The sequence below is a fragment of the Mustela lutreola genome, chromosome X (genome assembly GCF_030435805.1).
Source record: "Mustela lutreola isolate mMusLut2 chromosome X, mMusLut2.pri, whole genome shotgun sequence".
Classification (NCBI taxonomy): domain Eukaryota; kingdom Metazoa; phylum Chordata; class Mammalia; order Carnivora; family Mustelidae; genus Mustela; species Mustela lutreola.
Window position 1 is genome coordinate 42021436 of NC_081308.1, and position 144179 is coordinate 42165614.

Consider the following 144179-nt stretch of genomic DNA (forward strand, 5'->3'; position numbering starts at 1 on the left):
TTTTCAAAAAATCAAGAAAATTATGTAAAGAAATTGTCCAGACATTGATCTTAATGCATATGGGAACAGATATGACATCAGTGAGGTTCAAATGAGGGAGTACAAGGAAGTTCATTATGTAAAAGTCAGGGGAAGAGAAGAGGAATAAACAAAGGACATGAGAATGCACAGAAGGAATCTAAGGCCCATTTATCTGGAAAAGATGCTCAACTCATCAATAGGTGAAAAAAGTCAAACAGAACTAGATATAATTATTCATCCCTCAGAATGATAAAAAAAAAAAGTGAAAAAGAACAGCATTCAGTGCTGGAGAGCATTTGGGAAAATGGGGAATCTATACACTGCTGGTGTGAATATTTCATATACTTTATATATGTATTGAGTATGTAATATATATTACATATATATATATATATATATATATATATATATATATAATGTGTATAACATTTTTGAGAGTCATTTGGCAAAATTTAAAAATACACACACCTAAGGGCTCCTGGGTGGCTCAGTCGGTTAAAGGTCTGGAACTTGATCTCAGCTCAGGTCTTGATAGCGTCCTGAGTTCCAGCCTCGGTTGGTTTTGAAGTCCACTTAAAAAAATAAAGTACACACACCTGTATCTAATAAGATGCACATACAGAAATACTAACAGGAGCAAAGAGAAATACACAAAATCCCCATCACACTGCCCTCTAGAGAGCAAACAGGTGAAAAAAATCAGAGAGGGTATACAAGTTTTGGACCGCGAATCTAACAACTGGAGAACACATAGTCTTTTAAAGCAATAGATTGAACATTTATGGAAAGATGCAAAGGAGTTCACCATAAAACAAGTCTCCACTTGTTTCAAGGAACATTCATGGTACAATTCACATTATCTGACCACTGAGAAATTAGATTAGAAATCAGTAAAAGGGGGCACCTGGGTGGCTCAGTGGATTGGGCTGCTGCCTTCCGCTCAGGTCATGATCTCGGGGTCCCGGGATCAAGTCCCGCATCGGGCTCTCTGCTCGGCAGAGATCCCGCTTCTCTCTCTCTCTCTCTGCCTACTTGTGATTTCTGTCTGTCAAATAAATAGATTAAAATCTTTTAAAAAAAGAAATCAGCAAAAGATTAACTGTTTACTGCAATTAGAAACGAGCTTCAGAATGACGTGTGAAATGAAAGAAACCATCATCGAAATTAAAAAAATATTTGGAAATGAATAATAATACCCTATAGCGAATCCTATGGGTCTTAGATGGAAATGTATGGCCTTAATGCTTAAAATTAGAAAAAGTAAGGCTGACTAATAATTAGCTGGGCATCTGATCTAAAAGATCCCAACACTGAATCCACAGAAACCCCATCACTGACTCTAATGCCCCCCCATCACTCAGGCTACAGTACCACATAGGCAGCTACTGCAAAACCATCAGCCCACGCCCCCTGAGAACCTCTTCCATTCTGAATTCTGGCCTCTAACACCGTGGGGTCTATGGGAGAAATGGGTGGGGGGCGGTGTCTCATGTCCAAGCTCAAAAGCACTTGTGAAACTGCATTCCACAGTCAGCAAGGTGAAGTTACTTACTGGCTGTGAAAGTTTCCTTACCATCCCCAGTTCTGTTTGGCTCAGAATAAGGGTGTAGTAGAATGAATGGCACTGCTCTGTGGGAGATGCCATCTTGGAAGACAGTCTGTGCCATAAGGTGGAAAAAACTTGCCTCCTGTCTCAATGAGAAAAGCAGTGGGGCTGCCCTGTGAAGGAGTTGCCCATCTTTCTTTGAGTAGACCTCTTGGTAGACAGGAGTCTCTGGAGTTCAGGTCTGGAGTTCAACTTCTGGAGATGCTAAGGGGCTCCAAGGGATGTAGTGAGTAGTGGAGAGGCAAGGCTAGGTAGGGAGAGACAGGCAGGAGGAAAGGAGAGGAGGGTCAGGCAGGGAGTTATGTAACTAGGCTCCCAGAAATCCCAGATGTGGAGATATTTTACATGAACACCTTGTTTGCTCTCATGACAGTTTTAAGTCCACCAGATGTGTTCTAAATATAGACATGATTGTCAAAAATCCACCATGATATTGACAAGAAATTTGCCAAGTTTCCTGGTCAGTTTCCTATAAAAGACAGACCATAAAAGCCCTCAGTGGTAACCCATTGGGGACCCCCTCTCACTCTAGACTGTCTTCCTTTTTATTCTCACCTCCCCTTAATAAACTTTTCACTTCACCCTACCACATCACTTCACCCTGTTGCTCATGAGATGCATTCTTAGACAATGTGAGAAAAAAACCCTGCAACAATAGGAGAGGGGAGTCATTACTAATGACGAGAAAGAATGAGAACCCTAAATGAATCTGAAATCTGTCATTGGAAGCGAGGGGAGAAATGCCACAATAGTACCTTCCCCCGGGTGATACTATAGAATGTGCTAGGAAGGACGCAGTAGGAGCAGTATAGTCCTCCACTCGCCAGAGGGAGAAGAGGCTGAGTGGTAGCATCCAGTCCCACCACCTTGGGCAGGGGCATGCGGGCCTGTTTTAGTATATGTGCTGTGGAGGCCAGCACAGCATGGGAGAGGCCCTAAACCTGCCCATAATCTCAATCAGCCCCCACGCTAACCAAGCCACCTCAACTAAAATAAAAATAGGTATCAATAAAAATAAGTTTTACATTGATATGTCAACGGTGGTTTTCTCTGTCTAATGTAATGTGTCAATAAAAGCATCTTCTAGATCACTCTATTATTCATAGCTCCTTATAAAACTAAATCTAATTAATAATTACGCTGGTGCAGCATCACCACAAATTTTCAACATTGCCTCGCAATGAGTCTGCTGCCCCGTAGTGCCTCAAATATGGAAATTAGGGAGACACCATTGCCCCTTCAGGTAATCCATCATAACTCTTCAATGGATGAACCGCTACTCATTCTTCAAAACCCAGCTCACATACCCCTTATGGGAAGCCCTTCCTGACCACAGTAGGAGAGTCCATGCCCGCTGAAGGCCGTGCTGACCTAGCAGCTGGGGAGAGCTTTTTGAAAGAGCCTGGGCAAGTGTGCTTAGGTGGATCAGTTCGTTAAGTGCCTGGCTCTTGATGTCAGGGCTGTGAGTTCAAGTCTCACAAGTCTACAGAGGTTCCCAGCAATAAAGTCAATTTTGTTAGGTGTGACGATGGTACTGTGATTATGTTAATTGTGCATTATGTAATGTGTCTGCACATATGTTATGATGCTGGCACATGAATATAATAATTCTCAACAAACAAATGAACATGCAAGAGGAAGGAACAATGTCAAATTTTTACAGAAAAGAAAAAATATTTCTTTACAACGAGGAAATTAAACTTAGCCATTACCAAACAGAGGATACATAGAAACATGTTTCCAGACATGACTCACTGAGAGGGACAAATCACCCAGGCAGACTTCTTTCCCAGGCTGTTCGACCTGAATCTATTCATGAGGAAACAATTAGAAATGAGAACCACCTACACCACAATTGGTAAACTCTCTTCAAAATGATCAAGGTCGTGACAGACGAAACAGGCTGGGAAAATGCTCTTAGGTTAGAGAGAGATGAGAGACTAAAGAGGTGTGATGCCATGAACGAATCCAAATGCCAGGCATGAACCCTATTTGAATTTGGGATTGAAAAGTTATAAAGAGGGTCCCCTGGTTGGCTCAGTGGGTTAGGCTTCTGTCTTCTGCTCGGGTCATGATCCCAGGGTGCTGGGATCGAGCCCCGCATCGGGCTCTCTGCTCAGCGGGGAGCCTGCTTCTCCCTCTCTCTCTGCCTGCCTCTCTGCCTACTTGTGATCTCTTTCTCTCTCTGTGTCAAATAAATAAATAAAATCTTTAAAAAAAATAAAAGTTATAAAGAAATTTGAGGATAATTAGAAACATTTGAATTTAGGATGCACACTATTATTTTATCATTGTTAAATTTCTCTTTTTTAAGATTTTATTTATTTATTTGAGAGAGAGAGGGAGAGAGAATGCACAAGAGCCAGGGGAGGAACAGAGAAGCAGATTCCTCGCTGAGCAGGGAGCCCGATATGGGGCTTGATCCCAGGACCCTTAACAACTGAGCCACCCAGGTGCTCCCACTGTTAAATTTCTTAAGTGTGGTAAGATTTTCAGAAGGAGCTAGGGGAGGTGATGGAAATGCCTGAAACTCAATCATGGTGGTGGTCATACAAATCTGTACATGTATTCAAATTAGTGAACTGTACACCAAGAAGTTAATTTTACTATATGATAATTTTTAAATAAAATTGAAAGTCAGAGTGCCTGGGTGGCTCAGTCAGTTAAACATTTGACTTTGGCTCAGCTCATGATCTCAGGGGCCTGGACTGAGTCTCACATCAGGTTCTCTGCTCAGCGGGAAGTTTGCTTCTCCCTCTCCCTCTTCCTCTGCCCCTCCCCTCACTCACATGTGTACACGCACACGTGCGCTCACGCTCTCTCTCTCTCTCAGATAAATAAATAAAATCTTTTTTTTAAATAAAGATTTTTATTTATTTATTTCCAGAGACAGAGGGAGAGAGAGCGAGCCAGCACAGGCAGAGGGAGAAGCAGGCTCCCCGCCGAGCAAGGAGCCCGATGTGGGACTCGATCCCAGGACCCTGGGATCATGACCTGAGCCGAAGGCAGCTGCTCAACCAACTGAGCCACCCAGGCGTCCCAATAAATAAAATTTTTTAAAAAATTGAAAGTCATATCTCAGATTTCTTAGATGTGGGAATGGGCTTGTGGCTATGCAAAAAAAAAAAAAAAAAAAAAAATCCTGCTCTTAGGCATGTGTGGAAATATCCAAAGATGACCCAAATGAAGACAGAGACTACAGAGATTTCTACAGCAAGGGAGGTGGTCAGCATCACCTAGGAAAGCTTTATAGTGAAAATAAAGACGTCAGGTATGCCCTGTGGAAATGAATGAAGACAAATAAAATGAGAAAAAGCAAAGGCCATTCATTCCGAGCTTCCTTTAACAAGGAGGTCAGACACTGTCACTTGCCTTTTGGCAGAGACAGAGGAGTGGATAAGCTTTACCTTTAAAAAAAAGGTGGGGGGAGGCTGAAGGTATGCCCTAATTGAAAAGCTGTTGGCTTTCTAATAGAAGCAGGACATCCTAGGTGATTGATTTGGGAAGCAGGTTTGGTTTTCTCTGGTTGGACCTGAGTTGGAAGTGGAGAGTGGGGGCAAGAAATGAGGAGGCTGGTCGTCCTTGACCAAGTCCTGGCCATCTAGACACATTGCTATAGAGGCAATGGTCTGGTTTCCCGGGATTGCTGCGAGAGGCTGTAGGTCAGAGTTCTATTGTCATAATACAGTTGACCCTTCAACAATGCTGGGCTTGGGGTCACTGCCCGCCCCCCAACACACGCAGTGGAATAACTTTTGATTCCCCAAAATGTAACTACTAATAGCCTACCGTTGACTCAAAGCCTTACTGATAACTGATGAACACATATTTTGTGTTCTGTGTATTATGTACTGTATTCTTACAATAAAGTAAGCCAGAGAAAAGAATGTATTAAAATCAAAAGAGAAAATACATTTGCAATACTATACTGTATTTATTTAAAAAATTCTGCCTGTAAGTAGACCTGTGTGGTAAAAACTGTTTGTTCAAGCGTCCTCTGTATACAGTCTGGCCATTGTCCATTTGTATGTCCAGTCCCTTAGGAGCTACATGCTGAGTATTTGGCTTTCAGAGAGCATGATGTCTATAGTTTATTGTAGAAAGGTATTATAAAACAAACATACTGGAGTCCTCTTTTTCTTTCTTTTGCTATCTATCCTTCCCCCTCCCGCATGAACTTGGACTAGTGGATAAGCCACAAGGCTTACAAAACAATTCTTAGAAGGTACTGTTCTGACAGTCTGGGGCTCTGATCGAGAAAGGGACTCAAAAACTAGAACAAACCTTTAAGGGTGAGTTTCTCTTAAGGTTAAAAAAAAAACTGTCATCTAAGCCCAGACTGCAAAGACACATATCCAACTTTCCCCTATAAAAACCCTAAGCCCGTTTCAGTCCGGGGTCAGGCGTGGGGTTACCTGATGCCCATTAGCTGAATACAGCCTTTAACCTCTACTTCAGTTACTTAAATAATTTTCTTTGGACACTTATTTATTTATTTATTTATTTATGACATTATTTTTAAAATGATGGGGCCTGTATGTATGTACAGAAGAGATTATGCAAATGTGACAAAAGTTAACAGTTGTTACACCCAGGGGCAGGGCATTTGGATGTTCGTAGTACAAATCTTTCAGCTTTTGTGTAGTGTAAAAATTTTCAATTAAAAATTTGGACCTGGGGGGCTCAGTCGGTGAAGCTTCTGCCTTCATCTCAGGTCATGATCCCAGGGTCCTCGAATCCAGCCCTGCATCGGGCTCTCTGCTCAGCAGGGAACCTGCTTCTTCTCCCTCTGCCATTCCCTCTGCTTGTGCTCCTGGCTCTCTCTATCTCTTTGTCAAATAAATAAATAAATAAATAAATACATAAAATCTTAAAAAAAACAAAAAACAAAAAACAACAACAAAAAAACCCATTGGGTGCAAAATAAATAAGCTATCATTGCCTTCTGACTCCTGACATGTGTAAAGGGTTGTGGCTGTTGGTCCAAACGTCCCTGCTTAGCCATTGAACCTGATGCTTTTATGAGGTTTTCCTTTACCTCTGTCAGTGGAAGATGGATAATATTTTACCATATTGTAAGATATTTCTCATCTACTAAAAGAAGACGGCATGCAAGACAAGGCTGATCAGAAGACTGTGGATACTATTCTCTGCATTTACCGTAGGACGAAGAGGTGTTCATCATTCTGTCCTTAGCTGAAGCTGGGTAAATATTCTGACCTTGCAGTCTTCCTTGTTTTCAACTGGTTGCCAGGGTAAATATGAAGATTCACAACTGGCCTGCTCCAGGATTCCACACAGTCAGTTGTAGAATTATTTTTTAAATTTTATTTTACTTTATTTTTTCTTTAAAGATTTTTTTTTTATTTGTCAGAGAGAGAGTGTTTGAGCACAAGCAGGGGGAGCAGCAGGTAGAGGGAGTAGAAGTCTCCCCGCTGAGCAAGGAGCCTGATACAGGACTTGATCCCAGGACCTTGGGACCATGATCTGAGCCAAAGGCAGATACTTAACCGACTGAGCCACCCAGGCATCCCTAGTTGCAGAGTTTGAAAGGAGACTCTGATCTCTCTATTTGAAGTGGCAGCTCCTCTCTCCCAACATTTCTAACTCCCATTACTGTCCCATCTACCCCCGTTAGCAGTTATCAACTTTTTTTTATTTGACAGAGAGAGAGAGAGAGAGAGAGAGAGAGATCACAAGTAGGCAGAGAGGCAAGCAGAGGGAGAGGGAGAAGCAGGCTCCCTGCTGAGTAGAGAGCCCAATTCGGGGCTCGATTCCAGGACCCTGAGATCATGACCTGAGCCGAAGGCAGAGGCTTAACCCACTGAGCCACCCAGGTGCCCCGACAAACAGTGTTTATTGCCCTCTTCCCCACTAGGATGTTGGGCTCATGAAGCCAGGAGTTTGGGGTCTGTCTTTTTTACCTATTACCAAGTACCAAGAGCAATGACTGGTCATTAATAAATATTTGATGGATGAACAAATAGGGTCTTAAATACTTACAAGTTCTCCATCTCTATAGCATTTCCTGCATTACTGCTACCGAATCAATTTTATAATTAGTTGTGTCACCCAGAGAGGCCTACAAGTCTTTTGGAGAGAATAATTTATCTCTTAAGACAGTGACCCTGGTTGAGTATGATTTACTGCTCTCTACATGTGTGGTAAAGCTACCAAAAATAAAGCAATCACTCCACATATAGGAGAAGCAGAAATCACTTCAGTATCGGCATGAACAAGTAAATGAGTGAAGAGTAAATACTTAAGATCATTCTGATAAAACAAAAGGCTATGAAGAAAACTAAGGCATAGTGAGGAGCTAGAGAGTAGTGGGGGTAGGTCAGGGAAGGAAGACATCTAAAGAAAAGACCTTGGAGCAGGCGTGATGGAGTGAGCCCTAGGGCCAGAGCAGGGGCTTCAATAAGTGTCAAGGTCAAGGGGCTCCTGCCTCTCTGCTCATCCCACCATTGGATGGCATTTCTGGGCTGGGCCCAACCATCTTCTTTCCCTATTCAAGGAAGGGATGGTCATTTTCTCCCTGCACTTAGTCACTTAGACACAAAGAAGCAGCTGGGATTTCCAACCCTGACCAGACATAAGCGGTATTTAGACACAATGTTCTACACCTAAACTTTATTGTTTTCAGGAAAACGGGACTCAGTTCCCTTTGCAGTTCACACATAGCCCCATTTTGCCTTAAGGTCACCCAAACATGGCTTCATTTCTATTTCACCTGATCTTCATCATTCCTCAGAATCCTATAACTCTATCTTTTCCTTTGTTTAGTGGTTCCTTGGTTCCTTTGGTGTGTGGTCTCCCTCATTGACTGATGGATCTGTCAGACTACAAATTAGTCCCAGATGGTCTCAGGCTGAGTGCAGCACCCTCACATTCCAGACTGTGAAACTGAGCCCCAGAGGGGATGTGACTGGACAGAGAGCATCTAGTAAGTCCATACCTGAGCCTGTGTCAGGTCGCCTCAAAGTACCTTCCTCACCCGAGAATTCGGAAAAGCCTTCAGCGGGGTACAGAGCCTTCTACCTGGAGGAGATATTTGAACCTGGTTTTGAAGGAAAAGTAGGCATTCCCAGCTAAAGTCCAATAGGATGTCTTCCTTTTCTACCCCAGTGACATGTCCTAGAAGGGTATGGGCATCTCCAGAATTTCTATATTAGAAGTAATATTAGGGATGGCAAACCAGTTCAAGGGTAGAATCAGTCTTGTCTTAAAGCCACATTTTTCAAAGGGCATTATCACAATGCAGATTTTATTCTATGTGGAAATAAAAATAATGGTTTCCTAAAGATGTTTTCATTGACATATTGCTTCAGATTAAGGAAAAGTCAAAAAGTATTATTGGTACATATTTTATTTCATCTGGGGCTGCTGAAGTGGGAGATAATGTGGACTATGGGAGCGTCAGACCCCGCAGCCAACCCCTACAAGCACAACACAGGGGAATCTGACACTGACTTCCCTTTTTCCCTCCGTGCTGTATCCTAGGAGGCTTGCCCACCCCCAATTTCTTCCCCTTCTTTGCTCGTGGTATGTTCCAGGAGAGGACTGTAAACCAGTCTGACTTCTCCCCTCCGTTCACGCCGTGTGGTATCTGCCGAGAGAGAATAGCCACTGGCACCTCTGCATCTTTCCAGAAGCCCTACAGCTTCTCTGAACATTATTAGATAGATCCAGAGTACAGATCCAAAGACCCCCTCCTCCAGGAAGACCGCCCCAAAGAACGTCGCTTCCCATGCTTCCCGCCACTGAGACAGGTCCACGGCTCTGCTCTGTGAGTTTAGAGGCTTCCTTACCCTCGGTACGGAATGGTCACTCCCCCAACATGGCGCACCCCACTGGATGCGCGGCCTGGGCGCGGCCATGTTCCCCGCCTGACAACGCGGCCGAGGGGCGCTGAACGCGCCAAAGCATCGATTCCGTAACATCTCCATGTTGACTCTGGGTTGACAGCGTCTTCGAATGTGGTTCTGCGCGTATGCAGGACCACGCCCCCTTCGTTCGTCGCCCCAAACCCGGAGAAGGGGCGGTGCTAGGGGTGGTGACCGGAAGCGGCTCCGGTTCTCAGCAGTGGTTTAATAGTTGTCAGGAGGATCTCAGTGCTCTGTGTCGGAGGGATGTGGAGGTGATGGGGCCCCGGGGAGCGTGAGTGTTGGGGAATTCTGTGTGGTCAGTGGTGGAATCGGTTGTCTAACCGTGGCTGGATGATTCGATCATTATTTTGCAGGCTTTCCTCTTTTCTCAACGTTAAGGTCCTGAAGTTCACTCTAAGACCCCCAAGGTTCGGTACATTACGTTCTAAGTGTTCCCTAAAAGTTGATTTTTTTCTTCTGCCCGCGAGTTATTTAGAAGTGCGTTTTTAGTTTCCAGAAGTTTATTTTTTTTAATAGATTTCTAGCCTTAGTTTTCTGTGGTCAGAAAAATGTCTACGTGCAGCTCATTCCTTCAAACAGGAGACTCGTGGCCTAGGCCATGGTGAATTTTTATAAATGTTCCGTATTTTAATCAAAAATTATATTTAGTTGTTTGGTTGTCACCCGTGTCATACACAATTTACATTCTTTGTTGTCCTTTTCTCCTGTTCCCGAGGGGAGAGAAATTCTCCAGTGTGTTGGTGTTGGGTCCATTTCTCCTTCCTGCTGCTGTTCACGATGCATTTTGAGTTCAGAGTTGTATAAAGTGTGAGACTTAGATTGAAGCTTATCTGTTTGGACGTCCAATTACTCAGGCACCATCTGTTGAAGACTATGCTTCCTTCCTTGACTTATTTTGCACCTTTGTGAAAAACAAATCGCACATACTTGTGTGCGGCTATTTTTAGGTTCTTTATTCTGTTCCATTGATCTGTGTGTCTGTCTGGTTTTGTAATGAATGTGTAGAAATTCGTCAGTACTGTATGAATTTATGTGGTCTTGTGATTTTTCTTCTTTAGCTTGTTAATATGGGAGATTGCACTGATTGATTTCTGAATGTTGAACCAGCCTTACATTCCTGGAATAAACCTCACTTGGTTGTGGTGTATAATTCTTTTCATGTGTTGCAGGAATGGATTAGCTACTGCTTTTTTTTTTTTTTTAAGGATTTTCTGCCACTCGGTTTATGAAAGATATTGGTCTACAGTTTTAGTTTTTTGTACTGTTTTTGTCTGGTGTTAGTGTTAGAGTAGTACTGGCCTCATAGAATGAGGTAGGAATTATTTTCTGGAAGAGATTATGTAGAATTATGCTAATTTTTCCTTTAACCGTTTGGTAAAATCCTCCAGGGAAACCCTCTGGGCCTGGACATTTCCTTTTGGAAGCTTTTTGATGATGGCATCAACTTCTGTAGTAGTTATATGGCTTCAGGTTGTCTATTTAAATCTTTTTTTTTTTAAGAGAGATATTTAATAGTGGGTGAGTTGTGGAAGTTTGTGTTTTGTGGAGAATTGGACTATTTCATCCAATTGAATTTATAATTCAATTTATGTGCGTTTAAGTTATTTGTGGTATTCCCTTACTTTTGTTTAATGGCTGCAGCATCTGTAATTATATCTTATGTTTCAGTTCTAATATTGGTAATTTGTATCTTGTTTCTTTTTCTCTTTATCAGTCTTGCTAGTGGATTACCAATTTTATCACTCTTTTCAAAGAACCAGCTTTTGGTTTCAGTGATTGTTCCGTATTGTTTTTCTGTTTTCAATTTTTTTTTCTATATTTACATATATATTTTATCTCAACTATTTTTGTTTGTTTTCAGGTATACAATAGAGTGATTCAACAATTTGGTAAGTGTTTTCAGTTTCATTGCTTTCTGCTCTTATATTTATTGCTTTCTCCCTTCTGCTTGCTTTGGGTTTACTTTGTTCTTTTTCTAGTTTCTTGAGATGGGAGCTTAAATTATTGGTTTAAGACCTTAATTCTTTTTTCATATAAACATCTTAGTGCTATAATTTTCCCTCTTGACACTGCTTTATCTACATCCCCCAACTTTTGATATGTTGTATTTTTATTTTCATTCATGACTTTTTAATTTGCCTTGAGACCACCTCTTTGATCCATGGGTGATATAGAAATGTATTGTTTAATTTTCAAGTGTTTGGAGACTCTCCTGTTACCTTTCTGTTGTTGATTTCTAGTTTGGTGATATTAGAGGATATAGATTGCAATTGATGGAAGTTTGTTTAATGACCCTGGGTGTGGTATGTCTTGGAGAATGTTGCCTGGATGCTTTAAGAGAATGTGTTTTCTGTTAGTATTTGGCTGGAGTGGGGTGGTATTTAGTTAGGCAACCCTCTTCTTGGTCCTGTGGTTAAGGTAATTAGGCATTTCTCAGAGCTTTTTCATTTATGGCTGTTGACAGTTCTGAGTTATAAACTTCTCCAGTGTCCTGTTTCTGATATATGGGAGGAAAAGGAAACCTAGGGAACTCACGAGTGTGTCGTTCCTCAGGCCGTAAGATCCATGGACTGTTTGCCTTTCCTTTCTGTGTGTCAGAGTCTTACTATTTGTATTTGTTGTCTTATGTCATTTTTTTCCCTGGTCTCTTCTACATTTTTTTCTCTTCTGTTGTTTCCTGTATTAACTTTGTTAATTTACACCTTGCTAGGGAAGCGCCTGTTTCACATCAGGATTAAAATATGTTGCTAGGGACGCCTGGGTGGCTCAGTTGGTTAAGCAGCTGCCTTCAGCTCAGGTCATGATCCCAGCGTCCTGGGATCGGGTCCCACATCGGCAGGGAGCCTGCTTCTCTCTCTGCCTCTGCCTGCCATTCTGTCTGCCTGTGCTCGCTCTCTCTGACAAATAAATAAAATCTTTAAAAAAAAATGTTGCTATACAGTTATGCATAATATCCCACAATAACTACTTTGAAACACTGCCCTGAGAAAGATTTTCCACATATTTGGAAAAAATATATATATACATATATATATTTCTGTATATGCATATATGTGTGTGTGTGTGTGTGTATATATATATATTTTTATAACTCTTCACCTTGGGGTGCCTGGGTGACTCAGTTGTTTGGGCATCTGCCTTGGCTCAGGTCATGGTCTTGGGGTCCTCGGATCAAGCCCTGCATGGGGCTTCCTGCTCAGCAGGGAGTCTGTATCCTCTCTCCCTCTGCCCCTCCCCCACTCGTGTGTGCACACACTCTCCCTCTCTCTCTCACATACTCTCTCGCAAATAAATAAATCTTTAAAAAAAAACCCAACAACTCATCTCCTTTATCTAGTTTGCTAGGAGGTTATCTATGACATTGGTCATTTCAAAGGACCAGCTCTTTATTTTCTTTAAACCCCATAGTATATTTATTTGAGTTATTTAATTTTTTTATTTTTAAATTTATTTTTATATTTAATTTATTTTTAATTAATTTATTTTTATTAATGACTAGTTTATTTGGAGGGCTTTACCTAGTTTTGTTTTTCCTAATTCTAATGTTTTAGGCTGAATACCTAGCTCTTTTTTGTTATATTTATTTTTAATTACAATCAAGTCACTTAAAGCTGTAAATTTCACTCTGTATGACTTCCGTGTGTTCCATGATTTTTCCAAGACTCGTGTAGCTTCTGTATTGACTTCCCACTTTGACCCTTGGGTTATTTAGGCAAGTCTTCCTTTTTTTTTTTAAACAGACTTATTTAGATATACAAAATAGATTAGATCTATTCCAGTACTATAAAATTCATCTATTTAGAGTATACGTTCAGAGGTTATTGTTACATTCACAGAGTTGTACAGTCATCACCACAATCTGATTTTAGAACATTTTCAATACCTCTGAAAAGAAACCTTATACACATTAGCTGACATTGACCATTCATGCCACCCCACACTCCCAGACTAGGCAGCTACTAACCAATTTTCTATATCTACGTATTTGCCTATTCTGAATATTTCACATCAATGGAATAATAAAATATGGGGTCTTTTGCAATTGGCTTCGTTCCCATAAGATATTGACTTCAAGGTTTATTTATGCTGTAGCACCACGTGTCAGTACTTCTTTTTAATTGCCAAATAATATTCCATTGTATTGCTATACTAAATTTTTTGTTTATTCGTTTTCATTTGAAACCACCTCATTTGCCATTGAAGTGGTTTCCACTTTTTGGCTACTATGAATAATACCGCTGTGAACAGTTGTATATATAAGCTTTCGAGCAGACATGTGTTTCCATTTCTCCTGGCGAGGGACCTAGGAGTGGAGTTGCCAGATCATATAGTGACTCTATGGGTAACATTTTGAGGAACTGCCAAACTGTTTGTCAGAGTGGCTCTATACCATTTTATATTTCTACCAGCAACATATGATAGCTCCAGTTTATTCCCATCACACCAATACCTGCTACTGTCTTTTTTTAGCCCTTATTTTAGCCATCCTCATGGATGTGAAGCGGTCTGCTAATGAATGAAATATTTTGGTTTTGCTTTGCATTTCCCTAATGACTAATGATACTGAGTGTCTTATGTTATGATCAGACCATGTAGCCTATCAATTCCCAACATTAAAACATCTACCAGATTTTCTTTTTTTTTTAAAGATTTATTTATTAGAGAGAAAGCGAGCGAGTGACTGAGTGAGGGGAAGGTGGGAGGGAGAGACTCTTTCAAGTAGACTCCCTGCTGAGCCCAGAGCCCTACATGGGACTGGATCCCAAGCCCCATGACATCATGACTTGAGCTGGAACCAAGAGTCAGCTGCTTGACTTAACCAACTGAGTCACCCAGGTGCCCCTACTAGATTTTCTTCGTGGCCAAGTTATTTAATGGAATTGTATACAAGTTCCATGGGCATCAGGAAAGAAAGCCTAGTCCTTCTCTGATACAACATCATGTTTATAGGTTTAAAATTCAATGTGTTCATGCCTTTTATTTTATTCCTTATTTACTTTCTTGTTTCCTCTTTATCCCATTTCTTACTTCTGCTTTTCTTAATTAAGTTCCTCTTCATCTTATAAAGGATACTTTCCCTTTCCCAGCAAGAACGACTAAATCTGTAGTGCTTTTATTGGTTGATCAGAATAAAATTGTTCCTCAGCGTAGACACAGAGGCATCCTCTCCTCCCTAGATCCTGTGAGAGGAGAAACACATTTACCTCTGACTATTCTGAGGTAGTTAAGACGTTGGAATCCCAGGCTATTAGCATTTTCCTTATGGCCTATCTCTTCTGTTTTAAAAAAATCTTTTTCTGTGTGTTCCAAATCACAGTCAGGTTCTTAACATCTGTTAAACAGAACCGCGTTTATTTAAGCCTACCACGCAAAAAGTACTGTGTGTTAGTGTTGAGAAGGTGAATTTTGAAGCCGGGTAGACTGGCTTTGACTTTATCGCTAAGCCTCTGTCTCTGTGTGCATAAAATGAAATAATAGTAATTGTGGCAACACACAGGTGAGATGATCATTGTGTAAATTAAGTGAGGTACCCCCTTCCGCATATTACCTGATCCCTTAAAGTAATGACAGTACTTGCTAATGTGAATTAACTGTTCCCTGGACGACGATGATATACTGTGAAACTGTGAAGAAGAAAAAAAAGTTTAGAGGTGTCTGGCTGGCTCAATCAGAGGAGCAGGCGACTCTTGATCTTGGGGTCATGGGTTCGAGCCCCACGTTGGGTGTAGAGGTTACTCAAATAAATAAAAACTTTAAAGAAAAAAAAAGTTCCCTTGGCCAGCCTGCTGCCAGGTGCCTTATAAACGTCATCTCATTGAATTTTCACAACTCCTTGAGGTGAAGAGTTTTGACTCATTTTGAAAAGAAAACTTGAGAAACGTTTTTATATTCTCGTCACTACAAGTTGCCAAAGCTAGAATTTAAGGCTTTAGTGATGGTCGTCTGTATCTCATGGTCTTGCTCATATTCCATTTTGATGGATGACTAGAATAGGTCATGCCTTTTGACTGGACTGTGTCTACCCCACAGTATGCAAGGCCAGGGACTGTACTTTGGTACCCCCCGGAAGCATTTCTGGGGTGAATGCTGAATGACTGACCATGTGGACACTGTCTTTCCAGGTTTCTTGGAGTCCTCGTGGAGCCTGTGGGCCAGACCCCGTAGTGGAGGCCACAGGAGCTGCTTCCTGGCCCCGACAGCTCTCACTGAGTCCACGGACCCCTTGGCTTCAGGCTTGTGGGAGGAGCATCAGCAAGAGAGCTGGAGGGCTGAGGTCCAGTGGGAACATGCCAGCCAACCAGAGCTCTCCTGGGCCATCCCTGGCTCTGGGCATGGGGACCTGTGACGACTCCTGTGAGGTGAGGAGGAAGAGGGGCCCAGGGCCAGGAATTCATCCAGAATGAAAGATAATGTCTTGTGATTTTGATTTGTATGACTTTTTCCTTAAGCAAGCAGCATAATCAGGGAATTTTTATGGGTCATTCATGTCCCTTGTGTGAAGTTCCTAATCTTTATTACTTCCCTTCTTTGGGTGGCTTAAACTCATTTGATGTTCTTTTTCTAGCTCCTTTAGGTGTAAGGTTAGGTTGTATATTTAAGATTTTTCTTGCTTCTGGAGATAGGTCTGTATTGCTATATAATTCCCTCTTAGGACTGCCTTTGCTGCATCCCAAAGGCTCTGGACTATCCTGTTTTCATTTTCATTTGCTTCCATGTATTTTTTTAATTTCTTCTTTAATTTCTTGGTTAACCCACTCATTCTTTAGTCGGACATTCTTTAACCTCCATGTATTTGTGGCCTTTCCAAATATTTTCTTGTGGTTGACTTCAAGTTTCACAATGTTGTGGTCTGAAAATATGCATGGTACGATCTCAGTCTCTTTGTACTGGTTGAGGCCTGATTTGTGACCCAGGATGTTATCTATTCTAGAGAAGGTCCCATGTGTACTCAAAAAGAATGTATATTTGGCTGCCTTAGGAGAAAATGTTTTGAGTATATCTGTTAAGTCCATCTGGTCCAGTGTGTCATTCAAAGCCCTGTTTCCTTGTTGATCTTCTGCTTAGATGATCTGTCCATTGCTGTCAGTGAGGTGTTAAAGTCCCCTACTATCATTGTATTATTATCAATAAGTTCTTTATATTTGTTATTAATTGATTTATATATTTGGCTGCTCCCAAGTTGAGGGCATAAATATTTACAATTGTTAGATCTTCTTGATGGATAGACCCCTTAATTATGATTTAATGCTCTTCTACATCTCTTGTTACAAGCTTTGTTTTAAAATCTTGTCTGATGTTAGTATGGCTACTCCAGCTTTTTTTGATGTTCATAACATGACAAATGGTTCTCCACTCCCTCCTTTTAATCTGGAGGTATCTTTGGGTCTAAAATGTGTGTCTTGTTTTTTATATCCATTCTGATACCCCATAACTGTTGATCGGGGCATGTAGCCCATTTACATTCAGAGTGATTACTGAAAGATACAAATTGTTGCTATTGTATTATTTGTTAAGTGGTTGTTTCTGGAGCATTTCTCTTTTCCTTTCTAGTCTTTGTTGCTTTCGGTCTTTCTTTCCCACACAGAGTCCCCTTTAATATTTCTTGCAGGGCTGGTTTGGTGGTCTCAAACTCCTTTAGTTTTTGTTTGTCGGAAACTCTTCATCTCTCCTTCTATTCTGAATGACAGCCTCGCTGGATACAGTATTCTTGGCTGCATATTTTTCCCAGTCAGCACATTGAATATGTCCTGCCCCTCTCCTCTGGCCTGCCAGGTTTCCATGGCAAAATCTGCTGCTAACCTTACTTGTCTTCCCTTATAAATTAGGGACTTCATTTCCCTTGCTGCTTTAAGGATTTTTTCCCCTTATCTCTGTATTTTGCAAATTTTACTACAATGTGTCTTGGTGTTAACCTGCTTTTGTTGATTTTGATGTAGTTTTCTGTGCCTCCTGTGTTTGGATGTCTGTTTCCTTCCCCAGATTAAGGAAGTTTTCACCTATAATTTTTTCAAATAAACCTCAGCTCCATTTTCCATCTCTTCTTCTTCTAGGACTCCTATAATATGAATGTTATTATGCTTTATGGAGTTCTTGAGTTCCCAATTCTATCATTATTTTACATAATTTTGTCCTCTGTATCATTTATTCATTCCTCTGCTTCTTCCATCCTTGTGGTCATTACATCCAGTCCATTTCACATCTCAGTTATAGTTTTTTGAATTTTGGCCTGATAGTTTGAGTTAGGTCTTTTATCTCTGCAGCCAGGGTTTCTTTGGCATCTTCTATGCTCTTCTCAAGCCCAGCTAGTAACCTAATGGTTGTTGCTTTGGGTCAGACATATTACTTACATCCATTTCAGTTAGATCCCCGGCCTGAACTTGTCTTGTTCTTTCTTTTGGGATGAATCCCCTATTCTGGCATTTTGTCTAGGTCTCTGGGCTGTTTTTTTTTTTTTAAGATTTTATTTATTTTTTTGAGACAGAGAGAGAGAGAGAGCACAAGCAGTGCGGAGGGGCAGAGGGAGAGGGAGAAGCAGACTTACTGGTGATATAGACCCTGACCTGGGGCTCTATCCCAGGACCCTGAGATCTGATCTGAGCCGAAGGCAGACACTTAACTGACTGAGCCCCCCAGGCGCCCCTAGGTCTCTGTTTTCTCCTCTGTGTTAGGAAAGTCTGTAATGTATCTTGCTTCTGAGAGTAATGGCCTAATGAAGAAGTAGTCTTATACTGTCCAGCACCTGATGCTTCAGGAAGTGTCTCTGGTGTATGCTGTGTGCCTTCTGCTGCTGTGTTTTCACTGCTTTTTCCGTCTGGTCAGTCTCCTGCAGAGTTTCTCCTTGGCTGCAGTGGGGAGCATTTGGACCTTGGCCAGAGTGTGTCGAGTTTTAACTAGGTGCACTCTGGTCTGCTTGCTGAAAAGAGACCTGATGCTTTTCCAGTCAAGCTGAAGCTTTGCAGCACTCTGTGGTCAGGAGATGTGGTATATGCGGGGGTGGAGGGGGTTGTGCTGGTCTTCTCGGGGAGGAGCCTCTTGCCCTGGGTCTCAGGTACACCGGCCCTAGTAAAGAAACACCTGCTGAGCACAGAGAGGTGGGGCTTGGTGTAAGTGGCTCCAGCCCCCACTGTGGGTGCTGTGCTGCTCCCTGACTTCAGTGCATCCTACTGGGTAGGGGAGAAGAATCACACCAGCCCTCTCTCTCATCCCCTGAGAGGGGATTCTGTGCCCGTTGCTGTCCAGGAAGCCCTCAAGAGAGAGCAGACCCTCTCCCCTCGTATGTCCCAGGTGTCCCTTAGATCCCTGCCTTCACCCTGTTCATGTCCAGGCCACCTGCCCGCCTTGCAGTGTAGGGCACCTGTCTTTTATTCCAGGAAGGCCAGCTGCATTTCAAAGCTTCAAACTTTAGGGACCCAGCATGGTGTGGTCCTTCAGTGGTCCTCTGGGGGCGGGTCTTGATGCACTGGGGCTGGTGCCAATTTGTCCCAAAAGGGCAGTCACACCAAAGCACAGGGGCTTGGAGTTTAGAGTAAAATACAACAAAATGACAGTGTCCAGGTTAGCCGCCCTCAGTAGGTGTCTCTGGTCCTATGCTAAGTGGCAGGGGAGCACAATGGTGCCTGCTGGCTCTTTTGGCCCCTGAGAGGCAAGGCCAGTTCTCCCCAGTGTCCTCCAAGAAGGGAAACTGTCTCTCCCAGTGTGTCCCAGGGAATCCTCAGAGCATGCCGTCGGCCCTGAGGCCTCCGCCCTCCTTCTCTGCAGGAAAGCCATGGCACCTGCTGGGCTCACACCAGCCATGGCACGGACCTCTAAAACTCTAGTCTTTGAGCTCCACCTCTTGTAAGAACTCACAATGATCAGCCCCTCTCATTTTTCCAGTCAGTACCTCTGGGGAAGTGTTTTCCTTGTGTGATCTCCTGTTCATTCTTTTTTTTTGTTTTTTTAAAGATTCTATTTTTGGGGCGCCTGGGTGGCTCAGTGGGTTAAAGCCTCTGCCTTGGGCTCAGGTCATGATCCTAAGATCCTGGGATCGAGCCCGACATCCGACTCTCTGCTCAGCCCGGGGAGCCTGCTTCCCTTCCTCTCTCTGCCTGCCTCTCTGCCTACTTGTGATCTCTGTCAAATAAATAAAATCTTTTTAAAAAAGATTCTATTTTTAAGTAATCTTTTTACCTAACATGGGCTTGAACCTACAACCCCAAGATCGAGTCACAGGCCCCACCAACTGAGCCAGCCAGGAGTCCCAGGATTTCATTCTATTTTATGGCTGAGTAACATTTCAGTGTGTGTGTGTGTGTGTGTGTACCACATCTTCTCTATGCTTTCATCTATTGATGGACACCTGGGTTCCTTCCTTAATCTTAACTATTGTGAATAATGTTTCAATAAACATAGGGGTACACATACCTTTTCGAATATGTATTTTCATTTTCCTTGGGTAAGTACCCAGTTGTGGCATCAGTGGATCGTGGAGTAATTCTATTTTCAATGTTTTGAGTAACCTTCCCACTGTCTACCCGAGGTGATTGTACCTGATTCCATTCCCACCCGCAGTGCATGAGGCTTCCTTCTTCTCCACATCCTCCCCCACACCTGTTATATCTTCCCTGTTTGATTCTAGGCATTTTGGCTGTTGTGAGGTGACATTTCATGTGGTTTTTTATTGGCACTGTCCTGATAATTAGTGATGTTGAGCATCTTTTCATGAGCCAGTTGGCCACCTGTCTGTCTTTTTTGGAAAAGTATCTATTCAGGTCCTCTGCCTGGTTTTTAATCAGATGATTTTAGGGTTCTTTGTATATTTTGGATATTAACCTCTTATTGGACAGATATTTGCACATATCCTTTTCTTTTCACTAGTTTGCCTTCTTACTTTTTTTATTTTTTAAAAAGATTTTATTTATTTATTTGACACACAGAGAAAGATCACAAGTAGACAGAGAGACAGAGAGAGAGAGAGGAGGAAGCAGGCTCACCGCTCAGCAGAGAGCCTGATGTGGGGCTATATCCCAGGACCCTGGGATCACGACCTGAGCCAAAGGGAGAGGCTTTAACCCACTAAGCCACCGAGGCACCCCTTGCCTTCTTATTTTGTTGATGGTTTCCTTTGCTGTGCAAACCTTTTTCTTTTGGTACAGTCCCAATAGTTTATTTTTGCTTTTGTTTCTCTTGCCTCAGGAGACATATCCATAAATATGTTGCTAAGGGCAATGTCCAAGAGATTACTATCTGTATTTTCTTTTAGGATTACTGTGACTTCAGGTCTCACATTTAGATCTTTAATCCATTTTAAGTTTATTTTTATATATGTTGTAAAAAAGTACCCCATTTTCATTATTTTGCATGTAGCTGTCTTGTTTCTGATCCTAGAGGAAAAGCTTTCAGGTTTTCACTATTGACTATGATGTTAGCTGTGAGTTTTTTATATATGGCCTTTATTATGTTGAAGCATGTTCCCTCCAAACCTACTTTATTGAGAGTTTTTATTATGAATGGATGTTATCCTCTGTCAAATGCTTTTTCTGCATCTGTTGAGATGGTCATATGGTTTTTATCCTTTCTCTTGTTAATGTGTTGTATGACACTCACTGGTTTATGAGTATTAAACCCCCATTACATCCCTGGAATAAATTTCACTTGACTATGGATTAGGGTTAGGGTTAGGATTTTTAAAAATATATTGTTGGATTCAGTCTGCTAATATTTTGTTGAGGATTTTTGCATCTATGTTCATCAGAGATACTGGCCTGTAGTTCTCTTTCGTTGTAGTATCCTTGTCTGGTTTTGGTATCAGGAAAATGCTGACCTTGTAGAATGAATTTGGAAGTTTTCCTTCCTCTTCTACTTTTTAAAATAATTTGAAAAGAATAGATAGTAGCTCTTTTTTATCTTTTAAAAAGATTTGTTTATTTATTTGAGAGAGAGAGTGTGTGTGTGTATGTAGGGGCAGAGGGAGAGGAGGGAGGAGAGAGAGAATGTTAAGCAGTCTCGAAGCTGAGTGTGGAGCCTGATGAAGGTCTCCATCCCACGACCCGGAGATCACAACCTGAGCTGAAACCAAGAGTTAGGCACTCAACTAACTGCACACCCCGGCACCTCAGTAGTAATTCTTTAGAATTCACCTATGAAACCATCTGGTTCTGGACTTCCATTCTTTGGGAGTTTTTTGACTACTGATTCAATTTCATTGCTGTTAATCAGTCTGTTCAAATTTTCTGTTTCTTCCTCCAATCAGTTTTGGGAGATGATATTTCTAGGAATGTATCTGTTTCTTCTAGGCTGTCCAATTTGTTGGCGTATTATGTTTTATGATATTCCCTTATGATCCTCTGTATTTCTGTGAGGTCACTTGTCCTGTGTCTTTTTTCATTTCTGATTTTATTTATTTGAGTATTCTCTTTTTTTCTCAATGAGATCAGGGTTTATCAATTTTGTTGATCTGCTTCATTGCCCTTTTCTGGTTTTTTTTTGTCTTTGTCTCATTTATTTTTGCTCTAATATTTTTATTTCCTTCCTTCTCTAGATTTGGGCTTTGTTTGTTCTTCTTTCTCTGGCTCCTTCAGCTGTAAGATCAGGTTATTATAATATGAGATTGTTCTTGCTTCTTGAGGTGTAGGCCTGATCTCAGTACACTTCCCTCTTAGAACTGTTTTTGCCGAGTCCCAAAGATTTGGGACCATTGTGTTTTCATTTTCACCTGTCTATATATATTTTTTACTTCCTCTTTGACCTCTTGATTGACCCATTTGTGGTTCACTAGCATATTGTTAGCCTCCATGTGTTTTATTCTTTCCAGAGTTTTTCTTCTACTTGATTTCTAGTTTCATAGCTTAAGGATTTTTAAAGGTTTTTTTTTTTAATGTTAGGGTTCATGACCCATTATGGTTCTTGTATGTTTTTGTGAATATTTTTTGCCACTTTGTGATTTAACATTAGTTTTTAGTTTTATTTACAAGTGGTAAAGGGTGGCAAACAGCTTTTGAGGTTGTCTTTTAAAAATGGCTCTTTCCTGCTTTGTTTTTTGTCAGATTTTGGCTCCCTGGAGGCAAGCACTCTTAACTCTGCTTAATGGATTTGATATTTTTAAAAAAATTTTGGCCCTTGGGACGCCTGGGTGGCTCAGTTGGTTAAGCGGCTGCCTTCGGCTCAGGTCATGATCCCAGCATCCTGGGATCGAGTCCCGCATCGGGTTCCTTGCTCAGCAGGGAGCCTGCTTCTCCCTCTGCTTCTGCCTGCCACTCTGTCTGCCTGTGCTCACTCTCTCTGATAAATAAATAAATAAAATCTTTAAAAAAAAATTTGGCCCTTAACGTTTGACTTTCCATTAAGGAAGATGGAAATTTAGCTTTTCCATACACCCCCACTAACATACACATTTGCCTATAAATAGTATTGTTTTGATCAGCTTCCTCATTGGTGTTTATTAAAACTGTTTATAGTTCAGTCATGGAGTAGCTATGCTGTGATTACTATTTCTGCACAATTCTTTCTTTTCCCTGGAAATTTTTAAAAAAGATTTTATTTATTTATTTGACACAGAGAGAGATCGCTTCTCGGCCTTTTGGCTAAGATCAAGTGTATTTGACGCAGAGAGAAAGAGCACAAGCACGGGGGAGTTGGAGAGGGAGAAGCCGGCTCCCTGTTCAGCAGGGAGCTCAATGTGGGTTTGATCCCACAACCCTGAGATCATGACCTGAGCCAAAATTGAGTCAGACACTTAACTGACTGAGGCACCCCCGCACCCCACGTGCTGTTTTTGTTTTATGGATGAGGCATCTTATCATTATAAGGATATTAATGAGTTTTTTTTAGTTTAATGATATCAACATGTGGCTCAAAAATTTAAAAATATAAAACTATATAAAATTTACAAATATAAAAGTAATAGTCTAAATTATCTTTCTCCTTAGCTCAGTTCTCTCTAATACATTTAACCAGGTTAGTTCGTTTTCTCTGTGTGATTAGGGATTTTTGATGCAAATAAAAGCAGCTGAAAACACATTCTTTTTTTTTTTTTTTTTTTTTTAAGATTTTATTTATTTATTTGTCAGAGAGAGAGAGGGAGAGAGAGCGAGTACAGGCGGACAGAATGGTAGGCAGAGGGAGAAGCAGGCTCCCTGCTGAGCAAGGAGCCCGATGCGGGACTCGATCCCAGGACGCTGGGATCATGACCTGAGCCGAAGGCAGCTGCTTAACCAACTGAGCCACCCAGGCGTCCCTGAAAACACATTCTTATTTTATCCTTTTTATTTCACAAAATGGTGACCTACTAAATAAATTTTTATCAGTTTTGTTAATTTTGGTGAAATATAATATGAACTACAAACAATGCTGCCGTGAACATTTTTATCATGTCCCCAATATACATGTATATCCCTGTCTCTTAACTATTTACATGGTGGTGGAGTTAATGGGTCATAGATTAAGCCTATCTTTAAAAGATATTTATTGTAAGATACAACATATGTACAGAAAAGTGTGCAAGACAGACATGTCTAGCTCAGTGATTTTTTTCACTGTGTAGATCTAGAAAGTATCCAGAGTTAACATTCCAGAGTCCTCCTACTCCCAAAGATAACTGCTATCCTGATAAGTGATAACTACTATCACTTACATTAAGAAGAAGATTATAAGCCACAGAGTGGGAGAAGAGATAGACAAGACCGGACATATACCAAGCATATATAAAGAACAACCAAACAATAAGAAAAAGCGGACTACCCAGTAGTCGGAGGCTTTATTTGAACAGATACGAAACAAAAGAAGATACCCAAATAGCTAATAAACACCTGAGACCGTGCTCAATCTCATTAGTCATCAGGGAAATACACAGTTTAAAGTACAGTGTAATACCACTACACTTTCACCAGAAAGGCTAAAATTTAGAAGACCGAGGGGCACCTGGGTGGCTCAGTTGGTTAAGCGTCTGCCTTCAACTCAGGCCATGATCTCTGGGTCCTGGAATCGAGCCCCACGTTGGATTTTGGCTCAGCCAGGAGTCTGCTTGTCCCTCTCCCTCTGCCCCTCCCCCTGGCTCCTGCTCTCTCTCTTTCTCTCTCTCAAATGAATAAAGAAAAATCTTAAAATAAGACTGACAGTGACAAGCATTGGGAGGCTAGAGAGCCATATCAGCAGCTCGTGCTATGGTCAGCAATACAGCTGTTGATATATTAGCTCATGTCTGCACGTCTGTACTGCCGGTGGGACCGTAAATTGGCACAACCTCTTTGAAAAACATTTTAGCCTTCTTCATCCAGGCACGTGTAGACCCTATGTGGAAACAGTTCTCCTAAGAAAAAATGCAACAGAAATCCTTGGCTGATACACCAGGACACATGTATAAACGCTCACCGTAGCTTTCCTTATAACAGCCAGAACCTAGAAATAACTTTAATGTCCATTAATAGCAGACCGGATAAAAAGGTTGAACACAAAATCGAGTGAAAGAAGCCAGACCCGAAAGAATTTGTGCGATTACCATTCACAGAAAGTTTTAAGACAGGCCAAATGAATCTGTATTGGGTGTATAGTGAGGGGGTAAAACTAGAAAGCAAACCAGGGAAGTGTTTACTGTTAGAGGCAGTACAGTGGTTTCCTTGATTGGTGGGGGTTGGGTGTTGGAGGAGGAAAAGAGGCGTGAGGAAGGCTTCTGGGCAAGGAGCTGGCCATGTTCTGTTCCCACACCGGGGTGGAAATTAGGTAGGTATTAGCCTTGAATAATTAGTAAGCCAGGTATTTGTTTCCTGTATCTTTACGTGAATACTGTTTTTCATAATAAAAATCTCTTGAAAAGGAAAAATATATGTACCCTCTAATTGTTTTACTAAGTTTTAAATTTTTAATTCCAGTATTAACATACAGTGTTCTATAAGTTTCAAGTAGGCAATATAATGATTTAATAACTATACATTATATAATGCTCATAATGCTCATCACGGGAATTTATATAATTATATAACTTATATGATTGTATAATGCTCATCACGGTAAGTGTGCTTTTAATCCCCTTCACCTGTTTGACCCATCTGCCACCCATCTCCCCTCTGGTAACCATCAGTTTGTTCTCTATAGTTGAGAGTCTATTTCTTGGTTTGTCTCTCGCGTCTCTATTTTTTTTTTTCCCTTTGCTCATTTGTTTCATTTCTTAAACTCTACATATGAGTGAGATCATAGTCCCAAGGTATTTGTCTTTCTCTGATTGGCTTATTTCGCTTACTGCTGTACTTTCTGGATCTGTCCATGTTGTTGCAAGTGGCAAGATTTCATTCTTTATGGCAGAATGATATTCCATTACACACACACACACACACACACACCCCATATTTATCCATTCATCTATGGATGGACACTCGGGTTGCTTTCATAATTTGGGTATTGTAAATAATGAATAAACATAGGGGTGCATGTATCTCTTTGAATTAGTGTTTTCGTATTTTGGGGGTAAATACCCAGTAGTGTGCTTACTGGATCATAGGGTAGTTCTGTTTTTAACTTTTTGTGGAGCCCCCCCCCCAATACTGTTTTCACAGGGCTACACAGTTTGCATTCCCACCAACAGTACACGACTGTACCTTCTGATTTTGACTTCAGTCTCCTCCCATATACACTTTCTTGCAAAGGCAGCTCCCCCCCTCACACCCCTATATCTGTTTTTACACTTCCAACACTTGCTTTTCTTATTTAATAAAAAATCTTGGTGATCATTCAGTGTGATGAGTTGACTTTTCCTTTTTTTTCTAAAGACTTCCTTATTTGAGAGAGAACTTGAGCATGAGCAGGGGGAAGGGCAGAGGGAGAGAATCTCAAGGAGATTCCATGCTGAGCGTGGAGCCTGAGAGGAGTCTTGATCTCACCACCCTGAGATTGTGGCCTGAGCTAAAACCAAGAGTTGGATGCTTAACAAACTGAGCCACCCAGGTGCTTCTAGTTCCCTATTCTTTTTTTTTTTTTTAAATAAAGATTTTATTTATTTATTTATTATTTATTTTTAAAGATTATTTATTTATTTGACAGACAGAGATCACAAGTAGGCAGAAGTAGACAGAGAGGCAGGCAGAGAGAGAGGAGGAAGCAGGCTCCCTGCTGAGCAGAGAGCCCGATGTGAGACTCAATCCCAGGACCCTGGGATCATGACCTGGGCGGAAGGCAGAGGCTTAACCCACTGAGCCACCCAGGCGCCCAAGATTTTATTTATTTATTTGACAGACAGACATCACAAGTAGGCAGAGAGGCAGGCAGAGAGAAGGGGGAAGCAGGCTCCCTGCTGAGCAGAGAGACCGATGCAGGGCTCGATCCCAGGACCCTGAGATCACGACCTAAGCCGAAGGTAGAGGCTTTAACCCACTGAGCCACCCAGGCACCCCTCCTTATTCTTTTTAAAGGGTGAATTGGAATCTTACTCTAATATATGAACATTTTAAGGTATTTCCAATCTTTTGCTATTACAGTGCTACAGTGAAAGTCCTTATACAGATTTCACTTAACACAAAAGGGAGTATGTTTGAAGAGAAATTCTGCAAATGGAATTCTCAGGACAAATGGTACATGCATTTTCATTTTTTGATAGATATAGCAAAGTGGCTTTCCTTGTGGATTGTATCAGTTATAAAAGAGGCCTGTTTTTACTGTACCCTTTGGAGCAGGGTTTTGTCATATTTAATTTTTCTTTTTGGCACCTCACATACATTAAAATATGGTATCTCGGTACAGATTTAATATGCATTTCTTTTAGTATGGCCGAGGTTAAATATATTTGACTGTGTTTAAAGAACCATTTATGATGTTCTTCCTGAGCTGATATAAATTTCCTTTGCTCATTTTTCTATCATGTTGTTGCTATTTATTTATTAAGGAGAATAGCTCTTTTGTAGGGGACCCAAATATTTTTCCTCAGCTTCTCATTTGTCTTTTTTTTTTTTTAATTTAATTTTATTTTTTTAGTGTTTTCTCCATGCATTTCACATAATTGTATTTATGAATCTTTATGTCCTCCAAGTTTTGTGTCAGAACTAGAAGGGCCTTCCCCAATGCTCAACTATGCTTAAAAAAAAAAACCCTCTGTGTGTGTGTGTTTAGTACTTTCATATCTTTAGTTTTAACCTTTACTTCTCTCACTATCTAGATTTTTGGTGGTTGTTGTAAAAGCCTTAGCTAGGAATCCATTTTAATTCTTTTTTTTAAAGATTTGTTTATTTGAGAGAGAGAGAGAGAGAGATCATGTGTGTGTGTACATAGGGGAGGGGCAGAGGGAGGAGAGAATCTCAGGCAGACTCCCAACTCAGGGCTCAATCTCACCACCCATGAAATCTTGACCCGAGCTGAAATCATGAGTTGGACACTTAGCCCACTGAGCCATCCAGGCACTCCTCCATTTTCATTTTCTTCAAGATGCCTACTCATCTGTCCCAACACCATTTATTGAATAATCTGGATTTCCCCACTAACATACACTACTACATTAGTATGTGTATACATTCCAGTATATAACTCTGGTTGTATTTATGGACCTTATTCTGTGCCATTGACCTAATAATAGTCAAAATGCTGATGAATCACTAAATTCTACTCCTGAAGCCAATATTACACTATATGTTAACTAATTAGAATTTAAATAAAAACTTGAAACAGAAACCAAAAAATAATAATAATAGTCCTAATCTTTGATTCTAATTCCTCTGTGTTCATAATTTATTCTAATAGATTGTAGGGATAGGGCACCTGGGTGGCTCAGTTGTTAAGTGTCTGCCTTCAGCTCAGGTCATGATCCTGGGGTCCTGGGATTGAGCTCCACATCGGGCTCCCTGCTCAGCAAGAAGCCTGCTTCTCTCTCTCCCACTCTGCCTGCATGTGTTCCCTCTCTGGTTGTTCCTCTCTCTGTCAATAAATAAAGTCTTAAAAAAAAAAAGAAGTCGACCTACTTAAGAAAAAAAAAAAAGAAAGATTGTAGGGCTGTCTCCAATTGCCCTTTTTCAAAAATTTACCTTTTTCTTGATTGCTTTAATTTCTGTTCACAATTTATAATCAGCTTACCAAATTTAAAAACGAATGTCCTTGCTGTTGTCAGTGAGCTTGTATTACATTTATATTTTAAGAATCATTTGTCCCTTTATGACAATTCAGAATTCCTTCTAAAGAATAAGGTATGTTGTCTGTACTTCTTCAAGTAATCTTTGCATTTCAATCCATTAGTGTGTTAATATTTTCTTCAAATACATATATTTATTTGTTTTACATATTTTATTTATTAGATAGGAGGAGCACAACTGAGGGAAAGAGAGAGAGCATGAGCAGGGCGAGGGAAAAATGAGGGAGGGTGAGGACCCTGAGATCATTGCTTGAGCTAAAGGCAGACGCTTAACCACCTAAGCCACCCAGGTGCAACTCTTCAGCTATATTTTTGACATCAGTTTTTGTTTCTATTATCTAAAGGAAAAAAATACAATGCAAATATGTATGAGCATATATTACAAATTGGAATTAAAATTACAATTATATGCACAAGAGGTCATTGGAGAGTGAGTGAAAGGAAAAACAGAGTACTATGGTTCTCTTAGTCTTGTTTAGGAGAAGGATATGGATATTGATAGAGCTTGTTAAAGAAACATTTATGTAATTATGGTCTTAGGTTGGAATAAGTAAGCAGAAGAATAAATTAAAATGGGTAATTTTCAGATGAGGAGACACCCAAAGTTTGATTGGTCAAGGAGATTAAAAGAAATGAAATGAACTACATAAATAGCAGAAATCAGTCTTAGTGTTATAGTAATCACATAGGATGATTCAGTTAAAATCATTCCTTAAAAGGGATTCTCGGACTGGATGGGGGGAAAAAAGCAAAAACTGTCCAACATCAAGCATTACCTTATAAACTTTTAAGTACACTTAAAATGAAAAGAGCCAGGAAATGTGAAAACAAAGGGACACAAAAAATGATACACTTGGCAAACAAGAACCAATGGAAATCTGGGGTTACATTTTTAAAAAGATTCTATTTATTTATTTGACACAGAGAGAGAGAGAGAGCACAAGCAGGCAGAGAGAGAGAGGGGGAAGCAGGCTTCCCGCCGAGCAGAGAGCCTGATGTGGGGCTCAGTCCCAGGACGCCAAGATCATGACCCGAGCTGAAGGCAGAGGCTCAATCCACTAAGGCACCAGGCACCCCTGGGTTTGCATTTTTTTTTTAAGATTTTATTTATTTATCAGAGAGAGAGAGGGGGAGAGAGCGAGCACAGGCAGACAGAATGGCAGGCAGAGGCAGAGGGAGAAGCAGGCTCCCTGCCGAGCAAGGAGCCCGATGTGGGACTCGATCCCAGGATGCTGGGATCAGGACCTGAGCCGAAGGCAGCTGCTTAACCAACTGAGCCACCCAGGCGTCCCTGGGGTTGCATTTTTAATCAGACCAGAGGGAATGGAAAAACATCACAAGGGATGAAGGTTCAAACTGTGAAATACTAAGAAATACAAAAATTATCAGCACACATATAGCTAAACTATGTAAAATTAAAACTAGCAGAAATAGTTAATTCTACCGTTAACTGTTTTAACCTACCCTTGATCACACAAAGAAAAGTAATCTAAAGCTTTGCTCTAATGTAGATTATCATATTCTATAACCACTGGGAATTAAATTCAAAATAAAAAATAAAAAGCTAGCAAAAATAAATTGTCTTACAAACATTAAAATATTTTACATGACTATGTGTTAAATAGAAAACAAGTAATATCACAGAATACATAGAGGTCGTCTTGACCCGAGCTGCCACAAAATACCTTAGACTCAGCGGCTTAAGCAACAGGAAATTTTCTTTTTCTCACAATTCTGGAGGCTGGAAGTCTGAGATCCAGAGATCCAGGCACCAGCAGGACCCTCCTCCTGGCTTGTAGGTGGCCACCATCTCACAGTCTTCATATGATCTCTGCGCATGCAGAGTGGGATTGCAGAGGGTAAGCAGGCTCTCTAGTATTTCTTTTAAGGCTGGTTATAGAAAGGCCCCAGTCTAAATCCCAGCATGCGGGCCCCATCCTCATGACCTCATATAATCCTCGGACTTTCCTTCCTGTTAAAAAGAAATGAGCTTTGAGGCACCTAGGTGGCTAAGTCAGTTAAGCATCTGCCTTTGGCTTAGGTCATGATCCCAGGGTCCTAGGATCCAGCTACGTGCCAGGCTCCGTGCTCAGTGGGGAGTCTGCTTCTCCCTCTCCCTTTAGCCCCTGCTCAGGCCCACTCTTCTCTCCGTCAAATGAATAAATAAAATCTTTTTTTTTTTTTTTTTTTTTTTTTTTTTTAAAGAGGGGCGCCTAGGTGGCTTAGTCGGTTAAGCATCTGCTTTCAGCTCAGGTCATGATCCCAGAGCCCTGGGATCGAGCCCTGCATTGGGCTCCCTGCTCAGCCGGGTGTCTGCTTCTCTCCCTCTCTCCCTCTGCCTGCCTCTTTGCCTGTTTGTGTTCTCTCTCTCTCTCTCTCAAATAAATAAATAAAATCTTAAATAAGAAATGAGCTCTCCACTGAGCCCCTTCCCCCACCCTACCCCTTTAGTATCCTTTCTTTCCTATATCACCACCTTTCCCCTTCTGTGCTGGTACCTTCCCAAAGCATATAACATGCAGTAATATTTTTCATCTCAAAAAAACTTCCCTTGACCCCTGATCCACTTGCAGCCGAGATGTTTCACTGAATAAATAATTCCTGTAAGCTCTCAGAGTAAACCTTCTGCTCTGTATGTTTAATACCCTCTCCTGTTGGTTGGGTTTTTGGCCAGGGTTTTGCTTCCTCGAACTGGGATGCGGGTGGGGTAACTCCCCCTATAGCCACCACCCTCATACAGTTCTCAGCAGATGCTGGGAGTCCCCATTAAGCCAACTCCATAACCCTCTACCCTTCCTTTCTTATGCTCTAAGCTTCAATTCCCACTACCTACTCCACATCTTTGCCGAATCTTACTTTCCCAAGGGTTTCTTATACTCTCTGCCTAATGTTTTGGTACAGAAGCTTGACAAAGGGAACACCAGTTACAGATCATTCTCACTTGTGAATAGTGACGGGGCGATTATAAATGAAATATCATCCAATGGAATGCAGCAGATCCTTTAAAAAGTTTCCATTCTGAGCACATGGGTCAGTATTACAAAATCTCTATGTAATTTACCAGTATTCACATATCACTGGAAAAAAGTGATTTGATAAAATTCAACATCTGGGTTTGATTTTAAAAAGTATCAAAGTTGGCACTTGACACTTTACTTCCTTCCCAAAACTCACAGTAGGAATTGTCAGTGATGCAGTGGGAGTTTATTAATAATATCCAGAATTGTGGGGCACCTGGGTGGCTCAGTGGGTTAAAGCTTCTGCCTTCAGCTCAGGTCACGATCCCAGGATCTTGGGATCAAGGCCCACATCGGGCATTCTGCTCAGCAGGGAGCCTGCTTCCCTTCCTCTCTCTCTGCCTGTCTCTCTGCCTACCTGTGATCTCTGCCTGTCAAATAAATAAATAAAATCTTTAAAAAAAATAGAACGTCTTTAAAAAAAAATCCAGAATTCTTCATTTTGAATTGAGTCCTTTATCTTTACGAATTGTCTTCCTTCATCTCATTTAATACTTTTCCAGAATTCTCAGATTGATACTAAAATGGAGACCTTGCTTCCTTTCTGTGGGGACTTCATTATATGTTGATATCCAGAATTCTTTATTTTGGACTGAGTCTTTTATCTTTAGGAAGTGACTTATTCTGTCTCATTTTTTTTTTTTTTTTTTTTTTGTCCCAGAATTCTACTGGAGACCTTGCTGCCTTTCTGCTGGATTTTCCTGATACACCTTTGCTCATTCTTTTTACCATTGTCTTTTTGCATTTTTCCTATACAGCGCTTGAAAAGGCATGTTTTATATTATGCCTTCTAGTTTTCATGCTGCTTTTTAAAAATATCTTTCACTATATGGTCTATTTTGCTTTGTTTTGGGTTCCTTCTAGTAATTTGAAAGGGTTGAATTCTTTTTTGGTTCTTTCCATGGTTACCTTTATAGCATTAATCTTATAAAAGATGATTAATATTGCAATTGTTGGAACAGTGTCTGTCAACTGTCCGATATGAGTAGTGACAAGATGTGTATACTGCTCTTTCAAGAATTATTTGTTGTAAGCTTTCCTTGAACTCTGAGAGCTTGTCTGTTCAATTTGTTTGGGTCAATCTATGGACACAAATGATACATATATTGAATTTCCTCTCTTCCATATTTTTGTCATTTTTTCTCGATTATATTTTAAAGTCGTGATTCATTTCCACTTCACTTTGTTTACTAGGCGTAATTCTTAGTCCCCTGCTATCTGGGCAGGAACTATTAAAGACTTCATTTGTGTATCTTGTTTGTTTGTTTGTTTGTTTTTCACTTTTTTATTGAGGTCTGCCAGCACATTACACAAATTTTTAAGGCAGCTCAAGCAAATGTCTTTTCGAAGTTCCTTCAAATCAGAATCCAAATGAAGTTCACACATGGCATTTTTCCAGAGTTTTTATTTTAATTCCAGTTAGTTAAACTACAATGTAATACTAGTTCCAGGTGTATGATATAGTGACTCAGCAGTTCCATACATCACCCAGCGCGCATCACAAGGGCCCTCCTCAATCCCCATCCCATTTCACCCATCCCCCACCCACCGCCCCTCGGTAACCATCAGATTGTTCTCTGTGATTAAGAGTCTGTTTTATTTTTTAATTTGTCTTTCCTTTTTTACCCTTTGCTCATTTGTCTTGTTTCTTTCTTTTTAAAATGTTTTTATTTATTTATTTATTTATTTGAGAGAGAGAGAGAGCATAGAGAGAGAGAGAGCAAGCACAAGTGGAAGGCAGAGGGAGAGGGAGAAGCAGACTCTCTGCTGAGCAGGGAGCCCAATGTGGGGCTCAATCCCAGGACCCTGGGATCACAACCTGAGCTGAAGGCAAATGCTTAACCGATTGAGCCACCCAGATGCCCCCATTTGTCTGTTTCTTATATTCCACATATATGTGAAATCATAGGGTATTTATATTTCTCTGACTTATTTCACTTAGCATTATACTCTCTAGCTCCATCCATGGCATTATATTTTGTTCCTGTTTCTCTGTCAAGAACCGGGAGTAGGGGGGCAGCTGGGTGGCTCCGTGGGTTAAGTGTCTGCCTTTGGCTCAAGTCATGATCCCAGGATCCTGAGATCAAGTCCTGCCTAGGGCTCCCTGCTCAGTGGGAAGCCTGCTTCCGCCCCTTCCCACTCCCCCTTTTTGTGTTCTTTCTCTTGCTATGTCTCTCCCTGTCAAATAAATAAATAAAATCTTAAAAAAAAAGAACTGGGAAGGGTCTGAGATTTTTTCCTACTTCCAAGCTAACCGGTGAGCCCGCCACAGTGGTCTGGGTGCTGGCAGAAGACTTGAGCCACCTAGGTCAGAGAAAGAGGACTTCAGGCCCATGGCAATACTAGCCGTTGTCTTAGCCTGTGTGCCAGTTTCCTTCAAGGTGACCCGAAGATGCCCACGTGGCATCTGCACACACCGCAGGTTCCTTGGATTACCTGAATCTTTGATGAGTAGTAAGCAGACCTGTCCTCTGCCCTGGGGGATGGCACCAGTGTGTTCCAAGGCTGTTAGCCTTGCGAACATCCTCGAAAAGATAGTCCGGAACAGAGGGCAGCCCGTGCCTGTGCTCACTAGACACACAGAAGCGAGAGAGTCCTGTGGAGGATTGCCTCCCAGCAGTATCCACTGGCTAGCCATTGCACATCTGCAGTATCCAGTGTCATTTCTGTATGGTCTTGCTTCTGCGGATCGTCTCATGGGTACACTACTCTGTTGGCCAGAGGCGGGGGCCTAATCTGTTGTCTGTCTCCTGCAGCATTTGATTAAAGCTGTTATCCAGGACTCCCAAGTGGCAGAATGAGGCCATGCTGCAGTATTTTGCTCAAGCAGGACCTCCAGGATCCCAGACTCAAGCAGCTATACAGATCCTGGAAGTCATTAAGGTTTGCGGTCCAAAGCCAGGGACTTTTCAATTTAGGTTGCTATACTGACCTTTCCGCCTGGCCCGAGGTATGAAGGGGCAGTGGCCCATATTTGCAATTGCACAGATTCTGCCTGGGCCCCATGGGACGATCTCATCCTCTGTATCAACCCTGGACAAGTAAGCTGAGGCTGACTGAATGCCTTCCGAGGCCAAGGTGGGATGATTGATCACCTCGGCTAAAGTCAGGGCCACATTTCTTACCACCTTTTCTAATCGGATGATCCCCATTATAGGACTAAGTGCCCTCAGGGTGCACATCAATTTACAAGCCGTTTATCCTTCTAGAAAGCTCCTCGTAGCAAACCAAAGGTAGCTTCCTTCTGGAGAGATCTCCAGAGTTGTTTAAGGTCTACCTCAACCCCCAGTCTCTACCTTAAACACTTGGAGGTCACTTATGACCACTCCTAAGATGTCAATTACTATGATTTGGAGAGGAGAGAAGGCAAGTTAATGTCTGGCTTCCACACATAAAGTACAATTTCAGGGTGTCCCCCCACCCAGATGAAAGTGGTGTTTACAATGAGTGGTGCCCTCTAAATAGGTTCCCTAGGGGGCAGGGGACACAGGTTGGGATTGCCTCCAATGTCACCTGTCAGCCAGCTGATAGTCTTTAAATTTAACTTTAGACAAAAGTGAACTAGAAAGGAAGGGGATTATGTTCAGGCTGTTGCAGTGAGGAGAGCACCCCAGATCTGAAGACCAGATTGTCTCAGTAGGGTGGTTTTGTCTTCTACACTGATAGGGAGGAGCAGAAGAGTTATAGTAGGGTGATTGGCAGGTGTGTGATTGTTTCTGCAGTCCGGGGAAGTCTCAGCTTAAAGGAAAATATTTATCTCTGTGTCTAGCTGCTTTATGTGGGACAGACGGCCAAGGTCAGTTAATCATTCATGAGACAAGAATGGGGAAGTCAGAGGGTCTGTGTTTGGCCTTTCAGCAGGTTCAACAAAAGGGAAAGGTCTGTGTTTGTCCTCATCACAGGTAAATCCAAGAGTCCTAGGGGGCATGAGAACAAGAGGACAGCAAGTCTTATCTAAAGTATATGGGGAAAGGTGTTCTTTGCCATAAATCATTTCCAAGAGCAAACAAGGGTGAGGTGGTTTCTTAGCTATCACTCTGTGCAGGCCTCAAGTGGTATTCTCCATTGTCAGGCCCCCTCTTGGTCAAGGTTCCTTGAACAATTATGTCTGGAAACAAGGCAGTATGGGAATGCCCTGGTCTGTACAATTGTCAGTCCACATTTGGTCTCTGCATGTAAAACTGTCAGCTCAGTTTTCGCCTCTGTATGCAAAGTCTGTTGAAGGTGAAGTTGTTTTCAGGTCTGCTGGATTATATGTTGTTGAATCATTTGTCAAGACTGGCTGAATAGTAGCATCCAAGACTATGGGAAGGATGCGTCCCCAACCACAAGGCAGAAGATGAGAAACAGGACTGATGATCCTTGCAATATACCTCACAGCCAGGATCCTGTATTCTGGCCAGGAGAATGTGTTTCATAAGCCATTCATATCAACCTTAGTAATGCAAGTCACTTTCTTGAATTTAGTGATGACCTGTCCTATTTGGCCTGCGGTGTCTGTCCAAGTGCAACAAGATGTGTTGTTGGCTCTGGCACAGATGCCTCCCCAGCTAGGAAGGAAGTCAAGAGTTACACGAGCGTCCATTGTGACTTGGGCCATTGAGGTTAAATGTATTTACTGTGCTCCTAAGATAGAAGTGGTATCATTTATTACTTCTGCAAGGGTGAAGGAGAGATTTTGAACAAGAGAATTCTAGTTTAAGAATTCTAGTTGGAGAATTCTCTTGGTGGGCGAAATGGCCCTCAGGAAGAGCCGGTGCCTAAAAGAGGGAATTGCTCATTTGCCAGGGAAGTTCAAGAGCACCCTGTAGTTCCCTCATTTTGGAGTGATTGTACAAGTCTCCAAAGGGTCACGTGGTCAGCAGAGGGGTGGTTTTCAACATTCGAAGGTCACAGCCAAGGATTGCAAACCCAGGAAAGATTGGTGAGAGGAAGGCAGAGGTAGGCTGACAGCCACATAAAAAGTAGTATCCATAGGGGTTACAGATAGTGTTGGCATTGTGGGAACCCTTATGAATAAATGGTTGTGGTTAACGTTGGCCGTGGTCCCTCAGGAGGGAAGAGGCTTTGGGTAGAACCAAGCAAAGTCCATAAGGCCGATTGGAAAGTGGTAGGGGAGAAAATAGTGTTATCAGGGATGAACAGTGCTCAGATATATGTTTTATATGGCTTAGTAATATTCCATTGTAAATATATACCACATCTACTTTGGCCATTCATCTGTCAGTGGGCATTTGGGCTCTTTCCATAATTGGCTATTACTGATAATGCTGCTCTAAACACTGGGGTGAATGTGCCCCTTTGAATCAGTATTTTTGTATCCTGTGGATAAATACCCAGTAGTACAATTGCTGGGTCTTAGGGTAGTTCTATTTTTAACTTTTTGAGGAACCTCCGTACTGTTTTCCAGAGTGGCTATACCAGCTTGCATTCCCACCAACAATGCACATCCTTTCTCCACATCCTCACCAACATCTGTCATTTCCTATGTTATTAATTTTGGCCATTCTGACAGGTATGAGGTGGTATCTCACTGTGGTTTCGATTTGTATTTCCCTGATGGTGAGTGATGTTGAACATCTTCTCATGTGTCTGTTTGCCATCTGGATGTCTTCTTTGGAAAAATGTCTCCTCAAGTCTTCTGCCCATTTCTTAACTGGATTATTTATTTTGGGGGTGTAGAGTTTCATAAGTTCTTTATAGATTTTGGATACTAGCCCTTTATCAGATATGTCATTTGCAAATGTCTTCTCCCATTCTGTAGGTTGCCTTTTAGTTTTTGGTTTGGGTTTTTTGTTTTGTTGTTTTTTGTGTTTTGTTTTTGTTTTTGTTTTTTTTACTGTTTCCGTCACTGTGCAGAAGTTTTTCTCTTAAGGATGTCCCAGTTGTTCATTTTTGCTTTTGTTTCCCTTGGCTCCAGAGATGTGTCTAGTAAGAAGTTGCTGCAGCCAAGGTCAAAGAGGTTGCTGCCTGTCTTTTCCTTTAGGATTTTTGTGGTTTCAGGTCTCACATTTAGGTCTTTCATCCATTTCAAATTTATTTTTGTGGATGGTGTAAGAAAGGGTCCAGTTTCATTCTTCTGCATGTTGCTGTCCAGTTTTCCCAACACTGTTTGTTGAAGAGACTATCTTTTTTCCATTGGCTCTGCTTTCCTGCATTGTTGAAGATTAGGTGACCATATAGTGTGGATCAATTTCTGGGCTCTCTATTCTGTTCCATTGGTCTGTGTTTCTGGTTTTGTGCCAGTACCATACTTTCTTGATCACTACAGCTTTGTAATAGAGTTTGAAGTCTGGAATTGTGATGCCTCCAGTTTTGCTTTTCTTTTTCAGGACTGCTTTGGCTATTTGGGGCCTTTTGTGGTTTCCATACAAACTTTAGGGTTGTTTGTTCTAGCTCTGTGAAAAATGGTATTGGTATTTTGATAGGAATTGCACTGAATGTGTAGATTTCTTTGGGTGGTATAGACATTTTAACAATATTTGTTCTTCCAATCCATGAGCATGGTATGTTTTACCATTTTTTTGTGTGTGTGACCTTTAATTTATTTCATAAAATAATTTTCATAGTACAGGTCTTTTACCTCTTTGGTTAGTTTTATTCCTAGATATCTTATGGTTTTGGGTGCAATTGTAAGTGGGATTGATTCTTTGATTTCTCTTTCTGCTGCTTCATTATGGGTGTACAGAAATACAACAGATTTCTGTACATTGATTTTATTTCCTGCAACTTTGCTGATTCATTTTTCAGTTCTAGTAATTTTTTTGGTGGGGTCTTTCATGTTTTCTGCATAGAGTATCATGTCATCTGTGAAGAGTGAATGTTTGACACTTCCTTGCCAATTTGGACACCTTTTATTTCCTTTTGTTGTGTGATTGCTGAGTCTAGGATTTCTAGTATTATGTTGAACAGCAGTGGGGAGAGTAGACATCCCTGTTGTGTTCCTGACTTTAGGGGAGAAGCTCTTAGTTTTTACCCATTGAGGATGATATTAGCTGTGGGTCTTTCATATATGGCCTTTGTGATGTTGAGGTATGTTCTTTCTACCCGTACTTTTTTTTTTTTAAATCAAGAAAGGGTGCTGTATTTTATCAAATGCTCTTTCTGCATCTATTGAGAGAATCATATGAATCTTACCACTTCTTTTATTAATGCAGTATATCATGTTGATTGGTTTGTGGATATTGACCCACCCCTGCAGCCCAGGAATAAATCCCACTTGACCATGGTGAATGATTCTTTTAATGTACTATTGGATTCAATTTACTAGTATTTTGTTGAGAATTTTTGCATCTGTGTTTATCAGGGATATTGACCTGTAGTTCTCCCTTTTAGTGAGATCTTTGTGTGATTTTGGGATCAAGGTAATACTGGCCTCATAGAATGAGTTTGGAAGTTTTCCTTCCATTTCTATTTATTGGAACAGTTTGAGAAGACTAGGTATTAACTCTTCTTTAAATGTCTGGTGGAATTCCTCTGGGAAGCCATCTCACCCAGGACTTTTGTTGGTTGGGAGGTTTTTGATTATTGATTCTATTTCTTTGCTGGTTGTGTATCTGTTCAAATTTTTTATTTCTTCCTGTTTCAGTTTTTGTAGTTTGTAAATTTCTAGGAAACTATCCATTTCTTCCAGATTGTCCAGTTTTTTGGGCATATAATCTTTCATAGTATTCTCAAAATTGTTTGTATTTTGGTGGTATTGGTTGTGATTGCTCCTCATTTTTTTCAGGATTTTATTTATCTGAATCCATTATCTTTTCTTTTTGATAAGTCTGGCTCAGGATTTATCAATTTTATTAATTTGTTTGAAGAACCAACTCTTAGTTTCATTAATCTGTTCTACTGGATTTTCTTGTTTCATTATCATTTGTTTTTGCTCTTATCTTTATTATTTCCCTTCTCCTGGTTTTAAATTTTATTTACTGTTCTTTTTCCAGCTCCTTTAGGTATAAGGTGAAGTTGTGTACTTTAGACTTTTCTTGTTTCCTGAGGAATGGCTGTTTTGGTATATACTTACCTCTTAGGACTGCCTTTGATGTGTCCCAAAGGTTTTGGACTGTTGTGTTTTCATTTTCATTTGCTTCCAAGTCTTTTTCATTTCTTCTTTAATTTCCTAGCTAACCCACTCATTCTCTAGTTATGATGTTCTTTAACCTCCCTGTATTTGTGGTCTTTCCACATTTTTTCTCATGGTTGACTTCAAGTTTCACAACGTTGTGGTCTGAAAATATGTGTGGTACGATCTCAGTCTCTTTGTACTTGTTGAGGCCTGATTTATGACCCAGTATGTGATCTGTTCTGGAGAATGTTCCATGTGCACTCAAAAAGAATGTGTATTCTCCTGCTTTAGACTGAAATGTTTTGAGTATCTCTGTTAAGTCCCTATGGTCCAGTGTATCATTCAAAGCCATTATTTTGTTGTTGATCTGCTTAGATGATCTGTATTACTGTGAGTGGGCTGTTAAAGTCCCTTACTATTATCGTATTATTATCAATGAGTTTCTTTAAGTTTGTTATTAATTGTTTATATATTTGGCTGCTCCCAAGTTGGAAGCATAAATATTTATTTATAATTGTTAGGTCTTCTTGATGAGATAGACTCCTTTATTATGAATTAGTGTCCTCCTCCTTCTCTTATTACAGTCTTTGGTTTAAAATCTGGTTTGTCTGATGTAAGTATGGCTACTCCAGCTTTTTTGATGTTCATTAGCATGATAAATGGTTCTCCAGTTGCTCACTTTTAATCTGGAGGTGTCTTTGGGTCTAAAATGTGTGTCTTGTTTTTTTTTATCCATTCTGATACCCTGTGTCTTTTGATTGGAGCATTTAGTCCATTTTCATTCAAAGTAATTATTGATAGATATGAATTTTGTGCCATTGTATTATGTGTAAAGTCACTGTTCCTATAGGTTGTCTCTGTCCTTTCTAGTCTTTGTTGCTTTGTTGTCTCTTTCCCACTCAAAGGATCCCCTTTCATATTTCTTGCAGAACTGGTTTAGTGTTCACAAACTCCTCTAGTTTTTGCTTGTCTTAGAAACTATCTCTCTTTCTATTCTAAATGACAGCCTTGCTGGATAAAGTATTCTTGGTTGCATATTTTTCCCATTTATCACGTTGAGTACATCATGTTGCTCTTCTCTGGCCTGCCATGTTTCTGTGGACAGCTCTGCTGCTAACCTTAAATATATACCCTTGTAGGTTACTGACTGTTCCTAGTTGCTTTCAGAATTCTCTCTTTATCTTTGTGTTTTGCAAGTTTCATTTGCTATGTCTTGGTGTTGTCCTGTTTTTGTTGATTTTGAGGGAAGTTCTCTATGTCTCTTGGACTTGAATGCCTGTTTCCTTCCCCAGATTAGGGAAGTTCTCAGCTATAATTTGTTCAAATAAACCTTCTGCCCCCTTTTCCCTCTATTCTTCTACTGGGATGCCTATGATATGGATATTATTGCCCTTTGTGGAATTGCTGAGTTCCCTAAGTCTATATCTGTGTTATATTTTTCTTTTCAACTTCATTATTTTCCATAATTTTATCTTCTATATCACCTATTCTCTTGTCTTCTTCTTCCATCCCTGTTGTGATTACATCCAGGTGGTTTTATATCTCAATTATAGTATATTTTATTTTGGCCTGACTAGTTTTTAGGTCTTTTATCTCTGCAGCAAGGGTTTCTCTGGTGTCTTCTATGCTTTTTTCAAACCCAGCTAGTATTATTATGACTGTTCTTCTAAATTCTTGTTCAGACATATTGCATATATCTGTTTTGAGTAAATCCCTGGCTGTGATTTCTTCTTGATCTTTCTTTTGGGGGGAATTCCTCCATCTTGTCATTATGTCTAGGTTTCTGCCTTTTGCATGTTATGAAAGCTTGTTATGTTTCCTGTTTCTGAGAGTAATGATATATTAAGAAGGCGTCATACACCGTCCAGGGCCTGGTGCTTCAGAAAGTGTTTCTGGTGTATGCTGTGTGTACTCTGCTGCTGTGTTTTGGCTGATCTTCCCCACAGGTCAGTCCTCTGCAGAGTTCTTCCTTGCTTGCAGTGGGGAGTGTTTGGACCTTTAACTGGGTGTGCTTTGATTTTTTGTTAAAATAAGCCTTTGTCTCCTGCTTAATGTACTGCCTTGCTCAAACTCAAGGAAGGTTCACTGATGATTATAGTAGTAGGAGGGCTACTAAACTCCTTGGAAACGAAGTGATTACCATCTTAAGATTTTATTATTAAGTAATCTCTACAACCAATATGGGTCTCAAACTCACAACCCCAAGATCAAGAGTTGCATGCTCCACCAACTGAGCCAGCCAGATACCCCTACTGATTACAGCTTTTTAACTACAATAACTTCTTTTTCACAGAGAAAACAAAGAGCTGTAAATAACTGAATTGTTTGCCCCGCATCAGCATTTTATAGCTGACTAGCAGGTCTTATGACTATACATCTCACAGTTTTTCATAGCCATTAATAGCCTTTGTAGTACAACTTATCACACTGGCAAAACTGAACATGTTCATTAACAGAATCAATATATGTAGCCTCCCTGTACTTTATAAAAATAAGATGCAAAAGGTATGTAAACTTAAAATTATGCTTAATGCTTCAGTTTTCTGTCTTACCTTTATTTTTTAAAAGAATTTATTTATTTATTTGACAGAGAGAGAGAGAGATCACAAGTAGGCAGGAGGCAGGCAGAGAGAGAGAAGGAAACATGCTCCCTGCTGAGCAGAGAGCCCGATGCAGGACTCGATCCCAGGACCCTGAGATCATGACCTGAGACAAAGGCAGAGGCTTTAACCCACTGAGCCACCCAGGCGCCCTCTGTCTTACCTTTAAATGACATAGGCATAATTTAACATAAGTCCAGGGTTATTAGTTACCTAAACATACTGGAAACTATATTCAAACTAACACACTACAAAACACAATTACTTTTGAAGTAAAGTTTGTCAGAATGATGGTTCAATTTGGTTAAGTACGGATTTACATTTTTGTAAACTTAAACCAACAGTGTTGAACTGGTCTCATTTGTCAAAAATTTACCTCAGTTGCTTGTACTTGAATTCTTAAAATATTTGAGTCAGTTTCTGTAAGAATACTTTGTTCTGAGCACATTGAAAGTATTAGAAGTTCCAAGTTATCTAATTTGGGGCAGGGGTTTAGGACTATTCATTTTTCCTTAGAGATAGGAAAATATTACTTACTCACAGACATGTAAACACACATACGGACACAAATAGAGGGTTTATAGGTCCCTGGTTCATGTAAAAGAGCTTTTTTTTTCCCTAGGGGGCTTCCTGAGGTAGTGGAGGTAGACGGAGCCCTGTGCTGGGTACTAAGAGAACCTGGTAAGACAGAAGGAGGTTTAGATGGAAGGAAGTTGCATTGCACATTACCCAGTTTCACCGTGGGTATGGTATTTATATTCCGAGGGAGTGCGATAGGAGAAGAAGAGGTGTTGGTAGTGGAAGGTGGTAGAATGTCCTGGCTTGGGGATGATTATTTCCCCTCATACACTGAGTCAGTTGTGGACACCAGTGGGAAGGTCCCTTTGAGGAAAGCCACTGGGAAGAGGGATTTGGAGACTCTTGTTCCCTTTTGTATTTTTTAAAAATATTTTATTTATTTATTTGACAGAGAGAGAGAGATCACAAGTAGGCAGAGAGGCAGGTGGTGGGGGGGAAGCAGGCTCCCCACCAAGCAGAGAGCCTGATGCAGGGCTCGATCCCAGGAACCTGAGAACATGACCTGAGCCGAAGGCAGAGGCTTAACCCACTGAGCCACCCAGGCACCCCTCCCTTTTCTATTTTAAGGGCAAGAAATCCCAAGTATCATGCCCCTTTCCTTTTCTTTAATGATGGTCTCTGCAAGTGTCCCTATCTGGGGAGGTTTTGTGGGGAACAGATTGCCCTGATTTGTGTCCTTCTAACTATTTAAGTTGAAAAGTCATGGGTTCACGGTGTGTTGACTTGTGGAGTCCTTAAGGTGTTGATCTAGTGTAGTTCAGAGAGAAGAGTGGTTTACCAGTTTACATTATGTTTTTGGATAATGTCTGTAATTTCTGGTTGTGGACCATGAAGAGTTAGTGACCAAGGTGGCCGTGGGTTGATTGTTGAAAGCAAGACCGGAGTCATCTTTTCAGATATTTTCTAATCTGTGTCTCTAGTGAGAGATCAGTTCATCTCTTTGTTGTCTGCAGTCTTATATCTTTGACTAATGCATTTTTGAGGGAAGAGAGTGGGAATGGATTCTAAAAGTCTCTCTCCAACATGGTGATTCAGCTTCTCTATACACAATGCTGTGTTCACCACCAGTGTAGTCACCATCTGGCACCAGGTAACACTATTATAATTCCATTAACTGTATTCCATATGCTGTGCCTTTTATTCCCCTAAACGATTCATTCCATAACTGGAAACCTGTATCTGCCCCCCCCTTCACCCATTTTGCCCATCCTCTCACTCCCCTCCCCTCTGGCAACCATTGGTTGGTTCTCTTTTATTTATAGGTCCAATTCTGCCTTTTGTTTGCTTATTAATTTTTTTCTAGATTCCACATATGAGTGAAAGCATCTAGTATTTGTCTTTCTGTGTTGGACTTATTTCGCTTAGCATAATACCCTCTGTGTCTACCATGTTGTTGCAAATGACATAATCTCATCCATTTTTATAGATGCATAATCCAGTGTGTGTGTGTGTGTGTGTATGTGTGTGTGTGTGTGTATATATATATATATATATATATATATATATATATATAAACTTCCTTATCCATTTGTTTATCAACGGACATTTAGGTTGCTTTTGTATCTTGAGTATTATAAATAATGCTGCAATAAACATAGGGGTGCATATATCTTTTCAAATTAGTGTTTTTGTTTTCTTGGGGTAAATACCCAGGAGTGGAATTATTGGATCTTTATGGTATTTCTGTTTTTAATTTTTTGAGAAGCCTGCATATGGTTTTCCACAGTGACTGCACCAGCTTGGATTCCCACCAAGAGTGCCTGAGGGTGTGTTTTTCTCCATATCCTGGCCAACAGCTGTTATTTCTGGTCTTTTGATTCTAAACGTTCTGGCAGATATAAGGTGATATCTCATTGCATTTCTCCAATGATTAGTGATGCTGAGTATCTTTACATGTGTCTGTTGGCATCTGTATGTCTCCTATTCAGGTTCCATTTTTTAATTGGGCTGTTTGTTTTTTTGGTGTTGAGTTGTATATGATTTTTATGTATTCTGAATATTAACCCCTTATTGGATATATCATTTGCAAATACCTTCTCCCATATAGTAGGTTATCTTTTTGTTTTGTTAATGGTTTCCTTTGCCCTGCAAAACCTTTTATTTTGGTGTAGTCCTAGGAGTTTTTGTTTTTGTCTCCCCTGCCTGAAGAGACAAGACCTATCTAGAAAAATGTTGCTACAGCTGATGTTAGAGAAATTACTGACTATGTTCTCTCCTCGGATTTTTATGGTTTCAGGTCTTACATTTAGGTCTTTAATCCATTTTGAGTTTATTTTTGTGAATGCTGTTAGAAAGTAATCCAGTTTCATTTTTCTCCATGTAGCTGTCAATTTTTCCCAGCAGCATTTTTTGAAGAGACAGTCTTTTGTCCACTGTATATTCTTGCTTCCTTTGCTAGAAATTAATTGACCTATAATTGTGGGTTTATTTCTGGGATCTCTATTCTGTTCCATTGATCTGTGTGTCTGTTTTTGTGCTAGTGCTATACTGTTTTGAATTCTACAACTTTGTAGTAAATCTTGAAATGTAGGATTGTGATAATCTCCAGTGTTGTTCTTCTTTCTCAAGATTGCTTTGGCCATTCAGGGTCTTTTGTGATTCTGTATGAATTTTAGGATTATTTGTTCTAGTTTCGTGGAAAATGCTGTTGTTATTTTGATAAGGATTGCATTGAATCTGTAGAGTGTTTGCTCTCTCCTGTGGTTTTAACTTGCATATTAGCCTCGGAGGTATTCTGATTTTTTGAAGGTCCATCTTTGGGGCCCACTAGCAGTTTCATTAGTTGATATAATCAGGGAACCCAGGAGACTATCCCTCACAGACTGGTCTGAATTGATTACTAAATTCTTCTCTGTTCTTACAGAGGTCTGGGAAGTCTTTAACAATAGCATGTAGATCTGAACAAGAGCAGACCTTGTTCAGCTAGGCACTCAGGTTGTTGACCTTCCAGCACAGTTGGAGAAGGTAGCAATTTAGGTTAGGGTGGATATTTGGGAGCTAGAGAGTTTAATGGAGCCACAGAGGGTAGAAGAGGGGGAGTAGGGGCTGAAGTGGAGATAAAAGGAATCTACAGAATAAGGAGGAATAGTGACTAGGGGAAAGAGCTGGGGTGGCACCCATGAGGGTGCTGGTGAGGCAAAGGTTGTGAGGGTTGGTTGGGGGTAAAGGAGTAGCAGGAGGGGTATATTGGTAGTGAGAGATAGTCCCTATGGGACTGTCTAGTTTGGGGTAGATTGGAGATAATTTCTCATTTTTCAACCTCTTTGTGCCAAACAATAGAAGCTTACCATTGGTGAAGGAAGATCTTAGAGCCCCAAGATTTGAGAGTGCTTCAAAAATGAACACGTTAAGGGAGATCTCAAATGCCCCAAGGGGGACTTTGGAGTTCTTAGTTGTCCTTAGTTACAAATTAGCCTATTTTTGGAGGTAGTGAATTGTTGCCATAGTGATGAGGCATATAATTTACAGGCTTTTTATGAAGGGATAGAGAACTGGATTGAGAGTTTCCAACGAGTACCAAGGTTAAACAAAATCCAGCAACAAGATAAAGCCAAAAGAAGAATGAAAATCACATCCTTAATGTACAATCACGGGTGGTGCCAGGGCACAGGGATCAGGAGTTGAACTCATCATAGGACCCATGGATCACCAGTCAGGGAAGGAACACAGTGTGCTCGCCGTGGTCTCACTACCTGGCTGGGGAAGATGAGGTTCCAGAGATAGGTTTCTAGTCCTCTTCAAGTCATGGCACCAAACTGTCCAAGGCAAAAACTGAACGAGCAAGAAAATTGATTTTATTCAGGCTATTGGAATTGAGAGAATACTTAAGATCTGAACATTGGGGTGTCTGGGCACAGTGGTTTTGTCTTTTACTTTCACAGGGAGGGGTGCACAAGTTATAGTGGGGAGGTTTATGGGTGGCGTTGTTTTCAAGCAGGGAAAGTCAAATCAGTTAGCTGAAAAAGAAATGTTTATCGTGTCTGCCTAGTTTAAGAGGGACAGATTTCTCATCTTAGTTAATCATTTATGAGACAAAGAACAGGGAGTTGAAGGGTCTGTGCTGGCGGGTCTGTGCTGACCTTGTCCACAGGTTCAGGCAAGAGGGGAAAGATCTGCATTTGGCCTTGTCATGGGTAAACCAGGGAGTCATTTGAAAATCTTCTGGGAGTCATGAGAAAGAGTGGACAGCCAGCCTTATCCAAGTTCTCTGGGAAGAATGAATTTTTGTGTGTCAAGTCACTTCTTGAGGAAGAACACAAACAGGTAGGGGTATTTCTCTTCTTTCTTTCCCTTTTTTAATTTTTTAAAAGATTTTATTTATTTATTTGACAGAGAAAGAGATCACAAATAGGCAGAGGGACAGACAGAGAGAGAGATGAGGAGAAGCAGGCTCCCTGCTGAGCAGAGAGCCCTATGCGGGACTCGATCCCAGGCCCCTGGGATCATGACCTGAGCCGAAGGTAGAGGCTTAACCCACTGAGCCACCCAGGCACCCCTCTTTCCCTTTTTTTAAAAGGTTTTAAAAATTTATTTTTTTGTGAGAGAGAGAGCACAAGCAGGGGCTGTGGCAGACAAAGGGAGAGGGAACAGGGAGCCTAACATGGGGCTCAATCCCAGGACCCCAGGATCCTGATCTGAGCCGAAGACAGACGCTTAACTTAAGGACAACCACCCAGGCGTCCCCAGGTGGGGGTAATTCTTAACTGTCGCTATTTTCAGGGCTCAGGTGCAGTAGTTCAGCATTGTCAAGGGTTCTCGGTGCTGTTTGGAAATATGAGACTAGTCCCGTGTGTCCACGTCACTAGCCACGTGTCATGATTCTGCCTCACAGAATGACTGAGTGATGGTTAAGGGAAGTGGTTGGAGAAGACATTTAGAGGTGTTCACAGCTGTTTTGCTTGTAAGCTGCAGGAGCCGGGGCCCCTCCCTGCTATTTCTGATAGAGTGTTCAGCAAGGTTAAGGAGAAGGTGATAACATCCTGGTTGCATGTATTGGCAGACCTTGATAGTTAAATTTCAAGGCCCTTGCAGCATTTTGGGGGAAGTGTACTGAGGTACTTTCCTTTGTGAGGAAGTCTCCACAGGGTGGTTCTGAAAGACAAAGATTATCCCTCCTTTTTCTGGACCTCTAAGGGTCTTTTCTCTTAAAGATTTTATTTATTTATTTATTTGACAGACAGAGATCACAAGTAGGCAGAGAAGCAAGCAGAGAGAGAGAGGAGGAAGCGGAGGAAGCAGGCTCCTCGCTGAGCAGAGAGCCTGACGTAGGGCTCGATCCTAGGACCCTGGGATTATGACCCGAGCCAAAAGCAGAGGCATTTAACCCACTGAGTCACCCAGGCGCCCTCTTCTAAGAGTCTTTATGTGTTTCCTCTTCAGGTTCTGTGTTGTTGCTCTCCCTTTACTGACAAAGAATCATTCGGACCAATTCTGGTTACTATAAATTCAACTCTCGCGATCAGCTGTCTGCTATTAGTTCCCAGACTTTTCATCTGACTGGGTCAGGTACAGGAGGAACAAGGGCATTTTTATAAGTTTATAGAGGTTTGTTACATTCTGTACTTTGGCCCATGTAAGTCACTGCAGGGGGACACTGCGTAATGTGCTAAAAATGAGTGGTAATTATCCTTGTGATCTAGGACGCTGTCAATCCAACTGGAGAATTCAAGTGACTGAACCAGAATTCAGTTTAAATTCTTAGGCTCCCTGCCTTCTGGCTGGGCTGCCACCCAGAGGGTTACCAGTCTGGGGTTGCCCTTAGGTGAAAAAAGAACATTACACCCAGGAACGTTTAAGACAGGATCCCAAATTGTCAAAATAGGTCCATATAACCCCTAATACCTTTCGTTTGAATCAGTACCCAGAGAATGGCTGAAAGATTATTCTGGGGACAGCCATATTCATTGACCAAACTGCCTCGCTAGGCTATATAGACCAGAAAGTGGTGGGGGAAAGAGAGTATGAAATTCTTTTGAGGCCATTTTATGAGGAGACCATTCCATTCTGGTGCTCAATAGTACCAGATGCCCGGTGTGGAAGTCCGTGAACTATCTTGACTATCGGCCCATTGTTACGTGGCCTTTGCAGTAAAAGGTGAACTATTTTCAGGCTGTAAATAGTGCAGAAAGCTAAAAACTTGACACATGTCTCATTCTAAGAGCCACAGTTGTGTGGCTGGAGCCAGATAAGCAGATTGAAATGTTAACACTTTAACCTGAAAAAAAAATGGTGCAACGATGCTGCAACACCAGTGAGAGCTCTGAGGGGAGGGGCTTGAGATGCGATAGAGTCGGTTTGTCATGAGCCAGTGGGTGATTCTTCACGGCATGGGCCCTTCCTCATCACAACTGGTCATCTTCTGGAAGAAGTAACACGTTTGGTGCACAATGATAGCTTCGGCCTCAGAAAGGTAGAATCCTGTAACGTGTGCCCAGTCTATACTGATGGAGGTGTTACCATGGCCAGTGTGCTGATGGGTGCACAAAGCAGTGGCAGTAACCTGGGCAGAGAAGGCTCAACCAGCAGCTTGAGTCCGGTCAGTGTCATCAGAGAATGGACCCTTCTCATAGGCATCTGTTTGAGTGACCCAGATGATTCCAGTTAATAGCTACGGTTTATTTCCACAGTCCGTGCTACCAAAGAGGGCTGTCCCGTCTCTCAGTCTGTAGTCTTCAAAGTGGAAGAATGAACAGCTGGACATTGGCAATATGCCGAAGATCAATAACTGTCAAAGGGAATATTCACCAGTGTTACTGAGAATGGCCTTGAGTTCGGCCTGCTGAGTAGAGCGCCCACATCCATTCTTGGTTCTGCTGAGGTAGACCAGTGACAGGGCCCAGTGGAAGCCATTAGAGTCCAGCTTGGCCAAACCATCAGTGGAATAGGTCCAGGCATTTTGGGGGAAAGCTTTGTGAATCCAGGGCCCCATGAGGTCCAGCAGCACTTCTCTGCTTGGCAAAGCGGGAAATAAATTTCCTCCAGAGGGAGAGCTGTCCCATTTTCCTATAAAGCTAAGATACTGTTGTTGGAGCCAGGCCCACTGTGCTCTTGAATATACTCTTTCCTTTAGACAAGTGAGAATTTGGGGGTGGGTTGGGCAGGGGGATCCTTCCCATCTTGTGAGTCATCAAGTCTGAATTCACCTACCCCAGAGTGGGAGTGTCAGGCTAGAGAGTTTTATGGCCTCCATGGGTCGGGTGTTCAGTTTTTGTTTGTTTGTTTTTGTTATTTATTTATTTTTAAAAGGATTTTTATTTATTTATTTGACAGAGATCACAAGTAGGCAGAGAAGCAGGCAGAGAGAGAGGAGGAAGTAGGCTCCCTGCTGAGCAGAGAGCCCGATGTGGGGCTCGATCCCAGGATCCCAGGATCATCACCCGAGCCAAAGGCAGAGGCTTTAACCCACTGAGCCACCCAGGCGCCCCAGGTGTTCAGTTTTGACAAGGGTCCAGTAACAAGCGTGTTACTACCCTTTCATAAGGCACGTGGCTAGCAGCTGTAGCAGAAAGATGACAAGGCCAAAACCCCAGTGGGCTTTTCCAAGTAGAGGTTACCTCCCTTTACTAGTGACCCCAATAGGTGAAATCATCAGTTAATAGCAACTGTTAGCTCAGTAGGCTCATTGAGCTTTTAAGACCCTGAAGGCAGAGAACAGAGAATATGCCACAGCTTTGCTAGACAGCATCCTATACTGCCTGTTGGTCTGGGCTCCATTCAAAAACCACTGGTTTGGCGTTTAGCCAATATAAAGGGTTAAGCAGAATGTCAAGGTAAGGCACTTACCATCTCCCATATCCAAAGGGTCCAGTACAATGCTGGGCTTCTCTTTTGGGGGGTTGGGTTCAAGGAAGTGGAAGTTTTTCCGTGATTGCAAGAAAGGTAGAGTATTGTGAATCCACCCAGAAGTCCCAGACACTTTACTTGGTGAGCAGACCCCTGAATTTTGACAGGGTTTACCAGCTACCTCTGATGGCAAAGGCATGATGATACCATCAGCAGAGCCATTGAGACTAAGGCTTCTAACTGGTGAACCAAGGGGACTTCATCTGTATAGTGAAAAGTTTGGACAGCAGAGGATAGACATAGTCTTGCTAAACTAACCCACTCACTGGTGTGAAATACCAAGGTATTCCTGTTAACCCCGTGAGTACACTGCAAAAGTACTCAAGAGGCCTTGCCATGTGAACACAGAGTGGTCTTAGTCCTTGCTGTCAAGAACTGTGAAGGGTCTGAGATTTGCCCCCTACCTGTAAGCTAACAGGTTGACTTGCCACAGTTTCAAGTATGGGCAGAACTCAGGAAACTCATGAGTCAGTGATAAAAGACTTTTTTTTTATTGTGTTACATTAGTCACCATATATATAGACCACCATTCATTTTTGATGTAATGTTCCATGATTCATTGCTTGCGTATAGCACCCAGTGCTCCATGTGATCTGTGCCCTTCTTAATACCCACCACCGGGCTCACCCATTCCCCCACCACTCCCCTCCCCTCTAAAACCCTCAAGTGGTTTCCCGGAGTCCATAGTCTCTCATGCGTCATGTCCCCCTCTGATTTATCCCCCTTCATGTTTCCCTTCCTTCTCATCATGTCCTCCATGCTATTCCTTATGTTCCACAAGTTAGTGAAACCATATGATACATGACTTTCTCTGTTTGACTTATTTCACTCAGTGTGATCTCCTCTAGTTTCACCCATTTTGTTGCAAAAGTTGGGTATTCATCCTTTCTGATGGCTGAATAATGTTCCATGGTGTATGTGGACCACATCATCTTTATCCAATCATCCGTTGAGGGGCATCTTGGCTCTTTCCACAGTTTGGCTGTTGTGGACATTGCTGCTATGAACATCGGGGTGCATATGGCCCTTCTTTTCACTACATCTGTATCTTTGGGGTAAATATCCAGTAGTGAGTGCAATTGCTGGGTCATAGGGTAGCTCTATTTTTAATTTTTTGAGGAAGCTCCACTCTATTTTCCAATGTGGCTCCACCAGTTCGCATTCCCACCAACACTGTAAGAGGGTTCGCCTTTCTCCACAACTTTTCCAACACTTGTTGTTTCTTGCCTCGTTGATTTTTGCCATTCTAACTGGTGTAAGGTGGTATCTCAATGTGTGTTTCTTTTTTTTAAGCAACAACTATTTTTTTTAAAGATTTTATTTATATATTTGACAGAGAGAGAAAGAGAAATAGCAGGAGAGGGAACACAAGCAGGGGCAGAGGGAGAGGGAGACGCACGCTTCCCCCAGAGCAGGAGGCCTGATGGGGGCTCAATCCCAGGACCCTGAGATCATGACATGAGCCAAAGGCAGATGCTTAACTGACTGAGCCACCCAGGTGCCACAGTGAAAAAGACTGTACAGAAAACACAGTGTCCAGAATCAGCTTGGTTGCACGTTATGGGCAGTGGGGAGTAAAATCTGGCAGCCCAGGAAATCTCTACAAACGGAGAAGAGAAAGAAAACCATTTTACTGAATGAGCATTAAATCAGATTGAAATGCACATCACAAGCAATTAACTGAAGAGATTGCAGTGACAGAAATATCAGCCCTTTTGTGTTGCCTAGCAGAGAGAGTCCCTTACATGTGTGTTCTCAAGGTAAATGATAACTTATCCTCCTAAAAGAGGACTTGAAAGCTCCTTTCACTCTAATTCTTTCATCCTAAATTCACCTGGCAGTTGGAATGGCCATCTGTGCTTGTTAATTGTCTCTATTCAAAGGCAAAATAAAGCTTCTGTTTTCAGTGACAAGCAGGTAGTTAGAGCTTCAAGCCAGGTGCCCCCCCCCCCCAAGCTCTCAGCATGATAGGGAGATAAGGATGCTATTTTCCTTGCTGTTTACATTTCAGGGAGATAGCTCCCAGGCCCTTAAGAAAAACATTTCTGGGGCTGTATGTTGCCCACAAAAGGCTTATTTAGCCTTTTTAAAGATTTATATACATAGCCAAGAGGCAGAGGAAGGATTTCCAAACACCAGTTGTCTCAAAGAAATGCTCTAAGAAAAGAGAGGGAAGAAAAGGTCTTTCTCCCTTTTGACAACAGGGAAAATTCAATTTCCTAAACCCTGCAGTTTCCCCTTCTTTTATAATAATGCCACAATTTGGGGGCGCCTGGGTGGCTCAGTCAGTTAAGTAGGTGCCTTCTGCTCAAGTCAAGATCTCAGGGTCCTGGGCTGGAGCCCCACGACAGGCTCTCTGCTTAGTGGGGAGTCTCTTTCTCCCTCTCACTCTGCCCCTGCCCATTGCTCATGCTCTCTTTCTCTCTCTCAAATAAATAAATAAATAAATAAAATCTTTAAACAATAATACCACAATTTTCTAATTATATCCATTGAAGTTTCTACCTTTCTCTGGGCAATTTACAGTCACCTAAATGTCCAACAAGTCCACACAATAACAAAACAGAGCAATTATGAAAATTTCCATAGCACAAGTGGAAAACTCAGTGTAGTATTTGCCTTAGGGAATAAACCTTTCAGTATGTTTTACCAGTAGTTAAAGCATATTCTTAATTAGCTGTGTGCAAAAATTGCCCATTCTCACAGATTACTTTTAAAAACTGTTGTATTGTCTGTTACTTGCTTTTTCAAATGATTAGTATTGTTTTGTAATTCCTTAGGAAGTCTTACCCAATCCATGTCTAAAGAGTAGCTCTCTAGAAGTCTGATAATCTAATTTTTTTAAATTTTTATTTATTTATTTATTTGACAGACAGAGATTACAAGTAGGCAGAGAGGGAGTCAGAGAGAGGAGGAAGCAGGCTCCCTGCTGAGCAGAGAGCCCGATGCGGGGCTCGATCCCAGGACCCTGGGATCATGACCTGAGCCGAAGGCAGAGGCTTTAACCCACTGAGCCACCCAGGCGCCCCTGATAATCTAATTTTTAATCAAAGAGTTTTTTCTTGTAAGGTTGATAAATTTCTCCTGAGTTCCTATAATTCAGTAAGTAACATCATGTTTACATAATTTACTCCTGCATTAGTTGTTCTGTCTGCCCAAGTAAGATTTCCCAGATGCAAAGCACAAAGACACCCATGGTCATTATGTAGTGTATTATTACAAGACACGTTTTGAAGGGTGTAGACTGAATTTCCAGTGATTCATGTGTTGGACCCTAATTGTTTTAAGCCTTGAGGAAAAAACCAGCTGTTGGGTCCATGGTCAAAGGAGCGAGACTGATACAAAGCGAAGGTCAAGCAAAGCTTTATTTCGCACCCAGCATGGAGAATCAAACTGACGGGTCAGGGCCGTCTCTTGCAAAGAGGCAACCTCTCTCTACCTTACAGACTAGCTTTTAAGGGCAAAGGCCACATGGTTGGGCCTGGCCACACACAGGTGACCAATGAGATTGTAACACACAGAGAAAGCTGCACAGTCATGCTAGGTCACACATAAGTGACCAATTGAATTACAATTTACCCTAGTAGATATTTGAACTAGCCTATCACCTTGGTCAGAATTGGTGCCCAAAGGGCGGGCCCCATACTCCTTGGTAGCTAGGGAGACAGTATATGCCCCCACCGATCCAGATACCTCCCCCTGGCCTGACCCACCCTTGTATTTGGGCTTTGTTACCTAGGACTGGTTTCCGGGACTTGTTTTTAAGTAAGTTCCCTGAGTGGGGGGGCAGGGTCAGGATGGAGCTTCTCTGGCTAAATAGGCCCTTACACCAGCCTCTGGGCCATTTTTTCGCATTGGTCCAGATCAAAAATTATATTATTATAACACAAACCTCCATCAATAACAGGCATCCACTTTTGTTTATCGATCCATACTGGGAATGGAGAGAATTTGCATCCTAAAACTAACGCAGTGATGTTAGACCTATCTTCCGCAGTCTCTATAAATGCCAGATTTTCTTCTTCTTGTTTTCAAGTTATTTCAACTCCATTTGGTAAGGTACAGTGTAATATGGGTTATTAGTTTCAGGTGTAGAATATGGTGACTCTCCACTTCCATACATGACCCAGTATCATGTATACTGGTCACAAGTGTATTCCTTGATCCCCATCACCTATTTCACCCATGCCCCCCCACTCCCCTCAGTTTGTTCCATCAGTTTGTTCTCTATAGTTAAGAGTCTGTTTCTTGGTTTGCCCCCTCTCTTTTCCCCTTTGCTTATTTGTTTTTGTTCCTGAAATTCCACATATGAGCAAAATCATATGATATCATCTTTCTCCGACTGACTTATTTCACTTAATAAATGCCAGATTTGTCTGTTAATTAGATGCTTTTTTATACCATTCTTCTCTGTCCCTTCTGATGTAGTCATAGTCTGATATCTGTTTGTTCCCTTAAATATGAACAGTCCTGTAACTCTGAACTGTGATGCTGTCACGGAGCTATTTGATAGCTAATTGCTTCTTGGCTGTGCAGATGGGTAGCTCTGAGACCTTTATGGTGATCTTTTGTTCTGTCGTTAAATTATGCCAAACAGTCCAATTCCAAAATGTTCTCCATTTCCATCCTACTTGAACTCCCATGGCTTTTAACCATCTTGCATGATATGATTCAATGAGGTTTGCAATTGTATTGTGTGTTTTTGTAATTCTTTCAAAGCTCTAAGTTTATTATTCAAAGTCTCAGTATCATAAGGGATCACTGTACTTGTGCCTGTTCTTGTTCCTCCCAGGACTGTATTCTAATAAGTCTTCTTTTCCCCATGTCTGGCTTCAAACAGCCCTCTTAAACAGATTCCATAATGGGAGGGCTCAAGGATTACATGTCTGGTTGTGAAAACTGATATTGGCCTCAGATACATTAAGAGAAACCATCCACCTATAATTCTGTTGGGGGGAGCACCTGGGTGGCTCAGTGGGTTAAGCCTCTGCCTTCAGCTCAGGTCATGATCTCAGGGTTCTGGGATCGAGTCCCACATCGGGCTCTCTGCTCAACAGGGAGCCTGCTTCCTCCTCTCTCTCTCTCTCTCTGCTTGCCTCTCTGCCTACTTGTGATCTCTCTCTGTCAAATAAATAAAATCTTTAAAAAAAGTCTATTGGGGGGATATTAAAATAGGCTCAGGGTGTTGCCATGTTCTAAATATAGAAGGAAGACCTCTATATTATATATATACAGTATATAAAAGTATGAATCTTGAGGGGTCTATTTAAAGGATTTCCACCAGTTTGGATATAATTTACTATCACTCTCTTTACATCTATTAGTAGTTTTACTGAACCAAACCCCTACCATTGCTAGTGGGGTTACTCCTACAGTTCTCTTGACTGTAGTATAGTTTTTTTCTTTGTTTTGTTCTATAATTTCTTTGTTTTATAATGATCTTTTTGATCAAAGCAGTTAATAGAACACTGTGGATCAAATTAGGGCTTGAGTATCTTGATGCCTATTAGTTACTTTACTTTGGTATTATAAAAAAATTACTAATGAAGATGGTTCCACCTTTAGTCTGCCAATAATTGGGTTGTTGGAATTACAAGTCTGTCGTGTCTATTCTGGGAATACAATATGGAATTGATTGGAAATATGTAATTGTGGAGACAGTTACTGGAAGTACAGAAAAAGCAGTGTAACAAATAACATGTTTGTTTTCTAGTGAAATGTGATGCTTAAGTAATTGAAATAACCCTACTGTTACTAGGACAGCAAGGCAGTATATAGAAATAGTAGTAAGTTCACTAGAATCCCTTATAGGGGAGGAAAAAATAATTTTTGTCCCATCCTTTCTAAGTTTTTGGCTGAGCCCTTTACTAAAATACAGATTAACAAGAGAAAAACAAAGAGAAGTTTATTAATACGTATATCTCAGGGCACTGGGTGGCTCAGTTGTTGGGCATCTGCCTTTGGCTCAGGTCATGAGCCCGTGGTTCTGGAATTGAGCCCCACAACTGGGCTCCCTGTTCCACGGGAAGCCTGCCTCTCCCTCTACCACTCCCCCTGCTTGCGTTCTTTCTCTCACTCTCTCTCTCTCTGTCAAATGAATAAATAAGATCTTTAAACACACACACACACACACACACACACACACACACACACACACACACACACACACACACATATATATATATGTATCTTGTATTCATGGGAGATACCCAAGGGAGAATGAGGAACACAAAGTGGTAGCTTAGAACTCTGGCTTATAGAGCATCTGCAACAGAGAACAATACATTAATGGAGAAATGATAGGACAAAAACAAAACAGTTTTAGGCTTCCAGTGACACCAGACTGTGGGAAGGTAAATACATGGGAGGAAACTAATGTAGATAAAGGCTAGTTAGTAAACTGTTAACGGAGATGCCATCTCCAGATTGATAGGCTCTAAAGTTGTTTTCATTGATTAACTTTTTTTTTCAGGTGTCTTCACTTTATTTTTTGTTATTTAAATTTTAGTTAACATACAGGGCAGTATTGGTTATTGGAGAAGAATTCAGTGATTGATCACTTGCATACAACACCCACTGCTCATCACAGCAAGTGCCCTCTTTAATCCGCATCACTCATCTAGCTCATCCCCCACCCACCTCCCTCCATCAGCCCTCACTTTGTTCTCTATCACTGGAAGTCTCCTATGGTTTGTTTCTCCCCCTTTCCTCTTGCTTTCTCCTTTCCCATATGTTAATCTGTTTTCTTTATTAAATTCTATATATGAGTGAAAGCATGTAGTATTTGTCTTTGACTTATTTTGCTTAGCATAATAAACTCTGGCTCCATCCACATAGTTGCAAATGGCAAGATTCATTCTTTTTGAATGAATATATTCATTTTTTAATGTGTGTGTATACACATATACCACATCTTCTTTCATCAGCTGATGCACATTTGGGCTCTCTCCATAGTTTGGCTGTTGATGATGCTGCTATAAACTTTGAGGTGAATGTGCCCCCTTTGAATTGGTATTTTTTTATCCTTTGGGTAAATACCTAGTAGTACAATTATTGGGTCATAGGATAGATCTACTTAAAAACTTTTCAGGAATCTCTATATTGTTTTCCAGAGTAGCTGCGCCAGTTTGCATTCCCACTAACAGTGTAAGAGGGTTTCCCTTTCTCCACATCCTCACCAACACCTGCTGTTTCTTGTATTATTAATTTTAGCCATTCTGATAGGTGTGAGGTAGTATCTCATTGTAGCTTTGATTTGTATTTCCCTGATGATTAGTGATGTTAAGCATCTTTTCATGTGTCTGTTAGACATCTGGATATCTTTGGAAAAGTGTCTATTCATGTCTTCTTCCCATTTCATAATTGGATTATTTGTTTTTTGGGTGTTGAGTTTGATAAGTTCTTTATAGAGTTTAGATACTAACCCTTTCTTAGACGTTTCGTTTGCAAATATATTCTCATTTTCCATAGGCTGCCTTTTAGTTTTGTCGATCGTTTCCTTTGCTGTGCAAAAGTTTTTCTCTTAATGAAATCCCAATAGTTCATTTTTGCTTTTGTTTCCCTTGCCATCAGTGATGTGTCTAGTAAGAGGGTGCTATGTCTGATATCAAAGAAGTTCTTCTATGTTCTTCTCTAGGATTTTGATGGTTTCTTGTCTCACATTTAGTTCTTTAATTCCTTTTGAATTTATTTTGTGTATGGTATAAGAAAGGGGTCCAGTTTCATTCTTTTGCATGTTGCTGTCCAGTTTTCCCAACACTGTTTGTTGAAGAGACTGCCTTTTTTCCATTGGACATTCTTTCCTCCTTTGTCCAAGGTTAGTTGACCATATAGTTGTGGGTCCATTTCTGGACACATTGATCTGTGTGTCTGTTTTTGTGCCAGTACCATACTATCTTGATGACTACAGCTTTGTAATATAGCTTGAAATTCAGAATCATGTTTTGAACTGTTGTGTTTTCATTTTCATTTGCTTCCATATTTTTTTAAAGAATTTTTTTTAAGGTTTTATTTATTCATTTAACAGAGGCAGAATGCAAGCAGGGAGAGCAGCAGGAAGAGTGGGAGGGAGAAGTAGGCTCTCTGCTGAGTCAGGAGCCATATGTGGGACTCGATTCTAGGACCCTGGGATCATAACCTGAGCCAAAGGCAGCTGCTTAACAAACGGAGACACCCAGGCGTCCCTATTAAATTTCTTCTTTTATTTCATGCTTAACCCTTCATTCTCTTGTAGGATGTTCTTTAACCTCCATATATTTGTGTTCTTTCCACATTTTTTCTCATGTTTGACTTCAATTTTCATAGCGTTGTGGTCTGAAAACATGCATGATATGATCTCAGTCTCTTTGTACTTGTTGAGGGCTGATTTGTGACCCAGTATGTGATTTATTCTGGAGAGTGTTCCATATGTGCTTGAAAAAAAAAGTGTCTTCTGCTGCTTTAGGATGAAATGTTTTGAATATATCTGTTAAGTCCATCTGGTCCAGTATGTATTTCAAAGCCCTTGTTTCCTTGTTGATCTTCTGCTTAGATGATCTGTCCGTTGTTGTAAGTGGGGTGTTAAAGTTCCCTATTATTTTTCTGTCATTAGTAATGAAGTTTTTTACGCTTGTTATTAATTGATTTATGTATTTGGGTCCTCACAATTTGGGGGCATAAATATTTACAATTGTTAGATCTTCTTGATGGATAGACCTTTTTTTTAATTTTTTCAATTTATTTATTTTCAGAAAAACAGTATTCATTATTTTTCACCACACCCAGTGCTCCATGCAATCCATGCCCTCTATAATACATAGACCTTTTAATTATGATACAGTGCCCTTCTTCATCTCTGTTACAGTCTTTATTTTAAAATCTAGTTTGTCTGATAGAAGTATGGCTACCGGGATTTCTTTTGATGTCCATTAGCATGATAGATGACTCTCCCATCTTCTGGTTGATAGAGGTGGCAGACTTTCTTCAGGGGGTCCTTCCAGGATCTTATTACTTTATGTCCTAGAGCTTCTAGGGAAGGGAGAAACCCTTTTAAGTATTGAATATGATTATGAGAGCATTCAGTTAGGTACAGGACATGGTCTCAGACCAAAATTCATAGGCCTGCCAACCATAAGTTCAAAAAGAGAGATTTTGTGCTTGCTGGCAGAGGTTCTAATTTTTAACAAAGCTAGTGATAAAGCTATAGGCCGTTTTTACCCCAGTTGGTCACTGAATTGTGGCCAGTGACTTTTTTTATCTTAGAGTTTAACTCATTCACTCAGCATGTCCACAGAACAAAGAATGATAAAGCTATGTGATAGCTTATAGAAATCATTTGTGTTGTTCCTAACCAAGATTGGAAATAAATTGACCTCCTCTGTCTGATTCAGTATGCTCTGGTATCGCCAAAGTGGGAATTCTGTTTATTAAAAGAATGTTTACCATTGCCTGAGCATTAGCTTTTGAAGAAAGGAAATCTTCAGGCTCTTCTGACATCATGTATACCATACCTAGACAAAACCTCTTACCTTTTCTGCAAGCATTGATTTTGTGAAATCCAACAGCCACCCGGTCCTGGTAAAGTTAGTTGGGGCAAAATTTTGGTGCTTACCTTGGGAACAGCCTAGAAAGAATTCTGCTGACAAATAGCACATCTCTTTAATATGTTTTGAATAAGTTCATCTTTTCGGTGAGCATCGTAAGAGGCTAAGGCCTTTAAAATCCCTCTCCAACTTGGCTGATTTTGTTGACGACCTAACAGTACTCACCAAATTTGTGAAGACTGTGGACCAGGAATTACATTGTTGGGTAATAACCGTGGTACAGCTGAATTTCTTTTTATCCCCATTCGTAATCTGTTTGTCCATTTCCTTTTGGAAGGCATCTGTTTAAAAAAGGATGAAAATTTCTTCGTGTATCAGAAGTGGGGTGTTTAAGTTGAGTCCACCACATTTTATGAGTAAGACTTTTGTAGCTCTGCCAGCAAAATCCTTGCCTTTCAAAGTTCAGTCATTCTGCCCCGTGAGCACTCTGCAATGGATAACTGGTATCTTAGCAGGCAGTTGGGAATCCACTACCCTCTGGAATATTCACTTTCTGTAAGATATTTTAGTCCCCACTGAAGTCAAGACTCCCCTATTTTTTCCACATTTTTCCCTATGACATAACAGACATCAAATGCGTATTTACGATCAATATATAGATTCACTTTTAAGTCCTAAACCAAGAATTGCGTCCTAGAGCTGCTATGAACTCAGCTTCTGCTGATTTAATTCCAGGCAAAACATAAGCTTCCAAGATTTCCTGAGCAGTGGCCACAATGCATGAAGCCTCAAGATGGCCCTTTTCCTCCTGGGCCAGTGACCCATCAGTAAACCTTACCAAATACACATTTTGAATGGGAATATCCGAAACATCAGATTGCTTCCTAGTGCCTTCCGTTACTGTTACACACTCATGCTCATCTATTTGGCCAGGATCTGGCAAAAGAGCAGCAGGGCTTAGGAGCTTGCATCTTCCAAGCCCAAGATTAAGACTGGATAATAATGTTTATTCAGAATCCGATGGGGGCACCAATAAATGTTGGGTCTTATATACTTGTAGGTTAGCTGTCCTAGCATATGGGATGTACAGATTAGTCCAGCGATCCCACGGAAAGGCTTGAGTCTTCTCATTAAGCGTGGTGGCTGTTTCCACTAGCCCAAAGCATCTGCAACTGAGAAATGTGCCAATGGTCTGTAGTTGAACCCCACCTCTGGAGTTAAAGTTGTGTAAGACAAGCGGGAAGGTTTTACAAGATTTGGACTCTCCGAAGGCGGGGGAGAACCTACAGCGAATTTCAGCTGCTTATAAGCCTCTTCAGGTTCTAGGGACCAAACCAGAGACTCTGTAGATTCCACTTTGTAAGTGTTTCTCACTAGAGCTTCTGCGAACCACGCCCCTTCCCCTGTGGAAGCTGGGAAATCGGGATCTGCTGTGCGCTAGTCCCTGCTATGGTCTAAATGTCTTATTGGAATATAGCCTTTCATCAGCTAAATTACGGCCTTTACATGACAACAGATCCCTTCAATATTTTACTCCAGCATGGCGATACTAGAATTTGTCCAGAGAGGCCTTATGCCCTGTGAAGCAGGGAATTGTAACAAAGCCACAGTACCCATTTTGCATTGTTCTTTAGTTGCAGAGCAAATAATCTACATATTGAATAATTATCGATTCCTCTAGTGGAACAGATTTCACTAAGCTTTCCTGCGAGTGGCTAGAGTGAGTAGTAGGAGAGTCCCTTGCTGTAAATACTGGAGTCCTTAAGAAGTAAAATCCTTAGGAATTTGACTCATAAGCTAGAGGAACAGAAAGAAAAAAAAAAAACAGAATACCCATTAATTACAGAAAACTTTGCAGACTCTGGTATCGAAGTCAGAATAGTTACTGGGTTAGGAACTCTAGGGATTAATGTAACACCAGATTTATTAACTTCTCTAAAACCTTGTACAAATCTTTTTAAAAACATTTTATTTATTTGATACAGAGAGAGTGAGTGAGAGAGACCATAAGTGGTGGAGGGACAGAGGCAGAGGGAGAACCAGGCAGAGGGAGCCCAATGTGGGACTCGATCCCAGGACCCTGGGATCATGATCTGAGCCAAAGGCAGATGCTTACCCAACTGAGCAACCTAGGCACCCCAAATCTTGTACAAATCTATGTAGTGATTGTCCATCTTTGTCAAATTTACCTTCCTTCTCTACTGGAAGTATGGGAGTATTATAGGGTGAATTCCCTTTTTAAATTATCCCTGGTTTTCCTAACTCTCTTATAACTGATTTTATTCTCCCTAATGGGACTCTCAACAAAGGATATTGTTTTACACATGGCCAGAGCTTATCTTATTGGTACACTTCTTTGATCAATTCTAGCTCTTTAGTTGAATCAGTATCATTATTTTCTAGGTCCCAAAGCAATGCATTGATTTGTCCCAGTCTGGGCTATTTTTCCAGCACAGCTTGAGCCTGCTACTCTCTCTCATGCTCATTTTCTTTCTGAAGGCACAGAGCCACCAAATCGGGTGTCTTTTCAGCAGGGAACACCATAACACTCCATCCAGAGCACAAAATATGGTGGCATTTTTTTGCATAGCATATTCACAAGCAGGTATCTTGCTCGTAGGTTTACAGGAGAAAGAAGGCATGTTCTTCATCAGATGACTCGTCTATAAAGAGATCGTGGAAGAAAAGGAACACGTAGAAGGCTGCCCTGCAATGTCAACAACTGGGGTGGACCTACCACTAGATGCAAGTGACACATTTCTGAAGGAATTGCAGAATAAGTAGCGTCAGTATTTACCAGAAAAGGCATGCATTGTTTAGCCTGAGGGAAAGTTATTGAATTTATGGTTCACAGGTTCCCACCTCCAAGGCTTCCTCAACTTTTGAGCCATTTGCCCATTATTCCCTGACTGAGGGTTTTTGCCAGGGCTCCTGATTCCCTTGTTCTTTGTTCTTACGTCTGTCCTCTGGAGCCTCTTTCTATAAACCTTCTTCCAATGACTTGGCTTCTTGACACAATGACATACAGTTTTCACCTGCCTTGGCTCCCTTCTTATTGTCCAGAGTAGGGATATTCCCTTAGAAAATACTTGTGACCAAGCAGTTAATACAGTGGTTTTTAGTTGTTTCTCTTCTTCATTGTCTTTCTCTAGACCATCTCCAGACTCAGCAGCTACTGCTAGGACTTGAGCAGTAGTCCATCCTAGGCAGGGACTGAAGTGGGTAGTACCAGCAGGTGACTTTGGTCTGCCCCTGGATCCCTCACAGTATCTTGTGAGAAAACTTCAACAAACTGCGGATGGACGTCAACAGGAAACTCACTCCTGTTCTGGGTACACCGCTGTCATTTCTCTCAACTCACTTGTAGCTAGGAAGGATTCAGTTGTGGCCTTTGCAGCCCCTTACAGTGGGTCCCCAAAGCCCTTAGGTTTTTTTGTTTTTGTTTTAGATTTTATTTATTTAAGAGAGACAGAAAGCACGAGCGGGGGGGGGGGGGCAGAGGGAGAAGCAGACTCTCTGCTGAGCAGGGAACCCAATATGGGGCTCAATCCCAGAACCCTGAGATCATGACCTGAGCCGAAGGCAGACGCTTAACCAACTGAGCCACCCAGGCGCCCCAAGCCCTTTGTTTTTCTGGGATTGTTGGGGGGGTGCAATAGATAGTTGGAGTCTTTTGGCCATGATACCCCCTGATACAATGGGTCATCTTCAAGTCCTGATGGGCTTGTTTCGCCAAACAGTCAAAAGCCCGCTGGCTGCAGAATTCTCTGTAGCAGCCAGTGAACATCCCCACTTGCGGGGCTGTAAGCTGCAAAAACCCTGGCAGGCACTTGTGTGAACTTTCGGTGGGTCTTCCCTGGGCACAGGAAAAGAAGGCCTTTGATGAGTAACGTTGGCAGAGTAAAAGGGCATTCTTCCCCTTCCAAGTCCCTTCTGGGGAGCCCAGGGAGCTTCTTCATGACATCGACGTGATGTGGTTAGGAAGGGCTATCTGTCTTCTCAGGCAATCAGGAAAAACGTAGACTTAGGTGACAATCTGGCATCACGTATAGGGGATTTGGTATCCCTGTGTTGGTATTTTTCAGCCTAGCACCTTCTTGGTTTGTCTTTTGCAAGCGACTGCCCTTGCTACTCTCTATCCTGTTGCCATCTTAGGAGGACACAGTCTTTTATCTCGAAGTTCCCAATTATTCCCAGACGGTGTTGTTTTACCATCTCTGTTTTCCTAGCCACAGGGTATGTGGATAAGAAGGACTCTTGAGGTGGAGGCTAGCTGAAGCGTGAAATCGAATCCCAGCTAGGGCGTGAGGTGCACAGACCTCATCACTACAGAGCACTTAATTCATTACTGGCTCGAAAAGTTGTGCCCTTGTCCTTTGTAGGGCAATCTGCTAACTAACAGAACTGCCCGTCTCAAAGATCATAGCTTCCCTCTTAAAAGGACTTAGTTTGAGACAGGAAGGGATAAAAATAAAGATATCTAGGGGAAGAGGAGGAAGGGAGTGGGGAAGGCAGAGAAAGGAGGAGAGTTTGGTAAAGAAAACGTGGCTTGAATTCTTTCATTTCTTCTTCAGTTTTGCTCATTCTTTTCAAATAATTTTTACCTTTTCCCCTGGAGTGAGATTCATCCCAGGAACACAAGTAATTCAATGGCTGAAGACAAGGTTCTTCTAAAAACCACCACCGATAAGTCAATTCACTCAAACCAAAGGCCTTGTCTTCGGGCCACTGTAATACTGGATTCTCATTCCAAATAGATTCCATTCCAAATGTTATATGGAGATATGTTAGCTCTTTAAGAGAAAGACCTGCAGGCAACATTCCCTGCTAACCATATTTTTCCACCATCCAAACTAGTGGTGATACTGATGGATTTTAGGTCCTGTATTATACATGTTTACTCAAGGATAAAATCTGAAATTGGAGAGCATGACTTGTCCAGCTGGTATTTGAAAATTACACAGAGCTAGAAGGGAGATATTTTATAATTCACCTTCAGCTCTGTTAAGTGCAGGAGTTTTTTTTCTTTTTTTTAGAGAGAGAGGGAGGGGAGGCTGGGGTGGTACAGGTAGAAACAGAGGGAGAAGGGGAGGGAGGGGGAAAAATCTCAAGCAAACTCCGTGCTGAGCACGGAACCTGACACGGGGCTTGATCTGAAGACCCCCGAGATTATGACCTGAGCTGAAACCAAGAGTCATATGCTTAAGTGACTCAGCCACCCAGGCATCCTTTGGTTTAGGAACTTTGAGGCTATCCCATCCTTATCAGCAGATTGTTGGGGAAAATTAAAAATAAAACCTCCTGGCAATCTAAGAAATTATTTCTACAAATGTTAAAAAAAAAAAAAAAAGAAGGAAAAGAATTTGGTTTCTGAGTATTAAACCAGACTGTGATTTGCATTATGGGTAATCCACTAAAGAGATTGCAAAGATAGACAGAACTCTCACCCTCTTTTGTGCTGAGCAGATATAGTCCATTATCTGCATGTTTTTGAAATAAATGGTAACTAGTCATGGAGCGAGGACCTGACAGCACCATTTACTATACATTCTTGCATAGTTCATCCTAAATTCACCTGGTAATTGGAGGGGCCATTTGTGCTAGTTAATTGCACTCATCTTAAAGGCAAAATCAAGGCGCCTGGCTGGCTCAGTTGGTTAAGTGACTACCTTCAGCTCAGGTCATGATCCTGGAGTCCCGGGTTCGATCCCTGCTCAGTGGGGAGTCTGCTTCTCCCTCTGACCCTCCTCTCTCTCATGCTCTCTCTCATTCTATCTCTTTCAAAAATAAAAAAATAAAAATAAAAGGCAAAATCAGATTTCCCTGGCTCAGTGATAAGCCAATGATAGTACAACTTGGGTGGGGGGCGGTTGGGAACCTATCTTGATGTTTCCATTTCAGATGGCTTCCAGGCCCTTAAGAAAAACATTCTTGGCTTGTAATACTAACAAAAGTCTTATTTAACCTTTCTAAAGATTTACATATATATCCAAGGGGCAGAGGAAGGATTTACAAGTATCTGTTTTCTTAAGGAAATGCTCTAAGGGAAAGGGGAAGGGTCTCCATTTTGGCTACAGGGAAATTTCTTGTTTTTATTTTTTATTTTTTAATTTAAATTCAGTTAGCCAACATAGACTACATCATTAGTTTCAGATGTAGTGTTTGATGATTCATCAGTTGCATATAACACCCAGTGCCCATCACATCACATGACCTCCTTAATGCTCGTCACCTGATTACCCCATCCCCCCCACCTGCTTCTCTTTCTGTAACCCTCAGTTTGTTTCCCCTGGAGTCAGGAGTGCCTCATTGTTTGTCTCCCTCTCTGATTCCTTCCCGTCCAATTTTCTCTCCCTTCCCCTGTGGTCCTTTTTGCTATTCCTTATGTTCCACATATAAGTGAAACCATATGATAATTGTCTTTCTCTGCTGGACTTCTTTCGCTTAGCATAATCCCCTCCAGTTACATGCATGTGGATGTGACTAGTAGGTATTCCTCATTTCTGAGGGCTGAGTAACATTCCATTGTGTATATGAGCCACATTTATTGTTGTTGTTGTTATTCTCTGATTTTATTTATTTTATTTTTTTGTATACTTTATTTATTTTTTTTTTAAAGATTTTATTTATTTATTTGACAGAGAGAAATTACAAGTAAGCAGAGAGGCAGGCAGAGAGAGGAGGAAGCAGGCTCCCTGCTGAGCAGAGAGCCCGATGCGGGACTCGATCCCAGGACCCTGAGATCATGACCTGAGCCGAAGGCAGCGGCTTTACCCACTGAGCCACCCAGGCGCCCCTACTTTATTTTTTTTTTAAAGATTTTATTTATCAGAGAGAGAGAGGGGGGGGGGAGAGAGCAAGCACAGGCAGACAGAATGGCAGGCAGAGGCAGAGGGAGAAGCAGGCTCCCCGCCGAGCAAGGAGCCCGATGTGGGACTCAATCCCAGGACGCTGGAATCATGACCTGAGCCGAAGGCAGCTGCTTAACCAACTGAGCCACCCAGGCGTCCCTATTTTTTATTTTTTATTAACATATGTGCATTATTTGTTTCAGGGGTACAGGTCTGTGATTCATCAGTCTATTTTTTTTTTAAAGATTTTACTTATTTATTCGACAGACAGAGGTCACAAGTAGGCAAAGAGATAGGCAGAGAGAGAGGAGGAAGCAGGCTCTCTGCTGAGCAGAGAGCCCAATGTGGGGCTCGATCCCAGGATCCTGGGATCATGACCTGAACTGAAGGCAGAGGCTTTAACCCACTGAGCTACCCAGGTACCCCTGTGATTCATCAGTCTTAACAATTCACAGCACTCACCATAGCACATACCCTCCCCAGTGTCCATCACCCAGCGACCCCATCCCTCCCTCTCCTCTCCACTCCAGTAACCCTCAGTTTGTTTCCTGAGATTAAGAGTCTCTTATTATATGTCTCCCTCTCTGGTTTCATCTTGTTTTGTTTTTCCCTCCCTTCCCCTATGACCCACTGTTTTATTTCTCAAATTCCTCATTTCAGTGAGAGCATATGATGATTGCCTTTCTCTGACTGACTTATTTCGCTTAGCATAATAGCCTCCACGTTGTTGCAAATGTCAAGATTTCATTTTTGATGGCTGTATAGTATTCCTGTGTGTGTGTGTGTGTGTGTGTGTGTGTGTGTATGTGTACACACCACATTTTCTTTATTCATTCATCTATTGATGAACATCTAGGCTCTTTCCATAGTTTGGCTATTGTGGACATTGATGCTATTAACATTGGGGTGCACGTGCCCCTTATTCTCACTACGTCTGTATTTAGGGGTAAATACCCAGTAGTGCGATTGCTGGGTTGTAGGTTAAGCTCTATTTTTAACATCTTGAGGAACCTCCATGCTGTTTTTCAAAGTGGCTGCACGAGCTTGCATTCACACCAACAATGGAAGAGGGTTCCCCTTCCTCTGCATCCTCACCAAAATCTGTTGTTTCTTGTGTTGTTAATTTTAACGATTCTAACTGGTGTAAGGTGGTATCTCGTTGTGGTTTTGATTCATATTTTCCTGATTGCAAGTGATGTGGGGCATTTTTCCTCATTTTTAACCTTACCCAAGCCACAGTTCTCCCAGGGGCAGCTCAGGTTGTTCTTGACAGCTGCCTGTGAAGGCAGTGTGTTGCATGACAGAACCTGGGCAGTCTGCTTACTAGAAGCCTGGAAGCCAGCCTCAAAGTTGCTTGCCTCATACATGAACCTGAGAAATGCCAGGGAAACAAGCGTTTAGAGCCTTGCTTTCTTGTCCTACCCAGCAGAGCACAAGAGACCCATGGAAGAGCATCTTCCAATGCCAGTGGGACAGAAAAACGTAAGGCAGTGACTCCCCTTTGTCCTCCAGCAATTCTCTGCTGTTTCTCTTGGCCCAGCTAGGAGAGGATTTGGGGAGCAAATTGGGAAGCCGTTTGCATGCCTTACCACCATATCTTTACCTAGGGCAGTCCCTGAATGGGAGGACCCCGTTTGGACTTTATGAACATTCACAGAACAAGCCCATGAAACATTGGGCATGGAAGCCACAATAACTGCATTGAATTGGCCCAAAGTCCCCCGTCACTCTCGTCACTTTCCTTTCCTTTCCTCGCCAATCCATGCCAAAACCCCATCGGTTAATTTGGGTGTTCCCTTGGCCCCTCAGGATCAGATAGGATGGTCCCAGTACCTGTCTCCAACAAAGCCTTAAAACTCTGAGCGCTCCCATCCCTGAAGTTCTCCAGAGTACTCAGGAGGGTGTGTATGGCCCTTGGTCCCTCTTGGGAACAGGGAGCCTCTGTCCCACCCCTAATCATTTCTTCAAAGCAACTGATCTCAGGGTAGAAAGAGAGGAAGGGATGAGGCATGGGGTGGGAGGGGCAGATCCATGCCAGCCAGGAAGTCTTTACATTTACTTTTGGATTTGAATCATCTAGCGGCTACTCCGGCCTACCCAATGAACATCTCATGTTTCCAGGATGCACAGAGCTCTGTGTCAGGTGGCTGGGTTCTCGTGTTTCAGCTTCGGGGCTGTCTCAATCCCACAGCCACATTGCTTTCTAGCTGAGCCCATTGGCTAACTCAGGCTTTCTGAGGTCAGTGGCACCTTTTCCTTTTTAGGATATTCACTTTAATTGGGAGGCACTCACGGCCCATTTTCATGGTAGCATAAGGGAGGAGAAAGTTTTCCTTGACCTTCTTAGGTTCCCCAGCTGGTTCTGAAAATGAAAACTAACAAAGACAGATTAATAAGAGAAGCACATACATATTTACTTAATATAAGTTTAATGTGACGGGGGAGCCTTCATAAGGTCAACATATTCATTGCTGGTTCCCATGGACTTCCTCAAAGGTCCCAGGTCCCAGGGATTAGGATGGGAACATCTTTGTGGTGGTGGTGGTAGGGTCATCCATTCTGCCTACCAGAGAGGCCTGTGAGGCCCTCATTCTTCCTTTTCCAAAAAGCCACATCTCTGCGTGCGACCATTCCTAATCACGCAAACTTCCAAGAACTATGAAGGGCCTGAAATTTTATCCCATTTGTAAGCTAACAGCCTGCCACAGTTTCATGGCGGCTGGCAGGAGACATGAGCCTGCTGAGTCAGAGACAAAGGACTTGTATACTCGGGTCAGTCGTGGGCGCTGGTGTGCCCTTCTCTAAGGGCCACTGCCCCTTCTCTAGGCCCCAGTTCTCACAGGGTGCCACAAAGACGGCTGGATGATACTTGCACATGCTGTGGGTTCCATTGTAGGGGAGGAACCCCCAAGCCTGTGGACCCCAGATCTTTCATCATGAGCAGTAAGCCTGCCTGATCTTTGCCTGGAGGGAGAAATTCTCTTTTTTTAAAAAAAAGAGTTTTTGAGTTTATTGAGTTATTTGACAGAGAGAGGGAGAGAGAGCCCAAGTGGGGGTGGCAGAGGGAGAGACTGAGCCTTCCTGTTGAGCCACCCAGGTGCCCCAAATTACCTTGAGTATAATTTATATAACCCCTCCCTTGCTCTGGAGTTGGGGAACTCTATCTTTTAAGGCTATTTGCTGCCTTACTGCCTTACTACTCTATCTTTTTTTTTTTAAGATTTTATTTATTTATTTGACAGAGAGAGATCACAAGTAGGCAGAGAGGCAGGCAGAGACAGAGGAGGAAGCAGGCTCCCTGCTGAGCAGAGAGCCCGATGTGAGGCTCGATCCCAGGACCCTGAGATCGTGACCTGAGCCGAAGGCAGCGGCTTAACCCACTGAGCCACCCAGGCGCCCGCCTTACTTCTCTATCTTTAAGGCTGTTTTCAAGCATGCTTGAAAAGACAGTTTGGAGGATTGGGGGGCTGCCTGGGTGGCTCAGTCGGTTAAACGTCTGCCTTCAGCTCAGACCATGATCCCAGGGTTCTGGGATCAAGTCCCACATCGGGTTTCTTGCTTAGCAGGGAGCCTGCTTCTTCCTCTGCCCCTCCCCCCAGGTCACTCTCTCTCTCAAATAAATCAGTGAAATCTTTAAAAAAAAGAAAAGACACAGGGCGCCTGGATGGTTCAGTGGGTTAAGCCTCTGCCTTCAGCTCAGGTCCCGATCCCAGGGTCCTTGGATCGAGCCCTGCATCGGCTCTCTGCTCAGCAGGGAGCCTGCTTCCTCCTCTGTCTCTGCCTGCCTCTCTGCCTATTTGTAATCTCTGTCTGTCAAATAAATAAAATCTTTGAAAAACAAAACAAAAAAACTGGCGTCCATCCTCTCAAACCTTGCCACTGCTCTAGCCACCAAATTTATGTCCTATTCTGAACCTTTGTGGTCATTTCAATGATCTTCACAGCATCTTCATCAGGAATAGATTCTATCTCAAGAAGCCACTTGCTGGGGCACCTGGCTGGCTCAGTCAGTGAAGTATGTGACTCTTGATCTTGAGGTCATGAGTTCTAGCCCAACGTTGGGTGTAGAGCTTACTTTTTTTTTTTTTTAAAGATTTTATTTATTTATTCGAGAGAGAGACAGTGAGAGAGAGCATGAGCTAGGAGAAGGTCAGAGGGAGAAGCAGACTCCCCATGGAGCTGGGAGCCCGATGCGGGACTCGATCCTGGGACTCCGGGATCATGACCCGAGCCGAAGGCAGTCGTCCAACCAACTGAGCCACCCAGGCGTCCCTAGAGCTTACTTTAAAAAAAAAAAAAAAGAGAGAGAGAGAGAGAGAGAGGGAAAGCCATTTTCTTTGCTTATGCATAAGAAGCAACTCCTCATCCATTAAAGTTTCATCATGAGACTGCAATTCTCTAACATCTTCAGGCTCTACTTCTCGTTCTGGTTCTCTTGCTGTTTCCACCACATCTGCAGTTACTTCCTCCACTGAAGTCTTGAACCCCTCCAATGCATCCATGAGGGTAGGTTGGAATCAGTGTCTTCTAAACTCCTGTTCATGTTGATATTTTGACCTCTTCCCATGAATCCTGAATGTTCTTAGTGGCATCTAGAACAGTGAATCCTTTCCAGAAGGTTTTCAATGTTCTTTACCCAGATCCATCAGAGGAATCACCATCTATGGCAATGACAGTTTTACAAAGTGGGTTTCTTAAATAGTCGGGCTTGAAAGTTAAAATTACTCCTTGACCCATGGGCTGCAGAATGCATGTTGTGTTAGCGGGCATGAGAACAGCATTATTCTCCTTGTCCATCTCCAGCAGAGCTCTTGGGTGACCAGGTGCATTGTCAGTGAGTATTTTGAAAGGAATCTTTGTTTCTGAGCAGCGGGTCTCAACAGTAGTCTTAGGATATTCAGTGAACCATGTTGTAAACAGAGATGCTGTCATCTGGGCTTTGTTGTTCCATTTACAGAGCACTGGCAGAGCTGATTCAGTATCATTCTTGTATTTTTAAAGATTTTATTTATTTATTTATTTGACAGAGAGAGAGAGAGAACACAGGCATGGGGAAAGGCAGAGGGAGAAGCAGGCTTCCTGCTGAGCAGGGAGCCCAACTCGGGGCTGACCTGAGCCCAAGGCAGATGCTTAACCAGCTGAGCCACCCAGGTGCCCCAATTTGGTATCATTCTTAAGAATCCTAGGATTTTCAGAATGGTAAACGAGCACCAGCTTCCACCCAAAGTTACCAGCCGCATTAGCCCCTAACAAGAGAGTGAATCTAGTCTCAAGCTTTGAAGCCAGGCATGGACTTCCCTCTTGCTCTGAAAGTCCCAGCTGGCATCTTCTTTCAACAGAATGCTGTTTCATCGACGTTAAAATATGTTTTCTAATGTAGCCATCTTCATGAAGGATCTTAGCTAAATCTTCGGGATACCTTACTGCAGTTTCTCCATCAAGACTTGGCTGATTCCCCGGGCACTTTTATGTTAAGGAGACAGCTTCTTTTCTTACACTTCATAAACCAACCTCCGCTCACTTCCAACTTTTCTTCGGTAGCTTCCTCACCTCTGTCAGTTTTCACAGAATTGGAGAGAATTAGGGCCTTGCTCTGGATGAGGCTTTGGCTTAAGGGAACGTGTCTACCGATTTGGTCTTCTTTCCCAGACCTCTACAACTTTGTCCAGATCAGCAAGAAGGTTGTTTTACTTGCCTATCATTCCTGTGTTCCCCGAAGGAGCACTTCCAGTTTCCTTCAAGAACTTTTCTTGGCGTTCCTAACTTGGCTAACTGGGGCAAGAGGCCTAGCTTTTTGGTTTATCTCCATTTTTGATAGGCCTTCGTCACTAAGGTTAATCATTTCTGGCTTTCAGTCTAGAGTGAGAGACCTGTGACTTTTTCTTTCACTTAAACACTTGGAGGCCACTGTAGGATTATTAATGGATCTGATTTCAATATTGATATGTCTCAGGGAACAGAGAGGCCCAAGGAAAGGGAGAGAGATGGGGGAACAGCTGGTGGGTGGAACAGTCAGAACACACACGACATTTACCAGTCTTATATGCATGCAGTTCATGACACTCCAAAATGGTTACAGTAGTGACATCCTGAGCTCACTGATCTCAGATCACCATAATGAATAAAATAATAATGAAAAAGTTAGAAATTCTGCAAGAATGACCGAAATGTGACACAGAGACACAAAATGAGCAAATGCTATTGGAAAAATGGCCCTGATAGATTTGCTCAAGGCAGGGTTGCAACAAACCTTCCATTTGTGAAAAACGCAGTATCAGCAAAATGCAATAAAGTGAACCCCGATAAAACAAGGTACGACTGTTTCATGGAAAGGCTTTTACACTATTTTCATGATCAGACTCTAGCATACTTCCTTGGATTTTTTTTTCTTATAATCACCTGCCTAACATATTTGATTGTCTTCTCTCCTTTTTACAGAGCTGTTCATTCTTTCCTTAATTACCATGTATTTTCCTTTCTCCATACCTTTCTCTTTATCTTTTCTAGAAAGTATTTTCCCTTGTTTATCTCCATTATACTTACTTTTCCCCTCCAAGATCCTGTTTAAACTACCAGCTCTAAAGACCTTAACCCTACACACCCAGTAGAACTACTTTCCCTTTGGGGCCCACAATGTACCTTAAGTATATTTCTAACATATGCTTTTGTTTTCTGTGTCTTTTGAAACTGAGCTATATTTGAAAGACATTGAATTATGTATAGTTTGATGAGTTTTGACAAATATATCCAAGTAACCACCACTCAAACCAAAGTACAGAGCAGGTCCGTCACCCTCCTGACCAGTCAGTATCCCACCCCTGAGGCAACCAGTTTTTAAAATTTTTAATCCCTATATATTAGCTCTGTTTGTTCTTTCTTTTTTTTTTTTTTAAAGATTTTATTTATTTATTTGACAGAGAGAGATCACAAGTAGGCAGACAGGCAGGCAGAGAGAGAGAGGGAGAAGCAGGCTCTCTACTGAGCAGGGAGCCTGATTCAGGGCTCGATCCCAGGACCCTGTGATCATGACTTGAGCTGAAGGCAGTTGCTTAACCGACTGAGTCACCCAGGCGTCCCAGGCTTGTTCTTGATTCTCATATAAATAGAATCATTTGGTCTGTGTTTGGCTTCTGTTTCTAAATGAACAAAATATTTTGGAGAGTAATTCAGGTTGTGTCTGTCCAGATCTTTCCTTGCTATGGCTGGGTATTCCAATGTATGAATATAGCACAATCTCTATACGCAGTCACCTGCTGATGAACATTTTGAATGTTTCTAGTGTTTGGTTTTCATGGATAAAGCTGTTGAACGTCTTTTCATGTGTTTTATTGGCCGTTTGGAGATCTTTTTTGATGTCTGTTCAAGGAATTTGCCCATTTTTAAAAAGTTGCATAATGTGTCTCTTAGTTATCACTTTGTAGGCATTTTTTCTACATCCTCAGTACAGGTGTTTTGTATATGTATTGCAGATATTTTTTCCCAGGTTGTGTCTTGATTTTTCATTTTCTTAATGGCATCTTTTTATGCACAGAAGTTTTAATTTTGATAAGGTCTCATTTATCAAAATTTTCTTTTATCTTGATTTTTTTGTACTATGTCAAGAAATCCTTGTTGGACCCAGTGTTGCAAAGATACTCTCTTATGTTTTCTTCTAGAGCACTTTGAGTTTCAGGGGTTTTTTTTTCCTTTTTTAAAAATTGAAATACAACTGCCGGGCACCTGGGTGGCTCAGTGGGTTAAAGCGTCTGCCTTTGGCTTAGGTCATGATCCCAGGGTCCTGGGATCAAGCTCCACATCAAGCTCCCTGCTCAGCAGGGAGTCTGCTTGTGCCTCTTCCTCTACCCCTCACCCCCACTCATTCTCCCTTTCTTCCTCTACTTTCTCTTTCTCAAATAAATAAATAAATAAATAAAATCTTTAAAATAAAGAAGGAAAGAAAATAAAATTGAAATATAACTAACATAAAATGTCGTGTTAGGGGGTGCCTGGGTGGCTCAGTGGGTTAAGCCTCTGCCTTTGGCTCAGGTCATGATCCCAGGGTCCTGGGATCGAGCCCCGCATCGGGCTCTCTGCTCAGCAGGGAGCCTGCTTCCCCCTCTCCCTCTGCCTGACTCTCTGCTTACTTGTGATCTCTCTCTCTGTCAAATAAATAAATAAAAATCTTTCTATAAAAAATAAGGTCATGTTAGTTTTGGGTATACAGCATCTTGATTCAACAATTCTATACATTAGTCAGTGCTCACTACAGTAAGTGTAGTCACCGTACGTTATTACAGTATCATTGACTATATTTCCTTTGCTGTACTTTTCGTCTCATGACTTACTTATTTTATAACTGTAAGTTTGTACCTCTTAATCCCCTTTATTTCACCCATCTCCCCTGTCATCTCCCTTCTGGCAACCACCAGTTTGCTCTCTGTATTTAAGAGTTTATTTTTTCAGTTGTTTGTTCATTTGTTTTGTTTTATAGATTCCACATATAAGTGAAGTCATATGGCATTTGTTTTCTCCGTCTGACTTATTTTACTTAGGATAATACTTTCTAGGCCCACCCATGTTGTCACAAATGGCAAGATCTCATTCTTTCTTGTGGCTGAGTAATATTCCATTTTATATACCTCATCTTCTTTTTTTTAATTTTAATTTTTATTTATTTGAGAGAAAGAGAGAGAGATCACACACAAGGAGGAAAGTTAGAGGGAGAAGCAGGCTCCCCGCTGAGCAAGAACCCCAATGCGGAACTCAATCCCAAGACCTTGGGATCATGACCTTAGCTGAAGGCAGACACTTAACAACTGAGCCAGCCAGGTGCCCATATACCACATTTTCTTCACCCATTCACCTATCAGTGGACACTTAGGTTGCTTCCATATCTTGGCTATTATAAATAACGCTGCAGTTAATATAGGGGTACATGTATCTTTTTGAATTAGTGATTTCCTTTTCTTTGGGTAAATATCCAATAGTGGCATTTCTGCATCATATGATATTTTATTTTTAATTTTTTGAGGAACCTCCACACTGTTTTCCCCAGTGGCTGCACTAATTTCCATTCCCACCAACAGTACACAAGGGTTCCTTTTTCTCCACATCCTCTCCAACAGTTGTTATTTCTTTTAGATTCTAGCCATTCTGATAGGTATTAAGGTAATATTGCACTGTGGTTTTGCTCTGCATTTCCCTGATGATCACTGATGTTGAGCATCTTTTTTTCCCAATATATATAATGTATTATTTTATTCATCTATTACATATTACTTCATGAAAATATTACTTATGTTATAAAATATACAAAAATGCAAGGTAACCTGACAATGGAGCATCTTTTTATGTATGTCTTTTATGGAAAAATTTCTGTTCAGGTCTTCAGCCTGTTGGTAAATCAGATTTTTTGGGGGGCGCTTAGAACTGAGTTTTATAAGTTCTTTTTGTAGTTTGGATATTAACCTCTTATTGGATATATCATTTGCAAATATCTTCTACCATTCACTAGGTTGCCTTTCTGTTTTGTTGATGGTTTCCTTTGCTGTGCAAAAGCTTTTATTTTGGTGTGGTCCCAGTAGTTTATGTTTGCTTTTGTTTCCCTTGCCTGAGGCGACATATCTACAAAAAAATGTTGCTAAGACTGATGTCAGTGAGATTACTGGGTATGTTTTCTTCTAGGAGCTTTATGGTTGCAGGTCTCACATTTAAGTCTTTAGTCCATTTTGAATTTATTTTTGTGTATGATGTCAGAAGGTGGTCCAGTTTCATTGTTTTGCATGTAGTTGTCCAGTTTTTCCAACACCATTTATTGAAGAGACTGTCCTTTCTCCACTGTATTTTTTGTTCCTGTTGTTGTTGTTGTTGTTGTAAACTGACCATCTATGGTGGGTTAATTGTTGTTGTTGTTAACTGACCATCTATGGTGGGTTAATTTCTGGGCTCTGCTCTAAAGTATCTGTTTTTATGCTATAACATACTGTTTTGATTGTTATAACTTTATAATATAGTTTGAAATCTAGGTTGTGATACCTTCAGCTTTGTTCTTTCTGAAGATTGCTTTGGCTGTTTTAGGGTCTTCTGTGGTTCCATAAATATTCTAGGTTTCTTCTATTTCTCTGAAAAATACCATTGGAATTTTGACAGGGATTCCAGTGAATCTGCAATATATTTGGTAAATATATTTGGTAAATTGGTAATATTTTAACAATATTAATTCTTCCTATCCATAAGCACAAAATATCTTTCTATTTACTTCTCTTATTTAGTTTCTTTCATCAGTGTGTTAAAATTTTCAGTGTATAGTTCTTTAACCTCCTTGGGTAATTCATTCTGGGGTATTTTTCTTTTTCTTTTTTTAAACATGGTATTTTTCTTGATGCAGTTATAAATGGGGTCATTTTCTTAATTTCTTTTTCTGGTAATTCATTATTAGTGTACAGAAACACAGATTTTCGTATATTGATTTTTGTGTCCTGCCATTTTATTGATTCATTTTTTAGTTCTAATAGATTTTTTGGTGGAATCTTTAGTGTTTTCTATGTATAATAAGATGTCATCTACAAATAGTTACAGTTTTCCATCTTCCTTTTTGATTTGGATGCCTTTTATTTCTTTTTCTTGTCTAATTGCTTTGGCTAGGACTTCCAGTACTCTTGAATTAAAGTGGCAAGAGTGGGCATCTTTGTCTTGTTTCTGATCTTAGAAAAGCTTTCAACTTTCCACTGTTGATTATGATGTTAGTTGTAGGCTTGTCATATGTTGTATTTATTGTGTTGAGATACCTTCTCTCTGTACCTGCTTTGTTGAGAGTTTTTATCATAAATGGATGTTGAACTTTGTTAATTACTTTTTCTGCATCTACTGAGATGATAGTATGATTTTATCCTTACTTTATTAATGTGGTGTGTCACATTGATTGATTTGCAGATGTTGAGCCATCCTTATCACTGGAATAAGTCCCATTTGGCCATTTTATATGATTCTTTTAATGTATTGTTGAATTCATTTTGGTAACATTTTTTGAGGATTTTTGCATCTGTATTCTTCAGGGATATTGAGCTGTAATTTTTTTTGTCTTGTGCCCTTGTGTGGCTTTGGTATCAGGGTAAATTTGGCCTCCTTAGATTAACTTCTCTTCTGTTTTTTTTGGAAGAGTTTGAGAAAGATTGGTATTCTTTTTTGAATGTTTGGTGGAATTCTTAGTGAAGCTATTTGATTCTTGACTTTTCTTTGTTAGGAGGTTTTTGATTACTGATTCAGTCTCCTTGTTAGTATTCAGTCTGTTTAGATTTTCTATTTTTTCATGATTCAATCTTGATAGGTTGTGTATTTCTAGGAATTTATTCATTTCTTCTAGGTTATCCAGTTTGTTTGCATGTAATTGTTCATAGTAGTCTAGTTGGTTATTTTTATAGTGCTTCTCAGTTGAACTATCCTATTATTCTTTCACTGTGAATGTATTTTTCTTTATGCTCATAAGCATACTTATAGATACCTGATTTAAAATCCTTTACTGCTAATTCCAGCATTTGAATCAGTTCAGGGTCAGTCTCTGATTGCATTTCCTTTTGAACCTCTTTTATTTCTCTTGGGACCTTTCTGTTTCTATGTTGATTATTTTCAACTGTATCTTGTGTGTTTTGAACCATATTGTAGACCTTTTGAATTCTGTTTAGTTCCCCTGAAGACTGATGATTTTTTTTTGTTTCATTTGGTTTAGTAAGCACTTAATTTGGCTGGACTCCAGTTGGCAATGGTCTCCTCTGTGGTGTGTGGTAACTCAAATTTTAAATTTATTTACTCAACCAGAAATTAAGAAGAGTTAACACACAGATCTCAGGCATTCTTTTCTGTCTGAATTCTCCCTTGTCTTTCTGGTGGTCATGATGACTGCAAAACTCTCCTTTGATTCTTCAAGTTCAGTAAGACTGAAGTTTTTCAAGTGGAATTGTAGTTACCCTGCATGGCATTGACTAGGTCTGTTTACAAGCTTAAGGCTGTAAACTTGGTAAACCCAACACTGCCATCCCTTCTTCTAATTGTCAGTTCTCTTCCAGTAAATACCTGATTTTTGTTACTTTTCAGTACCTCCAGATTGGTTTTTTTTTATATTTTTCTCAGAGTATAGTTGTTACCTATGTGAAAGTTGGTCTGATAAAATTTAATTCAGTCGTCCTGGACCTTAGTTATTGTTAATTTTTGTATGTGGTGTAAGGTATGGGTCAAGGTTTTTTTCCTACAAAACTTACATCCATTGTTCCAGCACAATTTTTTGAAAAGACTTTCCTTTTCCCCATAGAAGTACTTTGGTACCTTTATGAAAAAACAGTTGTCCATATGTGTGTCCTGTTTCTGGACTCTCTATTCTGCTCCATTCATAAATCTGTCTGTACTTACATCAGTACCACACTGTGTAAATTTATCATAGTTTTATAATAAGACTTACCATTACATATTCTAGGCTATTCTAGGTCCTTTGCATAGCCACATAAACTTTAACATTTCCATGCCAATTTTTAGCAGAAAGTTGACAAATCATTGGTTGAACAAGTAGAAGACAAATGAGTATGGTGGTAGAAAATTTCAACAACACTCAGCCAACTTGATTTATATATTATAGAATACTACAGCCATCAACAGCTGAATACACATTCTTTTCCAGGGACACACGAACCATTCTCCTAGATAGACCATAAGTTGAAATCATACAGAGTATATTTTCTCACCATTACAGAATTAAATTAGATATGAGCAATAAAAAGACATGAAGAGAGGGCGCCTGGGTGACTCTGTTGGTTAAGCAACTGCCTTTGGCTCAGGTCATGATCCTGGAGTCCCCAGATCAAGTCCCACATAGGCTCTCTGCTCAGCAGGGCGTCTGCTTCTCCCTCTGACCCTCCCCCCTCATTCTCTCTCTCTCTCTCTCTCTCTCTCTCTCTCTCTCTTATCCTCACTCCAATAAATAAATAAAACCTTTTTTAAAAAGGCATGAAGAGAAAATGGCCATATTTGTGAAGAATTAATTAAAACAATAGTAGAGGGAGCTATGTAAAGTTAAAAAAAAAGTGTGCATGCTTCCTTCTAGAAGTTATAGAACACAAGCAGATGGAGCCTTAGCTACTGCCTCGGTCCTCAGCACCACTGCCACCACTGCACACCACCAGCCAGCATGTCCTCTGCTCACTTCAACCAGGGGCCATCCTGTGGCTTGTCTGTTGAGGTCGAGAACAAGCTGGCCCAAAAGTACGACCACAAGCAGGAGCAGGAGCTTTGAGAATGGATTGAGGGGTTGACAGGGCACCACATCAGCCACAGTTTTATAGACAGCCTCAAAGATAGCATCATTCTTTGAAGTTCATCAGTAAGTTCCAGCCAGGCTCCATGAAGAAGTTCAATGAATGAGTCGACCCAAAATTGGCACCAGCTGGAAAACATTGGCAACTGCATCAAGGCCATTACCGAGTATGGAGTGAAGTCCCGTGACATTTTTGAGGCAATGACTTGTTTGAGAAAACCAACCACACCCGGGTGCAGTCCACCCTCCCAGCCATGGCCAAGACAAAAAGGAATAAGGTGAATTTAGGGGTGAAGCATGCAGAGAAGCAGGAACAAAAATTTGAGCCAGAGAAGCTAAGAGAACATCATTGGGCTATAGATGGTCACCAACAGATTTGCTAGCCAGCAGGGTATGACAGCCTATGGCACCCGGCACCACCTCTACGACCCCAAGCTGAGCAAGGACCGCCCCCCCCCCCAGACCAGGCCACCAACAAGGGAGCCAGCCAACCCAGGCTGACTGCACCTGGAACCAAGCAACAGATCCTCAAGCCTGGGATGAGCATGGAGCACCGTGACATGTTCAACGTCAGCCTGCAGATGGACAGCAACAAGGGGGCCTCGCGGCAGGGCATGACCGTGTATGGGCCTCTGTGCCAGGTCTGTGACCCCCAAAACTGCCTGATGCTTGAACACTCAGAGCTGGGCCAGCCTGCCCATGACCACCACCCACACAGCTGCTGCAACTCAGCCTGGGGCCCTGGGGCCCTCACCCTGCCTTCCCTCCAGGGAGGCTGGCTGCTGCTCTTGGCAGGGTCGAGCTGGCCCCACCAACTCCCTCACCCTGCATGGTGTCCTCTAGCCCCCTTGGACCTACTTACAGGGTTAGCGTTGAGGGGGGCAGTCTGAGGTGCCTGTGGTGGGGGAAGGGGCCCTCCTCCTTGGAGTGCTGCAGGATCCAGCATTGAGCTGGACACACTGAGCAAAGCTATCCCTAGCTGTCTCCTGACTCCCATACAGGTGGGTGCCCCCCAGGACAAAAATTTCTCTCCCCCTAGCAAAACCCCCGGAGCCAGTCTTGGCCTGCCCCCTCCCCATTCCTACAGTGGAAGCAAATTGCATGCCCAGAGACCCGGCGGACACATGTGGTTTGGTTTGCAGCGACTGGCATTATGTGGACTTGACTGTGGTGTTTGTAATGCAAGCACTTTCTTTTTCTCTTTCACTGGAGCACAATAAATGACTGTAAAGTAAAACAAAATACTTCCCATTAAAACAAACAACAAAATGGGATCAAGGACAAATCCTGTACAAAATTATTATTTTTAAAAATGAAAGACTGGGGTGCCTGGGTGGTTCGGTCAGTGAAGCCTCTGCCTTCAGTTCAGGTCACGACCCCAGGGTCCTGGGATCGAGCCCTCCTCCATGGGGGAGCCTACTTCTCCCTCCACCTCTGCCTCTCTCTCTCATGAATAAATAAATCATATCTTTAAACAAACTGACTAAATGTTGAATACAATGAATTGCAAAAATTTATGATTAGATATTTGTATGCTATACAACACTACATATAACTAGGTATTTAATAGTCATACTGTATAGCATATTCTGGTGAAAAACAAATCCTTAAAAAATAATTCCTTAATGATCATCTCCCTATCGCCTGCTGCTGACCCTGTCGTCTTGAACGGGACTGTGTTGTTACAGGTCTCTGTGTCATTCGAGGACGTGACTGTGGACTTCAGCAAGGAAGAGTGGCAGCAACTGGACCCAGCTCAGAGACGCTTGTACCGAGATGTGACACTGGAGAATTACAGCCACCTGCGCTCAGTGGGTAAGCACAGCCCTTCGGAGAAACTACAAGGAGCGTGTTATGCGTAAAATTGTATTCCTCCAAGGAAACTATGTTGAAATCCTAACCTGTTAGGACTAAGCACCTTGGGATATGATCTTTTTTTGGAATTGGGGGTCTTTACAGAAGTAGCCAAGCTCAAACCGGGTCTTTTCGGTGGGTCCTAATCCAGTATGACTGCTATGCTTAAAATAAGGGAAATCTAGACATAGAGACAGACACACACAGAGAAAAGACAGTGTGAAGGAAAAGAAGATGGCCAGGTCGCTGGAGTGATGCATCTGCAAGCGGAGACATGCCCGAGGCCACCAAGAGGTCAGAGAGAGAAGCATGGAAGAGTTCCTTTCTGTTTTGAAGGTTCTCCTTCAAAAAGAGCATTGGCCTTACTGACACCTTGATTTTGGACTTCTGGTCTCCAGAACTTTGACACAGTGCACGTCTGCTGTTTTGGGCTGTCCAGCTTGTGGCACTTCGTTAAAGCATCCCTAGGAAACTAAGACAGATTTTTTTCCTTGGTAAGGGGGATGCTGCCGTAGCAAATACTGAAAAAGACACAGAAGTGGTTTTGGAATCAGACAGTGGGTAGAGGCTGGAAAGGTGCTTGACAGAGAAAGCCTAGATTGCCTTGAAGAAATTCACTGGTAGAAATATGGACACTAAAAGGGCTTTGGTCTCAGAGAGAGCGAGGAGCGTGTTACTGGAAACTGGAAGAAAGGAGATCCTTGTTACAAAGTGGCAGAGAACCTGACTGAATTGTGTTCTGTTGGGTGAAAAGCAGAAAGTGTAAGTGATAAACTTGGGTAGTTAGCTGTGGAAGTTTCTAAACAAAAGTGTTAAAGGCATGGCCTGTGTTTTCCTTGCTGCTTACCATAAAATGTAGGAGAAAAGAAAGATATTAGAAAGGAATCATTAGTAAGAGAAGAAGCAGAGCTTGAAGATTTGGAAAATACTCAGTCTGTCCATATGCAAAAGATGGGATAAGACTCTGGAAAGTACCAAAGATGTGGACAACCAGTTGTGAAAGAGATCAGTTGTATGAGTTGTGGATTTCTTCAACTACGTCAATAGAAATGCTGTCAGCTTTGACTGAAGAGGACAGAGACAGGAAACAATGAGGGAAGGCTGTGGGGTAGCTGGGATTCTACTGGTAGGAGAGAGGCTGATAAAACTGTTCAGCTGTGCCCATGCGTTAGCCTTCTGGAAGAGGGATGAATGACTCCAAGGATGGTTGTGAGGCCAAGATGGCTGCTGCTGGCACCACAGGCCCAGAGGGCCCAGGCTGGGAAAACAGAATGTGAAAGACCCTCACCTCCTCAGTTCCACAGGGCAAGCCACCTACTTGGTTCCAGGCCTGAAGGGGCAGAGCCGCCACCTAGGGTCAAGGATGTGGAGTTGCCACATCCTACCTGAAGTCTTACCTGCTAACAGCATCATGCTCTCTTTAGCGTTCCTTCTCTTCCAGTATTTGTTGACAATTGAGTTTGTGTCATTATTTAGCATTAAAAGGAGCTTGTGACCTCCCTCGGCCTGCATGCCAGAGCAGCACAACTCCAGAAAGACTCAGGCTCAGTGCTCCAGGAGCTGCTACTGACCTCACACCATCCACCAGCTGGGGCTTGATCAGAAGGATTTGGGCCCCCTCTGAGTGGGTCTCTACCGCTTGCCGTAGTTCTCATGTCCCACCACGGTGTGAGGATTCAGCACCAGGCTCTTCCGTGTTTGCTGAACATTACCGAAGGAGTCCTTGCTGAGTTTCCTTTCACTGATGAATAGGCTTAAATACAGCGAGCAAGTAAACTGAGACCCAGTAGCGAGCCAAAAGCTCTTTGTCAACAGGAAAGCAGTTAGCCTCAGAGGATGATAGGGCTCTGTTTCAAAATCCCAAGGTTGGCTCTGTGGTTCACTTCTAGGGGCCTACCCAAGGCTCTATCCCCAACTGCCACTGACATTTCAAGCACCACTGGATCCACCAGATCATATGGCCCCAGTGAGAGAGCAGCTAATATGGCACTCTGGACCCGTTGCAGAGCCTTCTTTTGTTCCGGGCGCTGCTCAAAACAAGCAGTTTTTTGGACCACATGGTAAATGGAGCAGAGTAACGCACGCAGGTGTGGAATATATTGTCTCCGAAGTCCACAGAGGCCCAGTATCCATTGTCCCTCTTTTCACTTGTAGGAAGAGCCAGAGGCCAAAACTTACTTTTCACTTCGAAATTTCTAAGGGTAGGGGAATGCCTGGGTGGCTCAGTAGGTTAGATATTTGCCTTCAGCTCAGATCATGATCCTGGGGTCCTGGGATCAAGCCCCATGTTGGGCTCCTTGCTCAGTAGGGAGCCTGCTTCTCCCTCTGCCTACTGCTCCCCCCAGCTTGTGCTCCCACCCTCCCTCTCTCTCTCTGACAAAATCTTAAAAAAAAAAAAAATTTCTAGGGGTCCCATGAGTCCATACTGCTCTACCCATAGAAATTTCCCTGAGGTGGAAGGCCCCTAAATTGTGGTCAGATTTATTTCCTACCCTCTGCCATACAAATTCTCTTACCAGTAAGTTAAGAGTGGTTCTTACTTCTCATTCATCAGGTGCAGTCAGCATAATGTCATCAGTGTAATGGACCAAAGTGGTATCTTGTGGGAGGGAAAGTCAGTTAGAATCCCTACAGACTAAACTATGACATTAGGACTGGAGGGCTGATATATCTCTGAGGTAGATCAGTGAAGATATATATAGATATCTATATCTATCTATCTATCTATGTGTGTGTGTGTGTGTGTGTGTGTGTGTATAGTTGGCCTTGCCAACTGAAAGCAAACTGCTTCTAGTAACCTTTAGTAACAGGTATTTCAAAAAAAACACGCAACAACAAAAATAAAACAAACAACCCCCCCCCACATTTGCCAGATCAATAACTATTCACTGGACACCAAGGGATGTGTTAATTGGTTTCAGCAATGAACCCACATCTGGTACAGCAGCTACTATTGGAGTTAGCACCTGGTTAAGCTCTTGATGGTCCACAGTCATTCTCTAAGATCTGTTTGTCCTATGCACAGGCCAGAGAGGTGAGTTGAATGGGCACGTGGTGGAACTCACTCCCCCTGCATCCTTTAGGTTTTTGATGGTAGCACTGATCTCTGCAGTTCCTACAGGAATGCAGTATTTCTTTGGGTTTACTCTTTTTCTAGTAGAGGCAGTTCTAGTGGCTTCTACTTGGCCCTTCTCACCATAATAGTCCTCACTGCACAGGTCAGGGAACCAGTATGGGTATTCTGCTGGTTGCTGAGTATCTGTACTCTAACTTTGCATTCTGAACCTGGGAAATAACCACGGGATGGATTGGGGTGCCTGCTGTGCCTCCCGTGAGATGGAGCTCAGCTGAAATCCCGTTGATAACTTCACTCTCATAAGCCCCTATGCCATCTTGTGGGCCACGGTGACATCCTGGGTCTCCTGGAATTTGTGTCAGTTCAGAAATGGTCTCCAGTAATCTCGGAAAAGCCTCATTATGTCCTTTTCCTCCCTGCACAGTCACCCTGACAAGGCTATAAATCTGTTTCGGGAAGAGAGAGATTGGCAGTATACATTTTGACAGTGTAACGGGGTCCTTCCTCAAGGGACCCGGGCTCCCCTTCATTCACAGAGCTTTGGGTCTATAAACGGGCTCAAGTCTGAAAATTGACTGAGGAGATGAGACTCTTTACATTTCACGTTAGACTTCGTTCATAGAACCCTTCTCCTAATGCAGATCAAGTAAGAATGCAGTAGCTCGTCTGTTTCTTTTCTAGGGACAGCATAAGCAACTGGCCAACACCATGGGTCTCTGCAGGTCAGACCGTTCTGATGACTGTTTTAACCCTGCTGTGCACTGTAATAACCATGTCCATCTTGCATTTAGCAATTCAGTGCCCCCATTTGGCCCCTGTTACCCCAGAATCCAGTTAGTCTCATTGCATTGGGGTTTCCCAATTTGTGTCCTGCAGAGAAAAGCAATCAGAGAGTTCTTCAAGAATACTGGGCACCCCCACACACACCTCACAAATTTGCATGTCCCAGGCATGTCCTCTGGACCCTCCCAGTGTGTAAGAGCATGCCTTACACGCTAAATCGAGTCTAATGTGCCAAGCTCCCAAGCCCTTGGATGCCTTTCTCTGTAGTATAGAGAATTCTTCCAAAACACTTCTCCATTTCAGTTGCATTTTGTACGAACCACGTTTTGATCCATGTTTCAGCCAAGCAAACAAAATGTTCAAGCCCTCTCTAACCCCTCAAGCAGCAACATTAAATTCACAATCTGCTTAGTGTGCACATAGCAACACATTTGGCCTGATCAATCCAACTTTATGTCCTTTCCATTATTCCACAGTCTTAAATATCCATTTGCACCCGGGTTTCCCAGTTTTCTGTCTGTATAAATTGGACCAATAATGCAGTTCTTTTATGCCTCGTGGATTATGCTATACCTCCCCTCTTGGGCCCTGATGAGACTTGAGTCTAGTTCTAGGTCTAAAAGCAAGTCAGGGTGGTAGGGCTAGGTCATGAGAGAAATCAGCAAGTACCTCAGGGGAGGTCGTTGTGGGGTCCTCAGGCAAAGTAGGGTTTATCTTCTCAGATGAGGGCAGAAGGGCTGCTTCTACTCAAAAGAAGACTCATCAGAGCTTAGAAGTTCAGTGTCCTCATCTATGTCCATTCTAAATTTCTGGATCCCATTTCTTTTCAGTCAGTTCCCTTACCCTAATAGCCCACATCCTATAAGGTTGGGAATTCAATTTGTGTTGTAATGTGGCCACAGCCAGGATGAGACTCTGGGTTTCGTTTTCAGCAGCATCAGTTCTGTAGCTACAGAAGTTAGGGGTGTCTTTCAGGACAGACGTAGAAATTTTCAGGTCATCCATGCAGTGCTTGAGCTGGGAACTCAAATCCCTGAGTTCATCCTTTCCCCCCCTCTACTTTGTCCAGCACAATTAGGAGCAATCTGGCAATCTTATTATACTTGTAAGTTTGACAAAAATTTCTAAGGTGTCAAATACAAGGTCACCCAGAACCATACCTCTCACAAGCATTTGATAAGGAGTATCTAGGTATCCAGTGGGGATATTTTGTATATCTCTTTTGCCACATCATCCCATGAACTGTCAGTGTGCTCTGTAGTACTGGAAAGAGTCATTAGTGCCTTCAAATGTGATCAGAGTAGGGAACCAATTCTAGAAAACCCATAACCCATTCAAAAAATTCATTCTTAGGATTCTCTTCCTCTAGCACCACTCTCAAAATCTGCATTATGGTTCTCCAGAGAAATGGAACCAATATGATATGGGTATATACATATACAGAGTACACACACACACACACAATACATACAGACATAACCTTGAGAAAGATAGACAGAATGAATACATTCACAGATTCCAGAGAAGAGATTTGTTTTAAGGAACTGGCTTGCCTGATTATAGGAACCGACAAGTCTGAAATTTAAAGGCCAGGCCTGCAAGCTGGAAATTTGAGTGAGGTGATGCTGTAAACCTAAATTCAAAATCTGCAGGACGGGGCAGTAGACTGCAAACCAAGACAAGGTATCTTGTTGCAGTCTTAAGGTAGAATTCCTTCTTGCACTAATGATTCCTTGTTCTCTTTGCCTGCAGCCAACACAACAGATTGTGGTTCTTTACCTGGTTGTGTGACCCAAAACTTCATTCTCCTTTTTTAAAGATTTGATTTATGTATTTGAAAGAGGAAGCAAGCATGTGTGTGCACACACATGTGTGCGCAAGAGGGTGGGAGGAGCAGAGGGAGAGGGAGAAGCAGGCTCCCCACTGACCAGGGAGCCTGACCCAGGACTTGATCCCAGGACACTGGGATCTCGACCTGACCCAAAGGCAGACACTTAAATAACTGAGCCACCCAGCCCCCCCCCCCCACGTCATTCTTAAAGGATCTGGGCCATTAGTAGTCCTGCCTGAATTGGATTGTTGTAGTTCCTATTGACTTTCATCACAGAGCACACAGTAGGACCAAGAAATGCCCTAAGGGATTAGGTGTATTCCAGACACTCTCTTCCTTATTTCCACTGTAGGGTAGCAGTCCAATTTCCCCTGAGTAGTCAGGATCAGTCACTCCAGCCAGCACAGTAACTCCTTTCTTTGCCTTTTGATTCAGAGACTTGAGGAACCCAAAGTGTCCACACGAGACAGACTTAACATCCAGTTCAGTGGAATCACTACGGTGTCTCCTGGCAGACGCATTCCTCCCTTTGGAACTAAGACAGAGAACAGCAGAGTGGAAGGGGCACAGGAACAGGCAGGAAATATTTTGCTAGTGGACCAGTAGAGGTAGTAGTGAATGGTGCCATTCCTGGCCCTGGGCCAACAGGGTGGGGCCACCCCCCCCCTTAATAGGCTTGGAGGACAGAAAATGGAGCCAATAAGAATTACCCTCAAGCCTTAAAATCTCATGGGCTTTGTCTTGCTAGGTTTTGGACTTTCTTGGGATCTGTGATCCCTTTTTTCGTTCCAGTCTCTCCCTTTTGAAATGGGAATGCCTGTCCTGCCATTACATTTTGGAAGCAGATGACTTGTCTGATTACACAGGTTTGTGTGGAGAGAAGCTGCCCAGAGATGACTCATACTCATATCACACTCATAACTGATTTAGGTGATCTGTATGATAAGATTTGACACTTGGAGTTGATGTTTAGATAGATTTTGAATTTAAGACTTGATGCTGGAATGATCAAGACTTTTGGGGATATTGGTGTGGAGTTCGTATATTTTGCACCTGGGAAGGAAATGGATTTGGTGGGGGGGGGGGGTGTCCAAGGGCAGATTTTTAATGGGTTGAATTATGTGTCCCCCTGAAAAAAAAGTGGAAATATGAACCTCCAGTACTCCAGAATGTGACCTTATTTGAACATAGTGTCTTTATAGAGGTAATCAAGTTAAAAGGAGTTCATGGGAGTGGGCCCTAATTTAATATGATTGGTGTGCTTATAAAAAAAGGGAAATCTGGTCATAGAAATAGACACATGGGGCGCCTGGGTGGCTCAGTGGGTTAAAGCCTCTGCCTTTGGCTCAGGTCATGATCCCAGGGTCCTGGGATGGAGCCCCGCATCGGGCTCTCTGTTCAGCGGGGAGCCTGCTTCCTCCTTTCTCTCTGCCTGCTTGTGATCTCTGTCAAATAAAATAAATAAAATCTTAAAAAAAAAAAAAGAAAGAAAGAAATAGACACGTATGTGGGCACCTGGGTGGCTCAGTTAAGCGTCTGCCTTCGGCTCAGGTCCTGATCCCAGGATCCTGGGATCAAGCCCCGTGTCGGGCTCCCTCCTCTCCCTCTGCCTCTCTCCCCAGCTTGTGCTGGATCTCTCTCTCTCAAATAAATAAATAAAATCTTTTTTTTTTTTTTTTTTTTTTTTTAAAGATTTTATTTATTTATTTGACAGAGAGAGATCACAAGTAGTCGGAGAGGCAGGCAGAGAGAGAGAGGGAAGCAGGCTCCCTGCTGAGCAGAGAGCCCGATGCGGGACTCGATCCCAGGACCCTGAGATCATGACCTGAGCCGAAGGCAGCGGCTCAACCCACTGAGCCACCCAGGCGCCCTAAAATCTTTTTTTTAAAAAAGAAAAGAAATAGATACATATAGAGGGAAGTCATTGTGAAGATACATGGGGAGAAGGGCATGCGACAGGAGTGATGCATTTACAGGCTAAAGAAACATCAAAGATTGCCAGCAAACAAGCTAGAAGACTCAAGGAAGGATGCTCCCTCACATCTGCCAGAGATAGCCTGACCCTGCTAACACTGATTTCAGACTTGAGGCCCCAGAAGCATGAGACAATGACTTTATGCTGCTTTGAGCCACCCAGGTTTTGGTATTTTGTTACGGGAGCCCAAGAAACTGAACACAGAGCCTCCATGAAAGTATTTTCATTCTCAGCTGCTGAGTACCCTGAGCCAACTGAAGTGTGTGCCAGTGGCGTCCCTGGTGGGCCTGAGATCCTTCAGTGCATTGACCTCTGTGATTATTACTCTTTTCCCAATGAAAAGTGGTTGCTTTAAAAAAAAAAAAAAAAAAAAAAAAACACCAAGTGGAAAGCAATTAGCTGGACCCAATTCTGTCATGTCCTATTAACAGGGTATGAAGTTCCCAAACCAGAGGTCATCTTCAAGTTGGAACAAGGAGAGGAGCCATGGATTTTGGAGAGAAAAACCCCACATCAGAGCCATACGGGTGAGTGAGTATGACCCAGGCAGATGGGGGACATGGAAACGCTTTTCCTCAGAAGCTTATGCCTTTAAAATGCGATTTCTTGCTGCCTTCTTGAAGGATCTCAACTTTGGAAACTGCTTGAGAAGAGATAACATTGGCCTTTTAGGTACCAGACTGTTCTCTCCCTTTATTTCCCTTAATGTGAGCAGCTGTCTTTTTTGCCTGGCTTTCCTCCAAGGAGAATTGCTGCAATTCCTACAGGCAGAATCATATGCCAGGCTTCCTCCCTACAGACCTTGCTTCTTTGAATGTTTTCTCCTTCCATCACATTTTTAGCCTTCATTCCTTAAGTCCCACCCCCCAGGACCTGAGATTCTTAACAATACATGTGGTCAGGTTTTAATGGATTTACCCTCTCTGAAAACCACTTGGTTGCCACACTCCTGTTCTCTGAGGACCTTTTCACTTTCACCTTTTCACTTTCATCCTCCTCATTTTTTTCTTCTCAACTCTAAGATACCAATAAACACTTAGACAACCAGCTCCCCCTCCTCTTCTCTTTTCAGATTCCTCACTCCTCTCCCGTCTCCCCTGCTGCCATGCCTCTCCCCCATCTTCTGACCTTGAGATCACTGCCACTTAGATTTTTGTCTTAAATCAATCAACTGTATTAAGGTATAATTTACATACAATAAAATGTTTCCTTTGAAGTGCCCAGTTTGATGAAGGTCCACACTCCTGTTAACCACCACCCCAGTCATGATATGGAGAACATTCCGTTTCGTGAAAATGAGCCTCCATGCCCCCTGTAGTCAGTAGGCCCCCAGGCAAACCATTGACTGGCTTTCTGTCACTGTAGACTAAATCTGTCTTTATTAGGGTTTCATGTGAGTGGAATCCTGCTGTCTATACCCTTTTAGGTCTGCCTCCATTGTTCAGCATCATGATTCTGCAATTCATCCATGTTACTGAGTATATTGCTGGTTTATTGCTTTGAAATGCTAAAGACTATTCTATGATATGAACAGACTGTAATTTGTTTATCCATATACCTGTTAATGACAGGTGGCTGTTATTTGGTTATTATGAGTATTATGAGTACAGTGTAGTGAACATGCTGGCATGTCGTTGTGTGACCATATGTTTACATTTCTCTTGGGTGAACACCTCGGAGTGGAGTTGGTGGATCATATAATTGTATAAGTAAATGTATATGTGCCTTTATAAGAAATTGCCAAGCTATCTTCCAAAGTGGCTGTGTGAGTCTACCCTTCCAGCAGCAGTACACGAGAATTTCTGTTGTTCCGCATCCTTGCCAACACCTGTTACCATCAATCACTTTAATTTTTGCTGTCATAGTGGATGTAATGGTATCTCATTATGATTTTAAGTTGTATTCTTCTGACAAATAATGATAAATATCATTTCATGGGCTTATTGACCATTTGTACATGTTTGTTTCAGGTGTCTATTCGGATACCTTTCCTGGTTTTTAATTGGGTTGCTTGCTTGCTTAATGAGTTTTCAGAGTTGTAGATATTTGCTAGATGTAACTCCTACACCAGATATATACATCACCAGTATTTTGTTCCAATTCGTGGCTTTCACTTTTCTCTTCTTACTGGTGCCTATCAGAAGAGCAAATGTTTTGATTTTGATGGAGTCTAATTTATCGTCTTTTAAAATTTTCTAGTGCTTTCTGTGATCTGTTTAAGAAATAGTAGCCTGCTACAAAGATTTTTTCCTATTTCATTCTCTAAGTTATAGCACTTTTGCTTTCTCAGTTTAGACCTACAATTCACTTTGTATGTTTGATGTAAGGACCGATGTTCGTTTTTGTTTTTGTTTTTAAAGATTTTATTTTTTTTTAAAGATTTTATTTATTTATTTGAAATAGAGAGAGAGAGATCACAAGTAGGCAGAGAGGCAGGCAGAGAGAGTAAGAAGCGGACTCCCTGCTGAGCAGAGAGCCTGATGCGGGCCTCGATCCCAGGACCCTGAGATCATGACCTGAGCCGAAGGCAGAGGCTTAACCCACTGAGCCACCCAGGCGCCCAAGATTTTATTTATTTGTTTGACACACAGAGAGAGATCACAAGTAGGCAGAGAGAGAGAAAGGGACACAAGCTCCCTGCTGAGCAGAGAACCCGATGTGGGACTCCGTCCCAGGACCCTGAGATCATGACCTGAGCCAAAGGCAGAGGCTTAAACCACTGAGCCACTCAGGTGCCCACAATGTTTGTTTTTATCAGTACAATACCCACTTGTTCCAGAAACATTTGCTGAAGAGGCCTTTTTTTTTCCCCATTGCATTTCCTAGTCAGGTTTATCAAAATCAATTGACTTTTTATATGTGAGCCTATTTCTGGACTCTTTATTCTGCTCAGTTGATCTATATAAGTCTTTCTGTTTTATAATGGTAGGCTTTAATATCATTCAGGCAAGGTGAGACCAACAGATCCAGAGATGACTGCCATGAAAAAGATAGTTTGTAATTCACAGTTCCCAAGAGGAGGAGACATGCCATACCGTGCAGGGCCACATCAGGAAGCACCAGCGTCAGTCAGGAGGCCAAAGTTTTAGGGGAAAGCATGGATAAGAGCCTTAATTGTTATTTGCATGGGTGAAACAGAATAAGCCGGCTGGGGAGGCTTCGGATTGGCTAGTTTGAGTAATTTCAGTGGGGCTCCAGGGCTGTAGGGACTGCGTCTAGTAACTTGGTACTTGGCACTGAGGGATTAGAGCAGGAGGATAGTGGCTCAACCTGGGAGAGTGTAACAAAGGAGGAGAGTTGGTGGAAGTGGACTCTGGATTGGTTGGTTTGCATATAAAACGTGTGCTTCCAGGGAATTCATTTGTTATCTCTAGGAATTAACTAGCACTGAGAGAGGCAGGTCTGTCCAGGAGGAGGAAGGCACCAGATGGCCCAAGCATCAACAATACAGAAAATAAGATACAGAAGATGTGGGTGCCTGGGTGGCTCAGTTGGTTAAGCAACCGTCTTCGGCTCAGGTCATGATCCTGGAGTCCTGGGATCCAGTCCCACATTAGGCTCCCTGCTCAGCAGGGAGTCTGCTTCTCCCCCTGACCTCTCTCCTCTGATGTTCTCTCTCTCTCATTCTTTCTCTCTCTCTCAAATAAATAAATAAAATCTTAAAAACAAAAACAAGAACAACAACAACAAAGAGATGTGATATACATACAATGGCATATTATTCAGCCATAAAAAAGAACAAAATCTTGCCACTGGCAACAACATGGATGGAGCCAGAGAGTATCATGCTAAGGGAAATAAGTCAGTCAGAGAAAGACAGAGATAACTCATGATTTCACTCATATGTGGAATTTAAGAAACAAAACAAATGAACAAAGGGAAAAAGAGAAAAAACAAGAAATAGCCTTTAAAAAAAAAGATTTTATTTACTTATTTGACACAGAGAGAGAGATTCCAAGTAGGCAGAGAGGCAGGCAGAGAGAGAGGGGGAAGCAGGCTCCCCGCCGAGCAGAGAGCCTGATGTGGGGCTCAATCCCAGGACTCTGGGATCATGACCCGAGCTAAAGGCAGAGGCTTTAACCCACTGAGCCACCCAGGTGCCCCGAGAAATAGACTTTTAACTATAGAGAACAAACTGATGGTTGTGGGGGGTGGGGATGGATGAAATAGATGATGGGAATTAAGAGCACGCTTACCCTGATGAGCACTGGGTAACATACAGAATTGTTAAATCACAATATTGTACACCTGAAACTAATATAACACTGTATGTTAACTATACTAGAATTAAAATTAAAAACTTTTAAAAAACACAGAAAATAGAGTTAATATGCTTTTTTAAAGACTTTATTTACTTATTTGACAGAGAGAGAGAGAGAGAGATCACAAGTAGGCAGAGAGACAGGCAGAGAGAGAGGAGGAAGCAGGCTCCCTGGCTGAGCAGAGAGCCCGATGCGGTGCTTGATCCCAGGACCCTGGGGATCATGATCCAAGCCGAAGGCAGAAGCTTTAACCCACTGAGCCACCCAGGCGCCCCAATATACTGTCTTTTTGGCAAACCCACATTTTCTTTATTACTGTAGCTTTTATAATGAGTCTTGAATCAGGTAGGATAAGTACTCCAACTTGGCCTTTTTCTAAATTACGTTGGCTCTTCTAGATCATTTGCATTTCTATATAAATTTCATAAGTAGTTTGCGCTTTTTTTTTAAAGCCTACTGGGTTTTTATTTTGAGTAGAATTCACTCTATAGATTGATTTTAGGAGAATTGATATCTTCACAATATTTGGCCTTCTAATCCACAAGCATGGCGTATTTTCTATATTTATTTAGATGTTTGAATTCTTTCAGCAGTGTTTTATAGTTTTCAGTGTAGAAGTCTTCTGCATCCTTCATTGAATCTATCCCTAAATACTTGATGTTCCTTGACAGTTTTGTAAATGACATTTTTTCCCCAATTTATTTCGGATTGTTCATTGTTAGTAAAAATTGCTCATGATTTATTTTTGTGCATTTATTTTGTATCCTGAGGCATTCCTACATCGACCTACTAGTTTTCTTGCAGGTTCTTTGAGGTTTTTCATCTAAGTAGTCATTATCACATTAGAGACACTTTTTCGTCTCCAATTTTATGCTTTTTGTTTCTTTTCCTTTCCCTATTGCACTAACACCTTCAGTTTGATATTAAATAGAAGTGTTGAGTGTGGGCATGCCTCCTGTGTTCCCAATATCAAGGATAAAAAATGCGTACCATTATGTCTGATATTTTTTGAAGCTGCCCTTTATCAGGTTATAGAAGTTCTTTTTAATCTTAGCTTGTTGAAGAGTGTTTTTTTTTTTTTTTTTAATCATGGCTATATGTTGAACTTTGTCAACTCCTTTTTCTTCATCTAATTAGAGTAATCATATGAGTTGTTGCTTTTATTTTGTTAATATGTGAGTTTATTTGTTGATTTTCCTTAAAGATTTATTTATTTGACACACACACACACACACACACACACACATAGAGAGCACAAGCAGGCAGAGAGGCAGACAGAGAGAGAGGAGGAAGCAGGCTTCCTACTGAGCAGAGAGCCCGATGCAGGGCTTGATCCCAGGACCCTGAGATCATGACTTGAGCTGAAGGCAGAGGCCCAACCCACTGAGCCACCCAGGCTTCTCTGTTGATTTTACAAATGTTAACTTTGTATTTCTGAGATAAAATATTAGTTCATTATGATATATAACCCTTACTATATATTATTGGATTATATTTACTGATGTTTTGTTTTAAAGTATTTGCATTTTTTATGAGTGATATTGGTTGTAGTTTTCTTTCTCTGCAATGTTTTTGTCAGGCTTTGGTATTAGGTTTCTGCTGGCCACATAAATGAGTTGTGAAGTGTTCCCTTTCCTGAAATAGTTTGTGTAAAATTATTATTTCTTCTTTTACCGTTTCATGGAATTCACTAATGAAACCATCTGGACCTGGAATTTTCTTTTTTTTTTTTAATTTTTAATTTTTTTTAAATTTTTTATAAACATATATTTTTATCCCCAGGGGTACAGGTCTGTGAATTGCCAGGTTTACACACTTCACAGCACTCACCATAGCACATACCCTCCCCAATGTCCATAACCCCACTCCCCTTCTCCCAACCCCCCTCCTCCCAGCAACCCTCAGTTTGTTTTGTGAGATTAAGAATCACTTATGGTTTTTCTCCCTCCCAATCCCATCTTGTTTCATTTATTCTTCTCCTACCCCCTTAACCCCCCATTTTGCATCTCCACTTCCTCATACCAGGGAGATCATATGATAGTTGTCTTTCTCCAGTTGACTTATTTCGCTAAGCATGATACCCTCTAGTTCCATCCATGTCGTCGCAAATGGCAAGATTTCATTTCTTTTGATGGCTACATAGTATCCATTCTGTATATATACTACCTCTTCTTTATCCATTCATCTGTTGATGGACATCTAGGTTCTTTCCATAGTTTGGCTATTGTAGACATTGCTGCTATAAACATTCAGGTGCACGTGCCCCTTCGGATCACTATGTTTATATCTTTAGGGTAAATACCCAGTAGTGCAATTGCTGGGTCATAGGGTAGTTCTATTTTCAACATTTTGAGGAACCTCCATGCTGTTTTCCAGAGTGGTTGCACCAGCTTGCATTCCCACCAACAGTATAGGAGGGTTCCCCTTTCTCTGCATTCTCGCCAGCATCTGTCATTTCCTGACTTGTTAATTTTAGCCATTCTGACTGGTGTGAGGTGATATTTCATTGTGGTTTTGATTTGTATTTCCCTGATGCTGAGTGATATGGAGCACTTTTTCATGTGTCTGTTGGCCATCTGGATGTCTTCTTTGCAGAAATGTCTGTTCATGTCCTCTGCCCATTTCTTGATTGGATTATTTGTTCGTTGGGTGTTGAGTTTGCTAAGTTCTTTATAGATTTTGGACACTAGCCCTTTATCTGATATGTCGTTTGCAAATATCTTCTCCCATTCTGTCAGTTGTCTTTTGGTTTTGTTAACTGTTTCCTTTGCTGTGCAAAAGCTTTTGATCTTGATAAAATCCCAATAGTTCATTTTTGCCCTTGCTTCCCTTGCCTTCGATGATGTTCCTAGGAAGATGTTGCTGCGGCTGAGGTCGAAGAGGTTGCTGCCTGTGTTCTCCTCAAGGATTTTGATGGATTCCTTTCTCACATTGAGGTCCTTCATCCATTTTGAGTCTATTTTCGTGTGTGGTGTAAGGAAATGGTCCAATTTCATTTTTCTGCATGTGGCTGTCCAATTTTCCCAACACCATTTATTGAAGAGGCTGTCTTTTTTCCATTGGACATTCTTTCCTGCTTTGTCAAAGATTAGTTGACTATTGAGTTGAGGGTCTATTTCTGGGCTTTCTATTCTGTTCCATTGATCTATGTGTCTGTTTTTGTGCCAGTACCATACTGTCTTGATGATGACAGCTTTTTAATAGAGCTTGAAGTCTGGAATTGTGATGTCACCAACTTTGGCTTTCTTTTTCAATATTCCTTTGGCTATTGGAGGTCTTTTCTGGTTCCATATAAATTTTAGGATTATTTGTTCCATTTCTTTGAAAAAAATGGGTGGTATTTTGATATGCATTGCATTAAATGTGTAGATTGCTTTAGGTAGCATAGACATTTTCACAATATTTATTCTTCCAATCCAGGAGCTTGGAACATTTTTCCATTTCTTTGTGTCATCCTCAATTTCTTTCATGAGTACTTTATAGTTTTCTGAGTATAGATTCTTAGCCTCTTTGGTTAGGTTTATTCCTAGGTTTCTTATGGTTTTGGGTGCAACTGTAAATGGGATTGACTCCTTAATTTCTCTTTCTTCTGTCTTGCTGTTGGTGTAGAGAAATGCAACTGATTTCTGTGCATTGATTTTATATCCTGACACTTTACTGAGTTCCTGTACAAGTTCTAGCAGTTTTGGAGTGGAGTCTTTTGGGTTTTCCACATATAGTATCATATCATCTGCGAAGAGTGGTGGCAGTTTGACTTCTTCTTTGCCAATTTGGATGCCTTTAATTTCCTTTTGTTGTCTGATTGCTGAGGCTAGGACTTCTAGTACTATGTTGAATAGCAGTGGTGATAATGGACATCCCTGCCGTGTTCCTGACCTTAGCCGAAAAGCTTTCAGTTTTTCTCCATTGAGAATGATATTTGCAGTAGGTTTTTTATAGATGGCTTTGATAATATTGAGGTATGTGCCCTCTATCCCTACACTTTGAAGAGTTTTGATCAGGAAGGGATGCTGTACTTTGTCAAATGCTTTTTCAGCATCTATTGAGAGTATCATATGGTTCTTGTTCTTTCTTTTATTAATGTGTTGTATCACATTGATTGCTTTGTGGATGTTGAACCAACCTTGCAGCCCTGGAATAAATCCCACTTGGTCGTGGTGAATAGTCCTTTTAATGTACTGTTGAATCCTGTTGGCTAGTATTTTGGTGAGAATTTTCGCATCTGTGTTCATCAAGGATATTGGTCTGTAGTTTTTTTTTTGATGGGATCCTTGTCTGGCTTTGGGATCAAGGTGATGCTGGCCTCATAAAATGAGTTTGGAAGTTTTCCTTCCATTTCTATTTTTTGGAACAGTTTCAGGAGAATAGGAATTAGTTCTTCTTTAAATGTTTGGTAGAATTCCCCTGGGAAGCCGTCTGGCCCTGGGCTTTTGTGTGTTTGGAGATTTTTAATGACTGTTTCAGTCTCCTTACTGGTTATGGGTCTGTTCAGGTTTTCTATTTCTTCCTGGTTCAGTTTTGGTAGTTTATATGTCTCTAAAAATACATCCATTTCTTCCAGATTGTCAAATTTGTTGATGTAGAGTTGCTCATAGTATGTTCTTATAATAGTTTGTATTTCTTTGGTGTTAGTTGTGATCTCTCCTCTTTCATTCATGATTTTATTTATTTGGGTCCTTTCTCTTTTCTTTTTGATAAGTCTGTCCAGGGGTTTATCAATCTTATTAATTCTTTCAAAGAACCAGCTCCTAGTTTAATTGATTTGCTCTATTGTTTTTTTTTGTTTGTTTGTTTCTATTTCATTGATTTCTGCTCTGATCTTTATGATTTCTCTTCTCCTGCTGGTTTAGGGTTTCTTTCTTGTTCTTTCTCTAGCTCCTTTAAGTGTAGGGTTAGGTTGTGTACCTGAGACTTTTCTTGTTTTTGATAAAGGCTTTTACCACTATATATTTTCCTCTCAGGACTACCTTTGTTGTGTCCCACAGATTTTGAACCGTTGTGTTTTCATTATCATTTGTTTCCATGAATTTTTTCAATTCTTCTTTAATTTCCTGGTTAACCCATTCAATCTTTAGAAGGATGCTGTTTAGTCTCCATGTATTTGGGTTCTTTCCAAATTTCCTCTTGTGATTGAGTTCTAGCTTCAGAGCATTGTGATCTGAAAATATGCAGGGAATGATCCCAGTCTTTTGGTACCGGTTGAGACCTGATTTAGGACCGAGGATGTGATCTATTCTGGAGAATGTTCCATGTGCACTAGAGAAGAATGTGTATTCTGTTGCTTTGGGATGAAATGTTCTGAATATATCTGTGATGTCCATCTGGTCCAGTGTGTCATTTAAGGCCTTTATTTCCTTGTTGATCTTTTGCTTGGATGATCTGTCCATTTCAGTGAGGGGGGGTGTTAAAGTCCCCTACTATTATTGTATTATTGTTGATGTGTTTCTTTGGTTTTGTTATTAATTGGTTTATATAGTTCGCTGCTCCCACGTTAGGGGCATAGATATTTAAAATTGTTAGATCTTCTTGTTGAACAGACCCTTTGAGTATGATATAGTGTCCTTCCTCATCTCTTATTATAGTCTTTGGCTTAAAATCTAATTGATCTGATATAAGGATTGCCACTCCTGCTTTCTTCTGATGTCCATTAGCATGGTAAATTCTTTTCCACCCCCTCACTTAAAATCTGGAGGTGTCTTCAGGTTTAAAATTAGTTTCTTGGAGGCAACATATAGATGGGTTTTGTTTTTTTATCCATTCTGATCCCCTGTGTCTTTTGATTGGGGCATTTAGCCCATTAACATTCAGGGTAACTATTGAGAGATATGAATTTAGTGCCATTGTATTGCCTATAAGGTGACTGTTGCTGTATATTGTCTCTGTTCCTTTCTGATGTACTATTTTTAGGCTTTCTCTTTGCTTAGAGGACCCCTTTCAATATTTCCTGTAGAGCTGGTTTGGTGTTTGCAAATTCTTTCAGTTTTTGTTTGTCCTGGAAGCTTTTAATCTCTCCTTCTATTTTCAATGATAGCCTAGCTGGATATAGTATTCTTGGCTGCATGTTTTTCTCATTTAGTGCTCTGAATATATCATGCCAGCTCTTTCTGGCCTGCCAGGTCTCTGTGGATAAGTCAGCTGCCAATCTAATATTTTTACCATTGTATGTTACAGACTTCTTTTCCCGGGCTGCTTTCAGGATTTTCTCTTTGTCACTAAGACTTGTAAATTTTACTATTAGGTGACGGGGTGTGGACCTATTCTTATTGATTTTGAGTGGGGTTCTCTGCACCTCCTGGATTTTGATGCTTGTTCCCTTTGCCATATTGGGGAAATTCTCTCCAGTAATTCTCTCCAATATACCTTCTGCTCCCCTCTCTCTTTCTTCTTCTTCTGGAATCCCAATTATTCTAATGTTTCGTCTTATGCAGTCACTTATCTCTCGAATTCTGCCCTTGTGGTCCAGTAGCTGTTTGTCCCTCTTTTGCTCAGCTTCTTTATTCTCTGTCATTTGGTCTTCTATATTGCTAATTCTTTCTTCTGCCTCATTTATCCTAGCAGTGAGAGCCTCCATTTTTGATTGCACCTCATTAATAGCTTTTTTTATTTCAACTTGGTTAGATTTTAGTTCTTTTATTTCTCCAGATAGGGCTTTTATATCTCCCGAGAGGGTTTCTCTGATATCTTCCATGCCTTTTTGCAGGCTGGCTAGAACCTTGAGAATCGTCATTCTGAACTCTAGATCTGACATATTACCAATGTCTTTATTGATTAGGTCCCTAACCTTCGGTACTGCCTCTTGTTCTTTTTTTTATGGTGAGTTTTTCCGTCTTGTCATTTTGTCCAGATAAGAGTATATAAAGGAGCAAGTGAAATACTAAAAGGGTGGTAAAGACCCCAGGAAATATGCTTTAATCAAATCATAAGAGATCCCAAGTCGTGAGGGGGGAGAAAGGGGATAAAAAGAGGTTCAGAAAGAAAAAAATAAGAAACAATTAAAAAAAGAAAACAAATAAAGAAAAAATATAAAAAGAAATATATATATATATATTAGATAAACTAGTTTAAAAACGTTAAAAAAAAGAAAAGGGTAAAAGTTAAAAAAAATTTAGCAGAGGAAGAGAGAAAAAAAATTGAAAAAGAAAAAAATATTAAATTAACTGCAAGACTAAAGAATCATGGTGAGAAAGCCATGAGTTCCGTGCTTTGCTTTCTCCTCCTCTGGAATTCCACTGCTATCCTTGGTATTGAACCTGCCCTCCTTGGTAGGTAAACTTGGTCCTGGCTGGATTTCTTGTTGATCTTCTGGGGGAGGGGCCTTTTGTAGTGATTCTCAAGTGTCTTTGCCCCAGGCGGAATTGCACCGCCCTTACCAAGGGCCGGGCGGAGTAATCCGCTCAGGTTCGCTTTCGGGAGCTTTTGTTCCCTGAGCACTTTCCATAGAGTTCCAGAGGACGAGGATGAAAATGGCGGCCTCCCTGTCTCTGGCCGGAGGAGCTGAGAGCTCGGGCCTCCACTCCTCAGTGCGCCCTCAGAGAACAGCGCCCATTTACTCCCGTGTCCCTGGCCTCCGGCCACGCTCCAAGCTCACTGAGCCTGCGACTGGTTCAAGGTAACCCCGAGCTGGAGCTCACTCCTCGGCTCTGTCTCTATAGCCGGCTTCCCCGTTCTAATGCCAGCAAGGTCTGCAACACTCAGATACCCTGGATCCTTCTGTGACCCTGCGGGACCTGAGGCCATGCTGACCCTGTGTGGGCTTCACCCCAGTTTAGCCTCTGGAGTGATGTCCCTCAGCGGAACAGACTTTTAAAAGTCCTGATTTTGTGCTCTGTTGCTCTGCCGCTTGCCGGGAGCCAACCCCTCCCCCTGCAGTCTATCTCCCCATCGCTTTGGATTCACTTCTCCACCAGTCCTACCTTTCAGAATGTAGTTTTTCCAGCGAGATAAACACAACACCAGGCAAAGTGGGTGCAAGGCAAGATTTATTAAAAACACTCTCTGGCGAAGTTTCAGGGCTCAGGAGAAGGGGAGCCAGGAAAGTTGCGCTGGGAGGAGGTGGGCACCCTCAGGGAGGTTCTGTGACTCTGGAAAGCAGAGTGGCGGAAGTCGCACCCAACGCAGGGAGAAGGGGGCCTCAAGGGGAGTTCAGGGGTCTTTTGGCAAGTTTCCCTTATTTGGATATTTCGCCTGCTTGTCGGAGTCCCATTGGTCCACTGGAGCCCGGGGTGGGGTCTCAGATTCCCGCTTCTCAGGGTCCCATTGGTCCACGGGAGCCCAGGGCAGGAGGGTCTCAGATTCCCACTTGTCAGGGTCCCATTGGTCCATGGGAGCCTGGGGCGGGAGGGTTTTCAGATTCCTGCTTGGGTCTTTGTTCTCCTGTCCGAGCTCAGGATTTGTGGCGGGGACTTTCGCCATCTTAAGTAGCCCTTTATTTCTGCCAGCCCAACACAGAAAGTGGTTGATTTTCTGTTTCTAGAATTGCTGTTCTTCTTCTCTTTGATCTCCCATTGGATTTGTAGGTGTTTGCAATCTTTAGATAAGCTATCTAGCTGATCTCCTGCTACCTGAAGTAGTCTCAGCCTGCTACTTCTCCACTATCTTGACTCCTCTTCCCTGGACCTGGAATTTTCTTGATGGGAAAGTTTTTTTGTTTTGTTTTGTTTTAGGCAGAGAGAGTAAGACAGAGAGAGCACAAGCAGGGTAAGGGGCAGAAGGAGAAGCAGACTCCCTGCTGAGTAGGGAGCCTGATAATGCGGTGATGCAGGGCTCAATCCCAGGACTCCGGGATCATGACCTGAGCCAAAGGCAGATGTTTAACTGACTGAGCCACCCAGGCACGCCGGGAAAGTTTGAATAACAATTTCGATTTCTGTAATAGACACGGTTATTCAGATTTTTCTCTTTCATCTTTTGTCAGACATAGTAAGTTGTATTTTTCAAGAAACTTGTCTATTTATGTTGTCTGATTTAATTCTGTTGTAGTCTGAGAATATAATCTGTATGATTTCTGTGTTTGGTCTGTCTTTTTTTCCATGTGTCTGTTGATGGGTATTGTGTTCTATAGGGTATAAATCAAGGTGGTTGCATGTTGTTGAAATCTGTTGCTTTACTGAATTGTAGGCTACTTGTTCAATCAATTATTTGTCATTTTAGGGGATAAAAACTGGCAGAGATTTTAAAGTTTATATGGATATGGAAAGGCCTCAGAATAGCCAATAGCAGTCTTGAAAAAGAAGGAAAAGTATTAATTAAGGTTTATTGTAAAGCTACAATAATCCAGGTAGTGTGGTTTTGATGTAAGGATAAACATATATAAATCAAATAGAAGAGAGAGTCCAAAAATAGACCCACACATATATGGACAACTGAGTTTTGTCAAAGGTACAATTCAGTGGGGTAAGGGAATTTTGTTTTTGAACAAATTGTACTGGGACAAATGGGTATCAGTACTGGAAGAAAAATACCCTTGACCCGTACCTCACACCATATATAAAAATAACTTGAGTTTAATATGATTAAATTGTTTCAATTAGACCAACTCATCTAACAGATATAAACTGTTAACTATGATAAATACACTTTAAAAACTACTGAAAGACAAATACCATATGATTTCACTCATATGTGGAATTTAAGAAACAAAACAGATGAACATATGGAGAGGGGGAAAAAGAGAGTGAAGCAAACCATAAGAGACTAGAAAACAAACGGAGAGTTGATGGGGGTGGGTGGGGGTGGGTAAATAGGTAATAAGTATTAAGGAGGGCACTCGTTATGATGAGCACTGGGTGTTGTATGTAAGTGATTTATCACTAAATTCTGCTCCTGAAACCATTATTACACTATACTTTAACTAACTATAATTTAAATAAAAACTGGGGGGAGAAAAACTACTGAAGGAACTAGATAGTGACCAAGGGGAATTTTTCTGGATCATCTTATATTGAGTAATTTTGGATTTTTACACCAAATATTATCAGGGTTATATTATAGTAACACCATTTTCTGTTACAGTAGGCAGTTTTTGTCATAGTAGGCTGTTAACTAGGTTAAACTCAAACTGGAAATGCTGTGTCATTTATGGTGGGTAGGAACTTAGATCTCTGCTCAGACTTGTTCTAACTTCTAACTCCTCTTCAAAATCTCCCTGCTTTTGTTTACTCCACTAGTACATGTTTTGTTTTGTTTTTCTAGAGAATATAGTTATTGTCTGTAGAAGGATTTTTTTAGGAGCTTGTTTCTCCATACTAGAGGTGGAACTAGAGGTGGAACTCTTACAATTGATTGTTGTGCATTGAACCTATATTCTGAGACCTTGCTAATAAATTCATGTATTAATTCTAGTGAGTATTTTTGTAAATTCCTTAACATTTTTTTGCATCAATTACCATGTCTTTTTATCATTTACTTTTTAGTCTACCTGCCTTTTTTTATTTTATCTTGAGAGCAAAAGTTTTCAGTCTTTCAGCATTGAGTATATTAGCTGTGGTTTTCGTTAGATGTCCTTTATTAACTTGTGGCAATTTCTTTCTATTCCTAGTTTGATGAAGGTCTTTAACATGAATGGGTATTAGATTTCCTGGGTGCTTTTTTTGCATTTGGGATGAACATTTTATTCTGCTGGTATGGTGAATTTCACAGATTTTCAGATGTTAAACTGACATTGCCTTACTGGGATAAACCCTACCTGATCATGATTATTAACATTTTTTATGTATTTCTTGAATCAGTTTGCAATAATTGGTAAGGACTTTTAGCTCTGTGTTTAAGTGAGGTATTAGTATTCAGTTTTAGGGGATATTTTGTTTACAATATCTTTGATTTTAGTATCATATTAATGCTAGTCTCATAAAATGATCTGGAAAATTTCATGCCCACCTTATCTTCTGAAAGAGTTTGTGTAAAGTTGCTATATTTGCTAGGAATTTTTAAAGTTCATTCCTCTGTTTTGTGATTTTGTGTAATATTACTTTAAATTTTATAATTTTTCTTTAAATAGATGATAAAATATGCCAGTGAACTCATATGGAACTGAAGTTTTCTTTGTGGGATCACCTTTAATTTTGAAATTAAGTGTCTTTAACAGATATGGAAATATTCAGATTTTCAATTTCTTCTTATTTTGATTTCTTTGAATTTGTACATCTTATCTATTTTACCAAATATTTGGCATATGGTTGTTTCATAATATTCCTGAATCATTGTTTTAATATCTGTTTTATCTTCCACAATGTACTCTCTTTCTCTGAAATTGATAAAACTTCAGTTCAGCAGGAATATATTAAAAATCTATCTTTTTATGCACTTAATAGCATAGCTTCAAGATATATAAAGTAAACATTGACAGTGCTAAAAGAAGAAACAGACAAAATGTGTAATCATAGTTACAGATTTTAACATATCTATCTCTATAACTGATTTTGTCTGTTTAGAGACCAAAGAACCTTTAAAGATATAGAAGATTTGAGGAGAGCCAAGGTGGCTCAGTTGGTTGAGCATTTGGCTCTTATTTGGGGCTCAGGTCACAGTCTCGGGATTATGGGATTGAGCCCCACATGGGGCTCCACACTCAATGGGGAGTCTGCTTGAGATTCTCTCTGTCCCTCTCCTGCTGCTCCTCCCCCTCCCACACATGCTCTCTCTCCCTCTCTAAAATAAATAAATAAATATTTTTAAAAACAGTAGAAGATTTGAACATGATAAACCAATGTGACCTAATTAACATACAATAGGTCACTACATCCCACAACTGTAGAATATACACTTTTTCAAGTGCATATGGCATATGGAGCAAAATAAACCCAATTTTAGGATATAAGGCTAATTGTAACAGATTCCAAAGGATTGAGCTTGTATGCTAAATGTTCTCTAATTACTGTTGAAATAAATTAAAAATGGACAGAAGGACACCAGAAAATATCCAAATGTTTGGAAAGTAAGCAACAAAGATGGAAATATCCCGAAAGTCAAAGAAGAAATCACAGTGGAATTAGAAACTGTTTTGAGCAGAATGATAATTAAAATATGGCACATCAGAACTTGTGGGGTGAAGCTGAAGCACTACTCGGATAGAAATATATTGGTTTATGGGGCGCCTGGGTGGCTCAGTGGGTTAAAGCCTCCCTTCGGCTCAGGTCATGATCCCTAAGGTCCTGGGATCAAGCCCCACATCAGGCTCTCTGCTCAGCAGGGAGCCTGCTCCCTCCTCTCTCTGCCTGCTTCTATGCCTCCTTGTGATCTCTGTCAAATAAACAAATAAATAAATAAAATCACGGGGCGCCTGAGTGGCTCGGTGGGTTAAGCCTCTGCCTTCAGCTCAGGTCATGGTCTCAGGGTCCTGGGATCAAGCCCCATATCGGGCTCTCTGCTCAGCGGGGAGCCTGCTTCACCCCCCCCCCGCCCCGCCTGACTCTCCCTGCTTGTGATTTCTGTCTGTCAAATAAATAAATAAAATATTTAAAAATAAATAAATAAAATCTTAAAAAAAAAGAAATATATTGGTTTATATATATCTACCAGAAATTTAGAAAGTTTGGTGATTAGAATTAGTAGAAAAATTGGTGATCTAACTTTGCAACTCAGGACATAAAATAATGAAAACTAACAAAGTCAAAACTTGGTTCTTTGAAAAGGTTAATACAACTGATAAATCTTTAACAAGACTAATCAAGAAAAAGCATGAGAAAACACAGATTATTAATGCCACAAATGGAAAAAGAAATGTCACTACAAATCCTATATATATCAAAAGGATATTAAAAAGATATTATTACCAACCATTTCCCACTACATTTTATAATTGAGACTAGATGGACACAGTCCTAAAAATCACAAATTACAAGGTATACCACAAAAAGAAAGAAAAAAATCTTAGTAGTCTTTTTATCTATTGAAAATATTAATTTATAACTTAAAATCTTTTTGCAGGGGCACCTGGGTGGCTCAGTCAGTTAAATGTCTCTTGGTTTTCATTAGGGTCATGATCTCAGGGCCAAGGGATCAAGCCCTATGTCAGGCTCCACACTCAGTGCAGTCCATTTGAGTTCCTCTTTTTCTCTCCCTCTGCCTCTGCTCCTCCCCCTGCATGCGCTCGCTCTCTCTCTCTCTCTCTCTCTCTCTCATAATTAAATAAATAATATCTTTAAAATAAAATAAAATCTTCCTACAAACAAGCTCCCAGTCCACATGACTTCATTGGTGAATTCTTCCTGTTATTTAAAGAAGGAATAATGCCAATCTCATTCAAGTTCTTTTGGAGACAAAGAGAGAGAGAACACTTCCCATCCCATTTGATAGTAAGTGGAACGGTATTAGAATGAAGAATTACACTCCTTCAGAAAGATATTAAGAAAGTGAGTAGGGGGACGCCTGGATGGCTCAGTAGGTAAAGCTGCTGCCTTCGGCTCAGGTCATGATCCCAGGATCCTGGGATCGAGTCCCGCATTGGGCTCCTTGCTCAGCAGGGAGCCTGCTTCTCTCGCTGCTTCTGCCTGCCTCTCTGCCTGCTTGTGTGTACTCTCTCTCTCTCTGGCAAATAAAGAAAATCTTTTAAAAAAGAAAAAAGAAAGTGAGTAGGAAGCCACAAACTGGAAGAAGATAATTGCAATACATAGATTTGATAAATGACATATTCAGAATATATAATGAACTCTTAGAAATCAAAAAGAGAAAGGCAGATAACCCAGTAGTAAAAGAAATGGGTAAGAGACATGAGTAGGTACTTTAAAAAAAAAAAAAAAAGAGGTATCCAGGGGTACCTGGGTGGCTCAGTGGGTTAAGCCTCTGCCTTTGGCTCAGGTCATGGTCTTAGGGTCCTGGGATTGAGCCCCACATCGGGCTCTCTGCTCAGTGGGGAGTCTGCTTCCCCCTCTCTCTCTTCCTGCCTCTCTGCCTACTTGTGATCTCTCTCTCTATCAAATAAATACCTAAAATCTTTTTTTAAAAAGAGGTATCCAAATAAATGGTCATTATGTATATGAAAAGGTGCTACACATCACTACTTATCCAGGAAATGAAAATTAAACCCCAATGGGACAACCCTACACAGACACATATACACAAAAGAATGGATATAATTAGAAACACTTACAGTATCAAGTGTTAATGAGTATTTGGAGCAACTGGAATTTACATATGTCGATGGTAGGAATGTAAATACTTTCAGCCACTTTGGGAAACAGGCAGTACCTAATGGTGCTAAATGTATAGCTGTCCTGTATCCCAGCAATGCCACTCCTAGGCATTTACTTAAGAGAAATGAATGCATATGTCCACCAAAAGAAAGGTACAGAATGTTCATATCAGCATTAGCATAATTGCTAAGAACATGAAACACCCCAAGTGTCCATCAACAGGAGAATGGATTACTGTTGTATTGTTTTCTTACAATATGATAATACACAGCAATGAAAAAGAAAGAGCTACTGACACACACAAGAGCTTGGATGAATCTCAAGAAATTTATTGAACAGAAAAGCTGCGTGTGCAGATGAATACACACTGTATATATAGCTCAACTTATGTAAAGTTCAGAGATAAGCAAAACTAATCTCTGATTATAAGTGAATAGTGGTCTATGATCAGAGTGGTAGTTATCTCTGAGAGTCAGTGATTGACCAGGAAGAGCTGCAATGGAACATTCTGGAACAATTAAAATGTTTTATATTTTCATCTAGATGGTGGTTACATGGGTATGTATCTATAAAAAAATCACTGAGCTCTGCAGTTAAGATCTGAATTGTACTATGTAGAAATAACCTCAATTTTTTAAAAACAAAGAATTTCTTTTTTTTTCTTTTTTTTTTTTAAAGATTTTATTTATTTATCAGAGAGGGGGGGGTGAGAGCGAGCACAGGCAGACAGAATGGCAGGCAGAGGCAGAGGGAGAAGCAGGCTCCCTGCGGAGCAAGGAGCCCGACGTGGGACTCGATTCCAGGACGCTGGGATCATGACCTGAGCCGAAGGCAGCTGCTTAACCAACTGAGCCACCCAGGTGTCCCAAAACAAAGAATTTCTTAAACACATCTTATGAGCCTATGAGATTATTTTTTTGGGATATTTATATAGAAATGGTATTACTTGATCATTGGGATATACATGCAGTGCACTAAGTATGCCCATTTCATTACATCTATGTCAACACTTGGAATTATGTGCATTTCTTATTTTGTGGCCCATCTAATGAATATAAAGTGGTATTGTTTCTTGTACTTTCTCTTTTTTTAAGATTTTATTTATTTATTTGAGAGTGTGAGAGAGAACATAAGAGAGACAACACGAGTTGGGGGCAGAAGGCAGAGGGAGAAGCAGACTCCCCACCAAACAGGGATCCCAGTGTGGGACTTGAACCCAGGCCCCTGAAATCATGGCCTGCCCTGAAGGCAGACCCTTATCTGACTGAGCCAACCAGGCACCCTGTTTTTTGCTCTTTCTGATATCAGTTATCCATTTGGGTTTCCCCTTCAGTGAATTAGCTTGTTCCTATTATTTCATCTTTTCTAATGATATAGTTGTTTTCTCCTTGATTTACAGCTAATCTGCTCATTTTCTTTTCCACAGAGGCTTTACCCCCACTGAGGTGCCCCTGGTTATGGGTGTTATTTACTATCTTCTGAATATTTGTTCCTATAGGAATTAACTGAAAAGAGTCTTCCATTCTGAACACTTAAGCTTTTTATTTATATTCTGATGACTTCTATGCTGACACCACTAGTTGCTATATTATAACTGGATTCTAGTACCACATTTACGTGCATATTAGCCAATTACCATAGACTATTTTACTTTATTTATCCTTCCTTAGTATGTGAAGAATTGGCATCATCATTGCCCACATGAGGAATCCTCTGACAAAATTACAAATTTTGTCAGATTCTGTTTCTTATTTCTTCCCACTTTGTTATCTTCTCTTACTAATTACTTTGCAATTCCTTTTTTTTTTTTTTTAAGAATACTATCCAGATACACTCTCATCTTAATTCCTAGTGGCATCACCCAAAAGCAGATCTGTATTTTCTTATGCTTGGCTTCTTTTATTCCTAATGAGATTTGCAGATTCGCTTCTTCTATCTGGTCCATCCTAAATGCTCCTGATAGATTTCATTACCTAAAACATTGCATTTATCTTTGTCACTGGCTTTACAAAATAAACTTACAATTATTCCCTATTATATAACACATGACCAGTGTGGCCCATGTAGTTCCAGTTCAAGTTGTATCCATACAGTTCCTTAATTCATGCATTCCTCAAATTTTCACCTGATCTTTAATGCCTACCATAGATGAAGTTCATCTCTGCATCCAGGAACTTTATTATCTTTTGTTCTGCCTATCCAGGTAATAGACACTTTCCTATTGTTTCATTTCAGGTTATTATCTATTCCATGAAATGGCAAATTTATTGCCCTTCTCAGTTTCTGTTGCCCTGCCCCTCAGATGCTTCTGCCCCTAGTAATTTTTGGAAGTCCCTGAAAATAATAAGAGTAGGTTATTTTCAGTGTTTGAACACTAAGCATGAAGGGAACACTTAACACTATTAACTCACTGAATTTGTGGAGGATAAGAATATAAGAGGATTTTGCTATATTTCGGAGGGACTTTCAAAAGACTATACTTTCAGGGCTCATTTCTATAGTTTGTTACTAGAGAAGTCTCTCTGAATGTGTAGAGTATCCAAAACCACGAGGAGGAGGCACAGTGTTCTCTCCTGAGCATGAAGCCAGCTTTTGGTGTTGCTTTTTGTAACTGCCATTTGCTGTTGATGATGATCGTTTTTCTCTCCCTTCCGGAGGGACTTTTAAAAACTCTACTGAGAGGTTTCAGTAGAACACAGACTGTAATTGATAAGTAAAAGCAGCAGCACCAGATAATAAGTTTCCTGCTTAGGCATTGTATTTCTATTATGATAGAAATCCATTAAAATGAATAGCACAGAAAGTATCTACTGTTGAGCTTTAGGGGAAAAAAGTCTCCCTAGCACTATGATCAGATTAATTTTTCAAAGCAAAAGGCTTAAACTGCTTAATGAAGCATAAGTACATGTTCAAATGGCACAAAAGAAAGTGCTAAGCAGGCTAAATGAAGGAGAGGGCATGAATGTGTCTTTTGATTCGCGAGTAAACCGGACTTTCGGAGGCAGTTTTGTGAGTGGCAAATAGAATGCAAGCTTGCACACGCGGCTGTTATCTAGGCTGCTGACTCTCCATTTATGTGCTGTTCATTGAATCTGTGGGCTCAGGAAAGGTATAGAGAAGCTTACTATTGCAGGAGCAGATTTTCGAGACTCTGATATGTCTCATGCATTATTCTGATAATGAAAACATTTGTGATTCCCACTCTGGGTGAAACTAGTTTATGAATTATGTTAAAGCTTATTTGTAGCAATAAAGGTATAAGGTACAGTGACTTAAATGCTAAAGAATTTTACTTCTCTTTCTAATATCACAGGCCTTTGAAACACCTCATTGCTCATGTTTATTATGGAATCCAGGTTCCTTCCGTGACATAACCCCACCATCTCTTGGGGGTTTTTTGGTGGCACCTGCACATTTGTATCTGTGTTACTGCCAAGTCCAGATTTTAGTAAGCAAGAAGGTAGAAGAGGGTATAGAGAAAACATTCCTACTGTCTCAGTGCTCTGGCTTGAAAGTGGCACCCATCATTTTCCCTCCCATTCTGCGGATGAGAACATTGTCATGTGGCCATACCCAGTTTCAAAGGAGGCTGAGAAATGTTATATGACTAGGCAGTCATACGCCTGGCTTCTACTCTGTTAATGAAAAAGAATGATGAAACAGATTCTAGTGGACGGTTTTCAGCCTCCCCAGATAGCTTGTCTTCTCTCTGATTCTAAGCTTCTTGTTAGATGTATATGTTTTTAGGGCCAAGGAAACAATTTGACCTAGGTGGAGAGTTGGAGCATAGAGATCCGGTTATTGTTTGTATAGCACAGGATGGCTATGGCTACAGTATGTTTCCTATAGGTATGAACAAATTAGTTTTTTCTTGGTTCTATCGAGATATTGACACACATCACTGTATATGTTTAAGGTGTACTACATAATGACTTGACTTAAATCCGTTGTGAAATGATTACCACAATAAGCCTTGTTAAAATCCATGTCATAAAGATGCCAAAAAAAGAAAAAAAGTGTGTTTTTCTTGTAATGAGAACTCTTAGAATCTACTATGTTAGCAAATTAAGTTGATTTTTGAGCACACTGATTTGGTACTATTGCTAACAAGCAAAAAGGAGCAAGAGTCATGGATTTAGAATCAAAAGCTAATGTGAACTTGGACTCCAAATCACCGCCTCCAAACCTAGTCTCTGCACAGATATTTTCCCTTAAAACCTTTGTCTTTTCAATCTTCAGTCCATCCTACTTTATATCTCTCTATCCACCTACTTCATATCCTACCAAAATAGAGCTAGAATTCTTCTGTTGAATGCCAGTCTTCAACACTTAATAACTATATGTTTTAAGGCAAATTATATAAATAACCATTCTGAGCTTCACTTTCCTTATCTACAATAGGGAGATAATAATCGAAAATACCTCAAATGGCTTTTGAAAGGATGGGTTGTGTGTGTGTGTACACACACACACACACACACATATACACACACACATATATGTATATATATTTCTTAGAGCAGTGCTTGGAACATTGTAAATGTTATGCAGGAATTTGGCACATAAATGCTATATGTGTCTCTCTTGTCATCATTGTGGCCATCATCATCATATTTACTGGTTTCCCCCATGTTCAATTTATATTAGTTTATGGGTACCTTTTAATCCTCTGTTACCTATTCATTGTGTCAATTTTACTGTCTCTCTCTTTTTAGATGGGAAGTTTGGGATTAAGACCTCACAAAAGAGAATTTCTGGAAAAGCTTCCTTTCACGGTGAAATGGAGGGTGAAGATACAAGAGATGACTCACTGTATTCCATTTTAGAAGAACTGTGGCAAGATTCTGAGAAGATAAAAAGATACCAGGAAAAACAGAGCAAACCTCTGAGTCATGCTGCTTTCATCAATAAGAAAGTACTGAATACAGAGTGGGATTTTGAATATAAAGACAGTGGAAAATTTGTTCATCCAAGCCCAAATCATATTCCTTCACCGAAAAGACCGCATAAATGTGACTCATTTGGAAAGAGTTTTAGGCATAATTTAGACATACATATTCCTAGTAAAAATAATGCAGTGAAGAACTTTGATAAAAATACCAGACATGGTCAAGTTTTCACGCAGAGCTCTTCTTATACTAACCATGAAAACACTCATACAGGAGTGCAGTTCTGTGAAAGTGATCAGTGTGGAAAGGTCCTCAGCCTCAAACAAGCATTCAGTCACAATCTGAAATTTCCTGCTGGGGAGAAAGCAGACATGTGTTCTGAATTTGGGAAGATCTTCACCCAGAAGTCACACCTCTTTCCACCTCAGAGAATCCACACTATGGAAAAACCTCATGAACTTAGCAAGTGCGTAGATGTGTTTACACAGAAGCCACTACTCAGTATATATCTGAGAGTTCACAGAGATGAAAAACTGTATATATGTACTGAGTGTGGGAAGGCTTTCATACAGAATTCAGAATTAATTGTGCATAAGAAAACCCACACTAGAGAAAAACCCTATAAATGCAATGAGTGTGGAAAATCATTTTTCCAGGTGTCCTCTCTACTTAGACATCAAACAACTCACACTGGAGAAAAACTCTATGAGTGCAGCCAATGTGGGAAAGGCTTCTCCCTGAACTCAGCCCTCAATGTACATCAGAAAATTCATACTGGAGAGAGACACCACAAGTGTGGGGAGTGCGGGAAAGCCTTTACCCAAAAATCCACACTCAGGATGCATCAGAGAATTCATACAGGAGAGAGATCCTACATATGTACTGAATGTGGGCAGGCCTTCATCCAGAAGGCACACTTGATTGCCCATCAGAGAATCCACACTGGAGAGAAGCCCTATGAATGCAGCGACTGTGGGAAATCTTTCCCTTCTAAGTCACAACTCCAGATGCATAAGCGAATTCACACAGGAGAGAAACCGTATATATGCACTGAATGTGGGAAGGCCTTTACCAACAGGTCCAATCTCAATACTCACCAGAAATCTCATACTGGGGAGAAGTCTTATATATGTGCTGAGTGTGGAAAAGCCTTCACGGACAGGTCAAATTTCAATAAACACCAGACCATTCATACCGGAGAGAAACCCTATGTTTGTGCTGATTGTGGGAGGGCCTTCATCCAGAAATCAGAATTAATTACACATCAGAGAATTCATACCACAGAGAAGCCTTATAAATGTCCTGAGTGTGAGAAGTCCTTCTCCAAGAAACCACATCTCAAAGTACATCAGCGAATTCACACGGGAGAGAAACCGTACATGTGTGCAGAATGTGGAAAGGCATTCACTGACCGGTCCAATTTCAATAAACACCAGACAATTCACACCGGAGATAAACCCTATAAATGCAGTGACTGTGGAAAGGGCTTCACTCAGAAATCGGTCCTGAGCATGCATCGCAATATTCATACATGAAAGTAACCCTTTTTCTTTCAAATGAGCAAGCCTTATCACAGAAGTCAGGTCCAAGTGTGTGTTATAAAATCCATCCAAGACAGACCTTCTATGAATACGCTGCATGGTCCAATGCATCCATCCAAGCCTTTCCCACCTGAGATGAGAAAAATTATTCAAAAGAAACCCTCTACGAATGTGTCGAATAAAAGGGACTTTCCATGTTTGCAGGGCCTCACACACTATAATAGAATTCATACTGGGAAAAATGCTGTTGGTATGATGCATTCGGAAAAGCCTCCCTTATAGAAAGTATTATAAAGCAAATTGTTACCAAATTCTTTATAGATGGAGCTCCATTTGTATGTATTCTATACATACAAACGTATGTGGAGGACAGTCATGTTTACTGTGTTTTATTAAGCCATGTGAAGTGGCAACAAAATGAAAGGGAGAAAACAAAATCATGTATCTGGTATGTGGACCTACTCTCAGTTCCATAGGGTATTTGTGGCAGAACCCATTACACAACAGGAGGAGTTATTGAATTGAAATTCTTTTTAGAATTTAATATGACTGTGTCCATCAAATATCTTTCCTATTGAATCCTTGTGTGAGTCCACAGTTTTAAAGTCATTATGGTTTTATATATATACACATCGGCAGACATCTCACTTGAGCACATAAATACACATAAATACAGTCTTATCATTCATACTGGTTTCCACGACATCGTTTGTTTCTCTTCTTTCATTGTGGTGCAGTGGCAAAACAGCCAGAGACCTCTCCCATCCTTTATGCCTACCCCTTTGCAATGTTACTCTCTTTTTTTTTTTCTCTCTTTTATTAAGAGGTAGAGAGCTCTCTACTCCTTGACTCTGAGCTTGGCCATGTGATTTGCTTTGGCCAACGTACATTAGCAAAGAGATTCAAGAGGCTGGAGAAAAGTCTGCCTTGAGTCTTCTCTTGCTGCTTTCTGGAATTCTGAGACCTTCACATGAAGAAACTAAAGAGTACTCTAATGTGGGTATGAGAAACCTTATGGAACAGAGATGAGCGAGCACAGATAGGAGGCCTCTTAGACCAACTTCCAGTCATGAAAGTGAGACCTTCCTCAACCTCCAGCCCCAGCCAAAGTGGCCCACGCCAGAAGAGCCATACCAGTTGCTGCAGCTGACCAAAAGAATTATGAGATACATAAAATGCTTCTTGTTTTAAGCTACTAAGTTTTGGGTAGTTTGTTGCACGGAAAACGCTAAACAGTACCTTAAAGTATATACTCGTTGGGGGGATTATACAAAACACAAGACGTGGCATTAGCTCTGGGCCTGGGTGGCAGGTAGAGACTGGAAACAATGAGGAAAATTGTTAAGAAAGACTGGAAAAGACAGCAGCTCATATAATTTACTAAGGAAAAGAATAGCAAAACAGTCACCATGCTCTGTGAGAAGATAGAGAATCTACCAAATGAACTTGTGGATCTGGCTAAGGAGATTTCCATCAGAATGTTGAAAATATCAATTTGCTGCTTTTCAGCTGCAAAAGAGAGATGAACTAAGGAAATAACTGTTCCATTTACAAGCAGAATTCAGAAGAAATACAAAAAAAAAAAAAATCCAGGACTTGCTGGGTTGGAAAATAACTATTTCTCACATCTCCAAGTTTCTCCAGTCATCAAAATAATCAAGATGAAAAATGGTCTCAGGGTAGAGATCAAATCATGGAAACGGCTATTAAGACCCTCTTAAAATGTGTGAAATGTTTAAGTTGGTGTTTTGGGGACTCTCAGCTAAACCAAATGGCTTCTAAAAACTTCATTACATTGTCTGCCCAATAGCCTGATGCATGGCTAAAGTAGAGAGGGGCCTGTCTTAAAAAGAATTGTCATTGTGACATTTGGGGCATGGAGTAAATACAAATGAGATTTGTGGAACACCTATAAGGTTTCTAATAGAGTTTTACTACCTTCAAGTTAGACTTAAAAGAATTGAAACAGTCCAAAATGAAAAGCGGCCTTGGACTACCTTCTCTAACTTCTATGAATGGGAAGCAAGCAGAGAAAGTTACTCAGCTGCCATTTCTTACGGTAAAAGAAGGATGTCTCAGAAGACCCGAGAACAATATATTAAAATGGACTGGGAAGCCATTCCCAGGTAGAACTGTGACCCAGTCAAGAATCATGTGCTGCTGAAGCAGGGAGACTTGTCAACATTTGCTCTGTGGGACTTCAGAGTTGTTAAGGAACAGTGACTAAGATGTGCCTCATGTTCCTCCCTTCTTTTAAGTGAGAGTATCTACTGCAGTTCAGTAGTCCCTAGCTCACCAGTGTGAGTGTGTGTGTGTGTGTATGGGCGGGGGTGATGGTCAAATAACTTGTCATTTAGCTCACAGGTCTCTGGATCAAGAAACTGAGAAATTGTACCCAAGGAGTTTCAGCCACATCTGAACCTGATACAGAAGACCTGAGGTCCTGTATTTGAGCCTGATGCCCTAATTTGGAATGAGACATTTGGAGGCCTTGGAATGAGGGTGAACATATTTTGCATGGTGTGGTAATATAAATAATTAATGACCAGAAGATAGTGTTAGATAGAAAAATGTTAACAAATTTCTACCCTCCCTATATGTGTGTCCCTTTTCAATCTTCATTTTGCTTTGTGTTTCAGTTGGGCTAATTTCTATTACCCTATCTTCAGGTTCATGGATTTTAACCCCTTACCCTGTTAGGTCTGTTTAACCCCTACTTCTGTTAGATCTACTGATGAACTCATTAAAGGCATTCTTCATCTCAGTTATGTTTTTTTTTTTAATTTCTAGTATTTCCATTTGACTCTAAGAGTTTTCATCTTTTCTGCTGAAATTCCTCATCTGTTCATACCTGTTGTCCACACTTCCCACCATCCTCTCTAACACGTTAGTCATTGTTAATTTTAATTCCCTATTTGATAGTACTAACGACTGGGTCAGCCGAGTCTGGATTTTTTTTTTTTTTAATTGCTTTGTGTCTTAACAGTGGACTGTTTATTCTCGCTGTTTTGCATCTAATAATTTGTGGCTAAATGTCAGATGTTGTATGTAGGAGAGTAGGAACCGAGGTAAAATAAATAATATTTATTTCCTGGAAATAGTCATGACTGCTCTTCTGATAAATCAGTAAGGGGGGAAGGGGGAGTCCATCTAGTCAGAATTTGGACTGGGTTTAGGTTTTGTTGTTGCTGTGGTACCTGCATTGAACTATAAACTTCAAATTTCTCAAGGATTACCTTGGGCTTAGGGTAGGCACTGGTTTTCCAGATAATTTTTCTCAGTATTCTTGTACCACCCTTGCCTTTAGGCCCTTCCTGTGTGCCTGCATCTCAGGGAAGATCTCTCTCCATGCCCGTGTCCCTCCTGTAGTAGTAGACTGCTGTTATTACTTCGGTCTTGGTAACCTGATGAGTAGGGGTCAGGAGTTGTCCTGGGCCAACCTCAGTTTTAGGCAGGACTTATATCCCTAGGTCTTGCAGGACTTGTATCCCTAGGTCTTGAGGGTGGGTTTGTTTGTTTTTTCAGTGATCCCATTCCTCCCTGTTGGTAAACGGCCTTTAGTGTTTTGGCTCAGGATGATTATCTGCCCTTCCCCCGTGAATGGAAGATTTTTTTCCTTTTCCTTTTTCTCTAGCCACAGTGGATCTGCACCTGTGTCCTGGGGGTGACTGGGTTTGCATCACTTCCCCCAGTGGTTTAAGGCTTTTGTTCTGTAAGGAAGTAAGGTCCCACTGGGGCTTTTTACCATTTCTGTATCAGCAGCTGTCCCTTGCATGCCTACACCACAGAGAGAGGCCTTCTCCAGTCTCCTTCCCTACCCCCATCATTTCTTGTGAGCATCCAGTGGAGGTCTGTAGCAAAGAGCCTGCATGTGAAAGCCAACTACCCTTAGGTCTCCAGTTCTCAGGGGTTCTATATCCTCATGCTATTCCACACTCAGCCTTTAGAACTTCATTAAAACTTCTTGCTGAAATCTTACTGCTGGTACTGTGGACCCGTCTTCCTTCTTGCTTTGCCACAGGTGAACCAGTGACCATTTCCTATCTCCTCTGAGACACTTGTCTTATACATCAAGATAATTGGTTCTCTGCAGTCTTAGTTCTTTGATGAGTTAAGAGAAGTTATGATTTTGTAGATTACCCGTATTTTTTCTTCTTCTAAGAATGGGAGCTATGCTCTTTACAGATGACTACATCCTAGGCAGAAGACAGAAGTCTGGATGGTCTCCTTTGGCCATTAACATCAGAATGTATGCCCCCCTTTCAATGTGACTCTTCCACTTCACCCATCAAGAGATAGAGTCCACTTCTCCAACCCTTAAAACCGGGCTTAGCCATTTCTTTGGCCAATGGGACATTAGCAAATACGACACAAGCAGATGTTTGAGAAGTGCTGACACTCTGAGGTTTGCCCACTTTTGCTCCTCTTTGTCCTAAGGACAAGTATGAGAAGGCCTGGGTTGTGCTGTTAGATGCTGAGAGACTTCATGGAGCCGTGATGGCATAGAGGTGAACCATCCCCATTGCGGTTCCCTACACCAACCAAATTTTCATCTGCCAGACATACAAATGAAGCTATACTAGCCATCCAGCCCTGGTCAAGCCCACGGTGGTCAGTAGCATCTGAGATGACCCTGCATGATCCCCATTTCCTGGTAGCCACTCCTTTGTAGAATCCCCTCCTCAAACTTGGGCTGGATTTAATGACTTGGTTCTAGTAAACAGAATGATGCTGAGGTAATGGGATGTCACTTCCGAGGTTAGGTTACAGAGAAACTGTGGCTTATGTTTTCAGGTACTGTCTCAGATGGCTCACCCAGCTGCCATCTCATGAGGCAGATCTATGGAGAGACCCATGGGAGTGAGTTTGGGAGCATATCTTCCCAGTCTAGCCTTCAGATGAGACCATAGCCCTAAATGACAGCTTGGCTGCAACCTTATGAAGACCTTCAGCCAGAGATACCCTTCTGAGCCTCCACCTGAATTCCAGACCCATGGAAACTGTGAGATAATAAATACTTGTTTTAAGCTGCTAAATTTTAGGGTAACTGGTTATGTAGTAATAGATCAGTAATACACTGGCACAGACTAGAAAACCTCTGCCATCCATCCCACCCACCCCAGACAACTCAGAATCATGGATTAAGTATTGATTGTTATAAGTGCTAAGTTTTGGGGGGCTTATTACCCAAAAGAAAGCTAACTAATACATTTATTATTTATCAGATTTCCTCCTCCACTCTTCATCTCCAACAGATAACCAATACTAATCAACTACTATGAACACTTTCATGTTTTAATCTGTGCTTTTAATTATATATAGACATACATACATTCCCATGCTTATAATCAGATAGAAGCTATATAAAGACTGTTTTCTTCCTTGATTTTCAAATAATGGGATCATGTCATACAACTATCTCTGCATCTTGCTTTATTACTCAACAATTATTTTGAATGGTTGCATGATAGTTCATATGGATGGATATGCAATAATTTATTCAATCTTTTTCTTATTAAGATTATCCACACACACACCTTTTTTTAACTTTTTTTGTCACTAGGAGCAATGCTGTTAAAAATATTAAGAGGTATCTCACCTTTTAACCTCTTAATATTTTTATGCTAAGCAAAGTAAGTCAATCAGAGAAAGATAATTATTATATGATCTCTCTGATATGAGGAATTTGAGGGCAGGAGGTCGTGGGGGGTAGGGAGGGAAAATATGAAACAAGATGGGATTGGGGAAGGAGACAAACCATGAGAGACTCTTAATCTCAGGAAATAAACTGAGAATTGCTGGGTGGGGGTAGGGATAAGGTGGCTGGGTGATGGACTTTGGGAAGGGTATGTGCTATGGTGAGTGCTGTGAATTCTGTAAGACTGATGATTCACAGACCTGTACCCCTGAAGCAAATAATACATTATATGTTAATAAAAAAAATATTAAGAGGTAGTTTGCACAGTGGTTAGGTAGATGGGCTCAGGAACCAGTCTGCTAAGGTTTTAGTCCTAGCTCTACTAGTTACTAGCTATGTTACCTTAAGCAGGTTAGCTATCCTTTTGTCCTAGTTTCTTCAGCTGTAAAGGATGTTCACACTAGTACGCATCTCCTAGATTTGATATGAGAAGTGTATTAACTGCTCAGGGCCACCGTAACTAAGCAATATAGCTTGAGTGGCCCAAAACAACAGAAATTGCTTGGTCTCACAGTTATGAAGGCCAAAACTCTGAAATTAAAGAGTCAGCATGGCCATATTCCATCTGAAAGCTCTAAGAAAGGAGCTGTTCGGTGCCTCTCTCCTAGTTTCTGGTAGCCTCAGGCATTCCTTGACATTAGATGCCCATTTTCTCCCTGTGTATCTTCACATTGTGTTCCCTTTGCATGTCTGTCTCTATGTCTGATTTTCCTCTTCTTGTAAGGACACAAGTCATATGAAATTAAGCCCACCCTAATGGCCTCATTTTAACTTGAATACTTCTGTAAAGACAATTCCCAAATAGGTTTATGTTCTGAGATATTGTGGGTTAGAACTTGGACATGGTTTTTTTTGGGGGGGGGGACAATTACCCATAACAAGGAGTTAATGTACTTGTTTGTATAAAGCACTTAAAACTGTGCATGAAGAGAAGTTCTCAGTGAGTATTAGATGTACCCCACTTCCTGTACTTGCTCAGGTCCCTTCATAATTCTCTATGCTTGGCCAGGATATGAGAGCTTGTCTGTGGCATCTTAGTCTCATCTAGGTACCTAAAGAAAATGTATTGGGTAACTGGAAAAGCAGGCCTAGGACCAAGGTTTGTGCTACCGATATTTGAGGATCAGGCCAAGAGGGATTCATCTACAGAGGATAATGGGAAGGAGCAGCCAGAGAGGTAAAAACATACCAGGTGAGCAAGAGGCTCCCAGAAGACTGTATTGGAAACACCGTGGAAGCAGTGTTTCAGTGGGCAAATTATCTGGACTGGAGGTCAGTTCATATGAAAACAGAAAATTAGTTCTAGGAATTTGTGACAAGGATGTCACTGTTAACTTTGATGAGTGTTATTTTTAAAGTGAATTTGACTAAAGAAAAAAAACTGAGCAAACCTGAAGGAATTTCTGAACTCAAGTAATGTTACTTCACCACAAAACTTTTTCGATAGAAAAATATTAGATCACTGGGCTGTATTACTCTATTGTTGTCTGGGTTATTCTAAGAAATGCGTTTTCAAGAATCCTATTTGACTCCAGGCTGGAGTTGGCCAGAAGTAGAGATTGCATGAGATTTGGGAGATCAGAGTGAAGGAGCAACCATTACTCTACAAGTTTAAGATTTGATACAGTGAAGGACAGATGCAGTGGTATCCAGGACGTTTTAATTTTTCCTCACTCTCTTCCATTCTGTATTCAGCCCTTCTTTGTGTCTCTCAGCACTGCTGACCACCAGTGGTCCCAGGCCCACCATCAGATGCTTGGCTGAGGCCCACGAAGGTGGCAGCTTTTCATAGTCTTGTCTAGAAGCTCTACCTTGCCCTTCTCAATTCAGCAGTCGAATGTGCCTGGCTTCTCAGATTTTCCTGTAAGCTGGGACTTACCCACCACCCATGCCAGCATTTCTAAAGGGTGGTTTAGTGACTTCTCTTACCCTCCAACTCCCCTTTCCATACCTTTACTTTCCCAGCTACTCCCACAGTTGTGCCTGGTCAAATTCATATAAAAAATTATTTATTCCATAATAATTATAGAATCCACTTCCCTCATTGAACCCTGATTGGTAAGTTACTTCCTTTTCCTGAGAATCTGGTAAATGTTGCTCTTTTAAAACTGAGTGATGCCATTGAGAAGTCTTAGACTAATCCCCTTCCTTTTTTTTTCTGGTACCTCTCTGCCATATAATCCTTTTTTATGCATGAAGTTAAGGATCTTTGGAAGCATATGTGTAGGTCTTGATGCTTGTGAAGTAATTTTAGTTACAATGAGCTGTTTCGATCATGATTCAAGCCTTTCATTTCAGTGAAGTATTTTATAAAATTTTTTTCTGATGGATTTTTTTCTGATCCATTTCTTTTCCAAGGATGTCAATTATTGCCTATATAATATGTCTTTGTCATCTCCTCCACCCATTTCGTACCAGTCTACATTCATTTCATATCAATATTATTTTTGCTTGTGAGTGATTGTCCCCCACCTCCCATTCAAAGATAGTTCTCCATGAATCTCTCATGGTTCTTATTGTCTGGACATTAACAGCCAATGTGCTCAGATTTATTTATATTCCTGGGCAATAAAGATAGAGAATGTTTTTCTCCCTGGAGAAATTCCCAGAAATCTGCCTACATTCCAATAGGATAAAGATGTTTCTCTCTCCAAAGAGGAGGAGGGGCAATAAAATGATAAAGCAATATTACTTTTCCCACATTTTAATTATGCAAATTTCTAACTATGTAGAAATACTGGAAGAACAGTACCATGAACACACGTGTCTAACTTTCATCTAGATTCAACAACACATATGTAAATTTTTTCCTAAAAACTTGATGGTAAGTTATAGACATAGTGTTACACTCATAAATACTTGAGCACCTGTTTCCTAAAAATGAGGACATTCTCCCACATAACTGGATTATCATTATCAACCTAATTCTATGATATCTCATAGCCAGTCTATTTTCCAATTTCTCCCATTGTCCTCAGAGTATATTTTACAGCTTTATTGAGGTATAATTAGTACACATTACATTAGTAATTAGTAATTCTATTTACATTAGTAAATAGAATTTGATGAGTTTTGACATATATGTGCACCTTTAAAAGCTTCATGACAATAGAAATAATGAACAGATTCATCACTCCCAGAAGTTTCCTTATCCCCCTTGTCATCCAACTGTCCCTCCCTACACCATTCCCCCATCCACAGGCAACCACTGATCTGTTTTCAGTCATGATAAATTAGTTGTATTTTCTACAATTTTGTATAAATGGAATCATAAAATAGGCACTTTTGTTTAGCTTCTTTCATTTAGCATAATTCTTTTGTGATATATTTGTGTTGCTATAGGCATCTATATTCATTCCTTTTTATTACTAAGTGGAATTTCATTATACACAAACATATATATATATATATATATATACCAAATTTGTTTATCCATTCATGTGTTGATTAAAATGTGCTGTTTATATTACAAATAAAACTGATACGAACATTTATATATAAGTCTTTGTGTGGATATAGCTTTCATTTATCTTGTATAAATATCTAGGAATGAATGGCTTAGTCATATGGTAAGTGTATATGTTAACTTTTTAAGAAACTGCTAAACTGAAATAAGTCAATCAGAGAAAGACAATTATATGATCTCCCTGATATGAGGAAGTGGAGAGGGAAAGTGGGGAGTTTTGGGGGTGGGGAAGGAAAAAATGAAACAAGATGGGAGCAGGAGGGAGACAAACCATAAGAGACTCTTAATCTCAGGAAACAAACTGAGGGTTGCCAGGAGGAGGGGGTAGGGAGAGGGTGGTGGGAATATGGACATTGGGGAGGGTATGTGCTATGGTGAGTGCTGTGAAGTGTGTAATACTGGCGATTCACAGACCTGTACCCCTGGGGCTAATAATACACTATATGTTAATGAAAAATAGAAGGAAAAAATAAACTGCTAAACTGTTTTTCTGAAGTCATATACCAATTTTATATTCCCACGGGTGGTATTATAATTGTTCCATTTGCTTCATAGCTTTGCCCTCACCGGGTATGATTATTCCTATTAATTCTAGCCATTTTAGTGAGAGTAAAGTGGTATCTCACTGTGTTTTATTTTAATTCTTTAAAATATTTTATTTATTAATTTGAGAGAGAGTGAGAGAGCACAAGCAGGAGGAGAGGCAGGGAAGGAGAAGAAGACTCCCCGCTGAGCTGAGAGCCTGACACGGGGCTCGATCCCAGGACCCCAGGATCGTGACCTGAGCCAAAGGCAGACGCTTAAACTGACTTGAGCCTCCCCGGTGCCCCACACTGTGGTTTTAATGTACTCTCTCCTAGTAACTAATGCTGCTGAGAATCTTCCACTTTTTTGCCATCTTTATATCATCTTAGATGATGTTTTCCTTAAAATATTTTTCCCGGGCGCCTGGGTGGCTCAGTGGGTTAAGCCGCTGCCTTCGGCTCAGGTCATGATCTCGGGGTCCTGGGATCGAGTCCCACATCGGGCTCTCTGCTCAGCAGGGAGCCTGCTTCCTCCTCTCTCTCTCTCTCTCTCTGCCTGCCTCTCTGCCTACTTGTAATCTCTGTCTGTCAAATAAAAAATAAATAAAATCTTAAGAAAAAAAAAACATTTTTCCCATTTGGGGTGCCTGGGTAGCTCAGTTGGTTGGGCAACTGCCTTCAGCTCAGGTCATGATCCTGGAGTCTGAGGATCGAGTCCCACATCAGGCTCCTGGCTCCATGGGGAGTCTGCTTCTCCCTCTGACCTTCTCCCTTCTCATGCTCTCTCTCGCTGTCTCTCTCTCAAAGAAATAAATAAAATCTTTTAAAAAATATTTTGCCTATTTTTAAATTGGGCTATTTGCCTTGTTATTGAGTTGTAAGAGTCCTTTATATATCCTAGATATAAACCCTCCTTTACTTATTTTGCAAACATTTTCTCCCAGGTTTGCCCTTTCATCTGAATAACAGAAGGGCAAAAGTCTTTAATTTTTAAAAATTCCAGTTCATTTATACTTTCTTTCATAGGTCATGCTTTTTGACTAATGGTCAAGAAATTTTTATAAAACTCAAGGTCACTAAGATTTTAGCTTATGCATTCATCTAGACATGTTATACTATATAACAAGTATATAAATGTTATACTATACAGCGGGGAGTCTATGATCCATTTTGATTTAACTTTCTATATTGTCTTATGAAAAGATTTAAGTTCATTTTGTTTTCCATATGGCTGTTCAATTGTTCTAGAGCCATTTGTTGAAAAAGATTATTCTTTCTCCACTGAATTGCATTGCCATCTCTGTAAAAAATCAGTTGGCAGTATTTCTTAAGTATTTCAGTTCTGTTTTTCTGTCTTACTGCCAGTACCACTCCTGGTATTGTGGTAGCTTCTATATTACTATGGCATTTTGCTGCTTACTATAGCTTCGTAGTAAGTCATATCTCAGAGAGTGTAAGTCCTCCAACTTGACTCTTCATGTCCACAGTTGTTTTGGCTATTCCTGGTCTTTTGAAATTCCATGTGAATTTTAGAATCAGTTTGTTGGTTAGTAGTAGTAAAAGAACCTTCTTGGGTTTTTATTGGGATTGAATTGAATCTGTAGATCTATTTGGAAATAATTGACATTTTAACAATATTGAGCTTTCAGATTAATGAACAGGGTATATATTCCCATTTATTCCATTATGAAATGACCCTATCCTGGGTAAAAAAAAAAAAAAAAAATTCTAATAGCCATTCCATTTTTTTCTTTTTTTGTATTGTATTTATTTATTTGAGAGAGAGAGAGAGACCTAGATAGTGACAGATAGTGAGAGAGAGCATGAGCAGGGAGGAGAGGGAGAAGCAGGCTCTCCACAGAGTAGGGAGCCCAAGGCGGGACTCAATCCCAGGACTCTGGGATCATGACCTGAGCCCAAGGCAGACACTTAACTGACTGAGCCACACAGGTGCCCCATTTTTCCTTTTGATTAATTTTAGCAAGTATATATTTTCCCATGATATATATCTATATAGTCCCTAGCCCTCCAGAGGCTGAGCTGATACCACACAGCCCTCAAAGCCCGTACCATAAATTCCATTTTTAGCATGAACTGTCCAGCAAGGCTCAAACCTTCAGGTAAACAGATTCTCTTATCAAACAAGACACTCAAAAGGCTGAAGCTACCTCCTTGGAGCCAGGGCAAAGGGACAAACCTTTCTTTGGGCGAGATGAATCCTTTACTCAGCTATTTCTATTCCAGGATCCAATCCAGGATATCACTTTCTTTTTAGATGTCATGTCTCCTTAGTCTTCTCCAGTCTGTGACAGCAGACATGGATACATACAGGACCCCAGGTCCATCTTTCATGAACTTGACACTTTTGAAGAGTAGTCATGTATCTTATGTTTGTCTGATGTTTTATCATTAACAGAGGATGAGCTTATGAGATCATGTGCCCTTCTGGTTGTGTTATTCCAGGACAGCTGATAGCAACATGACTGATTACTGGTGATAATAACCTTGGTTACTTTGCTATCTCCCAAGTTTCTCTGTTATAAAGTTACAGGAAAAAGTTATTTTTCCTGTTTTCACACTCTTCAGTAGAAATGAGTCAAGGTCTAAAGGAGAAGGGGGATTAAGCTCCACTATTCTGGACGGAGGGGTATTAAAGGGTTCATGGTCATATCTTAAAACCACCACAAGCGAATTACTTTGAGGTTATGCAAACATCCTGTTTCTCCTTAAAGTTTTACTCAGTAATTTTAGCATTTATCTGTGGATCTTCCCGTTAGCAATATGGCTGTCTTATTCTAATAGTGATCTTCTGTTTCCCTTATTGCTTCTACATTTACCTTTTTTAAAAGATTTTATTTGTTTATTTGACAATGAGAGAGAGCACAAGTGGGGTGGGAGGGAAGGACAGAGGGAGAGGGAGAAGCAGACTCCCCGCTTCCCAGAGAGCCCGACATGGGGCTCGATCCCAGGACCCCAGGATCATGACCTGAGCCGAAGGCAGACACCTAACTGACTAAGCCACCCAGGCACCCTGCTTCTACATTTATTAATTGGGATTCTTCTGCAAGAAAGATTTGCCCTTTGTATCCTCCATTTATTTAATCAATTATTTGTTTATATCAGTATGAATGAATGGACATTTATTTTATTCTTTGTTTATACTCCAGTACCGCATTTTTTATTATGTGGCACAAATTGTTATAGGTTTGGCCATTGTTAGGTCTTTGAGGTTGGCTCCTGCATCCCTCTGACATGGCCCCATTTTTTTACAGTAAAGGAGGGCACTTCCTTATTTACTACAACGATAGGCTGGCCCAGGCTCATCTTGCATTTTCCCTATTCCAGATCTAGAATCAGCTATTAATTTCTCCAATGAGATGTGGTTCCTTTGCTGGAAAGTGGCATTAGAAACCAAACTCTCCATATTAGGTGTGTTCATTGCTACTGGCATATCACTGCTACTGGTGTCAAAGAGTGAGGAAATACCTATATATATTCTAACCCATGGATACATACATATTTATTTTTACTTCTTTAGCTGTATCTATTTTTAAATAAGCATGAGTTTATACTCAGTATAAAGTAACCCAGTACCACAGGGTTCCTTTAGCCTTCTCCCTGTCCTTGCTTATTTGTACTTCTTTCTCTAACAGGAAAGAAAACCAGCCTACTCCATTTGTATGGGCCAAATTTAGAGTTCTTTGTATTGTTCTCCCTTCTCTATTCTGTTCCATCAATCTGCATTTCTTGTACTTTGTCAATACCACACTGTCTTGATAACTGGGGCTCTACAGTGAGTCTTGAAATTAAGTAATGCAAATACTCCAACTTTGTTTTATTTTTCACAATTGTTTTGGATATTCTTGCTCCTTTATTTTACCATATTAATTTTAGAATTTTTTTGTTGGTATCTAAAAAACAGTTTTTCTGGGAATTAGAATATAGTCTGTTACTATTATGTTGTATCTATAGATCAAATTGGAGACAATTGGCATCATAATTCTTTGAGACTTACAATCCTTGAGCGTGGTCTGTCTTCCCATTTATTTATTTATGTTTTAAAGAGGGAAAGGGGGGCGGGGTGCAGAGGGAGAGAGAGAATCTTTTTTTTTTTTTTTTAAGATTCTATTTATTTAACAGAGAGAGATCACAAGCAGGCAGAGAGGCAGGCAGAGAGAGAGAGAGAGGGAAGCAGGCTCCCTGCTGAGCAGAGAGCCCGATGCAGGACTCAATCCCAGGACCCTGAGATCATGACCTGAGCCGAAGGCAGCGGCTTAACCCACTGAGCCACCCAGGCGCCCGGAGAGAGAGAATCTTTTTTTTTTTTTAAAGATTTTATTTATTTATTTGACAGAGATCACAAGTAGACAGAGAGGCAGGCAGAGAGAGAGAGAAGGAAGCAGGCTCCCTGCTGAGCGGAGAGCCCAATGCGGGGCTCGATCCCAGGACCCTGAGATCATGACCAAGCAGAAGACAGTGGTTTAACCCACTGAGCCACCCAGGCGCCCCCCGGAGAGAGAGAATCTTAAGCAGGCTCCACACCCAGTGCAGTCTGACATGGGGCTCGATCTCACAATCTGAGATTGTGACCTGAGCCAAAGTCAAGAGTCAGAGGCTTAACCAACTGAGCCACGCAGGCACTGACCCCCTCACCATTTTTTTTAGATGATGATTGATTTCTTTCATTGATGTCTTTTACTTTTCAGTATATAGATCCCATACATATTTTGTTAGGTAACTACCTCAGTAGTTCATCTTTGTGGTGATATTGTATGTGTTATATTTTTAAATTTGAAATTCCTATTGTTCATAACTGGTATATAGGATATAATTGACTTTCACATATTCACAGTATATCCTGAAACTTTTCTAAACTCACTAGTGCTAGTTGTAGGTTTTTAAATTATCCCTAAACATGCAAAAGTATTATCTGGAAATAGAGTCATTTCTTTCTTTCTAATCTGAATGCCTCTTACTTCTTTTTCTTATCTAACAGCACTATCTAGAACTTCCATCAGAATGTTGACTAAGGGGGCACCTGGGTGGCTAGGTGGGTTACAGCCTCTGCCTTCAGCTCAGGTCATGATCCCGGAGTTCTGGGATCAAGCCCTGCATCGGTCTCTCTGCTCAGCGGGGAGCCTGCTTCCCTTCCTCCCGATCTGCCTGCTTCTCTGCCTACTTGTGATCTTTGTCTGTCAAATAAATAAAATCTTTTTTAAAAAGATCTATTCATTTGAGAGCGAGAGCAGGGGGAAGGGGCATTGAGAGAGTGAGTCTTAAAGCAGACTCTGCACTGAACACAGAGCCCAGTGCAGGGCTGAATCCCACGACCCCGAGATCATGACCTGAGCCAAGACCAAGAGTCAGAAACTTAACCTTCTGCACCACCCACGTGCCCCTTTATAACTAATACTTGAATGACTTTCGTGTCATGTTTGTGAGAGATACTGGTCTTCAGATTTCTTTTTGTGTCATAGCTTTTTCTGATTTTAGTATTTGGTAATGCTGGTCTAATAAAATGAGTTGGAAAGTGTTGCCTCCTTTTTTTCTGAAAGAAATTCTGTATTCTGAAATGTTGGCAAGGATATGGAGAAATGGGAACTTACAGGCCTTGCTTATAGGAGTGTAAAATTGGACAACCTCTGTGGAAAATAGTTTGGCAGTTCCTCAACCAGTTAAACACAGAATTACCATATGATCCAGCAATTCTACTTATAGATGTATACCCAAAATAGTTGAAAACATGTGTTCGAATAAAAACTTGTACATAGATAGTCATAGAGGTAGAAATAATCCAAGTGTCTATCAGCTGATGAGTGGGTAAACAAAATGTGGTATATTCACACAATGCAATATTATTCGACCATAAAAAGGAATGAAGCATGGATACATGCCACTATGTCCACTTTGAAAACTTTATGCTTCATGAAAGAAGCCAGCTACAAAAGGCCATGTATCATATGGTTCCATTTGAAGGAAATATCCAGAATAAGCAAATCTGTAGACACAGGAGTTAGTAGTTGTTGCCAGGGGCTGGGGGGATAAGGGATGACAGCTTAATGGATAGGGGGTTTCCTTGTGAGGTGATAAAAATATTCTGGAACTAGATAGTGGTGATGGTTGTTCAACATTCCAAATATACTAAATGCCACCATATGGTACATTTCTAAATGGATAAAATGATTAATTTTATGTTACATGTATATTTTTTAAAGATTTTATTTATTTATTTGACAGAGAGAGACACAGCGAGAGAGGGAACACAAGCAGAGGGAGTGGGAGAGGGAGAAGCCCAATGTGGGGCTCAGGACCCTGGGATCATGACCCGAGCGGAAGGCAAATGCCTAACAACTGAGCCACTCAGGCACCCTTGTTACGTATATTTTAACACAAAAATGTGGGTCATAGAACTAAATGTGAAACATAAAGATATAAAACCTCTAGAACTAAACATGGAAGAAGAGTTTGTGATCTTGGGTTAGCAAAGATTTCTTAGATATGACATGAAACCCACAGTCCAGTTAAAAAAAGAAAGATAAACTAGACTTCATCAAAGAAACTGTTCTTCTTGAGAAGATAACAAGCCAAAGACTAGGAGAAAATAATTTGAAAACACATATCTAACTTGTATCCAGAATATGTTTAAAAAAACTCTCAAAAGTTTATAATGTATAATAAGACTTTGTAACACATAAAAATGGGCAAAAGACTTGAACAGACTCTTCACCAAATAAAAGGGCAAATAAGCACACGAAAATATGTTCAACCTTATTTGTCATTGGGAAAATGAAAAACTAAAAGCACAGTGAAATACCCCTACACACCTATTAAAATGACTGAAACACAAGAGGGTGACAATAACAACTGCTTCAAAAAATATGGGCCAACTAGAGCTTTCATACATTATACAGTTTCATATAAAATTAAACATATACTCTTTAAAGATCTTATTTATTAATTTGGCAGAGTGATAGAGAGCACAAGTAGGCAGAGTGGCAGGCAGAGGGAGAGGGAGAAGCAGGCTCCCTGCTGAGCAGAGAGCCTGATGCAGGGCTCGATCCCAGGACCTCGGGATCATGACCTGAGCCCAAGGCAGATGCTTAACTGACTGAGCCACCCAGGCACCCCTAAACATATATTCTCATATAAAATTAGTTTCATATAAAATTAAACAGCAGTCTAACTCTTAGGTATTCACCCAAGATAAATAAACTTATGTTCACACTAAAACCTGTATGTACATGTTTAAGCAGCTTCATTCATAACTGCCAAAAGCTGGAAACAACTCGTGTTCTTCAACTGGTATATCATGACTGTAGTAGTGACAGGACTCTTCATCTGTCAAAACCCATAGAAATGTATACCCCAAAGTGTGAATTATATAATATGTAAATTTTTTAAATGGATGTGGGGGGGGCAAAATGGAACACAAACTTTCAAATATGAACCTAACCACTTGACAAATTAATAACAGCACACTGAAGAGGGTGGGGAAGAAAAGACATAGCCTGCATAACCTGGAAAACAGCATTTTCATTGGATATTGGTGAAAAGAACTCAACATAAATACTATATGGTAATTAATAAATTTGTTTCTCCCAGGGGTATGGGTTGGCAATTTTGAAACTTCGTTATGGAAATGCCGTATTGGAACAAGTAAGTATATATACTGTAGTTAATGAGAGCCAGATTTCTCCCTGTGACTGAAAGAAGTTATAATTAAGGAAAAGGGTAAGGCTGGAATGGGCTCTGTGGTGTTGGGTTGGAATCAGATGCTGGTAGGTAGGTCGGTAGGTAGATGGAAGACAGAGAAAGGGAGGAAGGAATGGAGGGAGGGAGGAAAGGCAGGGAAGGAGGATGGAAAGAGGGAAGGCAGGCAGGCAAAATGTGTATGGCATGAGTTAATAATACATTCCTAGATTTCCAAGCCTATGACTTACCTAAGAGGGCCTAGAAGCAATAATAGCCCAATGAATACCAATGAGCATTCATAGTAACCAGAACTGGGTCTCTAAATATTTTCTAATAATAGGGAACTAGAGTTCCTCGAAAAAGTAGTTGAACTGGGGCAGGGAAGATAGAAGATGAGTTGGAGGGTCTTGTAGGCCCAGAAATTAAGGAAGTACAAAAAAAAAAAAAAAAGGATGTGAGCATATCAAACAGGCACCACAGCAATCTGAAAGGGCTTGCAATAGCCAACAATTTGAAACAGAAAATAATGATACTATTAGATTATAACCCATAGAATAAAATAAATGAGTCCAAATTAATATAAATAACTAACTGAATAAAGAAATAAGGGGAGAAGGACAACTTTCACTTACAGAATAATTCTAATTAATAAATGCAACAGGAATGAGGACATTAAAAAAGCAGTTTTATTTATTTTTTAAAAGGTTTTATTTATTTATTTGACAGAGAGAGATCACAAGTAGGCAGGGAGGCAGGCAGAGAGAGAGGAGGAAGCAGGCTCCCTGCTGAGCAGAGAGCCCGATGCGGGCCTCGATCCCAGGACCCTGCGATCATGACCTGAGCCGAAGGCAGCGGCTTAACCCACTGAGCCACCCAGGCGCCCTAGAAAAGCAGTTTTAGAACACCACTGAGATCATCGTTGCAGACAAGATCCATCCATGGGTGCTAAAATTAGTGGGTGAAAGATTGCTGAGAAACAGTGTATTTGCATAGTCTCAACAGATCTTCCCAAGATATTTGTTAACTGCAAAGGTAAAAATAGGAACTTCATGGTTAAGAAACCTGGCAGACAGCCCTGGGTTAACCAGCTGATCAAAGTTAACATCACCAGGAAAATGACATAAATGTTATGTGTCTCTGAATATAAAGCACTGAGAAGGGCACTTCTATAGTATTTTTGCTACACTTCTGTAGCAAAGGGTAGTATTTTTATCAAAAAAGGGTGTTATATACAAACAATGAATCATGGAACACTACATCAAAAACTAATGATGTACTGTTTGGTGACTAAAATAACACAATAAAAAATGTGTAACCTCAATAAAGGCCATATATGAAAAACAACTCACATCTTTAATGGAGAAAAATTGAAAGCTTTTCTCCTAACGTCAGAAACAAGACCAAGATATCCATTCTCACCACTTTTATTTAACATAGTCCTGGAAATCCTAGACACAGCAATCAGAAAACAGGAATGAAAGGACTCCAAGTCAGTAAGGAAGAAGTAAAACTATCATGATTTGCAGATGACATGATACTACAGGAAACCCGAAAGACTACACCAAAAAAACCTGCTAGAACGGATCAATGAATTCAGCAAAGTTATAAGATACAAAATCAATGTGCAGACATCTGTTGGGTTTCTGTACACCAATAATGAAGCAGCAGAACGAGAAATTAAGAAAGAAATCCCATTTACAATTGCACCAAAAATACTAAGATACCTAGGAATAAACCTAACCAAAGAGGTAAAAGATGTATACCCTGAAACTATAAACATTGATGAAAGTCCTTAAACTCAAGGTCAAGTCTTCCTGGTCTACATATTTCCACTGCACTTTTGGGAGCCCAGTTATCTAAAAGCAGTGTCCTAGCTAGCAAAGAGAGTCAGAGATTCTCCCCTTTCAGGACTGTGTCAATCAGGCCTCCTACAACTGGATTTGCTACATCGAGGTGCTCTATAGACCAGCAGCTAGGGTATCACCTGGAATATACTTAGAAATGCAGAAGCTCAGGCCTGCCCCAGACCAACTGAATCATTTCTTTCCAATGTGTTATATTTGTCCACTGATGTCTTTTTATGATGGCTGCTTTCAAGGTCTTGTCAGATAATTCCCGCATCTGTGTCATTTCAGTGTTGGCATCTGTCAATTGTCTTTTCTCCCTCAAGTGGAAATTTTACTAGTTCTTGCTAGGACAAGTGATTTTTGCTGTACCCTGGACATCTGAGGTATTGTCTTATGAGACCCTGGATCTTCTTTAAATCTTCTGTTCTAGTAGGAATCCCCTGACAGTGCTCTGGTAGGTGAAGAGGATTGCCTTATTGCCAGGTAGGGTTGGAAGTCCAAGTTCTCCACCTGGCCTCTGTTGACAGCAGGGGGTGGAGGTGGGGAAGTGGTGTTAGAGAATTGTTGTTGGGGCGCCTGGGTGGCTCAGTGGGTTAAGCCTCTGCCTTCGGCTCAGGTCATGATCTCAGGGTCCTGGGATCGAGTCCCGCATCGGGCTCTCTGCTCGGCAGGGAGCCTGTTTCCTCCTCTCTCTCTGCCTGCCTCTCTGCTTACTTGTGATCTCTCTCTGTCAAATAAATAAATAAAATCTTTTTTAAAAAAGGAGAGAGAATTGTTGTTGGATACTTAAAATTGATGTAAGGGTAAGTGGGCAATTTCCTTTGCACATCTGAAGAGGCTACAGGAGACAGTGTCCAGTATGCCCCAAACCCCATTCCAGCCTCATTATATCCATGGTCCCCATTGCTTCAAGGGACAGTATCCTATGTACTCTGGAGGAGGAATGGGGCTCCAGTAGCTCTGTGTCATGGCCATGCCCTCCACCATAGCTCACAGTTGTGGCGAGAGATCAGGAAGTGTTTTCTTTTTCCAAGGAAGAAGTTATAGAATAGAGGCACCTGGGTGGCTCTGTCAGTCAAGCATCTGCCTTCAGTTCGGATCATGATATCAGGGTCCTGGGATCGAGCCCCATATCAGGTTCCCTGCTCAGCAGGAGTTTGCTTCTCCCTCTCCCCCTGCTCCTAGCCCTCCCCCTGCTCATGCTTTCTCTCTTTTCTCTCAAATAAAATCTTTAAAAGAATTCTACACATTAAGCTGTGCTCACCACAATAAGTATAGTTACCATCAATCACCATAAAACATTATTACAGTATTATGGACTATATTCCCTATGCTGTGCTTTTCATCCCCATGACTTATTTATTTCATAACTGGAACTTTGTGCCTCCCAATCCCCTTCACCTCTTTTGCCCATTCTCCCACCTTCCTTCTGGAAACCTCCAGTTTGTTCTCTTTATTTATGGGTCTGTTTCTGGTTTTTGTTTGTATGTTTATTTATTTGTTTTGTTTTTTAGATTCCACATATAAATGAAATTGTATGGTATTTGTCTTTCCCTGTCTGACTTTTTTCACTTAGCATAATACCCTCCAGATTTACCCATGTTGCCCCAAATGCCAAGATTTCATTCTTTTTTATGGCTGAGTAATATAGCACATATTTTTTATCCATTCACCTATTGATGGACCCTTGGGTAGCTTCCATATCCTGACTATTGTAAACAAAAATGCTGCAATAAACAGAAGTGTGCATGTATCTTTTTCTTTGAGTTAGTGCTTTTGTTTTCTTTGGGTAAATACCCGGTAGTGGAATTACTGGATCATATGGTATTTCTTGAGGATTCTCCATACTGTTTTCCACAGTGGTTATACCAATTTACATTCTAATCAACAGTGCACTAGCTTTTCCTTTTCTCCACATCCACACCCTCTTATTTCTTCTCTATGATATTAGCCATTCTGACAGGTGTAAGAGAAGTTATCATGGTAGTTTTGGTTTGCATTTTCCTGATGGTTAATGATGTTGAGCATCTTTTCATGTGTCTATTAGCCACCTGTATGTCTTTGGGAAAATGTCTATTCGGGTCCTCTGCCCATTTTCAATTGGATTCTTTGTGGGGGGAGGTTGTTTTTGTTTTTTGGGGTTTTTTTTGTGTTGTTATATATGCTCTTTGTATATTTTGGCTATTAACCCCTTACTGGATATCTTTCCCCATTCAAATATACAAATATCTTTCCCCATTCAGTAGATTGCCCTTTTTTGATGGTGTCCTCCACCATGCAAAAGCTTTTATTTTAGTGTAGTCCCAATAGTTTAATTTTGCTTTTGTTTTCCTTGCTTAAGGAGACAAATCTAGAAATTTATTTTTAAGGCTGATGCCCAAGAGAATACTGCCTATGTTTTTTAAAGGCATTTTGTGGTTTCATGTCTCACATTTGGGTCTTTAATCATTTTGAGTTTATTTTTTGCATATAATGTAAGAAAGTAGCCTGGTTTCATTATTTTGCATGTAGCTGTCCAGGTTTCCCAACACCATGTATTGAAAAGATGATCTTTTACTCATATATTTTTGCCCCCCTTTGTTGTAGATTAATTGACCATATAAGTGCAGGTGTATTTCTGGGCTCCCTATTCTGTTCTGTCAATCTGTGTGCCTCTTTTTTGTGCCAATACCATACTGTTTTGGCTACTACAGCTTTGTGGTACGTCTTGAAGTCTTGGATTGGGATACCACCAGCTTTGTTCTTCTTTCTCAAGAACGCTTTGGCTATTTGGAGTATTTTGTGGTTCCATACAAGTTTTAGGATTCTTTGGTCTAATTCTGTGAAAAAATACTATTACTTTTTGACTGAGATTGCATTGAATCTGCAGATTGCTTTGGGTAGTATGAACATTTTGGCAATATTATTTCTTCCAATACATGAGCATGGTATATCCTTCTATTTATTTATGTCATTTTCTTTTTTTTTTTTTTAAGAGTTCTTTGTTTTAGAAAGAGAGAGAGTGAGGAGGGGGAAGGACAGAGGGAGAGGGGGAGAGAGAATCCTCAAGTAGACTCCCCGCTGAGCACAGAGCCTGATGCGGGGCTCTATCCCAGGACCCTGAGATTATGATCTGAGCAGAAATCAAGAGCTGGCCACATAACTGACTGGGCCACCCAGGCACCCCTGTTTACGTCATTTTCAATTTCTTTCATCTGTGTTTTATAGTTTTCAGAGTACAGATCTTTCACTTCCTTGGTTAAATTTATTCTTAAGTGTCTTCTTTTTGATGCAATTATAAATGGAATTGTTTTCCTATTTTCTCTTTCTGCTGCTTTGTTATTAGCATATAGAAATGCAATAGATTCCTGTACATGAATTTTGTATCCTGCAACTTTACTGAATTTGTTTATTCATTCTAATAGTTTTCTTTTTTTTTCATTCTAATAGTTTTCTGATGAAGTCTTTAGTACTTTCTATATATAGTGTCATGTCATCTGCAAAGTGACAGTTTTACTTCTTGAGCTTGTGACTTTTTTATTACAAGACAATATTATGTGTATAGCTATATACTAGTACATTTTTAAATTTTGTGAAAATTCTCTGAAATGGACAATTTTCAAGGTAAATACCAGTGGACCAAAATCTACTCAAGAAGAAACAAAATTTAAATCACTAAGTCATGAAAGACAAAAATATTCTTGAAGAGTTATTCCCTCAAAGGATGTCTAAATAGTTGTATGGTCACATTCTCGAATTCTCAAGAAATAGATTATTCCCATTCTAAATTTTTTTTTGACAGATTGAGATCACAAGTAGACAGAGAGGCAGGCAGAGAGAAGGGGAAGCAGGCTCCCCACTGAGCAGAGAGCCCGATGTGGGGCTTGATCCCAGGACTCCAAGATCAGGACCTGAGCCAAAGGCTGAGACAACCCACTGAGCCACCCAGGTGCCCCTAAATTGTTTTAAATCATTAAAAAAGATGGGATTCTTCCAAATTCACTCTACAAAGGTAACATAATCATGATAGCAAAAACTAACAGAGAACCTCCAAATGGAAAACCAGTATCAATCTCATTTTCAATATAAATACAAAAGTGATAGAGAATATACTAAATATACTAAAGTAATATACCAAAAGAAAAATAAACTAAAACCAAATAGTGTTTTTATCAGAAATGTAAGAATTGGGGCACCTGGATGGCTCAGTCATTAAGCATCTGCCTTAGGCTCAGGTCATGATCCCAGGGTCCTGGGATTGATCGGGCTCCCTGCTCGAGGGAAGCCCATTTCTCCCTCTCTCGCTCCCCCTCCTTGTATTCCTTCTCTCTCTGTCCCTCTCTCTGTGTCAAATAAATAAATACAATCTTAAAAAAAAGAAATGTAAAAATGGCTTAATATTAGGGGGAAAGAAATTTTGTATATATATTTTTATAATATATATACAACTTTATATATATATATATATAATTTTGTTTTTAATTGAAGTATAGTTGACATATTATTTTACTAATTATATTATTTTCAGGTGTACCACATGGTTATTTGACAATTATATAGGTTACAAAATGTCCATCACCACACAAAGTGATTACAATATAATTGACTACTGTGCTTTTCATTCCTGTGACTGACTTATTTTATAACTGAAAGTTTGTACATCCTAATCCCCTTCACCTATTTCACCCATCCCCCCCACCTTTCTCCCCTCTGGCAACCACTAGTTCTCTGTGTTTATGAGTCTTTTTCTGTTGTTGTTGTTGTTGTTTGTTCATTTGTGTTGTTTTTTAGATTCCACATATAACTGAAGTCAGATGCAGTGGTATTTTTTTAAAATTTATTTATTTATTTATTTGACAGAGACACAATCGAGAGAGGGAACACAAGCAGGGAGAGTGAGAGAGGGAGAAGCAGGCTTCCCGCCAAGCAAGGAGTCTGAAGCGGGGCTCGATTCTAGACCCTGGGATCAGGAACTGAGTCGAAGGCAAACTCTTAACAACTGAGTCACCCAGGCGCCCCAGATTCAGTGATATTTTAACAACAGTGTCCAAGATAGTGACATGGGGAAATCTCTGCTGGGAGCTACTACAGAGTCTGTGAGGGTGGGAAGGTGTGACTAAATGCATCAACACCATTCAAAGGGGTGACAATTACCAGTGGTTTTCTGGGGATTTCTGGAAGTTGTTAAAGGCCTTCATATTTTCTGTTTCCCTCTGAGACTTTGTACTATGAGTTACCACAGGTAACAGCAAAACACAAAAACAAACAAACAAAAAAATACAATTCCCTGAAACTTTTCTTTTTTATAATTATTTTTTAAAATTTCAATTCCAGTATTAACACACAGTTTTCCATTCATTTCAGGTGTATGACATAGTGATTCCACAAGTCTATACATTACCCAGTGCTCGTGATGATAAATGTGCTCTTTAGTCCCCTCCTTGACACTCTTTCAAGTGAAGCCAGTAAATTTGAAAACTGAGGTTTTGCTTTCCTACATGCATGGATCTGTTCTTAATTAATACCAAAGACTTTCTATGAGCTAAGAGATAGACCAATACACACATGGGACACATCCAAACAGTACTGAAAAGGCTTTGAAAACAGAATTGCAGTTGGGTTGCCTGGGTGGCTCGCTTGGTTAAGCGTCTGCCTTTGGCTCAGGTCATGATCCCAGGGTTCTGGGATAGAGCCCTGCATCGGGCTCTTTGCCCTGCGGGAGTCCTCTTCTCCCTCTCATTCTCCTTCTGTGCTATCTCTCTCTTTCTCTCTCTCAAATAAATAAATAAATAAATAATCTATAAAAATATCTATAACTGCAATCTATACACAAGACTGCTGGGAACGAGCAGCCTGACCCCAATCAGACCAGTTGCTTCTATGGGCTGACTCTGTCCCCCCAATGTTTATATGTTGAAACCATTAAGAGGTGGGGTCTTTGGGAGGTGCTTGGGCTTAGATGATATATGAGGGTGGAGTCCCCCGGATGGGATTGGTGCTTTTATTAAAAAAAAAAAAAAAAAAAAAAAAAAAAAAAAACCAGAGTGCTTATGCTCTACCTCTTCTCTCCCATTCTCCCACCCTCCAACATAGTTAAAGGAAAGTGTTTCAAATAGAAGGGAAATGGTAACAGAGGGATACTTGGAACATCAGGAATGAAGGAAAACCAAATTAGTGAAATAGCTAGGTACAGATTCTATTCTCTTGAGCTCTTTAAGATGTGCATTGTGGTTGAAAGTAAAAATCAAAGCGTTGTCTGATAGGGTTTTTATGTATGTAGTTGTTGCATTCTGGATCCTATCAGGACACCAATAGTGTGGCCAAGGATAAGGAAATTAGTATGGACTAGCCATCTAAACAGAAGCCAAGCACTCTTCTTCAAGACTATGGAAGAATGACCCTGCAGGTTATTTAGAGATCCTCAGGGTTGTCACTGCCACCACAGGCCCAGAGTGCTGTGCCCTGTGGCCCAGAGCAGTTTCAAAGGATGGGACTGCACAAGTGGGGCCACCTCAGAGAGTTTCATTGTGGGTAGCACCCGGTAGGGGTGACATTGCCCCCCAAAGGGCCCACAGGGTGGAACATTGAGGCACAGAGGATTATTCTCCAGCTTTAGAGTTTCCTGTTGTTTGCCCTGTTGGGTTTGGGACCTACTTACCACTACCCCTTTCTTCTTTCCTATTTCACCCTTTTGGAATGAGAATGTGTACTGTATGTCTGCCCCACCATTGTGTTTTGGAAGCACCTAACTTGTTCTGTTTCACAGGTTCACAGCTGGAGAGGAGTTTGCCTCGGGAAGTATCATAGTTTGAGTCTCACCCATATCTGATTTAGATGATATTACATGAGACTTTGAACTTAGACTTTAGAGTGATGCTGGAATGAGTTAAGACTTTGAGGGTTCTTGGGATGGAATACATGTACTTTGCATGTGAGAAGGATATGAACTTTGGAGGACCAGAGGCAGAATGCTACAGACTAAATGTTTGTGTGCCCTCAGAATGCATATGTTGAAACCAGTCCCCAGCATGATTCATTTGGTGGTGGAGCCTTTGGAAGGTAATTAGGTCACAAGGGTGAACCTGCCATGAATGGAATTAGTTCCCTTACAAAGGTGACCTCAGAGGGCTCCCTTGCCTCTTCTGCTATGTGAGGACACCATGAGAAGACTGTCTTCTATGAATGAGGAAATAAATCTCTCACCTGACGAAGAATCTCTTGAATACCTTGACCTTGGACTTCCCAGCCACCAGAACTATGACAAATAAATTTCTGGGCTTTTAAAAAATATTTTATTTATTTATTTGAGAGAGAGAATGAGAGAGAGAGAGAAAGCATGAGAAGGGGGAGGGTCAGAGGGAGAAGCAGACTCCCTGCTGAGCAGGGAGCCCGATGCAGGACTTGATCCCAGGACTCCAGGATCATGACCTGAGCCAAAGGCAGTTGCTTAACCAACTGAGCCACCCAGGCACCCCCAAATTTTTTTATAAGCCATCTAGTCTATGATATTCTGTTATAGCAGCCTATTAAAAAACAAAAATTCAACCAACCAAGTTTGAAGATCTAACTAGCTTTATTAAGTGATTCATGCATGGGGAAACATCCCATCTAGCAAGTAGAGGGGAGCTCTGAGGAGTTGTACAAAATGGACGTGTTTTTGAAAGGAGAGTCAAGAAAGTTATTAGCAAAAGAAAAGACAGGATTGTTCCAAGCAAGTTCACCTTCCCTTAGGTGGAAGGACAAGGGGTCTTTAGGTGGATTACCTCATCTTCCTTTGGGGGATGGAGAGGGTTCATGTGTCACTTTACCTTATTGCTACTGATCAGAAAATTCCTTGTTGACAGGTTAAGACTTATTCTGGAGGAAGTTTAAACTGCAATTAGATTAGATACTAAGCCCTGGCTTGTTGACTTGGCCTGGCCCAAGAGCTGGGTTTTTGTGTTGAACAAGCTTAAACTGGGGGGAAAACCATGCAACTCTTGTTCTCAGGGTTGTGAGTTCAAGCACCACATGGGGTGAAAAGATTACATAAATATTTTTTAAAAATCTAACTGATTAGGGGCGCCTGGGTGGCTCAGTGGGTTAAAGCCTCTGCCTTCAGCTCAGGTCATGATCCCAGGGCCCTGGGATCAAGCCCCACATTGGGCTCTCCACTCAGCGGAGAGCCTGCTTCCTCCTCTCTCTCTCTGCCTGCCTCTCTGCCTACTTGTGATCTCTGTCTGTCAATAAATAAATAAAATCTAAAAAAAAAAAGAAAATAAAAATCTAACTGATTAAAACACCAATCCAGGACAAACCTGGAAGAAGTTCAGACCTTGTTGGAGAAGGTGTGTTTCTACCACCAGAGAGCAGAAGAGTTAGCTGGTTTAGCCAGACTTGAGCTGGTCTGAGATTCCTAGACAAACAGGAGCAGAAGTGGAGGTACAATGATCAGCAGCTTACCGTGTGGGCACGCAGTGGGAGTCTTGATGCTGAGGAGGAGAACAAAGGGAAAAGAAATGGAGATAAATTTTCCCTACAATTTGCATCCCATTGATAAATACCAGAGACAGGCAGAGTATGACAATGGTCAAGGAGGTCCCAAATGCCTTCACATCAATGCTTTCCTACAGGCAAAAAGCCACCTTAGCTTGACAAGAGCCAGACCTCCAGGATCCAGTATGTCTTCTTTAACGTCCAAAAATCCTTCTGGAAACTTCCTTGAGCTCTACACCCCTCCCCCCAACTTAAAAGTATTTAATGAATTGCTCCTCACAATCCCAGTGCAGCTCTTCCTGCCCACCATCCTGTCTCCCCCCCACCCCCATGCTTTAACACTTTTCTGCTCTGAAAATGTCTCAAGGATTCTTTCTCAACAGTCACTCTAGACAAATGGCCTTCAGAGCCCAGGTACAATGTGCAGAAGGGGAACCTGCATACGACTGAACTACTCTTCCTGGTCACTGGTACAGCATATGGGTTTTGCAGGGTCAAAGAATGTGGTGGGGGTGGGGGGGTTGCAGAGTAGGAGATCTGTGCTGAGAGGGCAGTGGGCAGGTTTTTGCCAGGCTGAGGCTGCAAGGTCACAGAAGAGATGATGTTCTGGGCCTGTGACTTAGGTAGGTTCCACTGGATGTCTTCAAAACCCACAGGGAAGATTCCTCGGTTCCCCTACACCGGAAATTGTAGGAAGCTGCTTCCTCCTGACCTGTCACTCTGGTGAGTGAGTGCCCTCCAAGGAGAAAGCTTAACATGCTCACTTCAGAGGAGGAATGCTTGAAGGAAATTGGCTGTTGATCATAAAGTCTATATTGAGGAGTGTGTTCACAGCTGGGATATAACAAATTGATAAGTGACACATAGATGTAAAACATATAGGGATAATAATACAAAGGAGAACGCTTTCTACATTCCACATGAAGTTTTATTGTTTTTTTAAGATTTTATTTATTTATATGCCAGAGAGAGAGAGAGAGAGAGAAAAGAGAGAACGCACAAGCAGGGGAGCAGCAGGCAGAGGGAGAAGCAGACTCCCCACTGGACAGGGAGCCAGATTCAAGGCTCAATCCCAGGACCCTTGGATCATGACTTTAGCCAAAGGCGGACACTTAACCAACTGAGCCACCCAGGTGTCTCTCAAATGAAGTTTTAAAATATGAATTCTAATGAGTCCCTGAAAAGTTAATATATATTTAAATCATAGATATGCCACTAAAAATACACATTAAAAGGGATATAGCAAAAAATGTATTAAGCCAAATTAATGCTGAAAATATTTAAATAATTAAAAAGAAGGCTGGAGTAAGAGAGAAAAAACAGAAGAAACAATCAGAAAAGTAATAAAAGGGGTGCCTGGGTGGCTCAGTGGTTAAGCGTCTGCCTTCTGCTCAGGTCATGATCTCGGTGTCCTGGGATCAAGGGGCTCCCCGCTCAGCGGGGAGTCTGCTTCTGCCCCAGGCCCTGATTGCGCTCTCTCACTCTCACTCTGTGCACTCTCTCTCTCTCTCACATAAATGAAATCTTTAATAAAAAAAAAGCAAAGTAATAATAAGTTATGACATAAATCCGAATATTAATAATTACATCAAATATAAATATCCTACAAATTTTAGTATTATTTGTTATAATTCTGTGGAAAATGCTGTTGGTATTTTCATAGAGATTACATTAAATCTGCAGATTGCTTTCTGTAGTATAGACATTTTAACAATATTTATTCTTCCAATCCGTGAACATGGAACATCGGTCCATTTGTTTGTGTTATGAGGAAGAGAAGGCAAGCTGAGGGCAAAGCTGAAGCTAACAAACC

General features: G+C 41.0%; 1 protein-coding gene, 1 non-coding gene and 1 pseudogene across 5 annotated transcripts; all 3 read left to right on the plus strand.

Moving 5' to 3' along the window:
* Window positions 1-9654: 9654 nt before the first annotated feature.
* ZNF81 (zinc finger protein 81) lies at window positions 9655-117783 on the plus strand. 4 transcript variants are annotated; one of them, XM_059157215.1, is made up of 6 exons: window positions 9655-9787; window positions 11378-11405; window positions 15639-15875; window positions 82034-82160; window positions 90296-90391; window positions 112971-117783. In XM_059157215.1, the coding sequence occupies exons 3-6, from the start codon at window positions 15804-15806 to the stop codon at window positions 114677-114679; spliced, it is 2004 nt and encodes a 667-aa protein (XP_059013198.1). In that variant the 5' UTR covers window positions 9655-9787; window positions 11378-11405; window positions 15639-15803; the 3' UTR covers window positions 114680-117783. The 4 variants fall into 4 exon arrangements, with proteins under 4 accessions (XP_059013198.1, XP_059013199.1, XP_059013201.1 ...); XM_059157216.1 differs by having other exon boundaries at window positions 9655-9767; XM_059157218.1 differs by lacking the exon at window positions 9655-9787 and adding an exon at window positions 9795-9923.
* LOC131822080 (calponin-1-like) lies at window positions 80156-81235 on the plus strand (annotated as a pseudogene).
* On the plus strand, window positions 110726-110939 carry LOC131822433 (small nucleolar RNA U3). The gene has a single exon (XR_009350278.1). It is a non-coding gene; the product is annotated as a small nucleolar RNA U3 (small nucleolar RNA).
* Window positions 117784-144179: the final 26396 nt, after the last annotated feature.

Excerpts from the sequence above, each read along its gene's own strand:
- ZNF81 (XM_059157214.1), top strand. The coding sequence starts at position 47,023 with ATGAGAAAGAGTGGACAGCCAGCCTTATCCAAGTTCTCTGGGAAGAAT. Across the intron at positions 47,116-82,033 it reads TTGAGGAAGAACACAAACAG|GTCTCTGTGTCATTCGAGGA; the intron begins GTAGGGGTATTT and ends GTGTTGTTACAG. Across the intron at positions 82,161-90,295 it reads CAGCCACCTGCGCTCAGTGG|GGTATGAAGTTCCCAAACCA; the intron begins GTAAGCACAGCC and ends TCCTATTAACAG.